Source organism: Macrobrachium rosenbergii, chromosome 40, assembly GCF_040412425.1.
Source record: "Macrobrachium rosenbergii isolate ZJJX-2024 chromosome 40, ASM4041242v1, whole genome shotgun sequence".
Taxonomy (NCBI): domain Eukaryota; kingdom Metazoa; phylum Arthropoda; class Malacostraca; order Decapoda; family Palaemonidae; genus Macrobrachium; species Macrobrachium rosenbergii.
This window is the reverse complement of record NC_089780.1, coordinates 12,916,983-13,050,165: the sequence shown is the minus strand read 5'-3', so window position 1 is coordinate 13,050,165 and position 133,183 is coordinate 12,916,983. Positions and strand designations below refer to the sequence as shown.

At 35.8% G+C, this 133,183-nt stretch overlaps 7 protein-coding genes across 11 annotated transcripts in view; 4 read left to right on the top strand and 3 right to left on the bottom strand.

The window, feature by feature from the left end:
* LOC136826132 (trypsin-1-like) overlaps window positions 1–8,244 on the bottom strand; it is a 16,305-nt gene extending 8,061 nt beyond the window's left edge. The window contains exons 1-4 of one of the 3 annotated variants that reach the window (XM_067083121.1): window positions 8,077–8,244; window positions 3,156–3,193; window positions 2,617–2,675; window positions 462–585 (exon numbers count right to left, since the gene is read on the bottom strand). In XM_067083121.1, the coding sequence (XP_066939222.1) occupies window positions 462–530 (69 nt within the window). In that variant the 5' untranslated portion in view covers window positions 531–585; window positions 2,617–2,675; window positions 3,156–3,193; window positions 8,077–8,244. Of the gene's footprint in view, window positions 1–461; window positions 586–2,616; window positions 2,676–3,155; window positions 3,194–5,486; window positions 5,768–8,076 lie in introns of those variants that run through there. The other 2 variants (XM_067083122.1, XM_067083120.1) reach the window with 2 other exon arrangements.
* Window positions 8,245–11,492: 3,248 nt separating this feature from the next.
* On the top strand, window positions 11,493–21,289 carry LOC136826131 (uncharacterized). 2 transcript variants are annotated; one of them, XM_067083119.1, is made up of 6 exons: window positions 11,493–11,599; window positions 12,236–12,871; window positions 13,341–13,598; window positions 14,071–14,327; window positions 15,617–20,856; window positions 21,029–21,289. In XM_067083119.1, the coding sequence occupies exon 5, from the start codon at window positions 15,655–15,657 to the stop codon at window positions 20,848–20,850; it is 5,196 nt and encodes a 1,731-aa protein (XP_066939220.1). In that variant the 5' UTR covers window positions 11,493–11,599; window positions 12,236–12,871; window positions 13,341–13,598; window positions 14,071–14,327; window positions 15,617–15,654; the 3' UTR covers window positions 20,851–20,856; window positions 21,029–21,289. The 2 variants fall into 2 exon arrangements, with proteins under 2 accessions (XP_066939220.1, XP_066939219.1); XM_067083118.1 differs by having other exon boundaries at window positions 15,617–21,289.
* Window positions 21,290–23,455: 2,166 nt separating this feature from the next.
* Window positions 23,456–33,241, top strand: LOC136826130 (uncharacterized). 2 transcript variants are annotated; one of them, XM_067083116.1, is made up of 4 exons: window positions 23,456–23,690; window positions 27,482–28,889; window positions 30,652–30,744; window positions 32,421–33,241. In XM_067083116.1, exons 2-4 carry the CDS (start codon window positions 27,582–27,584, stop codon window positions 32,937–32,939), a joined length of 1,920 nt encoding a protein of 639 aa, XP_066939217.1. In that variant the 5' UTR covers window positions 23,456–23,690; window positions 27,482–27,581; the 3' UTR covers window positions 32,940–33,241. The 2 variants fall into 2 exon arrangements, with proteins under 2 accessions (XP_066939217.1, XP_066939218.1); XM_067083117.1 differs by lacking the exon at window positions 23,456–23,690 and adding an exon at window positions 23,893–24,117.
* Window positions 33,242–36,002: 2,761 nt separating this feature from the next.
* On the bottom strand, window positions 36,003–43,635 carry LOC136826023 (uncharacterized). The gene is made up of 5 exons (XM_067082883.1): window positions 43,514–43,635; window positions 40,349–40,510; window positions 38,731–39,574; window positions 37,524–37,616; window positions 36,003–36,776 (listed from the first exon to the last, which is right to left on the bottom strand). Exons 1-5 carry the CDS (start codon window positions 43,633–43,635, stop codon window positions 36,579–36,581), a joined length of 1,419 nt encoding a protein of 472 aa, XP_066938984.1. The 3' UTR covers window positions 36,003–36,578.
* On the top strand, window positions 43,516–60,468 carry BORCS6 (BLOC-1 related complex subunit 6). Its single transcript, XM_067083115.1, has 8 exons — window positions 43,516–43,897; window positions 45,457–45,552; window positions 47,762–47,908; window positions 49,926–50,082; window positions 51,430–51,599; window positions 53,072–53,155; window positions 54,360–54,436; window positions 57,803–60,468. Exons 1-8 carry the CDS (start codon window positions 43,649–43,651, stop codon window positions 57,861–57,863), a joined length of 1,041 nt encoding a protein of 346 aa, XP_066939216.1. The 5' UTR covers window positions 43,516–43,648; the 3' UTR covers window positions 57,864–60,468.
* A 27,882-nt stretch (window positions 60,469–88,350) lies between these two features.
* LOC136826127 (uncharacterized) lies at window positions 88,351–91,994 on the top strand. The gene is given in 2 exon segments (XM_067083114.1): window positions 88,351–89,583; window positions 89,586–91,994. Coding segments are annotated over 2 exon segments (3,351 nt in total). The 5' UTR covers window positions 88,351–88,499; the 3' UTR covers window positions 91,853–91,994.
* A 4,253-nt stretch (window positions 91,995–96,247) lies between these two features.
* On the bottom strand, window positions 96,248–111,722 carry mus304 (mutagen-sensitive 304). The gene is given in 8 exon segments (XM_067083113.1): window positions 96,248–96,451; window positions 100,114–100,287; window positions 101,388–101,597; window positions 103,879–104,015; window positions 105,185–106,031; window positions 106,034–106,680; window positions 108,621–108,748; window positions 111,590–111,722. Coding segments are annotated over 7 exon segments (2,187 nt in total). The 5' UTR covers window positions 108,740–108,748; window positions 111,590–111,722; the 3' UTR covers window positions 96,248–96,398.
* Window positions 111,723–133,183: the final 21,461 nt, after the last annotated feature.

Genomic DNA, 133,183 nt, shown 5'->3' with positions numbered 1-133,183 from the left:
TGACGTGGTTTTATGCTTTGTGTGTATGTTTGTGTATGTATTGAAGTGTGCTCTAGTGAGTGTTAAATTTTAAACTGCCTTTATAGATTTTTAATGATTAAAATATTTTAATGTAATTAAGTTTTTAGCCGTTCAGTAATTTTATCAGTTTATTTGATTTTCCTTAGAATTCCCTGATCATGTGATTACGAATCACGAAACGTAGGCATCAATAAAGGAAGTGTGAACCTCCAACGCATTCCTGCCCTCGACTACAATTTATGTATGTGCACCAAATCTGCCCGATTTGTGACATACATACATATACATATATATATATATATATATATATATATATATATATATATATATATATATATACCATATATATATATACCTTCAGATGCTACTGTACAAAAGAAGGCCTTGCAGAATGAAAAGCTCCTAATAATATTCAAACAACATAACAAATCTTAACACACCTGGAACGTCCATTTGCAAACGGGATTAAGCGGTTTGTCCCAGGGCGTTGTGGAAACTGATAGAGACATGGATTCTCCAATGCCGAGGAGTAAGAACCACACGCCTGGGCAGCCCGTTGTGTACCTACAGTAATAATAATAATAATAATAATTATTATTATTATTAGTAGTAGTAATTATAATAAAAATTATTATTGTAAATAATATAATAATAATAATAATAATAATAATAATAACAATAATAATTGTAATTATTATTATTATTAATATTATAATAATAATGATGATAATAATAATAACAATTGTCATTATCATTATTATGATTATACTAATAATAATAATAATAATAATAATAATAATAATAATATTATTATTATTATTATGATAATAATAATAATATAATAATATTATTACTAATTATAATAATAATAATATTATTGTAAATAATAAAAATAATAATAAGTTAATAATAACAACAATTGTTATTATTATTATTATTATTATTATTATTATTATTATTATTATTATTATTATTATTATTATTATCATTATTATTATTATCCAGGGAAAACAGAAGCAAAAAAGGAATTCCTCATCTCGCATTGCTTTGAAGAACAAAAATTTTTTTTTTTCGCTAATCTGAAATTATCCAGGACAATTGTGTCAATGTGAAAGATTGTATTTCGTACAAAGCAGAAATTCCTGAGTAGTATGACTCATTCTAGCTAATCATTTCCAATAATTGCTCATTTGGACTCAAGGCCGAATTATGTCTGGAAAAAGAAATATTAACCTTCGTGTTAAAAAGACATAAGCCAATGGTGAAATTAATGCTTTTGCACAGTTGGTCCGTGCGGTAACGAGGTTTCAAAATATGGTTGCATTTAATTAGGATGAATTACGCACGGAATATATCCACTGGTGAATATGTAGAAAGTTTAAGCTTAAGAGAAGTTTGACCTAATTAAATCAAATTGAAAATTAAGAGAAAATGGCGATATAGACAGATATTAATTAATAAAGATACGCATGCACATATATATGTATTTTATATATACAGTATATAATATATATATATATATATATATATATATATATATAATTATATATACATAAAAATATATATATATTTATGTATATATATGTATGTATATATATATATATATATATATATATATATATATATATATATATATATATATATATATATATATATATATTTCCGCCCCACCTGTGAAATGCTAACAAGCTTTCCACACCTGGATCTATTAATGACAATGCCTCTGGTGGTGTCCTATCTTCTATAAATAAATGTTAAGGTGAAGCATTTTTCTCTGAAATATTTTAATAAGCTTAAACAATGTTTTAGCATTAGTTCTGAAGAAACGCATATGGTCAAACGAGTAACTATTACATTCCTATCTCCGCCCCACCTGTGAAATGCTAACACGCTTTCCACACCTGGATCTATAATGACAATGGCTTTGTATCGGCTCCTCTTACGAGCGAACGAAACAAGAAGAAAAATGACAAGAGTCTGGGGATCTACCTAGGAAAGATCCGTTTTGAATCATTAATATTAAGTACTTTAAATTAATCTAGAAGGGATGTTTTGAAAATTACGTCATCACTCAATATTCATTGCGTGATGTTTCAAATGATTCTTGAAGCTGCACTTGGGAACCATTATATTAACCCATGGAACAGTTCTTTTAGTTATCTATATTGGAAGAGGCGTATTATAAATACCTCCGTAACTTTTATCTATCATTCGATCTGAAAATGACGTAAGAAGCTAACCTATATTCGCAGCCCGGAGTGTCGTACGATAATTCCTGATTTTCATACCTAGCTACAAGTGGCGCACGATAATCAACGTTATCGCAGGTAATAATAATTCCTGACGTTTGATCGTCAGGTGAAAATGGCGAATGATAATTATGAACATTACCACAGATGATAATCCCTAAACTTCATTTCTAGCTAAATGCAAGATCTAAAGAATGCAATATTTTCTGACTTTTAGCTGAAAGAGGCTTATGGTAACTCCACCACAACTACGCGTACGAGAGCCAATTTACAACGGGACGATGGCCTCAGGTGACTTTATCAACGTTACAAAATCTGTCAACTTGTTTGTTTATTTTGACTTTACCTTGGTCTCCTGCATTGCTCTTCCCAGTGGCACGTTGGTCTATTGGTGGCATCCGGAACCTTGCGAGTAAAGATAGATTAACATATTAATTCGGTACAAAGAATGGAATTGATTACAAAGTGTCGACTCTGAATTGACTGCTTAACATAATCAACTGATTGAAAGAAATGAAAATGATTACAGCGTCGATTCTAAATTGACTTAATATCTTATTTATTCCTTAATATTTTTGGATAAGCTTTTCACTGAGAGTTGAATTCTTTAGTTGAAAATGAAAGATTGTTTTTTCCGGAAGAGAATCTTCCTCAAAAAACGGAGAAAATATAAATTCTTAACTATTGCGCTAAGAAAGTCAATAGACTGAATTATCTCTCTCTTTGACAATGCATATTTCTTGTGAATACTATTAGAAGGTTACATTTACATTTATATAATATATATATATATATATATATATATATATATATATATATATATATATATATATATACATACGAAATTCATATTTCTAAGAATATTTTAAGACGTGTAGATCTTACCAGCGTTCTAGAAATCCACCATTGACAGAGCAAAGACTCTGAAAAGAAAAGAATTGTTGTTGAGATTCATTCTCTCTCTCTCTCTCTCTCTCTCTCTCTCTCTCTCTCTCTCTCTCTCACTCTACACACACACATATATATATATATATATATATATATATATATATATATATATATATATATATATATATATATATATATATATATATATATGAGTATATATATCATATATAAATATAAGTTTTTGACAAATTCCAATAGTGAAGCGTCATCATCATTGCTAATGAAGTGATAATTGTTCAAAATTACCCAATTTTTTTTAAACTACTTTCACGGAAACGAATATCCAGATGTATTATTGAGAAATGCACAGCTTAGAGAACAGCATTTACACAACAATAAGCAATAGAAAATAAATAATAAAAAGTAAACGGTACAAAATAAAGAAACAATAAAAATAAATGATAAAAAATAAAAATACACAGTAAAGACAATAAAAATTAATAATAAAAATGAACAGTGTACAATTAAAAACAATTTGAAAAAATAAACAATACACAACAAAAAGCAATAGAAATGGATAATAAAAACAAACAATACACAAAAAAACATAAAAAATAAATAGATAAATAAACAATACATGATAAAAAAACCCATAAAAAATAAATAATAAAAATAAATACACAATAAAAATCTATAAAAAATCAACAATGAAAAATAAAAAACCATAAAAAATAAATAATAGAAATAAACAATACGTAATAAAAAACCATAAAAAATAAATAATAAAAAATAAACAATACACAATAAAAAAACAAAACAAATAAATAATAGAAAATGAAAAGCCATAAAGAATAAATAATGCAAAATAAAAATAAAAAATAAATAACACAGATCAACAAACAAATGACCACATACAACCGTATTCATCAGCCTAGAAATTCTGAAGATAAAGTATTGGAACCTTGAATATTACTCTTTATGCAGACGCAAGAGACATGTTATTTGTGTTCATTGTCTATCTGGAACACAGAAGTTTGACGCGAATCAGAGTGAGGCTGAATTTTACCACAAGTCTTCCAAAAGCTGCATCAAAGGTCTTTCAGGATTGTATCAAAGCCAGTCTGGAAAGTTTTTTTTTTTTAGTTTTCTGAAAAGTCTGTCCGTCCGCCCTCAGATCTTAAAAACTGCTGAGGCTAGAGGGCTGCAAATTGGTATGTTGATCATCCACCCTCCAGTCATCGAACATCCCAAATTGCAGCCCTCTAGCCTCAGTAGTTTTTATTTTATTGAAGGTTAAAGTTAGCCATAATCGTGCGTCTTGCAACGATACAGGACAAGCCACCACCGAGCCGTGGCTGAAAGCGTTACATGGACCGCGGCTCATACAGCATTATATCGATACCGAAAGATAGATCTATTTTCGATGGGCCTTGATTACACGGTGTACAGAAAACTCGATTGCGCCAAAGATACTTCGACGCAATTTTAACTTGTTGTGTCTCGATAATGGGCGAAAATGTTTCACTAAATATTAATCTGGCGAGAATTAGTGGTTCATTGTTCTGTCTGATACGAAAACGCTGTGATTATGCAAATGACGGATCTTCGAATTGCTATAGACAGAGTCTTCGAAAAATTACATACTTTTATTTTTAGATAGCCTTGACTTCTGAGATTGAAAATGAATGAAGACTCCCCCTTTTTTTCCAGAAGAGAATTTTCCACACAAACACATTCAGAGGGAGGAAATGAATTCTAAACTATTGCGCGATTAAACAGTCAAGGGACAAATGTTTGTAGCAGTTATAATCCTAGTACTGGTGAATGTGATCAGATCACACACACATACACACATACATATCACACATACACACACATATATACATATATATGTATATATGCATATATATATATATATATATATATATATATATATAACTTAAGTATTTCAATATCCCAATTATTCTTACTATATATCATTAATGGAGAACAATACAACAACCAACCAATTCGCAAGGCAAGTTTTCAGAGATTAAACTGCCTATATGTGATAACAGAAAAAACTGAGATAATAAAAAAATCTACACATTAACAACTTTGGAGACAACTTTGAATCCATAGCTTACCCATGAAGCTCATGAGAAACAATACTAAAAGTTCACTTAGGAGAAACAATATTAAAAGGCTACTTAGGTGACTCTCACCCTCTGTCGTCCCACATAATGCATGGTGAAGTGATTATTTCTTTTCAGGTTTATTCTCTTCATAATCTGAGGGAGTACCAAACAATATCCTAATTGGGAAAAACAATACTAAAAGGCTACTTACGAGAAACAATACCAAGAACGCAAGTCCTTCCATTTTCATCGTATCCCACAAGGACAGCTACTGTAAAACTTGATCCAAAGCTATTTCCTTAATACTGTAGTCTTGCACGAGGCGCGTTCAGTGCCAAACTGATGCACCTTTCGCGGTTAACTGCAATGCGTTTGAATAAATTCTTTTGTTCAAGTTCCACGGCCTCCTGAAACACTTGCGGGGTGAACCTAATTACAAATTATTGAACACCGGTTTAACCATCCACCTCCCACCAAACCCTCTTAGCGACTAGGTGGGGGTGGGGGGAGGCCTGAAGAACAATGGTTCGCGAATGGGCGAATAGCGTTTAAGTTCTAAGCATTTTAGGTTCTTTATTCCTCACGCCGTTGGACTTGTGGAACAGTCTTCCTGAGTTCAAGCGTAAGACATTACTACCTTAACACAGTTCTCCTTGTGTTTAAATAATTTAGTTACATTTTTATCTATTTATTTATTTATTTGTTAATTTTTTTCATTTATAATAACTGATCTCATCTTTCTGTATTTCCTATTACCTGCTGTTACTTCTCTCCAATGAACACCATATTCTTGGAAGCTTGGCTCTCAAGATGTTCCCTTTTATTTAAGTCCTTGTTGAATTAACTTGAAATTTAGTGATGGAACGCTAAAGCTTAATATAATTTTCCCTATTTAATATATTTAAGTAAGAACGCAACCGATGTTAGCAATGATTATGTCTACACCAAAAGAAACTTCAACATATCACTGTTTCATTGTCAGTGGAATAGTAGCTTTATGTAATCTTTATTTTCTGTACATACATAAGCGGAAGAATTTTGTGCGTAAATGAGAAACCTATCGATACGCACTAAAAAAGAAATATAGAGAATTTAAGTTTAACGATGACTACTTTGGCTTGTTATCCACGCGGAAGCTTGACGGGACGCCGAGTTTAGTACTAGCCCCTCGGAGACCGAAGTATTATAAACCCATTTCTACATTGTTTGGTCGACAAATTATATAAATAAACGATATCTTTGATCCCCGAGGGACTAGTACTAAACACGGCGTCCCATTGAGCTTCCGCCATGTAACACTAGTACGTCGGAAAGGTGACGCGTATATTAACGAGCAAAGTGGCACCAAATAAAACCTTTGTCAGAATTTAGAGAAATTTTTGCAGAATCACAGCGAATGTAACTTAGGCATTTACATGCATACATACATACATACATGCATAATACATACATGTTGTACATACATACACACGCATACACACACATATATATAATGTATGATGTATGCATGGATTTGTTTGTGTGCGTGTATATGTTTATATAGTATGACGGACACCTAAGTTCCCCTTAAAATTTATGGGTCACTGTGAAACTTATCATTTTCAACAGTGTGAGTCTATAGCGATGACGAACACTCGATCATGCCTGGCAGACGGGAAGACAAGATAAATGGAAGGTAATTCACAAGAGAATAACACTTGTTTGATAGCTGCTCTTCCTACATACGCATGTGGGCTCAAACACATACACATGCACCCACACTCTGTGCGCATGCCGTTTGCGTGACAACTTTCTCGAGCTTAGAGTTTTCAAGATACTTCGTATCTTTTGGAATTTCCAATTACTTCTGCGGATGTTGTTTGCTTATCTGACGTATGTTTTTACGAGCACTTGTTGTTTTATGTGGATTTTGTGAGGAAATGCAAAAGCCAGAATATAAAAGAGTACTAAGAAATATTTTATTAAAAGAGAAAATTAGGTAATTGTCATACGTACTCCATCTTGCAAAGTTTATCTGTATCATATACCGACGTGGCTTTCATTCTGGCTGTAATATTAATGACAAAATGTGGTTTCTTTTTAAAATCTTTTGGCTTTCCATGATGTTACTTTTATATGACTGCTTTTAGTATTCTGCAATACGATGATATGGCGTTAAAGATTATTTTGCCGCCTTGTTCACAATTATTGTTTCACAATTATCAATGCTCTATTAGACCCAGCTAATGGGAGAGGTAGAGAAGCCGTCACTCTTTTTTGTTACTGTCTGATAAAAATATATAAATCCAATACATTTTTCTGACCATCATGAACTTCCTTTCTATATTCTTGATCTACCTCGGAGCCATTTGAACCACCATGCCCACCGCCAGGAGAAAATTTCGTTTATTTTAAGCCACCATGCCCACTGTTTATTTTGTGGGACTCGAGTCCAATCGACATTTTTTCGCTTTGCCTCTAGAGCTGGAAATCTTTCCTAGGTTCTACTTTCTTTGATTTCCATTACCTCATTTTTCATTCGAGATAGGTCTATCGTTTTCTTCATGGTTTCACCCTAACGTCCTTATCTTATTTCCTAAGGAAATTAACTAATATTTTTTAAAATTCTTATTTTACTCTTAGTTTTCTTACAGTAGCTTTGATAGACTTGGATACTTTAACGCCACTGAAAATACCAAAGCAAAAAATCTGTCGAACGGGAAGAGTGACATTTAGACCTAGCGCATTCAAGACACTATAGCTGTTAGACTAAGAAATATAATCACAAGACTATAAATATCAAAATACAAACAGACACTCACTCACGAGAGTATCACTGTATAAACAGCAGATCAAAACTACCGCAGATTATCCGGATAACATGTTACAGAAAACCTATGAGTGGAGATTAGCCTTATCTACCGGTACATTGCTCTCACGACGTGAGCCTGACGGAAGTGCTATATAAGCGGCACGAGATAGATAGACCCAGCTCTAGACACTTGACTCATGTTGCGATGTAATTTACGACCGTTACCCTAACCTAGAAATGTCACGGGGGAAATAATAGGTTCGCAGCACCCTAACTTGACCGAATGACTTCCTATTTCAGTGCAGTGGACGGTGCCAACAGTGAGGGGATGTTCTGCGAACGATGGTGTTGAAAGTGATTTGTGCGCGTGGGAACGTGACCGATAGCCATTGTTTAGTTTTCCCCACTCTGGTCTAGGATGGATGTTGACACGGGAAAATATTGAGTTTTATTTATTTTAGTGGATTTTTCCTCTTCGTTACGATTTTCTCGTTAAAGCAAATAATGGGTGGAGGTATGTACGAAATATTTTCGCAGGGTTTTTGCTTTTTGTTGGTATTAAGTAACAAACGAAAGTCAAGATAATATGAATTGAATGACTAACCGCTGTTTTCAATTTCTTAAATGTTGTACTGTCGCTCTTTCAAAGTGGCCATAACTGTGTATTTGCGTGTGTGTGTGTGTGTGTGTGTGTGTGTGTGATTATATGAGAGAGAGAGAGAGAGAGAGAGAGAGAGAGAGAGAGAGAGAGAGAGAGAGAGAGAGAGGTTTGAGCCGAGGTGCAAAGCTAAATACTACAATGCTTATACGAACTGTTAGCTGGTCTCCTGTGGCCACTAGATGAGTTGGAGGACCTAGACCTACCTGGATTGAGAACTATATGGAGGTAAGCTGGAGAGGAGTGGAGATTTATGGAGGATAAATTACTGGAAAAACATAATGTTGCACAAATATATTTGTACCGTACATATAATATGCAGCCATGTTATAAAGGACAGTGTAATCCGCGTCCACTATAATTGACTGAAATTTTGTATTACTGTTGCAGCAATGGGGAAAAGGGTAATTAAAAGTAAACTATCATTAACATTAGATTGGCTTATGACATGTCGATCTTATTATTATCATTGTTATTATCATGAACGTGTTCGTATCCAGCCCGTGGCTGACAGAAAAAATCAAGAGGGGATATCTACAGGTATCAAGGAAACCCGGGAGTACCGAGTGAATTCCGAAGCCTATCCTCTGCTGGACGAGTGTGAGATGTGATGGATCAGTGTGTGTTTAGTGGTACCCCGAGGAAAGCCTGTCCTCAACTGAACTGTCCGAAATCGTACATGCATTAAATAAAAGAGCTGATGATTAAATGATCTCACTTGAATTCAGTCTCAAGTAAAAGGACTGCAAAAAAAAATAATTAAGAAAATAAATAATTTTTTCTTAACTGGGGTCTTCTTTTCTGTCTACTGGGAACATTTAGCAACTTGATTTATAACTCAAGCTTAAGGCAAGTGATCTGGGTAACCAAGTGACTGATTAGGCTTGCGAAAAATCCCCCAGCAATCAAATCCTCATGCAGTCGAGATATTCAACCTGTATTCTGCTCTTCAGATAAGCAATAAAAATTCTCTTATACCACAACTGGGATCAGATATTTTGCCAATTTGACCAGTCGAAAATGGCATCTGAAAATGGTGAAATTCATTTCTAAATCTTTATAGTGGGAAATAAATTCCACTCTTGGCAAATTTTTTGTATATATATATATATATATATATATATATATATATATATATATATATATATATATATATATATATATATATATATATATATATATATATCACTGTCAATCAGTGACTCTTGACATTTATTTGGAAGATATTTTCTTACTAGTGCTGAACATCAGATCATCAATAATAGCGTAATGACTAAAAAAAATATTTATGCACTTTGCAGGCAAAAATGGCGCGTAAGAACGACGAAATATCCCTTTCCTGAACTGGAACGTCCGGCCTAGGCCTTGGCGCCTTCCAAGATGATCCCCGACGGAAAGAAGTGGAGGAGGGGGAGGAGGAACTGGAGGTCGAGAACTCTCCTCACCCTAGGCGTCAGTTTCTGCGTCGCCTTGATGCTGACGTTCTTCTTCTTGCAAGATTCCATCTTGAGAATCGGACGCGTGAGAGATTTTGTTTTCTGGTTTGATTGCTCATGTATGACCCCGTAGGGGGGAGGGTTGCACTGTAGGCATTGCTTAAGGTTCTTCGCAGTGTTCCAATGGCCCGTTGCTGCAACCCCTTTCATTTCTTTTACTGTACCTCCATTCATACCCTCTCTCTTCCATCTTACTTTCCACCTTATTCTAATAATGGTACAGCTACGAGGTTTTCCTCTCGTTACGCCTTTGCAACCTTTTACTCTTTGATTTTCTTACAGCGCCGAATGACCTCACAGGTCTAAGCGCTTGGCCTTCAGTCTAAATCGTATATTCTATTCTCGTTTATGCCTGGCGGTTCGAACACTGCCTGGCTCTTTATACTGTATATTAAATGTGGGCCTTTTTAATTATTATTCAGTAAAGATTTGATGTCGAATACAATTTAGTAAAGAAAATTTATTAAAAGCAGCATTAACTTTCTTGAGTCACTTAACAAATCATTTTACAAAAAACTGCTTTCAGCGTCAAGTGTCAATATGTACAGTTTTCTGGAACTAGGACGATGTTCTTTCACCGTCTAATCCCCGATCACGTTGACACAACCCACTTATTCTAATCTTACTCATAATATATCTTTGGTCATCACATAACTATTCACCTTATCGCATGGATATATGTGAAATATTGAAGATATAAATATGAAAGAGCATATCCTACTCACATTCTTCTCTCCTGCATGCCTTGTTGATCGTATATATTTTATAAGGAGATTCTCTAATTAGCCCTAACAATGTTCAGCAGATGGTCAAGTTTTGAAGTATTCTTATTTTCACTATCCCTTTTAATCAATATCTGGGGCTGTATTTCTTAATAGTGGGTTTGGCTTAAAATAAAAATCATTGTTATATGTGGTTTTCTCATTTACATTCTTCAGCAAAAAATATTTGCCTGAGTCTTCTGATGATCAAAGATTTAATTTCAAATTAATAATATCCAGATATTAACTGTTCAAGTGATTTAAAAACTACTCGTGTATTACACTAGTCATAGTTTTAGCCTACGACAATGAAAAACTCTACCTTTTTTTAGCCAATATTAGAAAAAGTAGTTGGGTATATCTGGTAATAACGCAAAAATAACAAAGGATTAATAATAATAATAATAATAATAATAATAATAATAATAATAATAATAATAATAATAATTTTCTTTTTTCAGCCCGGCGAAGAAAGGAAAGAAGAAGAACCAAGATCTTTTCCCGGGTGCGCAGATCTCAGAGGACACTGCGCGGACGAGTCAAAAAGAGAAGACTGTTTACATTCTCCTGGAGAAGTCGACTGCGGTGTCAAACGCTTTTGCTGCATCGGATGGAAAAGTACGTAACCATATAAGTTTGATGATTTAACTTGAATTTTCTCAGCAAGGGAAAAAATGACTGACTTATTACCTGTGTTGAGTAGTCTTGCATGTTTGTGATTGCCTTAACAGCGGCGTTACGCTGGAATTGAAGATGTATTCGTAAATTCAAACTTCAGCTGCTGCTCATTCAACAAATTTCATAATTTCGACCTCAGTGTTTATATTTGAGGCCCTCCTGTCGGCCACTATTTGGTCCATCTGGTTGGCCCCCTGTTTTGAATAGTTTTTAGTTAATAGCGTCTTAAACGCATGTTATTAGTTCTGGGGTAACGTACTGAATATTCTGGAAGATGTCTGTTGTAAAGTCCTTTTCTCAGGATCTTTTTTTGACAGAAAATGTATCATTGATTCACTAAAGAGTTGCGGTTATTTCAGGATGGTGAAATGCAAGAAATTGCCATAAAATTTACTTGAGAGTTTCATTATTCCATTAATATTATTCACTTAGGATAATATTAAGTACGATATGAGACTAGAGTGGCAGAGTCTAGAAATTAGGAGTGGGATCGAGGTGTTTGAGAGCTCTGAAGTTCACTAAATAAGAAAGTGAACCACTTCGCTCAGAAACTTCATAATAATTCTATTCTTTCAGGGTCAGAAAGGGTTAAAAGAGAAAGTGGAAAACGCGAGAAAAAGTCACAGAAGAAAGGGTTTGACATGCAAGATGCAAAACAGTCTGCAAAGACCGAAAAAAGAACAAAAATAACGAAGAATGCCATGGCTGAAAGAAAACGGAACAGACTACCGGGTGATGAAAACGCCACAGGCGAGAGATTCATGCAAGTCAAGCACTCAGAGAAGAAGAAGAATCGTTTACAAATCAAGAACGCTGTTAGAAGTAAAATTGCCACAAAAACAAGGAAAATGAAGAAAAAGAAAAGGCAAAAAGAGAAAGGAAAGGCAAAGAAGAAAGGTACAAAGAAAGTATTCAACAAGAAACACGGGGTGAAGGAATCGAAACAAAGGGAAGATTATCTTAAGATGAAGAAAAATACTCGCAAAAGTCACCCGAAGAGAACCAAGAAGAAGAAAGACGGGGAAGTGATGACAGTAGCCTTCGAGTCTGAACCTAAAAAGAAAACCAAGAAGAAGAAAAAGAAGGGAAAATGCGTCAAAACAACCCCAGAGTGTAGGAGAGCTGGGGGAAAATGTAGTCCTAAAGCCAAATGTTCCACGAAAGCTGTTGGCGGGAAATGCCTTACCAAAGGTTGCGTTTGCTGCCTCCATGGTAAGTTTGCAAAATCTTATAAGTGAATTTTACTTGTTTCTAAACTTCCTTTGATTTGCCATGTTAATGGAGAGAAAAGAAACAGAAGTCAAAGTTTTAGAGAGATATTTCAAACATGGACGAATGAGGCAAACATTAAGTACGAATGTTTGAGAATAATGAGGAAAAGTTCGTTTTCAGTACAATCGTTTAAATGCTTCTTCTGCTATATTTATTTGTTTATATTATTCATTAGCAAGTCTAGTTTATACAAATAATGTTTATTTTCTTACATATCATACAATTTGCGTCATTTTCACAGCCCTTGGGGCAGAAGTGTTTTGGCATAAGAATGATCTTTTAAAATTGATTAATTTTACAGAATTTTTTTTTATACTACTTTCCCAAAGACAACTGGGTATTTTTTCCATCGCGTCTCGACAAAATATTTTATCCCTTGTTAATCACTGATGAATTCCTCAATTCCCAGCCTGTGCACTATCAGCCAAGAAAAAATGCCGAATTAAAGGCGGTGCCTGTAAGGAAAAATGCTCAGCTGGTGAAACCCTCGTTAAAAACGGCTGCAAGGACGGCAACTGCAAGTGTTGCAGACCAAAGCCTTGCAAGACAAAGAAGTCGTGTCTTAAAAAAGGTGGAATTTGCGTCAACAAAGGAGAGGAGTGTACCTCTGGCAACATTATCCAGAAGGGATGCAGAGGAAACGGCTGTTTTTGCTGCGTCCAGTCGAGTGAGTTTCACCCGCAGACAAACCTTCTCTCTCTCTCTCTCTCTCATGTCATGTGATGTATTTTATTAGAGTAATAATTATCAAGGAAAGTGGACATCTTGCTTTATAGTCATGTAATTTGGAGTAAATGTTAAGATTTATTGGGGATGCATAACCTATTGAAATAATAATATTAATAATAATAATATTAGTAATGCATAACCGATTGAAAGAAAAATAATAATAATAATAATATTGGGGTAGGTAATCTATTAAAAAAATAATAATAATATTTACAATAATATTGGGGATACATAACATTGAAAGATTAATAATAATAATAATAATAATGGGGATACATAACCTATTGAAAAGAGAATAATAATATCGGGAATAAATAACCTACTGAAATAATGATAATAATAACATTGGGGATACATACCCAGTAATAATAATAATCATCATCATCTAAGTAATCCTTGAATCTCCAAAGGCTGCGAGTCTTCGACGGAGAACAAATGCAAGCGTCACGGAGGCGTCTGCAAAGAGAGTTGCTCGCCCACCGAGAGACTCATCGAGAACGCCTGCGAGGGTGGAAATTGCGAGTGCTGCAGCCCGGGCCGTTGCAAGGCTAAGGGTCTTGCAGAGAGAAGGGCGGCTACTGCGTCGCGCAGGCGGAGGACTGTCGTCATGGGAACGTCACTAGGCGTGGGTGTCGAGGGAAGGACTGTTTCTGCTGTTTGGTTCTTGGTGAGATTAGGAACAGTTTTTTTTTTTTTAGTGCATAAGAACAAAAATAGGCTTACGGATATGGGTAAGAACGGATCGATCGATTCAGGTATCATATATATATATATATATATATATATATATATATATATATATATATATATATATTATATATATATATGTGTGTGTGTGTGTTTTATGTATATATATATATTATGTATATAATATATACATGTATGTTTTATATATATTTATAAATATATATATGTGTGTGTGCGTGACTCCTGTAGGTTATTAGCACCAAGGAACAGAATTATCCACAGAGAGCCAAGTTTTTTTTTATTTCTTGATATTTCAGACAGTTTCAGGTTCTTAAAAAAAAATTTTTTAAAACAATCGCTGAATGTACATTACCTTCAACACACAGACTTTGTAGCAATAGCCAAGAAATGTGAGAGAGAGAGAGAGAAAATTTACAAAATCTTCTAATCAAAGACAGTAAGAGAGAGAAATTTACAAGGTCTTCCATTCAAAGACAGTGAGAGAGAGAGAGAGATCAAGTATCACACACTTGGCATTAAAAACTCATATAAAAACTAACGTTCTCAAAAATTATCATTTGAATGAAAGCCAAACATATAACAGTTAAGGTTTCTATACCTCTCACCTGTCCCGAACTGTTAAGTAAATTAAAAGGCTTATGACGATAATTACAGATTCATCACTGTCGTGACCTGATCGCAGATGTAATCGCCTGGAACCATAAAAAAAATTATTATTATTATTATTATTATTATTATTATTATTATTATTATTATTATTCATAATTTGCGCACGTTTGGAATGAGTATAAAAGGACATCAATTTGCTAAGCAAGCTTCCTCAAAATAATAATGATAATAGTGATAGTATGCCATCTATTGAAAATTTCAAAGATGAAAAATAAGAAAAAGAAATATAATGGAGAGTAGAACTCGCTCAAAATCAAATTAACAGTTTTAGGCATTTTTTTGGCCATATTGAATGATCTACTCTTTTGAAAAATTTGAAATGTATTTAAAACATTGAATAATTTGCACGTCAGTAGCTAAGAAAAAAAAACATAAATTTGAAGCCAATGAGTTTCTTAATGCCTTTCCTGATTTCAGAAGAGCTAGTACAGTGCTACCTTACAAAACACAAACCCTTGTTTTCGTTATTCTTGAGGATATCAGCGTCTTCTCTTGTGTCCATTTATATCATATGATTCTTTGATCATAATTTTAACAGAGACTTGACCAATCTGCATCCTTCTGTCTCTATCATTTCAGATGTTAATGGAAGTTGTGAAAATGATCTACGCCCAGCCATGCCCTTGCTAACTGGACAGTTGAACAAGAGCTCTGAGTTACTTGACACTCTGGGGACCCGCCTCTTTTCTCTCCTCAAGACCTCGGAGAATATATCCGAATCAGTTGGCAGAAACCTCGTCAAGGAACTACTGCATCTGGAGGTACTGGTTAATCGAACAGCAAAACTTGCCCCGTCGTTGTTACGGCTCTACAGAGGCTACAGAAATGAAAGCAGCTGTCCTCTTCAGCAGGTGTCAGAGCTACATGCAGAACTGCAGTCAAATTACCAGAGGCTGTCGCTACTGGGAGACCAGTTGTCGCAGCCAACCACGATAAATATTACGTTTTCTATCAACAATATAGTGGGTATCATCAAAAACATTTCCTTGTACCTGAGGCCTATTCTAACCATATATGTGGAAGTCTCAGTTGAAGTTATTGTGTATGTCACACCCACAAAGATGGCTGCAGTTGTGCCGCCTTCATCCACAGAGCTAACATTAGCTTTATCATCATCAAAAGAAACAAACACAGAGGTTACAACATCCCCAAGTAAAAGCATAATTGCTCTAACGACTTCTAGTACAGGTAGAGAAGTATCATCACTTGCAACAAATCAAAACTTTACAGCTTCTGTAGGAAATTCTCCCACAGCCGCAACAGGAGACACTACCAACAAACCTAAAACCACAGGAAGCTCCACGTTTGCTGTGCCAATCACTGATACAAATAAATCTAGTACAAATGGCATTGCATCAGAATCACCAAAGGACATGACCACCACAGTATCATTCATGAAAACCAAGATTAGTCTCCCAACTACTTTACATGTAAGTACACACAGCGCGATATCTTCCAGTGAAATTCCGGTAATTACCAAACAATCACCGCCACAAACTTCTGTTGGTACAAAGCACAGCAGCTTCACTCAAAGTGGAACAGAAACACATCCTACACAGACTGCTTCCAAGATATCTAATACTCATCCACTACAATTGTCTACAGATATATCCTCTACCAACAGCAACTTCAACACCGGTAGAACAGCAGTTCCAACAGTTACCACTAGTACTAACTTACTGAATAATGACACAGCAAGGACAAATGTTACTGGTGGTCTTGATACCAGTTCAACAATAGTGTCAACAGCAAAAATTCCTTTTTCATCTAGCACAAAAGCAACATCTGTTCCTCTCTTTAACCTAAGTTACACATCAAACCTAAATTCACTACTCACTGAAGATTCTAGTTTTTCATACACTAGAAGTGAAACAACAATTGAAACCATGAAAGAAACTGGTCATGCATCTTCACTCAACGTCACCACGATAAACATCGCAGAGAAAACTGAGCCAGTTTCCTCATCCCAAAATGGTAAAACTGATTCATCACTTCAAGCCAAGACTTCGTCATATTCAGCAAACCGGAGCTCCAGTGTTATATCTAGTACAAAGTCAATAACAGATAGTTTGAATGTTACCACAACGGACACTAACAAAGAAAAATTACCCTATTCGGGTAGTATTGATTTTGGCACTTCTCTTGCAAATAGAACAGCTCCTAGTCTGAACACTAAAACTTCAGTCCTAGGGACCCACTCTTTAACCGCACCACTTATGAATGCCAACACTACTGTGTCCACACTAAAAATGACAACTCCATCTCTTAACCTCGGCGAAGCATTTCCAACATCAGGCTTTTCCAGCACTTCAGCAGGCGTTGATAGTTCACCATCAACAAATTATGCAGCTGAACTCGGCAGCAGAACCTCGGCTAATACAACAAGCAGATTCAGCACCACCACAGAAGCATTAAACACTCCATCAGAAAGTGTAAGTATGAAATCCACTAAACACAGTGACACAGAAACATTTCAGCCACCTGGTAGGAATACTACTTTAACATCTGGGATGTATTCAGAAAATACAGAAGCTACAGAGAAACTGTCTAGTACCACAGGCACTTCACCTATAAGTATATCTCTGACTAACAACACAACAGACCTGTCCAGTGCAGATGAAATAAAAAGTTCTGTTAGCAGCACATATATGACATCAGCTAACACATTAGTGTCTCCAACTCGATCTCCAGCTAATGAAAATGTAACAATCAACACCACTTCTGCATTTACAAACCAGTTACCTTCTACTGGCGATTCAACATTTAAGGCTACTTTAGTAACTAAAACTCAGTCTCCATCGACAGACAACACAACATTCAAGAACACTTTAGTGACTAAAGCTCAATCACCATCCACAGACAACACAACATTTAACAACAGCTTTGTATCTATAACCCAAACAAGGTATGCTAACAATACAACATTAAGCAACCTATTGTTATCCACATCTGCATTATCATCCATTAGCAACAGACCAATGACCAACACTTCTGTAACTACAACAAAAGTGTCTTCCAGTGAAATTGCAACAATAGGTAACTCATCTTTATATACAATTGGATCCTCATTCACTGATCATATTGTGTTCAACACTACATCTTTGCTTTTCAATACATCTTTGCCTTTCAATACTACATCTTTGCCTTTCAATACTACAACTTTGCCTTCAAACACTACATCTTTGCCTTTCAATGCTACATCTTTGCCTTTCAGTACTACAGCTTTGCCTTTCAATACTACATCTTTGCCTATAAACACTACATCTTTGCCTTTCAATACTACATCTTTGCCTTTCAATACTACATCTTTGCCTTTCAATACTACATCTTTGCCTTCAAACACTACATCTGTGCCTTTCAATACTACATCTATGTCTTTAAACACTACATCTTTGCCTTTCAATACTACACTTTTGCCTATAAACACTACATCTTTGCCTTTCAGTACTACATCTTTGCCTTCAAACACTACATCTTTGCCTTTCAATACTACATCTTTGCCTTTCAATACTACATCTTTGTCTTTCAATAATACATCTTTGCCTTTAAACACATCTTTACCTTTCAATACTACATCTTTGCCTTCAAACACTACATCTTTGCCTTTCAATACTACATCTTTGCCTTCAAACACTACATCTTTGCCTTTCAATACTACATCTTTGCCTTTCAATACTACATCTTTGCCTTCAAACACTACATCTTTGCCTTTCAATACTACATCTTTGCCTTTCAATACTACATCTTTGTCTTTCAATAATACATCTTTGCCTTTAAACACATCTTTACCTTTCAATACTACATCTTTGCCTTCAAACACATCTTTGCCTTTCAATACTACATCTTTGCCTTCAAACACTACATCTATGCCTTTCAATACTACATCCTTGTCTTTAAACACTACATCTTTGCCTTTCAATACTACATCTTTGCCTTTCAATACTACATCTTTGCCTTTCAGTACTACATCTTTGCCTATAAACACTACATTTTTGGCTTTCAATACTACATCTTTGCCTTCAAACACTACATCTGTGCCTTTCAATACTACATCTTTGCTTTTAAACACATCTTTACCTTTCAATACTACATCTTTGCCTTCAAACACATCTTTGCCTTTCAATACTACATCTTTGCCTTTAAACACTACATCTTTGCCTTTCAATACTACATCCTTGTCTTTAAACACTACATCTTTGCCTTTCAATACTACATCTTTGCCTTTCAATACTACATCTTTTCCTATAAACACTACATCTTTGCCTTTCAATACTACATCTTTGCCTATAAACACTACATCTTTGCCTTTCAATACTACATCTTTGCCTTTCAATACTACATCTTTGCCTTTCAATACTACATCTTTGCCTTCAAACACATCTATGCCTTTCAATACTACATCCTTGTCTTTAAACACTACGTCTTTGCCTTTCAATACTACATCTTTGCCTTTCAATACTACATCTTTGCCTTTCAATACTACATCTTTGCCTTCAAACACTACATCTTTGCCTTTAAATGCTACATCTTTGCCTTTCAACACTACATCTCTGAACACAACAGGAAACTTATTAAGCTTAAGCAGTGAGAAAACACTCACGAGCACGTCCAATACTACAACTGGAACAAACTTTGGAAACACATCAGCACCTCAGACAATAAAATCAACTGATATGAACACATCTACAAGCATTAAGTCTACTGAACTTTTGAGAAGTAACGATACTTCCTCAGAATCAACTACAATAACATCCACAGCATCGACAAATAAATTCACAACAAGTTCAATAAATACATCTGCATCACTCTTCAGTGATACAAGTTTCAGTAACAAATCCTCTTTTACAACAAGTATTACTTCTGTTACAAACAACATTACCAGTAGCAACTCGGTATCAGAAGGTATACCATCTACCGATCTTTCAGTTGGAACTAACTCATCTTTCCCAGGAACCAAATCATCTGCCAATTTTACTACATTTAGTATAACTTCCTCACAAACAATAAGCTCAACAGACTTTGCTAATTCTTCAGCAGTTAGCAAATCCACGGTAACTTCATCGCCAGCAGGAGAAACTTCAGCCCAAAAGAATGAGTTTACCAGCACTCCACCCGAACAAACAGCATCTAATGTTACTGCAGTCAGCACAGCTTCCTCACCAACAAATGATTCAACAAACATTGATAATTTATCTTTTAGTACAGCCTCACCAACACTTATGCTAACCCAAAACAATTCATCCTTTTCCACTTCATATTTCAACATAACTTACACCACAAATAACACTAATGCTTCACTGGGACCACTTACAAATGAGAGCCTTACATCAACAGGAACAAATGCGTCAGACATAAGCAACGCAACTGCCAATGGCGTCAGCGCTTCGTCAACACCAGTATTTAATGGAAGTATAAGTACTGTTACATCTCTTGCATCCTCAGTGAACGAAAACGGCACAATTTCTCCGATAACTAACATATCTGGAATAACAGTATCATCTATTAACGACAGTAATTTGTCATATAACGTATCAGGAACCGTCTCATCCTCTGCAGTTGATGAAAACTTATCGACGCTTTCACTCTTGTACAACAGTACCAGCACAGGTGAGAGTGGAACTTCTACATCAGCACAGCAGGAAACACTTGGTAGCTCTTATAATAACCAGAGCTCAAGTCCACCTGTGACAAAGGCGCCAACCAACGACAAAACCCTCATTATTTACATAATCAAAACGATTATCATGTACGTTTATCCAACAACAACGACGACACCAATCAGCTCCACAACAGACGAGAACGGGGTAACTTAACCCTGGGTCCTATTTTTTTTAGGTCTGGCTATGAATATACTCGTATAAGTGGAGTGCAAGCGATATTGAAAAAAGCAAAGGACATTTTAGCGGTGAAAGAAATAATTACTGAACGAAGATAGTGAAGAAAATATTGTATATCAGATGTGGGAGAAAGGAAAGCGTGAAATAATTTAAGAAAAATTTGCAAATTGAAGTGCCGTTCTAAAGACAAGATTTTTGTTAATACAACTGAACCAGTGATTGAGTGACAGGGGACGATGAAATTGCAGTGAATTATTAGTGATGTATAAGCATTGCAATATTCCTGTTACTACAGCAGTCTAGTCGTTATGGGTAAATAAAGTCTGACATATTCTTGTAATATTGATAGACAGCTTATGGTGCATGCATAACCAAAATGGATGTGAATAAAGAGCTTATTGAACTTTGAGCAAAATGACTTTTTTTCTTCCTAACACTCAGACAGTTTTCAGTCCACTCTAAATGGAGATGAGTTGACTATTGTGTGAATAAGTTCGAAGTGCAATCTTAGTGATGTATTGGCTAGGAATAGTAGACTTCATGTTAGTGGTTGCTATGAATATAGTTCCTTGAGAATGTAGTAATCCTATTCACATTTCTTTACCAATGAATAACTTGCAAAAAACTCTGAGAACTACTGGTATGAGGTAAGCGTCGACTGGCTCATCATTCATATCAGCAAACATTAGACTTGAATAGAGTAACAGATTCCTTGGTTGATGACAGACTGCCGCTAGATGACCAGTTTTACCGCATATTCTGCATTTTTAACATGTTTAACTGTCATTTGCTGGATACTTCATTGCTGAGCAGATAACCAAAAGCAACATTTGGGCCCTGCATCTGTTGGATTTTGTTGCCACAGAGCCATCCTAGCAGTAGATGACAACTAAAGATGCTATATCAAGTTAGTCTGCTGTAAGAACTGCTGAATTAACCAGTTAGTTCATGAGTATGATTCGAACTGCTTCTGTGTTATCCAAAACAGGAGCTTTTTTTTTTCAAAAGGCTTATGCAAGTCTATCGATCTGATTTCGAACAGGCGTTGACGAACGAAGCTTCATTGAAGGCATCTCTGGTACTACCATACTTGCACTCCTCTGCTGTGCAAGCACAAGAGTTGAAGTATTAGAAGCTCCAGTTTCTTAATGTATTGGTCTAGAGTCTAGACTTTAGCCGAGCTCCTGCATCTGAGTAGCTGGTAAAATTATGTGTAAAACACTATTTTTTTTTTACAAATATTCTGGAGTGTTATATATATATATATATATATATATATAAATTTTATACACACACACACACACACACACATATATATATATATATATATATATATATATAGAGAGAGAGAGATGAGAGAGAGAGCCTATATATAGCTATAAATAGCCGACTGATCATATATATCCGTGTAGACATCCCGTGATTATATATGTAATCATATTTGCTTAAAAAGCAAAATGGATGTATAAAATGAACATTAAAAACACTCTCTCACGGAACTCTCGAACAAATCCTCTCTTGAACAAGAAACATACGTATCTATCTATCTATCTATCTATCTGTCTATATATAAAAATGGGAAAAAGTGAATAAGAAGATATATATATATATATATATATATATATATATATATATATATATATATATATATATATATATATAAAGTAATATTAACACTCTGGGACAAACTATCCTAGCAAGAAAGTATGAGAAACATTTGTATATTCTTAATTTGTCATTTTATAATATATATAGAATCGTCTTGTAGAAACATTTCTATAATTATTTGTCAGGTTTTGTAAATCAGGACTATGTACTTTTAACATTTTGTAAATGGGATTATGCGCTTTTAACAAGTGTGGGGATTTTGATACCATGAATAACAAGTTATATAAATGAAAAAAAAAAGTACTGTAGCTCAATGTTAAAGTTATTGAAAACCTGGATATTATGAGGTGTATCGATTTCAGGTTAAAAAGATATCCATTTAACTTTTTTTTTTTAAATAGCCGTTTCCCATACAGATTCACGTGTAAGTTAATAACTCTGTAACGACGAATACCTTATGCCCGTTTTACATATGAATGAACCGAATGGGTAAAAAACCCATATGTATTTGTAAAAACGAACACTGGCTGTGTCCCAAATATTACCTTGGATACAAGATGGTACACTCGCTAATGGTGTCAGAGGACTATTGATGTGCGGCAGTGCCCCATCTTTTTTTTTTTTTTGTACATTTATCAACTATTGTTTATTTATTAATTATCCATAATTCATTCATAACTATCTGAACTTTCGTTTCTTCGCTTTCATTTTTCGGGTTTAAGGTTTATACACACACACACACACAGAGAGAGAGAGAGAGAGAGAGAGAGAGAGTCATGAACAACTCAATGTAAAAATATTCTCAAAATAATCTTGACAACTCCGAATTTGAGTTCCACAACATGATTATTTGTAAAATTATCAGACATTAAAATCCTGGTTTCTTTCTCGCTTTAATTAGTTTATAAAAACAAATATTTTACACAATAAACTGCCAATAAAAGACAGTAACAATTTCCCAGCCTTAAAGCCCAAAATAAAGCTGAACTTAATTACGACGACAACCATTTTCGTTAGACTAACGAGCAAGAGTTCACAGATACCGCCATTTCACGCGCCTTTACTTGGAGTTTGTTTATACAGTTATTTCTCTTACGGTCGTCAGGTTAGTCACTTCACACAGATTCACCAAGAGAAACATTGTGATAATACAAAAGGAGATATTATGGAAGTTTATCTTGTGCATTACAACTAGATACCGGTGACAAGTGAGTAACTGATAAATTAATCACGCACGTTCTCCATTTATTAGTCTTATTTTTTTACAATCTGCTTTCATATGTTTTGTATTATTGTTGTTTTAGTCGAAAAAAAAGATGGTTCTTGGCTTACCTAGCAGAATTTACTTGAAATTATAGGCTTAAAGATATTTCGGTAGATCGATACATCCTAACCCAATGTGTTACCCTAGGGTCAAGGCCCGTGGGACTGGTGGGCGTGGCAGCTCTGATAACCCCCCACCCCCGCACCCGTCACATTAACTTTCCCGTAATCCGCCATAACAGTTATCACTTGTTGTTATTCGATATTTTTGTGTTTATGTCCAGTATTAAAATATAAATACACCATTGCAACTCCTAAATGCTAAGCTAAGACAACCTTGAGTCAGGTTAGGATTTGGCACCCTATGTTAAGGTAGGATTCTTCCCTGGTGAAATGTGGCATGGGTTTTTTTGTGTGGGCCTATTTTTATCAACATTTTGAATTTTTACCATATTGACCTGATTTTTATTTTGAATTTTTACCATATTAACCTGATTTTTATTTTGATTTTTTACCATATTGACCCAATTTTTATTTGAATTTTTACCATATTGACCCAATTTTTATATTGAATTTTTACCATATTGACCTGATTTTTATTTCGAATTTTTTACCATATTGACCCGATTTTTATTTTGAATTTTTACCATATTGACCTGATTTTTATTTTGAATTTTTACCATATTGACCTGATTTTTATTTTGAAATTTTACCTCATTGACCTGATTTTTATTTTGAATTTTTACCATATTGACCCGATTTTTATTATGAATTTTTACCATATTGACCTGATTTTTATTTTGAAATTTTACCATATTGACCCGATTTTTATTTTGAATTTTTACCATATTGACCTGATTTTTACTGGGGATGTATAATTTGTGTTAGCCTTAAGGGCTCACCCCATTAGCTAAAAATGGATTACGTTTGACATCAATTATATTTAAAATATAGCAAATAAAATAAGTATATTTCAAGAATTTTTAAGTTCCTTAGGTAATTGAATATTTGTTGCTGTGAATACTCTGCCTATTGTCTTTGATGTGGGAATGTTTCCAGTGCTAGCTGAAACTGGACTTTGGAATTTGGTAACAAGGTGGGTAATTGGAGGTAGGCTGGTCATTAGGGGAAATTCCTTCCTACTAACCTGCTGAAATCAGGCACTTCTTATCTTAGGCCATGGTCAAGTTAAGACATCTTACTGTGTCCCAACTGACAAAGTCAAAATTTTTTTACAACTTTTGTTATATGTATTTTTTGTTTTTTGTTCAACATGGATATGGGTAAAATTTTACTTTAATTTTACTTTGCTTTTAGGATTCTTGACATTTTTGTTAAGTGACCTAACCTAACTTGTGGTGCCAGGTGCTTACCCTAGTGCATGGTATTTTGAAAACTTTCCATGACCTTACCATAATTGGACTGAGAACTATCATTGGGATTAAGGTCCTTGAATATTTCACTTGTGTGTTTCCCCGCCCATAAACCCAGTTCTCTCACCATGGCCCCTGAATTCTAGGCTATAAATGTCGGGTCCGCTATCACTAAAAGTATGCGTTTGCTAATAAAATATCAGAAATGGTCAAACTTTACATTAAAACATAGGAAAATTATATTCTTAAGTTCCAGGAGCCATAAGGGAGCAAGATGCTAAGGTAGACTGTTCCCTTCTCTTGAGATGCTGACGTATTATCAAACGATATTGGGGTTTATAATTTTTCAGTTACAGGCAGGAGGGTCCTGTAAAGAAAGGGAATGATTATTTCTCATGATTAAAATATTATTTTGGTAATAGGTCATCAAATTAATTTTCTCTTGATCACTGGTTAGGTATACATTGGTAATGATGTTCTGTAGGAGACACTCGTCATCCAGTACTTTGTAATGAAGGTTACCATTGTCCTCCCTCTTTGCTGGTTGGTGTGGTGGTCATTTTTATGCCACAGGTATAGCATTTTTGTAGTCTTTTGACTTTCTGATTCAAATATGTTACTGATTAAGACTTGAGAGACCCACTCTAGCTCTTTTTATATGGGGTAGGGTACCCATTGTGGCTGATGGTACTGAATCCTAAATCTGCTTGACTAACCAAGGCATGTAGGTAGGAGGGGACCCATTGTTGCTGTATTAGGTGATGATAGGCTTCTACATTCTTCAGAAGTGCTGAAAAACTTCTCAACCATCGTTGGTCTTAACAAGTTTCATCAGCATAACTTGTGTATATAGGGGGCTTCTGGATATGAGAGAACACATTTGTCAATTGTACCCAAAGAAAAGTGAATAAAGATTACAACCAAGGCAACCTTATGCTTGCACCATTTTCTTGGATTTTACATTTGGCTAATGTGAGAAATAAATGGGGCTTTTTACTTAAAGGTTAGTAAACGAGATTAGGGCTGTTTCTGCGATTTTGAATTGTACTGTAACCACAGACACTCAAGAGTCACAGTAGATATGACCCATCATAATGATGGTTTCATCTACTGGAACGATGGCAAGATGTTCCACATCTATAGAAATGGTGTTGTCTTCACTGAGTAAACCTCTGATGGCCTCAAGGAACTCAACAGATGAAGATAGGCTGTAGTGGACAGGAACAAGTAGTGTAAAAAGTTTGTTGATCCATTTGGTTCCTTCATCAGCCACTACATATCACTCCAAGGAGAAACCTGACTTAGAAACAAAAGTTAAATTTTGCCTCCCAGTAATTTGCACTGCCTTACACCTAGATCACACCGTTGAAGAATTTTAATTAAATGTAATTTTTGTAGCTGAATTAATTTCATTATAAAATGAATCTTCACAGTGCATTTACCTTTCTCCAGTGAAATGAATATTTTGACAGGTACAGTACCAGTAGGCCAAAGCAATGGCAAGAAAATACTACAGTAATTAGGAAGATTGAAAAGACTTGCTATGAATTTAACTCAGCTGATGCAGTAATAATTTTCATCACAACTGGTATTAGTATACAGTAATGTACTTTACCACAAAATTCTATGGAAAAATATTTTGAAAAAATATTAAATATATACAGGGGGGAAAATGTAAGGAAATTATGTAAAAGCTTATAGTGTCCTTGAGCTTGTTTCTTTGCAAGCCACTGAGGTCAGAAAACATAATATGTAACCACAGCTTGAGCACAGACTAAACCAAGCACTAACTAGGTGCAAAACATCTTAGTTGGCCAACACACCTAAGGCCAGTAGAACCCAACCTTGAGACTCTCAATAGTACAGAGCTTTTAAGCATTTCAAATTGTTTTAGCTGCTGTATCATTATGTAAGGATTTATTAAGTTGAGATTACTGTTTTTGACAGTTTAGGATAAATTTACTATTTTTGACAGTTTGGGACAAACTATCTTGGAGTGGCCATTTGCCTTTTAACCTAACTTACAGTGCCACCTTCTACAAAGGTTCCCTTAACTCTGCCCCCCTTAAAAGTGCATAAAGGGCTATTTTATAGGCTGCTCTTCTTCAGTCAAACTTAAATTGGCTGATTTAACTCCTCTTGTAACATTGCATAACATCCTTGCCATAAAACAATTGAGGGGAAAATGTTAAATTGTTGTTTTAGTTATAATGTAACAAATTTTCAGTAGAATTTTTTCACTCCTGTATTATGATGCTTTAAAATTCCATTGCATTTAGATTACTATTTTTGAAGTTTTAGTTTTAGCTAAGTTTTTAAAATTATAATACTGTCCATTGAATTAGTTTTTTTCTATTCCACAGATGGTGACCCGTTACCACTTGCTCAGGTCAGAAGTGTTTAACAAAGGTCACTAGAAAATGTCATCATTGAAGTGAGATTTCAATTGTAACTACATGCAAAATGGAAGCTTTTGTGTGTAGAAGTTGTTCCTTAACAATGGGAGATGAAGGTCGCCTTCCAAAAGTCCTTGGCTGTGGCCATACCCTTTGCTCATTTTGTGCCTCACGTTTGGTAGTGCAAAGTTTCATTGAGTGTCCTGTATGCAAAGTCAATTTTTATACAGGGTCTGCAGATGAAATTCCCATTAATCACATGGTCAATAGCATTCTTGAGTCACCATATGCAGAACACTTGGTAGCAATTGCCAACATTATTAAAGAATACGATGATCAAGAACCTGGCCAAGCAGCTTCTCAATCAACAGATGATGTGCCTGCAAAGAGCTCTTGCACTGCAAGACCCTCAGGTTCAGGACAGAGTCAGTCTACCAAAGAACGTGACTCTTCTTCTCACCCCCAAGCTGCTGCAGAGGCTTGTATCTCCAAAGAATCTACTGGGTCAGATCCCCTAAATCTGATAGACCCTGATAAAACCCAGTCACTTGAGGGTCCGCACAAATTTAAAATAATAAAAGTGAATGTTCCGCAGAAAGAAGTTCCAAAGTGTGGTCACCTTCAACTAGCAAGTTCTAGCAAAACAACTTCGAAACAAACTGGTATTCGCTCCCGCCCTCACAGGGAAAAACAGATTGATATCTTGAAAAGAAGCATACAGTCTAAAACTTCAGAGCAAGGCACGAGCCAAGAATCTAGTGAACAGTTACCCCCCAAAGCATCTGCTGATCCCCCAAGTACTTCAGGAAGTGGCAAGCCTGATGCTTTCGAAGAACCTGACTATCATGCAGGAAAATGTGAAAGCCATCAGAAGTACAAAACATTTTATTGTATCAGGTGCATACAGTGGACGTGCTTCTCCTGTATAAAGATGTACCATCCACAAAAGACTTGTATTACTACTACTCTTCGTCAAGGTCGTGAACTAATGAGACATTTGGAGAGTGAGGAAATTTCCAGAATTTTAAAGGAATTTGAAGTTGATGTTAAATTTCTCCGTCAGAGAAATCGCATCGTTAGGAACTTAATTTGCCAGTTTAAGAAGCTAATACTGGAGCTCAGAATTCTCCTTAACCACTGTGAAAAGTCGGAGAGTAAGCTTGTGCTGGAAGTTTTTGAGATGAATTCTGTGATAGCCGACGGGTTGGACTCTCTATTTATGTTACTGACAGCGCAACGTATTCTGCTAGATGATACATATGCAGAAGAGATGATTGGAAAGACACGTAGTGTCGACGATTATAGAAGAATACGTCAACAGTGGTTTGGACCACGTTACTTTGAAAACTCACTAGTAATTAAACATGCAATGGAGGTAAGTTTTTAAGGGTTTTGTGTAGATGACTTCATAAAACTGAATGGGCTCTATCCTTTGCCTGGTAATTAACTAGTAACAGTTTTTGCCTGAATTCTAGAGAATGTGTTAAGAAAGGTTTACCCACCATTGTAAAATTAAAATTCATTTTTAGCAGTTTCATATCAGTTTGATTTTAATAATGGCACATTTTATCAGTGTTTTTGATTGTGGATAACATATAATGAAAGTAAAATTGCTTTGCACTCGTAAAGTTAAAATCCTTTGTCATTGAAGAAATTTAGTGACATTTTTGGTAGTTTTATTTCTTATTTTATTAATTTATTGGATTAGAATGCATGCACACACCATGGGTTAAAAACTTTTCCCAGTCACCAATTCTATTCTTAAAGAGTGGCACCAGTACAGTAGCATATATAAGTAGATGCACATTTTCATTATACAGTACTGTACACTACTTCACTATTGTAGAATGTAGGCTTATGACTGCAGTTAAAATTTCATATCTTGAAATACAGTAGTATGTGCTTGTAATAAATGGCTTTTGTACTAATCAGTACAGACTCCTTAAAGTCTGTAAGAACAAGATCAAGAAAGGGTACATAGCAATTCATGAAATTTGTCATACTAGGTGGCCTAAGGTTAAAAGTCCCCCATAGGGATATAGTGCTGAAATTGCACCTCAAGTGGTGCAATGCAGGCAAAACTAAAGGTGGCTTGCAGCGTCCTTTTGGCCCCTAGCTGCGCACGCATTATAGCCTTTCAGTCTCTATATGTGCACCCTTTCTTCCATCTTGTCCAACCACTTAACTCACTCTTTCCAGCCATCCAGAGCTGAAAGTGCTCCAGTGCTTGGCTTTATAGCCATATTTCATAAACCAAATCAAACCAAGGTTACAAATCTTGGAGTTTCCTCAGAGAGGAAGAGAAAGCAGTGGCCAGGACTACACTTGAAATGTACAATAGCAACATATGGGGCCATGGAAGAGCAGGAGCACTTAGAAGAGGCAAGGCAGGTTCTCCTCCTCTGGAGCCAGGTGATTGTTGTACAGTACTAGTCATGGATACATAGTCTGCATTTGACACACCAAAATATTTTTAGTGGTCATTGTCATCCATGCATTTCTTGTAGACAATATTAATGTACACTTTCTGCTGTACCTTGATTGTCTTGCAGGAAAAAGCTCACATTGGTGCTAAAGAACTTAAGAATAGAATCTTGTCTGTCTACTGAACTTGGCGGGACACTGTAATGGAATACAGTATATGCTGTTCAAATATTGTCAATGTGAAACCATGAGACACTCCTATGCCTTGCTGTCACAGACTAAATTCAGATTGAGGTGATGAGAATCACATCATCTTAAGTGCTGTTTTAAAAAAAAATAGAAACATTTAAATTGAAATGCATGTACAAATCATCAAATGTCAAAACTTGCAGTTTTGACATTTTCCAAATTATGAGCATGCACTAAAAAAAAAAAAACTTTTTTTAATATTCTCTAATGCTTGCAAAAATACCACAATGATAGCCTTCATAGTTTGTTTGGCAAGAATTTAACTTTAAATTTATTTATCTCCTTTTTTTATGGCTCCTAAGATGTGGTTCTCAGCAACTTTCTCTGATATTATTGATCCAATGATTCATCCCAAACACTTGCCACAGATGTAACACATCCTTCCAAAATACTGTTTGTGCTAAATTTCAAGGTCCTGAGTATTTATTGTTAGAAAACCTTTCAAGATCAATCTTATATTTCAGCTCCAAAAAGCATTAGAGGCCTCGTTAAGGGTCTTCAGAGGGTATCAAGAAGCCTTTGTGTATGGGAATTTTTCCTTTAACCCACCTGAAAAGGTTAGTGAATTAGAAGCAATTTCACAGTTGTATTGTTAAGATTTAGCATTCACTTCCGTAAATATCTAGAAGTTGTGTACATTACATTAGAATATTTATTTTATACAGTACTTACCAAGATGTGTAGAATTACAGAGTGGGTTACTCTCCAAATGTTCCATTTATGTTGAGTGAGAAAGCATTCTTCTGTCAAGAACTCAAGTACTGTATTCTTTTCACTTGTGTAAAAGTGTTGCATTCGTAAGTTTAGAAAAGTTATTAGGCTCGAATTGATAAAAATCCTTTATTTATAAAGGCAGGCTTTACTGTTGACAGATTTTTGCATGGAATCTAATTTATCATAGGCTTATTAAATGTAACAAATGTGGTGTTAATCCATCCCTCATTGATTAACTGCACCTCTTCAGATGTGTTTTCTAGAATTTTCATATATTTTAGCATTCAATTGATTGCAAAACCCTTGTTTTATTGAATCTAGATAGTGTCAACTGTGTGTTGGTGCTTTTAATGTTGTCTTTGTTGGGGTAATCACTGTGATCACTGCTGATATTAACTCCTATATAGCTCTTAACATTCCTCAGTGCTCTCTCTCTCTCTCTCTCTCTCTCTCTCTCTCTCTCTCTCTCTCTCTCTCTCTCTCTCTCTCTCTCTCTCTCTCTCTTTCATGGTTATGGTTATGTGATGTGTTGTTTATGACCGCCATCTGGAAATGTCCCAGTATAAGTATGGATGTCATTGTTTTGGAAAAGAGTAACCCCCAATATTAAGAGATTAATTTTAATATGAATCTCTGTCCTGACCATTAGTTACCCTGGTTGGACCTTGCTTTGAATATTGGATTAGGGGAAGAATGTAGAAAGATAAGCAGCAAAACTGTCAGGATTCACCAGACTAATGCTATCAGACACCTTGGATATCAAAGGGGGCTTTAGAGCAAACCAATTTTTGCTTCAGAAAACCATCAGTCATGAGGCCAGTTAATAGCAACATTTAAAGGTATAAATAGACTACAGGAAACTATTTACCATAAGTAATTTCCAAAGGTTGGAAACTAGAACTTATTCAGGCAATCCCAGTGGCTTTTCTAAAATTGCTGCTGAGTTTTGTTTCATTCTAAGAAATTACTTGAATCATAACACCAGCATCTGTAGGAATAGGATACCAGTTAAGGTTGTGATTGGTACCACTAATGGCCAGTTAGATTGTGATAGACATTATTTATAATTCTGTGTTGAACTTGAACCTTAGTACTGGTTACTGTGGTTTGAGTCAAACACAACTCAGTAACTCTGGAGTGGAATATAAAATACAGGCCAGAATCCAAGTGGTACAACATTTGAGGCCCTTAGTACTGAAGGGGAAATTTAAAAGAAACTGTTTTTAAGGTGTAGCGCCAGTGCATGAATGTACTATCTGTGCAGGCTAGGATAACTTTCCCATCTGTGATCATTTATGTGCAGACTAGATAAAACATGATTATTATCTATCTTTCCTGGCTTGCAAGAGGGCAGCGATTCTATAATTTTCCCCTGAAGATTGAGAGAGATGACTTTTTGGCTTTTTGTAATAAATTTTTCTCTGTAGGTTGCAGAGATACTGACAGCTCTTTATGATACTTTAATGTGAAGGCTGTGGATAGAATGACCATACTGTCTGTAATCCACTTTTTTCTGCAGGCCAGGGAGACATTGATTGTGCTTGCTGCACAGATACTTGGGGGAAGCAGAGGCAGCACTGTAGGTAACACTGGAGACAAATCTGCAGCCTCAGCAGCTGGAAGCACTACAGAAACTGCTTCAACACCTGGAAGCACTACAGGAACACTCTCGGCAGCTGGTAGCATCTCAGACATTGCTTCAGCGGTATCAAAGGAGACCCCAAGTACCACTGAGTCGACCAGTAGTAGAAGCAAGAACGTTGAAGAATCAGTAGGAGAATCCCAAATCTCTGAAGTCTCACTTCCTGTATCAAAGTCTGAACAACCATCATCTAAGCCTTCACAGTCCATTGGGACTTCTTACAAAGAGACCTCCCAAACTTCAGGTAGCACTGGAAGTCCTGCGGGTCTGCCCGATTTATTTCAAGGAATCAAAGACGAGGTAATTTTTGGCGATAATACACCAACTGAAGACGAGCAAGAAAGCATCACCAGTGACGTGGTATCACCAGATTTCCCAGCAGATGGTGGCAACTGAAGAGATGAAGATGGGGCACAGGAAAACCTAGAAAGCATTTTATAATTCTGTAATACTAAAAGCTAGCGAAAAAATAACTTGAAAAATTAAGGCTATTCCTAATAGAAAACTGGTTAAGTTATTTTGAGGAATTGGCATTGATACTGGAACATTGGGTGCATGCAGTGCTGTGGCTCTCATGCGTTTTTGGAGTTTGCCAAGATGTTTGGAGATTGTGTTAGCATTGGAACTTTGTTTTAGAGCTGCTTTATTTTAAAAATTTATATTTAGAGGTTTATAATAAAACTTTAATTGCATTTCAATTTGTACTTTAATTATCAAACGGAATGCATAGTGTACTGAATTTTTAAGCATCAACATTTTTTTAATTCACTGAAAGTGGCTTAGTTCTTGGTAGAAATGTTTATAAGGAAAATTGCTCTAATATTAAAAGTAACAAAAGCACAGTATGCAGTCCCAGTAATATTGGGGGTTATTGCCTTTATTAAGTCTTACCAATCAATAACACATCACAAGAAAAAAAGTGATTGTTCAAGTCTCCTCCACTGGTATCACGGACCAGTGTATTTAGAACACTGTGTATTCTACTGATTCCACTACAGTGTTGAGTGTATGTACTGTATTGCAATTCATATTTTCTTCCATCTTACTTTCCACCCTCTCCTAACAATTGTTTTAGCATTTTCGGGGCTGAATGACTTCAAAGGTTTTTAGCATAAATGTTATATATCAAGGGGGATTTTATCAAAACTTGCCACAAAGTAATACTTTATGCACACCATAGTGAAATTAGCTAAACTCATTTGACTTGATGTATAATGAATAGCTAATGTGACTCAATCCCTGGACAAACACAGTGTAGATCACCGTTTGTTAGGGTGCGTCAACATGATCTGACAGTGTGTGGTGGACAAAGTTGCTATTGTCCCCATATAGTGGGGCTGATGGATTAACAAAATCATAGGCAAATGAGTACTGACTATAGCAAAATATATCCGATGGTATGGGCTTGAAGCAATATTTACGCTTTGTCTGCCAAACAGAGGTAGTGTAAGGACATGACAGATCTGCTAGCACTGCAAAAATCACTTGACTATCACGTTTAAAGCGAGCATGCCCATCGGACACTGTTGGAGGTATAGATGCACCCTCATATCCAATCTTCACTAAGGAAATTTTATATTTCTCAAAAAAATTTAATATACTTTAAATCAGTAAATGAATTTTAATATTAAGACAGCTGTATGCAAGTTGCTGATTATGATCTGGTTAAATTTAGTGAAAGCACTAAAAGTTATGCACATTGTATTTTTGTTTGTGTACACTAACCTGGACATCAGAGAATACTGTCGAGTATATTTAATGTTCACTAAAGAACAATTTAGGTAATGAATAAATGAATCACTAGATTTAAGCTATATGGCCAAGCAAGGGGGCACTCTCAGCCATTCAGTGCTAAAGACACTGAAAAGAGGGACTTGGAGTGGCTGGACTACAAGTCGAAGCAATCCAGAAAATCAGCGAGTTGAAGTACAAGGTGAAATTACACTAAAACGTAGCCAAGCTAAGTAAAAGACACGTGCAGCTGGAGGGAGAAAACGGTTGTTGCAGAAACCCTTAACTATGGTTACAGTGTGCTGATGGCACTAACGGCACTAACCCCCTACAGGGTGACAGTTTAGGGAACATTACATCCTACAGGGTGACAGTTTAGGGAACATTACATAAAACTTAGAAAAGGCAGTACCAAGTTATCTTGCCTGCCTGCATTTTCCCATGTAGCCGAGTACTGGTACTTTTCCCTGAAGAAGGTGGGATACCACATCTTAAAAACTATCCATAGAATTTTCTTGAAAATCATGTCTCCCACACCCAAATTGCTACAAAGTTACTAATATAACCCACGCCAACCCAACCTAGGGGCATGGCAAAAAAACCAGGGCTGGTGCAACACTAGCTTATCTCAGGAATTTGCTGTCTGCCTGTACATAGATCTTGAAAACTGTATGCTCTGAGGTATGACTTATTAAATGAATTGACAATTATACCTACACCAGTTTGGTACAAAGGTTAACATGCTTGGTAGTCCTTTTAGTTCAGGAGTTATATGCAGTAAACTTAAATGGAAGCAGCTCTAGGAACTTGCTATTGTTTCAGGATAGAACACTTAAATGTTAGGCTAACAGTCTTCATAACATACATACAAGGCAACTCTTGATAACTGTGGAGACCTAACTTGTGGATGGACGAAATGGGCATGGCTAGGGACTATAGTAGTTGTGCTGCTAAAAAGTGTACAGAGAATGGTTGTAGGTTTGAATGCTTTTAAAGGAAAAAAAATATCCTTTTGGAGCTAGTAGCAACCATGTCCCAAAACAAAGGCTCTGGAACCTGTATAAATGTCAGCACCTGTCTCGAGGGGTTGTGTTAAGGAGTCAATGGGGGGACAGGAGTGGAGTACCTCCTTTAGCTTGTTCCTAATGCATAATGGCTTGCCTAACCCCACAGGTGCATAGGGCTCAATTGCTCTTGAATGATATAGCTTGTGTGATGTTAGGGGCTTAGTCAATTAAAAAATCTAGTCTGCTGTCTATAGGTAGTTATGTCCTACAGAACCAGTGTGTCTGGTTGCCCAGGGATTGTAGATCTCTTAATTTCTCTGCTATGAGTACTGTACTAGGCTAGAAATCTTGTTACAGAAATCCAACTTTTGGAAAATGTGTTGTGAGCTAATTTATGGGTGTGCAGCCTGAAAAGATGGAGAGGCATATGAGCATAGAAATTTTGACCACAAATAATACAGTAATAATCATGCCCAGAGCAGAGAAATTAAAGTTAATATACATAGAGCGCTCCCATTGAAAGACAAGACTAGTCAAGATTATGCTAGTCTTGAAACTTGTTATTCCATGGCAAAACAATGTTGTTAACAATAGTGATCTGCACTTTACTATTCAGTTATTTGTTAGCAGCTCTTAATATTTGCTCTATATTATATACTGGGGACCTAAATCAAGCATAATCTACATAATCAAACATGCTGTTTTTAAATAAAGAAAATTCTTACACTGGCAATTTTTATTAAATAATTCATAAATATAAATTTTAAATACAATTCATAATCAACTAAAATAAATAGCAGCCATACCTTACACGGCTTGATTAGAGCAAAAAGCATCAGGTAAAATCTCTTGCTCTATCTTAGTAATTAAGAGTGACATATTTCCAGTCTTATCCTTGTCTTAATGTTACTGCGCTTTTTTGTTAATTCTGTTACCATCAATGCAATTTTATTCAATCCAGAGTTTTGAAAATTCAGAAATTTGCTTACAATCAATTTAATTATTCAAAAACAACCTAAACAAACACGCTAGTCGTAGTTTTAATTTGTAATACTCCTTATTCTTAATCAAGATTAATCACTGTCCTGTAATCAAGTTGTACATTTCTCTTAACTATATCTTAAAAAATTTATATATACATATCAGCAACTTGCAAAGAGTAGTCCGTCACAAGAGTTGACCTAAAGATCGTGCCCTCTGACCCTCTCCTTCCAATTACTATCATCCATACTACTAGCACAGTACTTCCTTTTGCTCGCAGGAACCAAATGATTAGTTTGTTCAGAGCTGGTAACAATCATAAGGCAGATTGTAGTAACTGGGGATCCTTCTCTTGTGATGCACCTTCCTGGGACGCTGCTGACTCCCCTTCATCTCCCTCAGGCGTTCCATTCTCCTCTGTTATTTCTTTGGTAAACTCGTCATCGCTGTCCTCTTTAAAATCCACTAGAGTCGTAAGTGAAGGCAGGTATTGTTTCACCAAAGGTCTATTGCTCTGTTGGAGGAAAAAAAAAATGAGATACACATGCTATCTTTTTCAGATATATATCTTATTAAAAACAGTAGGCTGGTACCAGTGATCTCAAAACTTGTGTAATCAAAACACAAGGTGCATATGCATGCTACAAATTTCTGGTCTTGCCAAAGTAGTCAAGTCTTCTAACCCCACTTGAAACAAGCTAAAACTACTGATTTTAATGCTTTTCTGGTCAAGGCAAATATCATTTCTTCCTGTGATATTTAAAAGGATTGTTTTATAGAGCAGGGAATGAGGTGTTTGCTAGGCTTACCCAAAGTCTCCACAACAGAAGTTAATCTGGGAGAAGATTAAACTAAAAGTTGTGAATAGGAACATTTCCAAAGCAAAATCTTCAGTTCACAATAACTTCTTGTTCCCCAAAGCAGCAAATACCATCCATGGTATATGAAAGCATTCTAATGATTATTTTTGCTTCCAACACCAAAATTCCCAATCTTTAAGAGTACAGCATAGTATATGTATAAAATTTCACAACTAATGTTCCAAAATCATCCATACTGTAAACAGTAAATCGTAGAAACAGTTTGTCATAACAGGAACTTTCTACCTAACTTTTAAGCATTAAGAGCAAAATTATCCTTTTGAATCTCCACTTGCTTCATTCTAGAAACAAAGGTTATACTGGTGTATCACAGATAAATCTTATGGACTTTATTTGTACTTTCACCTGAAGGTACCTTCACAAAACAAAACTCCACTGACCTTATCTTTGAGATTAAAAGTAAAGCGTCCATGTGTAAAAACCTCCAAGAACCCTTTAAATATCGCTATAGTGGCAGCAGTTGCTCTCTGAAGCTGAAAAAAGAAATTTATAACCCTTGACATTTTCATCCCATAACATGCCAGAACACAAATGCACATACCGAAAAAAAGTACACTTTTGCTCTTTTAAATTTTAACAAAAAACTGTTATTGTTTCACACTTAAAAACCACTGCCTTTGAATTGGTTAACACACATTTGACCCTTAAAGAAAATTGTTCAAATGGTTAGGAAAGATGTCCTACTGTGTTTCTCTTTTTCCTTATTAGTGTAAAAGACAGCTCTAAAATCCACAAATACTTGCCAAATGAAAGAGGGAGAGGTCTAAGTGTAAAGCAACAGCTTTGTGTAAAATTAAAATTGTAAAACCTTTTTTCATAGCATCCAACCACTAATTTAAATTTATTGATAATCCCATTGCAGCAATTGATGACCCTGCCTACACCTGTAAGGATGGAAAGGACTTACTGATAATTGGCAGCCTTTCTAGGATGACAACACACATAAGCAAGGCTCTATATAACCTTGCCTAGGTATGCTAACTTTTAAGAGAAGGCCACTCCGAAATTAAACCAGCATTCCTCACGACAAGCTAAGGTATTCTTGTGATTGTGTGGACCAGTTTCTTGGTGTGTTTAGCTGTTAATCAGCTCAGTGGTTTGGTAAAACTAAGATATACTTAACTTTTTGCATGGGCTAAGTAGGACAAGAATGGTGAACTGTAAGGGAGAGATTGTGTTTCCTCCAAATGTGTAGGCATAGGTGGTGGGTTGAGTGGGCATTGCTGTGAAGGGAAAGTAGTCCATGGACGAGGAAAAACACACAATATTTTGTCTTGCCGTAGCACTTGATTATGTTCCATTTTTCCTTTAAATCATGCACATGCATCTATCCCTTCCCACTTACATGGTTAAGGTCACTAGGATAAACCAGTAATTATTACTACTGATTTGGCTCAGCTAAATAGTTTCAAAATATTTATGCAACCTACTTTACTTCAGGTATTGATGCAAGTTAACAAAGCCATCTTTGCACAAAATATTCCTTAACATTAAAATTTAATAATCCAACAATTTTTGTGCTCAAGTACCCAAAAAAGAATAACCCAAGCATGGAATTCTAAAAAGTTAAAAAGCATACAAACTCACCTCTTCAGCATACAACGCTATTTTTGAGCCTTTTACAGGTACTGTACCATACCAATTCCGAAGAACATTTTTTAATTCTATTGCTGTGCGACATGTTGCAAACATTGCTTCTGGACCCCACTCTTCGCTCAATTTGCCCCTTGCTTCATGTAACAGAAGTGTGGCAGGTCTTGCATCAGATAAGGTGGAAATGATGTAGAATCTCTCTTGATCCAGAGCCCTCAGAGCTTTGTGACACTCGTTAATAAGTATCCTGACTTCCAATATGTGCTTTCTGAATATTCTCAGCAACTTCATGGTAAATGATTTCTTCAAAGCATAAAGTCTAATGTTTTTATCAAAGAGTTCCCCAGAGTTACCCCCTTCCATCATCATGAGCTGAGATGCGCAATAACGCATGGTGGCCATATTGCAAGTTTTATGTGGATGGTTAAACAATGTACAATCTTCACAGATCCACACCTGACATTTAATGCAATAGTGGTTACATGGAAGGCCATGTTCAATGCAGACTCCTGCATTTACAGTTGCTTCAGGTATGGGCTGTTGTGCCTGAGCTCTCAAATTCAGGACTGCTTCTGTACGGTGATTTAAAGAGGCTGATAGGGCTCTAGCAGGCTTAGAAGTGATTATGCTGATAGCCATGTGATTATAAGGGACGTTTTCAGCTTGCACCACACGATGGCTAGCTTTACAGTACGGACAGCTGAGGTTACCCTCACTGACCAGATAAAACACACAAAATGAACAAATAGTGTGACCACATTTCAATACTTTTGGTAAACGTCCACCTATAAACATGTATATAGCACATAGCTTGCACCTGAACTCATCCATTTTGAAACTGAAATGATAAAAATTTAGACGTAAGGAACTGCAGTCTAAAGGACTCCTGATGTAAAAGTAATGCACTGTATATGGAGTAGCAAGAAATCTTAATGGAAAATAACCACAAGTTAAATTTGTGCATTCTATCTTGGATTAGTTATCAATTGAGGTTTGAAAAAACATATCGGTTCAGGCACATGGCATGAATCAGCCTAGAGGGAAAAGGTGACAATTTTGACAAAACCACACAAAACACTAAAATACCAACAAACATACCACTACTTAAACCAGTAATTTAAAATCGATTAAAACATACTTCATTTAAAAAGGGCGTCAGGGCACCAATAAAATTTCACCAAAAATCCTACTGGGAAATTTCAGATGTAGACCATACTCCTCCTGTTGCTCATAAATCCAGACCAGTGCACCAAAATGTGCTCATCTGACAGTAATCTGTCACAATAAGCACACCCTCATGCACCCCTCCCATTTAAAATACTGTACTGCATGACAAATCTTGGAATTAATGTTCTTTCTAGGTACTGTATGTAAACCGGGGCCTTTTATGTAGGAACATTTCTCATCCAGAGGCAGAATTGGTTGGTGAGTGGGGGAAGAGTGTCCCTGCCCCCATTTTCACCTGCCATCACAGAGCACTTTCCCTTTGGCATCAAGGGAATTTACAGGTCGGTGAAGCTTTATATACTTGGGAAAAATACATATCACTTTTAAAAATTCATTTATTCCTTTGGAGGTAAAAACTCACTCCTTAGGTAGGAGGTTGTCTCACCTGACTGGTAAGTTGAATCTCCATCCAGAAAGGTCACATCCTGTTTCCTCCTGTTCAGTCAACCTGTAGATAACAGAGCAATAGGGCCCTGGGCCCTGACCCCTAATGAGAAGTGTTGTGATATTGTTTGAAGAGGAAATCCTCAGAGAATCAAGGGAGACCCTATGTGGGGTCAAATAGTTAGAGGGCAGTTAAATCTGGCCAATAAGACAAGAGTTCAAACTTCAAATTGTAACTCTAATCCCAACCCCTTCATTACAATGGAGGACAGAGTGAGCTCCACCATACCATGTTGAAAGCAACACTTCTCTCTCTCCTTATTTGCTGAAGCTCTAAGACTTAGTTCTCCAATGAGATGAATTACTGCATTTCATTAATAATATATGGGGCTCTAGGTCATATTTGGCTGGGGAGGTTTACAGCAGTGAAAAAAAATAGATTTAGCACCTTTTGTCAGGTTAAGAACTAGTTAGTTTGAAAAACAAAACCTGAATTTTACCCTGTTTTACCACACTATAGATTGGGTTAGGTAGAGCAGTCCAAGTACCCTATAGCATGACGAGCTTGGCGACTGATGGGCTACTGATTAATGTCACAGACACGAATTTTTCAATCTATCTGGCTTGTGATTTATGCATTTCATAAAATCCCTTTTCGTTCAGTTTGGTTATTTTTCGTTCCTCCACTAAAATACCCAATTTTCCACATAACAGTAAATTTGGAGTACTCTTTATGTTTAGCCCATTAAGGGGATTTGTGAACGTATCATAAAAACTCCAATATGAGTACTGATATCAAAGTAAAATATTCCATAGGTTAGGTTAAAATGCAACCATACTGTTGACACTATGATTTAAAGTTCTCCAGGTCAGATTAAGTTAAGGTTTTATGAGGGAAAGTGGCAAAACATACTTCCTCAGGCTGGTAGGCCTAATGCCCATGAACTAAGACAACAATTCAAACCTGCAGTAAGTATTACACTAAAAACGTAAAAAAATCATTCAAATCTCATTGTAAAAAATTATATTTACAGCTATATTAACGTCTATTATGTTTTTTGAGTAAATGTTTAGCAGATTTCCATATAACACTTGTCATAAAATCCTCACACCTTTTATCAAATAATCACAATTTCTTGCTACTCCATGTTCCTCAATACTGTATATAAAATACACTGTATATTAAAAGAAAATATTATACTACCCACAAAAAACGAATACAAAATGATGCCCAAACTAAAAATCGATGACTGGTCTGAAATCACACCACTAGAACCAAACAAGGAATACTGTGTCCTAACTTCAAGGACTCTTAATAAGCAATACCAAAGTGAAACAGGCAGTTAGACAAGGATCTGATACTTAGCCAAATATTTTTGGTTTATTTACAGACAAGGTCTTCATTAATATTAGAAGTTTTTATTGTGGACGGGCAGTATTAATCTAATAGTTTGCCTTGGATATTAGGAAAAACAAATGATTTCTGACATAGATAATTTGCGGTGAGATACTTAAAACCTAATGGATGTGTGTGTGTGTGTGTATATATATATATATATATATATATATATATATATATATATATATATATATATATATATATATATATATATATATATATATATATATATATACAGTATATATATATACACACACATCAGTACTCTAGTAATGTAACCCTCTCAGACGACAAAAGAGCTTTGAGTACCAAAGTTAAAAACACTCGCATATGACAATTTTGTCATTGCCTCCCCCCCTCTCTCTCTCTCTCTCTCTCTCTCTCTCTCTCTCTCTCTCTCTCTCTCTCTCTCTCTCTCTCTCTCTGTCTCTCTGTCTCTCTCTCTCTCTCTCTCTCTCTCTCTCTCTCTCTCTCTCTCTCTTTATATTCAATATATACGTCACAAAGCTGTTCTTTCTCTCATCCTATCTTCTTATTTATAATATTTTATAACTAATTCTCTCTGATAAGATCACGCTTGAGAGCATGCACAGAAGGGGTGGATGAAGTGAAAGATATAAAAAAGCAAAATTTAAACCTTTGCTGCAAAGATGTAAATGAAAGATGTAAAAGTAAATGACAAAACTTTGGCAGAAAGTTTTGATTTTTAGATACTGTATGCTTTGCTATCCTTGTATCACTAGTGTTTAAGTAAATCATCCTTTCATATAAAGAATCATTTAACTTTAGACAGAACATAAACATCACAATTTTATTTTAATACAAATTGATGAGTTTGATAAGTTATACAAATTAAAAGATACACATACACAATCTAATTTAATCCACCCCTACTAATTCAACATTAGGCACCTGGTAATTTTTCATCGTTATCATAATTAAGTAAATGTTAAAGTTTTTGCCTAACACGAGTTTCATGTTGTGGAGGAGAATATTCTTGAGCTAGCTACACAGAACAGAAACAATGTATCCAGTAAGTCTAGTGATTGCCTGCTAGGTGCCTAAGGGATTCAGAACAGATATGAGAAGCTATTTGCCACCAAGTCTTTCAATACAAATTAATGGAAGACATTCTCTGAGAGTTGTGACTGAATTTTACAGTTAATATGGAATACGCCTTATAAATCACAGAATGTCTCTTCACATAACAAACGAGTTTGCAGTCTCACACTGCGCCTTCTCTGGAAAGGGGCTGGAAAATGAAGTTAAACTAAACTATGCAGGCTGTTTTATCAGTGCTCCATAACTTCAAATTAGCAGCTAAAATAAAAATGTGGACAAAAGAAATATTGCCTTTATTTTGATGTAGTTTAACATCCCATAGGAATTCTTGATGTACCCATCATTTCTGTTAGTGCCTGTTAAAGCTAAGAATCACTAGGAATTAGAATGATAGTTTTAAGAATATTTTACCATGACTTAGAATTTTAATAAATTATATATAAACCTTTTGTCAAAATACTGTCAATTTCCTACAATAAAGCTATAAAACCGAAAGAACTATGTAGAGAATAGGGGAGCGACCAATGTTACCGATTAAAGCTAAGAATCAGTCGGAATTAGAATGAGAGTTTTCATGAATATTTTATCATGACTTAGAATTTTAATAAATTATATAGAAAACATTTGTCAAAACACTGTCAATTTCCCACAACAAAACCATCAAACCGAAAGAACTATTCAGAGAAAAGGGGAGCAACTAATTACTTAGAGTTCAGAGACATTTCATCATCGCGGAGGGTACGAATCATCCCGCAGGAGCACTTGAGGAGGTACGAACCGTCTCGCTGAGAACGTCCCCAGAGCAGACGTAAACAAACCGATACCATATCGAAGTGAAGAATGGCAGACGAAAAGAAGAGGTCGACCAATCCGTTTCTCTACACCGACGGGAGCTTAGTCGAAGAGGAGGTCCTCCAGGCGGAGGTGAATAACGAAGGGGCGCGGAGTCTGAGTAGGAAAATAGAAGGAGCGATGGACACCAGTAATGGAGTGGGTTTAGACCCCGACCAGACACCCCAAGCTGAGGTGTCGGCCAGGCAGGTGTGGGGACGCGCGGGTGTCATGTCGATGGATTTGGATGACGAGAAGGTGAGCGTGATGGAAGGTAATTTATGCTAAATATGATAGTAAAATATATTTGCCACTTTTCAGTAGGTTTAGGGTATGGGTATGCCACCCTATAGCCTTGGAGCCTCTAAATTGGAGGTGGGCGTAAGTTGATTCCCGTCTGTCGTCGACCGGAATTTTTGAAGCCTTTTGTTTATGTTTTTTTATGTTTAAGATATTTATTGTCCTTTTTTTATGTTATTAGGGTCATCCCCTAAGGGTTGATGCTAAACATGTTTATTTTGGGTAGACCTGAAGATTACTGCCATGGCCTAGTTCCCACGAGTCGCTGACGAGAATATGTACTGTTTTTGTTTTTGTTTCATATTTATGTTTTTGTTAATGTTTACAATATTTACCATCCTTGTTTAAGTTTTCAGGTTCATCCTCAAGGGGCTGGTACTAAACACTGTGCCATTTTGCACATAAACAATTAGTTATCGAATAAAAGGCAGCCAATAGCCTTGTAGTCTTCAGTTTTACCCAATTTTTTATATAAACTGATAGTTAGCAAATCTGAGGTGTGTAGTAGTAGTTGGCAGTTTTACCATTTCATGTTAGATTAATTTCTTGCCACATACACGAACCACACATTTTTTCACCGGTTTATCATCTGCATGTGCATTTAAGTTTTACGATTACTGTTGGTATAAACCATCCAATTTTGTATTAAGCTTTTCACTACAGTAGGTTAGTGTAGGTTAGGAACTATGTTGAACTGCTGTTAGCTATAAGATCTCTACAGTATGTAGACAAGATTCAAGTACAGGTTATAATATGGGGTCTTAGTATAATTTTTGTTTTAAACATACTAAGGTTTCAAGAGGCCGACATGAAGCTATATGGAGTTGTAGTATTAAAGTAAAATAACATCCTTAGCACCAACACAATTACAAAGTAAATACCTTAGTTTTACCAGACCACTGAGCTGATTAACAGCTCTCCTGGGCTTGCCCATGTATTAGACTTATTTTACGTGGCTAAGAACCAATTAAACGGGATCTTTATTGAGGAATCCGAACCACATTATAGCGAGAAATGAATTTCTATCACCAGAAATAAATTCTCTAACTCTTCATCAGCAGATCGAATGAAGCTTGGCCAACAAAGGGCTAACACAATTACAGAAAATTACAATTTTCTGTCTCATGGAAATTCATGAATTAATTTTTTATAAGAATCTAGGAAGCAGTTGCAGATATATAAAGCTGGACATGGCATTTAGTGTATGATCACCTACACCAGTGGTTCCCAACCTTTTGTGGAGCCTCTCAGGCCTAGGCATTATTGAAGGGAAAAAAAGTACTTAAACTTTTGTAATAACTAAAAAACTTGATAAAAATATCAGTGTCTGTTGAATGCAGATTTCTTCTCAGTTATTCTGTTTCGCACAAAAAAATATTTTGTAGGTTCTATAAAAGTAACCATTTATATTATGCATGATCATATACAGTATAAGAGATGTATGTATAGGTATACTGGATTAGGCCATGGTACTCGTTCTGTGCCTTTGAGTGGTTAATTGTGTTTTATTTTTCCAGATGCAGACAATGACGGGTTCATACTCGGAAATCTTAGAAAGGCCACTTCTAGCTGAGCGTATTGCAGAAGAGCAGGAAGATGATGCGAGAGAAGAGGTTAGTGAAAGTATTAAGGTGTAGTTAACATATTTCAAGTGTATAGAAATGCTGTAGAGTTTTTGTTTTGTTTTCAATATGCAGAGACTATAGAAAGCATGATGAAACAGTCTGCTTAGTAATGAATATTGTTTAGAATTTGAACCACTGTAATTAAGTGGTGGTAGGTGTGTATTTTCTGCAGCCATATAAACTTCCTTTTGTATAGCCAAGGGCATCATGATGTTGGGGTATAATTACATAGCTTGTTGATTGTAGTTTGAGTATTCTTCTGTCTGACTTTGCTGCTGTCATGAGAGAATAGCTGCAGCATGGATGAAATGTAATGAGCTGCATTACTGGTAAATAAAATGTCCTATTAATAGAGAGAGGACTTATAATGGGTGCACAGAGGCTCTTACTGACAGGGAAACTGGAGAAGATTTTGCAAAATGTGAGACCACAGAATGATTAAAGTCAGTGAGGAATCAGTAGAGAAATGTGGTATCAAGAGGCTTGAAAGAAGATTGAAATGGTTTGGAGATGTGATTAGTAGGGATGAGGAACAGTTGGTCAGAAAAGCAGCAGATATAGAAGTAGGACAAAAGCATGGAGGAAGAACCCAGCAAATCATTGAGAAAGAGAGTAGATGAAGACCTAGACTTGATAGGAATTCAGGCAGAAATAGTCTGGGTCAGGGAAGATTGAAGAGAACTTAGTTTATGAGTTTAACCCCCATAAAGGGTGGAAGTTAATTTAGTAATGTTTATTATGGTGATTTGACCTATTGAGACAGTTATTGGCCAAATCCAGGACATCGACTAGGACAAAAATGACTTTTTCACTCCATTATGGGTACAGCAGGATGGGTTTACAGGTCTGTTTTAGTTTTTGATACATAATCCATTGAGATTTCTCAGGCAGCTTTACTTCAGGTTCCATAACAACCTTTGCTTCACTCCTGGAGTTTATCAAACTAGGTCTAAGAGGTGGAGGCTTTTCTAAGGACACTGCCCCAGCCATCGTATGTTCCTGTCAACATGTACCAAACTAAGTGGGGAAAATTCAGTGATTGGTGAGGTGGGAGAGACATCAATTCCATTTGTTAGTGGCAAAGTTGTCAGTCTTGGCAGAAGCACAGGACTTGTGTATCACTTTGAAAAAGACATACCTCAGAGAATGATCCAACTACTAGTGTGGAACCTCTCTTTAGTGCTTTGTAGTGTTGCCAAGTCACTTGGGTATGCCAGGGAATGGTCTTCTGTAGCATTGTCATTTGCCCTGGACTTCTTTTGCCAAGGCCCAGATGACCAGTACTCCATTTTCTATCCTAGGTTTTTCCTATGCCACTAATGACAAGGAGGAGTCTCCTTTGGCACCACATTAATAGTGAGTCTCATTTCCGTTTATTTTTCAAGATGCCAGTAAACTTTCATAAAACTTATTTGTGCATAGAGTTGGGAAGTTTTACTATGTTTGCCTTATATGTTATCCAGTATTTCATGAAATGAGGTTTCTCATTGCATCTTTTGTTGATGAAAGAGCTCATTCATGCAGAAGTATTAGACATAGCCAAGAGATCAATGCATACCTGTGGTTTAGTGACTTGCATTATTTCAGATGTTATTAACATGCATCACCAAACTTACTTTACAATTGGCATCATGAGCATTGTGCTGAAGTTGTCTTGATGTCATAGTTTTGCCTGGGACTTTTACCAACTGCAAGGTACATCAGGATTTGTTCTTCTTGCGCCTTACAGTTCCATATAAGCTCTTGTCTGTATCATTCTTCCCAGTGAGTGTAGTGTAGGGGAGAGATTGTTCTATATCTTTTTGTTTAATTTGGGCTTGTAGGAAATGTAAGGGTTTGTATCTATATTTTTTGTAACTTTAAAATTTTTTATTTATCTGGAGTACATGTGTTAAGAACCTTGTGTTCTGGCTTTTGTCAACAGCAGAAGAATGACAGACTCATTTGTGAGTAAACAAACTCTCTGTAATGGGCTAACTCTCTTGTTAACTTTATTCACTGCAATGATACCATTTGCCATTAAATTGAGTTTGGAAATTGACCGTGTCTCTTTACTAGCTGTGTTAAGTTTATGGAAATTGTGTATTCTCAAGAAACTACGTTATCGTATAAGTTTACAAAATTTTTGGTGTTAAGCATTGAAGCAAGTACCATAAATGTCTCACTGGTATGTTGACAAAGATTTTCTTGTTTGCAGGCTGAAGCAATTACACCAGTTTGTGCTGACATGGATCCTGTTCAGGCTTTCCTAACTCAGGAGCGACTAAGTGCTTTCATGGCACGTGATGACTCTCAGGGTGAAGCCTTGGATTATGGAGCAGGGTTACCACCACAAGATAATCAGGTTAGTTGCATAGTTCTTTGTGAAGGAGTAACATGATGTCATAACATAACATTATGAAAATAATTTACTCGTGTTTGGATCCAAGTTGGGCCTTTTAAGAGGATCATTCAATGAATAAATCGTCTCTCTCAGAAAGCTGCAAAGTTATAACAATTAGATTTGACAATAAGATTATGAATATGGTAAAACTGCACTCAAAAATATTATTTATGGAATCCACTCCTACTTGTTTTTATAGCTTAATATATTTGAATGAGTTTGTTTTCATGAAAATTTTGGGAGTAAATAGATGGGTGCATTATAAATTAAGACTAAAAATAGTAATTGATAGATGTTCAGTTCTCCAGAACACACTCTGTTAGATATTTAGGATTGAACCTAGTAAAGATATCTGGGGTTAGTTTATCAGTTCATTAATGTTTTGCCATTTCAGGGGTCTTTAGCACCTTGATCCTTCCTAACTAATTTGAGATTCAGGCTAAATTATAAATATTAAAATTTTGTTGTACATGATAAATATAATTTTTGAAACAAAATTTTGAATCTGACCAGTTATTTGGTTTTACACTAAACCTAACTAGACTTTTTTTTCCACCTAAAATATGCACTGAAGGGTATGGGCTGATTTCATTACCAAAAATATACTAAATTAGAGGTAGTAATTGTGAATTAAAATATTATTTTATGGGCTGATTTCATTACCAAAAATATACTAAATTAGAGGTAGTAATTGTAAATTAAAAAAATTTTTTTGTTTTAAAGAATTACATGTATTCCAGTGAAAACACAGACCATCATCCTTTTTTGAGGAATATTCCTAGTGTCATCTTAAAGTAGTGATAGTTGTTGTAAATTGCTAGGTAACATGATGGTTAGATTGGTGTATGGCAGGGTATCACTCAATCACCCATCCGTAATCCAGCACTTTTTCTTCACCTGCTGACATGTGTAGACCTTTTCTGTTCTTGCTGTCTTATGCTGCTAAAACACTCAATTGTTTTCCTTTTCTTGACAGTTTTCCTGTTTTTATTGTGAGTGACTTTGTATTATGGAATTTGTTCAAGATAAGAGCAAGTTTTTGTCTGAACAATGTATGTTGATGCCTTAAGTCCTGCTTCAGTGTCTGTAGAACCTCAATGGATTTGTTTGTTTAGCAGGGGTATGATTTTCAGTGTGGCTTGCTCTGCTCAGAATATACTGGGTAGTCTCCTTTGTAATGGAAGTTCTATGGGAAGAAGCGTGCAGGAAGGCCAAAAAGCAGTGTTGGTTTGTCATGGGTATTCATCCTTTGATTTCACTGAACCTTTTTGACACTTTCATGCCCAGGTCCCCTTCTGCTTCTAGTACTTCTCCAACTTATGCTCCTTAGGCTTCTTGGTGTGAGGATGGGAAGTTAACACATGTAGAGGAGTCCCAGCTTGTGCTCTCTGTGCATGGTAACCCAGGGGCATGCCTAGGTGTTCCCCCTGGCAAGTTTCCTGTGCACCTGTGACCTGTCATATGGATTATCTTAATGTTGCCTACCCTTGGGATTGCAAGTGGGCAGTTTTTCAGCCTTTTAATCATTCAGCCTTGGCTAGATGTTTTCTTGCTGTTCTAACTGTTCTGACATATAAGTTTTTCCCTCTGAACTTCAGTCACTGTTGTAATTTCTGCAAGAGAAATCCCTGTGGTTTCTTCATTTATTGCTGGTGTTACTCCAGGTCTTTTTCTGATACCTACCTTGACCATGAGTAAGGTATAAAGTTGGATTAAGGTGAAGAATCAGGATACTTTTCTTCCTCCTCCACCTCAACATTGAACTTTATCCTAAGGAGTAAGTCTCCTAAATAATAGACAATGGATTGTATTCTTGTAGGAACCAGTACCAAATTTTAAAAATGATTTGTATTTGTACCATAATCCAGCAACTCTGATGCTTTAATGTAAGATATTAATTTCCATTTCGCTAAATGTAAATGTAAGATATTAATTCGTGTATGTAGGAAAATACAAGTTATCTTTATTATACATTTAGGAACGACCATGGAGTCTCCAGGTAGGAAGGTGTAGTCCAGATCAAGCCGAGTCTGCTTTGCAAGGTTCTGGAGTGGTGACGCGACATGGAGATATTATATCTTACGTTGCTGATGATCTTCATGCTAAAATAAAGCTCGCTAGCCCAGTTTCCAAAAGTAAGTTCTTGTTTTTGCACTCTGTAATTATATATAATGATAGACTTAATGTGTGAAAGAATATGTTAAAGACTAGATGCTTCATTAGAGGGTTGTGCTGTAAAATATATTAATTCTCAAAAGGAGAAAAAACTTTTTATGATTTTTCAGTAAATGTTTCAAAGTGCAGTTCCACTATGATAAAACTAACCTGTTGATTAACATGTCATATATTCTTAGTGTAATGATTTTCTCTCCACAAACCATTACAGTACCTGTAATTTAGCCTAATTTGTAATAAGTGAATCCCAGACACATCTTTTGTTTAACATACAAATGAAAAACAGTAGGTACTTTTACAAATGCTCATACAAGTTCCTAGGTCTTCATTAGCCAACTGCTTCACTTTTCAGGTATCGGGTAAACTATGGAGATCCCCAAACTTTACTAATTGTTTTCCTAAAGACTGCCTTCATTTTATCATTCAAGCCTTAATCCTTTATATCATCTCATTTCACTTTTTGTTTTAAGGAATTGTAGATAAATCCCCATTTTTAGATATAGATAAACTTTTTTAGCCTTTTGCTACCTATTTGTTAGTAAAGGGCAACTATCATAATAAATTTTCTGGCATATTTTAGAGGATATGCCACTTCCATTCAGCTAGAACTAGTTTTTCATGTTTTCCCTGTGCCTTTTGGGTATTCCAAGTATTTTTTATATTCAGTTTGGTATTTGGTACCAATAAGTACCAAGCAGTTAGGTGGGGTGAGCTAGTCTTATCTGAGAGTTGTTATGATTGGTGTTTTGATAATGCTATGTTTTGTATACAGTATATAACTATGATTATTTTAAAATTCAACATTTTATTTTCCTCTGATTTGGAGATTAGCTTGAATATTTTATACCTGGACTTTCTTTTCTTGGTCACTGTACATGTCAAGGTCAATTTTTTCCCTCTGAATTTGGTGAACCTATCTTTCTCCTAATAACTCTGATGACTTTTTCAATGTTGTCACTTTAATACCTAAAATTTTTGTTCTAACAGTAGTGTCTTTTGTTAGAACCAACACAGTTGAAATATTATTGGTGTTACTCTTGTTCCATGTAGTGGGTACTGTATACAGCTTACCTTTTTTGCACACTGTAGATGATACTACAAGATTACATTTTTTCCTATCTTTAACTTTTCTTCAATTCCCTTTGATCTCTTTCCATTTAGCTGTTCGCCATCTTTTGCTATTGCAAGTCCAGAAGCAAAATTTTTCTTGTTGAACTTCTCTGAAGTTGTAATCAAAAGTCACTATTATTATTATTACCACAGTATTATTATTATATAATTATTATAATTACTAATTATTATTTTAGCCTCATTCCCTGGTTCAAGAAGCTCTACTCCAAGTTTGTTACGGACAGCTCTTGCTCCACAAGTGCCACCCATAGATCCCACCATTATCAACGACATCGAAGCTCACGCAAGACATATTGCTACGTCCGTAGATACTCTTATTGAAAATCTTACTGGTACCCTTCTTAGTGTAAGTATTATATCCCAGATTTGAGTTTAGTAATGTTGTATGTCATATGCTGTATATCATATTAGGATAACTTAATGAAGGAACTCTTCACTTATATATAAATTTATTTTCAAGTGTTATATCATTACTTGTTAATTGCCCATATGTTAGGATCTTTTCAAATAATTTTTATTCATGTTGAAAAGCTTTCTTTTCTTCTGAAGAGGAGAATCTAAGCAGAGATTTTGAGTATATGTTGCTAATGGAATAAGAAATAGGGTAAAAAAAAAACTTTGAAGTGTAAGAGAAAGGAAAATGTATGAACAAGTAAATGGGACCAGAGGTATGGGGAAATAGGATTAAAACAATAATATACAAAGGAAAAAAGTTAGGCAATACAATTTGTAAAATACAGAGGAGTGGAATAGCTGGATAATGATCTTACCCTCACACTTCGGTCATGAATATTAACATCCGAAGTCATACATTTTCAAGATCTCCTTTCCTTTGTTTCAACTGCAAGATGGGACAGGCCTTACAGACATTAGTTTTATCTAACTCTTTTCCTGTTGCCCCTTTCAGTCCTTGTTTCATAGTCTAGTACTCCCTAGGTAACAAATTTTCTACACGTTCTAACTTTATGCTTTAAGGTATTAGTTAACCGATAGTTTTTTACAGATTTTATTATTCTTGAAATGTCACCATTTACACCACTATATTGTATATGGAATATAGTAGGTGGTGTGATGGGAAATGTTTTCTTTTGGTATCAGCTTTCTGTTTGAAGAATTAATAGAAGAGATGGAGGAGGTTATGTTTTGGTAAAGGGGCAGATGCCAGAAGAGGGACAGTTCTGCAGCCTTGTTTATGTTGTTAAAAGGTCAGAATAAAGAGGGTATTGAAGTAGGAAAAGAGTAATTTCAGCATTATGGAGATATGTGCTTACACAGGGAGATTCTGGAAAGGTGACTACAAAGGGCTGAATTTCATGGCTTGAACATTCTTGGAAGTCAGTATGACACTTAGCGTCCTTCTTTTTTCCTGATCCATAATCTGAATCTCTGGGTAAACTTCCCAGGATCACAAGTGCTGGAAGGAAAATGTGGAATTCTTGGTTAGCGATGTATCCTACAGATTTATAATGAAAGCATTGTCAGTCACATTATAAGGAAAAACTCCAGTTTGTTTCATATATAAGAAATGCAAAGAGAAATCATAGTTACACAAAAAAATACAATAATTACATATACTAAAATACTGAAAACAAATAAAATTTGATTTAATTATGAATTAAAATATTATAGAGATAGAAAACAAGAATTTTAGTGAACCTACCTTTACATTTTTGTGTACATGATAAGATAATTTTTATTGTGTATTTTTACAAAGGGCACCACATCCATCACTATGTAAAGTTATTTTACTTTCTTTTCTATATTCTTAGGACTTTGGTACAGCAATTTGTTTGGAATATTTTTTTCTTTAATTTTCAGATATCATCACTCACAGTTGATTGTGTAGAAACGTACAGGGATGCTGTTTGTAAAACTTGTGATGCAGTTGATGCTAATATTAAGGTAAGAGGAATGGTACTAATTACTTTGTTTGACAAAAAGAGAATGGCCAATTTCTATGTTTCATTGTACATTGATGTGACAAAATACAAACCAGTAACTTTTTATTTGCCTTAAACTTTGGGTATGTCTGGGACAGACCTTCCAAAAATTAAAAAAATAGAGGTACTTTCCAGGGTCTGTGCCACCTGAAAGTGCAGTTATATCAAATTTGTGGATGTTGGTTATCCCACAGTCTTAGGGGTTTTCAGTAGTTGTATCACGTACCACTCTTCCAGTTAATGATTTACAGTTGTATTTTATTCAGTGAAAGGTTAGTCTGCTGTTAATGCCATGCCCAGTATATCTTTACTGTCACTATCACTTTATTATCCATCTTGGCTGTTGCTATTGTATCCTGTAGCCCTGCTTTCAGCTGTGATCAAAAGTTTATCTTAGTTTAACCAGACCACTGGGCTGGCCCGAAGGATTAGATTTATTTTACGTGGCTAAGAACCAGCTGGTTACCTAGCAACGGGACCTACAGTTTATTGTGAAATCTGAACCACATTATGACGAGAAATGAATTTCTATCACCAGAACTAAATTCCTCTAATTCTTCATTGGCCGATCGGAGAGTCGAACGCTGGGCCAACAGAGCTGTGATCTAAATTTAGTATTTAGTTCATGTAAAAGAAAAGGCTTTTGTTTTTAAGTAAACACTTCAAATTGTTGGACTCTTGTTGCTTCATAACATACAAACCCCCCTTTAATCTTAGGTTCTCTCCTCTCTGCTAGATTAAGTTCTCTCCTCCCTACTCTACTTGTTAAAGTCATCAAGTGAAAAATGCAAGTATGACAGTGACTTCACCATGCCTATTGTAGTTGATCCTTTCTCCAGTAGGCTAATTATTGTGGGTTATGTCAATTTTGAACAGTCCACTTACTGGATAAAAAACTGTAAATGGAGGGTCTGTATGTTAAGAAACATTTATGATTATTGTACAGAACCTACATTTACTTCCTTAAAGATACAGTGAATGCTAACATTATGACTGATGTGCAGAATTTTACTTCCTTTAGGATAGAATGAATAAAATACTGAACTTTTATTCTTGTAATTTTAACCTGTTCTCCTGTTTGTTGTGCTTATCTTATGAATGTGCTTTAGTTTTTATGTAAAGCATGTCTTTTTGAGTATTTCATTGTATTTTGAATTTTTTTACAGTCAATGTACCAGTTGATGGCCAAAACAGAGGAATTAAGCAAGTCAATGAAACCGATATATAAACTTCAAGAGCAAATGTATCCTTTTGTATTATTGCTAGTTTTTGGTCCAGGTTTTTTTGTGAGGGTGATTGAAAAGGTGAGTGGTATTATCCTGACAATAACATCATAGAGAGGTAGGCTTTATGGAGTAACTGATTTCTGTGTCTCTTGTCATTGGATTTGAGTATGTATCCAATCTTTATTATTTTCCAGGAAGGTCTCCATTCAGTGGTATCCCTTCTTTGGTTCTTGTTATTAACACATACTTATTTTCAGTCATCCAAATACAGTTTGGGTATCTGAGTGTGATTGTTTTCTGCTCATGTGGCTTGTCAGCATTATTAGAAAATAATGTTATTTTCATCATATATGTTTGCTTGTATCATTGGACTATAATTAATGAATTGTGCTCAGATTAGATTTGACCTCATCCTCACTGTAAATTAATTGGAAATCATGAATTTTGGATGTAGAACTATTCCAAAAATTAATTTGGGTTTTAATAGTTTTACATAACATGTCTTGTTTCTTCACTGGAATAGAATATGATAGTGGTGTCAAAATGATAGCTGATTATGGGTTGGAAAAATTTTCCCTAAGGCTTTTGTATTTTCCTAGTTTGATTATGTCTGGGTGCATGTGTTAAGTTTGCTAGTAAGGCAGCCAATTCTTTATATGTTCTCCACAGGACAAATACCCCAATTTATTTTGCTTGTCTTGTCAGAAACAACAGTGGTAGCCTTAGAAGACTTGGTTGGTATGTGTTGATTGGGATTTACACCAGTTGTCCAAATTTGTGTAGATGAGACCGTAAGATTCCCATTGATATTTCTTTGGATGTTAGAGATGTCATTGGACAGTACAACTACAAGTGCAGTATCATGGCTATTAAAGTTGCAGTCTCACTTCCTTGAATGAAGAGACTAGTATTGTCACTCCCTGCAGCTCATCCCTGACTGCAACATCCTGTTGTCCTTGTGTATGAGCAGTTGAGCCCATTTCTTTGAGCTGTCAACCTTGCTGCTTCCTTCCAAGCCCTCTTCCAGTCTTGATTCCCTGCTACCTCCAAGTGCTGTTTCCCCAACCCCAAATCAATAGATTCAGCTTAAATGGTTTTAGTAAGTCCAGCCCAAATCCAGTCTACCCTATAGTAAATCTGTGCTACTGTATTTGTTTATATTCATGAAGTGTTATTAATTCTCTTGGGTTCTTATGCATCGTTAGTTTCACTTTCCATTAGCCACGGCAGAATCATGTTGTGCTGTTGCCAAACAGTGACTGTGCAGTATTATTTTTATTATGTAGATCTTTGGTAGTATACTACAGAAGTTTTGCTTGGGGTCTGATCAGCTAATGCAATATCAAATTCATGTTCCCATTCAAGATCAACCCATACTGAGTGTATTTTTCATTTAGATGAAGGATGCATTTCCATGATGACCATTGTTGAGAATGCACTAGCTGATCTGTGAACACTGGGATCAAGTACAAAAACTTGATGGAAGATATTCAATCTTAACAGATAAGTTTTTCTCATCAGTTTTTGAATAGAAGAATTTCCCATTGGGTCTTGCAATATCCAGTACAGGTTAATCACCGTAATTCAGGACCATTGGGACATTAGGTTGCCTGATAGTGATTTTACTGGATCACAGTGATTAGGTTCGAATACACTCAATTGCCATTTAAGCAGCAATGAAATAGATGAAATAATGTTTATGTATCTCGCATATCTTTCAAGTTCCATTTACACTAATGTTACAGAGCTCATGAAACTGCCAGTCATTCTCTTACAGAGCTCATGAAACTGCCAGTCATTCTCTTACAGAGCTCATACTCAGTTTCTCTCAGAGCTCAAGAAACACCAGTCATTCTCAACTCTCAAACTACCATTCTCTTACAGTTGAGTCCATGTCTCTTATGCTCATGAACTGCACAGCTACAGAGCTCATGAAACTTGTCATTCTCTTACAAGAAAAGTGTTTGTTTATTATTTACATCTATGTAAAACATTATTGTATTTATTTAATTGATTTTCAATGATTTTGGGTGCATTGCAACAACTACCAACTAAAAGTTTTTTCATTTCCATTGTTTTACATTGACTTAGCTGTTTACCATTACATAAAAAATTATATATGCAGCTCTCTCTCTCTTTCATTTATACTGTAGACACTTTTCTAAAATTAACTAGAAATTAGATAAAAATGCTTGTCAGAATCATTATAGTTTTGTTTTGATTTATAATTTTGAATTTTTGTTACTAATTTCAGGTGTATTTTAACAATGGAATATAGAATACACATCACATCTCAAGTTGTTACAGGGGACATCTCTATGGATCATCCTTCATGAGATCTGTTGCTTAACACTTCAGGATCAGACCTAAAGGAGTTTGTCTATAGGACTTATAGTATGACTTGGTATGCACTTCACAAACCATGTCATGGGTCGTGATGGTGTGAGATATACAGCTCTAAAAAGACCATCTGGACAGTGTTCCTAACTGTATGGACTTGGCAGCTAAAGAATTTTAAAGGTTGTTTGCATTCTTTCACGTGAGTTCCTTAGATAGGAACAATTTTCATTTCATAGATACAAACATGACACCTTTATTCTAGATTCTGTCCTCCCTAGCTGTTTAATGGAACGAAGGGAAAAGGCAGACCATGTAAGAATAGTCTTCAGAGGAAGTAGAATGTTTCTGTTATCTTGGTCATTGAGAGAACATTAAGAAAAACAGCAGCAGAATGGGTGTATGGAAATATTTATTAGATTGCTAGCAGAGTATCCCATTAGTACACTACATGCTCCAGTGTAATGAAGATACAGACACAAAGAAAACCAGTGTTAAAAAGATGTGTGACTACAAACTGCTAAGATTCATGGCTCAGGTCCAGAGATTAGCTATAAAAAAGATGTCAAAGATGGTTTGGACATGAGATGAAACTAGAAGAGGAACAGTTAGATAAGTGCAAGACTTATGTTAGTTTTAGGATGGAACCAGTACAAAGACTCATTAAACTGTGGAGACAGGGCTTAGATGAAGACCTAGACCAGATTTTTAGTTAGGCAGAAAGTGTGCAAGACAAAAAACCATACACATAGGCATTTTATGTCTAACCCTGTAAGGAAAATTCTGAAGTAAATGTGTTATGATGATGATGATTACATTTATGGTTTGCTCAAAGTACAGATGTGTGATTTTGTGGCAGGCTAAATGCTCCTGTTATATTTATTATGACAATTTTCTCTGCGTAAGTTGGTTTTAAGGCACAAATGAAGTGTCTTGTAAGTATAGTGTAGACCAATTTTATTTAAATTTCTTTGAAATGCTGGTAAATGAAGACCTTTGCTTTGTATAAATTTCTATTTTCAATTTTCCTTAACACTTTACTACAGCAAGGAAGTGCGGCGGCTTCTCGATATGTTTGAGAACACCATCCACTCAAGTGGTTCATGAAAACGCTGGTCCAGCAATTAATTGCTGACCATAAATGAAACCCAGAATGTGAATTGTAGGTAATTTTACACATAGTAATGATACAGTGTTGCCGTAATTAAGAAAATTTATCCCTATTACAATTGAGCCCTTAAAGATATGAGCGCTCAGGAACTACCATAGAAGTGTTGTTTATATAATTGGAAACAAGGTCTTTGGATTGCTGTTGATTTCTTCGTATCTTACGATACTTTCAACAACTGATTTATGTGAATTATGTCATTGTCTCTATAGGGTTAGTGCAGTTCATTTTATCATATAGACATATTTTAACAGCATTTCACATTGAAATAACATTTCTTTTCCAGAAAAGTACAGTAAATCATTTCACTAAGTACCTTACTGATGATCTGTTTCATAGCTAGTCACCATTTAGGAACATTCCAAGACCTGTACTATATGTAGCTATGACTGTGATAGAATTTTAGGTAGAAACCCTATTGACAGGTCAATTTGTACATAGATCTTGATAATACTTGAACTGTGTATAAAGTTTCTGCGTTATAGACAGAGTATTATCATATTTAAATTTTATTTGTTGTGATTCTGATTGCTTATGATAAAGAATACTAAATGTGATGCCCATGAAATATTAGATATAGTGGACAGCATTATGTATTATATGTTTGTAGTATTCAAAGTACCTGACCTGAATTACTGTAAAAGTTTTTATGGTGGCTGGTTAAGGACTTGAGGAAATACTAGTGCCTCACATTTCAAGAGATTTTTAGTTGCGTTAGTTTCTTTATACAGTACATAAATTCAGTAAAAGCAGTAGATCACTGTTGACCTTTGGTCTTTCGTATTGAAGTAAAATAATATTCAGAGAGTCAGCAAAAGGTATAGGAATAAAAAGTCCTTGAAGAAAATTTTGCCCCACTAAGATGCAAAACTCACATACAATTCAGGATATTAAGTGATGAAAACAAGTTTTAAGGGTAATGATTCTTTCGTCAGTATAGTACTGTATAACCACTGCCTTGCTTGGATGTTCTGTTAGACTACTCTGTTATTGTTGCCTTAGTTCCTTTTGTTATTTCTCTCTCTCTCTCTGATTAGTCGTTGTCTTTGGAGTTGATTCGAATCTACTGCACATAAGTGGTGCTAACATGGATATTGTTGTTAAAGGGATGTAGTATTTTCCCTTATGATTTCTATTTGTCTTCATAGAATGGCAGGGGCACCTAAGATTAAGACTGTTATCACATTTCTGAAGTATGTGTTACTTATGAGGTAGTATGACCAAAGGTTTTTTTTATATAAACTCATTAATCAAATGCAGTACATTCATAATGTAGTTGTGATGTTTCCAGGATCACCAATCCTGTCTGTGAGAATTTGGTTGTCCAACCACAGATGAACTCTCCTAATAAACAAGTGATTAACCTCTCTTTTCATGAAAATTATGTAAGAGGCAGAGAGATGTTATGGGTTTAGAGGAGTGCACTCTTTATATGACTTATAGGTTTGTATGAAAAAAACGTTGTTTTAAAATTATACATATGCTTGAATCACCACATTAGTGGGAGGCAGAGATGCTGAAGGTTTCTGACTATTTGTACACCTTTAGAGTCCAATAGTGTGCTTTGGGAATATAAGGTCTTGAAACAAAGTTCTTAATGGTTTAGAGGGCAAGCATAATAGTTACAGTACCTTCTTGTATTTGACAGACATGAAAACTGGTGATCCTGGGTTTGTCATGACCACAATATTAGGAACATATATAGCTGGATTTGTGATGAAGCAAAATTAATTGTGATTGGTATTTAATCAAATTCCAATATGGCTGCTTGTTTCTGGTTTGATAGCAGTTTTATTAGGTGTTCCTCTCAAGCTTTAAAATTTGGTTTGATTTATCAGTGGGTTTATTGGTACTGGGGCAAAAACTAGTGAGAGTGGTTGTTAATCACATGTAAACGATGTTTGATTAGATGGCACAGTACAGTAGTTCTTTTCTGGTTACCATGGTCACATATTGGCAAGATTTTCTTTTTTATTCTTTAGAATAATCTGTGCAACTTTGAGCTATGAAACTCATAATTCAAAGTTAAAAATTTTAAGAAAAGTATTTTGTGTTTACAATAAGTTAAATTTCCATAGATTTTCACATATCTGTTTTTTTAGGAAGTAGAAAATTATTCGTATTTAATTGAAAATGTACAGTACTTAAGTTTTTAAAGTAATTATAGTGATTTGAGCTTTTTTTTTTCCTTAAGTTTATCCAAATGTTTTAGATTTTTCTTTCTTTTGTTACTTAACAAATGTATTCATCAGATGTTACAGTATTTACGCCAGGTTCCCTTACACAGTACAGTAATACCTTGATCATATGCGTGCTTCGAGTTGTGCGAATTCACAGACACGCAAACTTTTCATTGGAATGTAATTAATTGGCATACGCGAGGAACTGTGCAGAAGTGTTTGTTTAATTTTTTAAATAATTTGTTTTCACGCTTTTGTGTAAAATCTATGTGAAAAATGTATTATTTTTCTTTTTGTACCTGCATAAATATGATATAAAGGTAATTACAGCACATACTGCACAGTTAGTGTACTTTTACAAGATGTGATACCCATTCGCAAAGTTACTGCGCTTTTCAAGGGTGATACCTCTGCAGAAAGTGTTTTTGTAATTTTGAAGGAATTATAAATTTTCATGCTTTTAAGTGTAAAATCGGTATGGATAATTTGTGTTACAGTCCAATATTTTTAATATGCATATGTATTTCTCTCTCTCTCTCTTTTTTCTCTCATTTGTAGTTTGCGCTCATACATATTTTTACAACTTGTTACTTCTATGTACGTCTTTACCTGTAAAGTACATAGTAATTTTAAATTGATTGAATTTTAGCTATACCCTTTACGAAAATTATGTACGTTTTCTTTATTTTATTGAATTGTACCTTTGTTATGACTGTGACTTATGAAGTTTATCTAGTGACACAAAGAAAATGTCTTTTACTGTGTGATTGAAAAAGAAAATGGCATCCTATGAATTAGGGGTAACATTAGTATATGTACGTACCAATGTAAATGCACTAGTGTGACAAAGACAGTACCCATTACAATACTGTACTCTATTTTTACGTCAACCATTTATTTCTTTTTTAAGGGTAATGCATTAAGCTAACTTTTAAATGAAATTACAGTAACTTTAATGTCATTTATAAGTTAGCTTAATTCTTTGGTAGCATGATTGGGGTCATATTAAGTGTTTAAACCAGAAATAAGCATTTAATAGCATTTTTATTGAAGGTACCAAACTTACGCGAATCCAAATCCTCGCCTTACTCAAGGGGTTCTGGAACCTAACCTCGCAAAAGTTCGAGGTATTACTGTATAAAGGTTTTGTGACGGGAAGAATGTCTTACGAACATCATACATAGGAAGGGTGGGAGGTTGTTGCCTGGCATTACTTGATATGTATTTTCTGTTCAACAAAAATCTGATTTACAATTATTTGTCATTGTTTACATTTTTTATGTTTTTAGTTAATTTCCTTGTTTAGTGCTATTTATATGTTCTTTCATTTTATAAGTATTATGTTCAAATTTTCAGTGTTATGAAAATGTTCAAATAGCATAATTATTTGCTTTTTTCATTAAAAGGTTTGACATACTCTATATTAAACATACAGCATTTATATTTAAAGCTAACACTCTCCACTAATAAACATTCAGAGATGAGTAACTCCATGGGATATGACTTAGTCTAGTAAGTAGAATACTTGAAGCAAGAGGACAGTAACGAAATCAGTAACAATAATGCCAGGTGTTACAGATTCAAGATTGCAAGCTCCTAGCATTCTAGTAGTGTGGATAAAACTGAGAACACTTTAGTGCATATTTTTCAGGAGACTTCCATATTCTGCTTTTCTTAAATTTCCACAAGCAACGTTTTGTATTTCATGAATGTTGTGAAAGCATTTACTTCCAAAAAATTAGTTTTTAATCTAAGATTTTCAGGACTCTGGTTTGTTTTAACTTTTATAAAGCTGTATAAAGCTGCCACATTTTTAATACAGTGCTGTATTAGCAATTGCATTTATTTGCTATTTTAACTTGTGCCTTTTTTTTTATATTTTTGAATTTTAGTGCATACAATATCTCGGTGGTTTTCAATTAGTATCATCTTATCCAGTTTTGAAGTGAGAGAGAGAGAAAACTATCATTTTGTTATTAGTGTTGTAGATTGCTTCCCTTTCTGTTGGGTACTGTAGAAGTGTGGAAAATGTATGTGAATATACCAAATTCGATATAAATTTGCTTTTAACACATTCAGCTTGGCTTAAGAAAATAGTAGATGGCTAGTTTGAAAATGATTGACATATGAATTTGTAGACTGAAGCACAAGCACAATATTTAGAAATAACCATTTTTCATAATGGTAATGGTACAGTGACTGAGACATATCGAATAATTTATAGGCAGCATTAATTAACAGGTGTCATTAAGCTACTGAACAACAAGGTTTGTGACGTCTTAAAAGCTTTTGTTCAATAATTTGTTTAAAAATAGTGCCTTAATCATTTGTCCTAATCACGTGTCCATACAATGTGCAAACATCATTTTCAACTTGTGCTTAACACCCAGAAAGGGAAGTTAACCACAGGCCGAGTTCCTAATAGGCAAAAGAATTCTTGTAATTTTTGTATGAGGCAAATAGAGGAAGAGTGCTACAGAAAGAGGAAGAGTTTGTACTGCATATTTGTAGGTCTTGAAAAGGCATCTGACAGAGTACCAGACTGATTCAAAGGGGATTGAAAGGTAGCTGATACTAGAAAGGTTCTAATATACTAAATAACTAAATGGTTCCAGTGCCAGGCTATCAGAATCTGTAGTAATAATTTTACTCTACCACAGCACTAGATGTAGAGTGAAAAGAATGCTAAGTGTATCAGAAGAATCCAAGATAAATAGTGATGGCCATCACTGATCTGCATTGAACCCTTGGCTGTTTACCATACAGATGGAAAAAGTTCAAAGGTCACCTACAGTTTAATTCCCAAAAATAATGTATTTTTTCTGAATAGTTTGGGAAGGGTCAAAATGTGACTACAGTAAATCCTCGGTTCAGAGAACTAATTCTGCCAAAGGTCAGTTCGTTAAAATAAGGATGAGGAAGTACTTAGAGGATCCTATTTTGCAATTTTACTCTTATTTATGAGTCATTAACTTTGGTAAAATTAAGTTTATTTATTAATCTCCACCACTTCTCGTGTATTCATAGAGGTTAGCTAATTTAACTGAGATTCAACAATTTTACTTGGTAATTTCCATTGATGACCCTTTTAATAAACCTAAACCCTATCAATATATCTAACCCACATATTGTATTTAGGAATCCAGTCTGGTTCAAGCCCTTACCGTTGTTTGGTAACAAAACTTACTAAGAATTTGCAAAGGTCAAAATTGTATTATAATATTAAAAATTAACATTAAGTTAAAATTCAACTAACCTTGAGAAAGGGATTCTGCAACAAACTTACAATTGCAGACTTGATATGGGTAATGACACTAAGGGCCCCTTTTACCTGTAAAGCTAAAACATTGTCACTTCACATGAATGGGTGACTTGAGGTCTGGCATCATGGCAATGCTGAGAATGTACAGATCAGGTGTGGTTGAGGTTCCCAGGATGTCAAAATCTGATGTTGAAGGCTATGAAGTCTCTGACACAGATGAGATCCCATAGGAGATGGTAGCATTTCTGATGGCAGACTGTCTACTTTAGTCTTGTTGAAGATGAAATCTTGAAGAAATCACAATTATTAATCTCTACAGGTGCATTTATGTACTAAATTTCAGTTCTTCAGTGGTGAGAGTTCTTGGAAGTACAGATTTAAAAGGTAACACCACATACACCAACTTTCTTGATCTCTAGCCAAACATGAACACTGAAGAGCTGCTGCATCTTATTTCACTGGAATAGCAATTCATTACAATTACTGAATTGCAGTGGTTTAAAAATTGTACAATGAAAATTTAAAATAGTTTTTCATGCTATAAAAATGAAACTCATATTTTTGTGGGTACCCTTTTCTAAGCTTATAATTGTTGCTTTACAAAGTTTGTTTGTTTCAGTTTACTAAGACTTGAAATAACGTTGTGCCGTAAGCATAACTCAGGAATTCTTTTACCTGTCGAGTAATGCAGCCTTCTGTTAACCTTACCTTTCTGGTCATGAAGCATAAGTAAAATGTTTGTATTTATAGAATAGAATAAGAACATGATTTTACAGTTCTCATTTTCAGCCTGATACACCCATCCTATTAGTGCTGCATACATAATATACTTACAGAATGGTAAATTCTTTGTACAGTACCACCTTATTTTGGTAATCTGAGTCAATTATATTATGATACTTGTAAGATGTAGTAGAAAGAATTTCATACAAGAAATATACCATGTACACAAAGATGGGCCGAGAGAAATTTGTAAAAGGGGTCAGGTTATTTGAGGCTTGAAAGCTCGTTATAACACTCGTAATGAAACCAAAGCAAAAATTCATTCAGTGTACAATAGCCCAAACTCTAGTTCCTATTACACTTGTTTGCAGTTTTAAATTAGATAAAATATCACAATGTAAAGTGGATAGAAAATCAACAGATATTTTCATACTTCTGTAGCAAATTGATATTGTAAAGGAAAAGTAATTTACTGCTTTACTAAAGGTATACTGATTTCCTTATTTCCAGGGGTTGCTTTAACTCCTTTATGCTCACGTATTTAACTCTTTTGTTTTGAAGATTAATACCAAAGTTACTGAAAGTGTGCTTTGTATTGTTTTTGTGATGACTTTTTTTTTTTTTTACCATTATCCAAGAAGTCCTTGACAAATCTTAAAAAGGATGGGAGAATAGCAGACCATGATTGTAATTCAACATTGCTTTCTGCTCTTGTTGTTGTAATTGTTTTATAGCAGCTTCTTGTTAGTTCCATACTTTTATGGCTTAAATGCCAAACTTACAACTTACCTCATGTTTCATCTAGTAAAACTTTACACATTTCACACAATCTATTCTATCCATTCATCTTAGCAATAGTTTGATTATCTCAGTGAAGTTGTAACCCTGGACATTTTTTCAGTACTCCTATAAATCTAATGTGTTAGAATTCACTATGAATGGCACTTGTAATGCTGTGTGGTTTGAGGAGAATGTTCTGTGTGTATTTTGTAAAGTGGACATTTGCAAAGTGATGATCAAATATTCTTAAAAGTGAAAACCATTATATATCATCTGAGCATTATCACTTTGTAGGAGGCTGCAAATCTTTAGCTTAATTCAAAATGATTTTATGGACTTTTTCATCACTCCTGAGGTGTGGAATGTATTTTTCTATTTGGTCAGGAGCATTGTTGTATAAAATAAACTCCATATTGTATATTTCAAATTGTTCAGTTCCGACTAGTCTTAATTCTCCTTTCAGCTGCAGTAATGGCAGATAAAAGCATGGCAGTATAAATTGTAGACTTATTTGTCATTATTTTGTGTAGAGCATGGCTGGTGATAATTAACTGACATGCTTAAAGATGTGGACACTCTCTTTATGGTAGAATATTTTAATTTGGACCAAATTAAGTGATGACTTTTTCTTATCAATCAAAGATAGTATGTTCAAAATTAGATACTGTATAAACATATTTATTTATATTAAATGCCTTTACATCTTGATGGATAGATTGACTGGTTTCCAAATGATTGGTCAATACATGTATAGAAATGTTAAGAGGATGGATGAGACCTAGTAGACTGAGCCCACTCCCACATTTACCCTAGTTTTCCCTTCTCAGCTTTGTTTGGCTTTCAAGATTTTATTGCAGCAGCCTTACTGGACCTTTTGTGCATAATTCACTATTTTCTTTCACTGTTTTCAGTTATTTATAGTTGTAAAGGTCTACTATCAATTTCATTGCCTTTGGCTGTTGAACTTTTTCAGATGAATAACTCACGTACCAAGTGTTAAATAATTCGAGAATTTAAAGTGGGAAATGCAGGAGAAAGTATTGGACAGGTGCATATTAACTTGCACCAGGATGTTTTACTATCGTTTTTCCCCTTAATATAAATTCTTTGGTGGATTGCTGTTAAGTTCATAATTGTATATTTTTCTTTGTTTCTTTCCATTTTTCAATGGGATGGTTTAGTGGTCAAAACACCGTTAGTAGTTCATGAAAGATGAAGGATAAGAGTACTATGAAGAAATGTCTGTGTTTCACATATTCATACACACTCATACAGACATCTTGCATGCTTACTTAGGAAGATTTTTGGCCTAAGGTATTTTCTTAAAAGAATTAAGTGATCACATGACAGTCATTTGTACAATTTTGGCTATGAAGGTCTCCTTGGAAAGGCATGGTAATTGCTTCTCATCCTTTCCATTAAAGAATAATTTGTCGATTTGGCTGCTCCAGTCTGCATTCCCAAATACCAAAGAACACCATTATATTTTGGCTAAGGGAAATGATCTTTAGGGTTTCCTGAGCATTATTATGCTCTCATAAAAATTACTTTCGGTTACATTTTTTTCTGAATAAATTTAAGCACATGTCTTCTGATCAGCTTAATAGGTTTTTATCTCCTTTGCACAAAGTTTTGGCTATGACAGACCTACAATTTCAAGAGTCTCAAAAAAAGAAAATCCTAATATGTCTATGTCTACAAGTATTACATAGGAAAGAGTACAAGAAGAGATCTTGACTCTTAATTCCAGTATATAGATTATAGACTGATCTCCAATTGAATTGACATGGCAGGTGAAAAGTTCAGCGGTCAGTTGGGTATTTCCACAGTAGATCTGTTACGTAAGGTTTTGTACAAGAGAGATCTGAGCTATAATTGAAGCTCATGGATTAAAGAATGTGATCTCCAATTGGCAACCAAAAAGTTTACCAAGTCAGTTTTGTATTTTCCAATTTTTTCTGCAAAAGTATTAGATATGTAATTTGTATCAATACAGTCCATACAAAAGTTAATAAAAAAATTTATTTTGCTGCACAGCTAAAAGCCAATTCCTTTCATTCCTCTACATACAGTTTGTCATGACACAACTTCGGTCATGAAGGAGAATTTAGCAGATGAGGTATGGAGCAACTTCTTTTGAGAGGCCCCTCCATCTCTCTTTTGTTTGTTAACTCTCAATGATTTGGCATTCAATCTTTCCCCTGCCCAGGTGTAAAATCATTATTAAGAATAAAAGTTTATGTAAAAAAAATTCTTTCTGTTAGGTTGTATGAGAATGTAATAAATTTTGCTAGTTTGAATAAATCTTCAAAAATTTCTTACATAATGATATTGTGTATGGATGCTATTCAGGATGCCACTTGCAAATATTTACTATTCTTTAGTATTATAATATGCTTAAAATCTGTGTCATATATGTTAAAGATGATGTGTGTATGATACTTTCAAAATTTTTTTTTTGTCTTTCCTGCTTCTTGTGCTCTTGTTACTGTTATGTCTGATAAATTTTTAATATAGTCATAGAGATTGTAGTATGTATCTATAAATATTTTAATACTTGGTATGGACAGCTCTGGTTCTCTGAGTTGTTAATGAATATGTAGAACCATAGCTCTAGTCTAGAGCCAAATACCGGTAACTCCAAATGTTAGTACTACTCCATAATAGATCTGGCAATGTATATACTGTACTCTGAATCTATGTTGATTTTTAATACAGTAAAATGGAAAAAGACCTCTTATCTTTTATTATTTCAAAAAGAATATATAACAGATAAATGCAAGGTGTTGTCACTATAGTTGTGTTATTGAAATGCTATAAAATTTGGTAATTGTGTTGAAGGACAAGAATAAGGATCTCCTAAACAAAGCAGGTCTTGGATGAACACATTCATGCTGACCAGTTCTTAAGTGTGGCTGTTCAACAAATTCTAAAATATTTATGAACACAAAGTTCAGTAATGCGACCTAAGCCTTTCCCTTTCCAGTAATCCTGATAGTCCTTTCTGCAAGAAAGTAATGGAGAAACTCATTGGTGAAAATGTTGATGCCTCGGTAGTTAAAATACTATTAACATCTTAAAATGACTCTTGTCATGATCTACAATGTTTTTACAAATTTGACCTAAAAAATAAGTCATCACTATCAATGTTTGATTGTCGAGTACAACCCCGTTAACATTCAGATGCCTTATTTTAGTTAGAAATTCCAAGTCATACCAGCCTGTTGTGTCAGAAAAAAGACAACTAGTGCACATGCCTTGTGCCCTTATCTGAAGCAACCCGTCATCCTTCATTTCATTGTGTGACCCTCTGTTGTTCACAGCTTACTCTCCAAGATTAGAGCCTGTGACAGTTCTTATCTTTGTGTCAAATTGTTCCTTATACATACCTCATTATTTTTTACTCATGACCACCCTTTCATCTGCCTTTAGTAAAATCTTGCTAGTTTTTGTCATTTTCCAATTGTTATGGATTATTGAGTAACAATTTTAAATACAGTGTCCGTTGGTGTAGTAATTCAGTTGTGGTGTTTCCTCTGGCTTGGCATTTTTCTTGTCAACAGTTGCTGAGTGATTAAATTTTCCATAATTCTGCATATTTTACATGTTTTAGTTTTAATTATATTAATTTTTCCTGTTCCATTATGGGTTACTGTGAGTAACATAGCTTCAAGTATTGTTTCTGTGATCTTTGTAATTCATCAAACTAACCTCCTTCAGTGTCTGCAAGGAAATCAGTTGAAAAAAATGGAACTTTCTGACATTACCAGATCTCCAATTCATCCCTCATCAAAAAATAACATTTGGTTTGCTTAGGGAGCAGAGACTTTTCCCATTTAGTCCTGTTTCAGTCAAATGATGGCTCACATGCGGGGACTGCTCTCTTCTCAGGCCATTGGTCATGTTTCCCTTGGAAGTGGATGTTTATGAGAGATTTTCTCTAGGTTCACTTTTTGGACCTTCTATTTTGTGAAAGCTTGATTTGCCGGTTGAAGGATTTTTAAGGCAAGTTCATACAAATGTTGATTTGCTTTTAATCATAATTACAATGAAAATCTATTCCACGATTTCTAACTGTTACTCTTTTAGTATGTTCTGTTGCTTCCCCTTCCAGTTAGTTCTGACGCCATTTAGATTTCCATTTTTTCTTCAGGCCTAGATTCAATAAACGCATGATGTTGCTACCCTTTAGGTCTTTTCATTAAAAAATCTGCATTATTAAATTGCTCTAGTTTTTTGTTCCAGGCTATATAGCACTTAGTAAACCCTGTGAAGTTTGCTGAGGGAAACCATATGATGATTATTATTATTATTATTATTTATTATTATTATTATTATTATTATTATTATTATTATTATTACAGTAATTTCATGATTATCTCGACTAAAAGAGCCAAGACCTTGTAAGGTATGATCAAAATTCAGATGAGGTCAAATAAAAGTCTACGAGTAAAAACGACAACTCCGTACCCTTACTCCCCTACCTTGTCAATACCACATAAGCACAAACAATAAATATGCTTACAAACAACAACAACCATCACTTTAAACTGAAAAATTGCTGCAAAAGGCAATTAGCTACCTTATTTTCCAATTTTTGTAACAAAATGTACTGTATAAATAAACTAAGCAAAAAAGTAGTGAACCCTTTTTTTCTCTCGTGTAACACTACCAAAAACAGTAACAGGTACCACTTTCTTTTTCCTATTTTGCTTAAACATAAATAACAACAGACTTAAAGATTGAAAGACTTTTTCTCTTTCACTTACCTGGGTGTGGTTTTAAAACTGCATGCGTTGTCTGACTGCGTATTAAAAACTTGTGAGGAGCTTTACAAGTCCTCCTCCTCCTCACCCTACAACACCACTGTATCGTCGAGGTCATTTACCTCCTGACCTCCTTGATGCCTAGAGGGCCATGGTCATCAAGAGGCAGTAAAGAGACAGATTCCTCACTGGATGAACCTGGTACTGCAACATCAACAAAAGGGAATCTCCATCAGCTAAAATTCCTCTGTTTCCTCCCCAGAAGCATCTAAAGCTTCACCTGGAGTCTTCTTTTATAAAGCCCATGTTGAATCTTGACTTGAAACAGCCAACCTTGGGATGCCCCAAGGCAGGCCTGCGAACCTCATAGCTGCAGCCTTTAACCTTGCACTTCCAAGCCTTAGCTCGCCGGCTATCCTGTGCTAATGAAACCAGATTAAGGTCAACTGTTCAATGTCCTCATGTTGGCCTTTTCCCATGACCTTGCGGAACTGACTCCTGGACTTCATCTTCCCAAAGTCTATCACGTATCTCTTCAGCTCGTCTTGATATCATGCAAGGTTGACCTTGCAATGCCATACTCATTCATGATACATGTCTCAGTTCTCTTGATGAATTCTAGTTTCTTCTGAAAAGTCAACTTCTTGCTCACCCTCATGGGACATGTGGGGCCACACAAATAATGCAACATACACACAACTAACAGCACCTGCAATTCTGAGGCACTACAACAAAAAGCCACATGTTCTGGATATAGCATCGCATACAGTGAAGTTGCCAAACGTTCAAAACAGTGACGGATCACACGAGACTAGATAAAGAGGGATAATGCTCTTGTTACTGTGTGCATTGATACTTTCCAGATGTAGCCAATTAGAGAAAGATATGTTTATGATGCATATGTCTACCAGCCATTTAAAAGCAAAAAATCACAATGAAATGTAATGATGTATGTGTCCACCAACTGCAGAAAAGCTTGCAAGAAAACATGATGAGTCCTTGACCTCCCATGCATCTTCTACCATAAGTCACTGAACTAATGATGTACCTGTATCAGCCAATTATACATAAACTGACTTATGATGATGCGTTAAGTGATGTTGTGCTTTTAAGCCAATAACAATCGCGAAAGACTCACTATCTGTCTTTTTCTCTCTCATTCTTTTGCTTTGCCATTTTTATTGGTTTTAATTTTTTTGGTTGTCATTTTCTGCAGTAAAAATTACTGAATGACAAAACACCAAGAATAAAAAAATGAGAAATGATAGGGAAAAAAGGGAAGGTAGGCGTGTATACAGTACTGTTATCTCTGCATTTTCATGTGTGTTACAGGCACTGTACATACAAATGTTTGTTTCTTACTGTGGTATTGGTTATTCTCTTTTTTTTTTTTTTTGCATTATGCATGATTTAATGCAATTCAAGATACAGTACAGTACTGTAATATTCCTTAATAAAATGTGGAAAAAGCATGATCGTAAGAGACATAAAACAAAAAAAGCTCTAACGAAGTCAAATGCCTGACTACCCCTCTCCACCCTACCACACTGCATTCCCACCCCACTCCTAGCCCAGGAAACTCCATCCCTGGCCACCCACCTTCCCAGACAACCCCTTCTCTGCACGCTTATTCCTGTAAGTAGCTTTACTGCCACTCCCCTCCCATTGCACCCAGCCTTCTGACACCCCCCCCCCCCAAAAAAAAACTTTGGAAGCTTTCCCCGGCCTCCCAAATCTCAGTCTGTTTATGAGTGTAAGCAGTGTTACCAACATTTCCTTAGACACGCACAGCTTTTCCAACCATCGGAGAGCGATATATACGTAGAGATATCTGTGGTCCCTGGCGTCTGGTTGTTTCTGGATGATGTCGAGCTTCAGAAAATGTGAATTTAGATAACTGAGGGATTATTATTTATTATTATTATTATTATTATTATTATTATTATTATTATTATTATATTAACACTGTACGCGAACAGGAAAAGCCAAAAAGAAAGAAATTAAAAAGGACAAAGCAAAGCCAAGAGAAGACTAGCATGGTAGAACAAAAGTTGAGAAACTGAAAACAAAACAACAAACAATTAACAGGGTTTAATGTAGGAAAAAATTATTTTTGGTAACCGCTCTGAGTCCTCAAAGAGGTTACTCTCACAGCCTCCTCAGGGCTTCAATCGACAGACCAATCAACCTCAAAGAATTCTCTCATACCGCAAAGGGAATAGATCTAAGTACTGGGAACACTGTCCACATAAGTATCCTACATAAGGATCTTTATCAAGGGACATAGGATCTTTAAGAAACTAGAAGAAACAATCTTCTATATTATTTCCTCAGAAATGCCACAAATTGGGATATCTGAAAGAAAAGACCTACATATCTGCATTGGACCACTGTCCACATAAATATCTTGTACTAGATCTCCATCAAGGGACATAGCACACTGGGCAAAACTAGAACTCTTCCCTCTGCAAGCCAATCTTCTTGAATATTCCCTTAGAAACACCACTAGTTGGGATATCTGAAAGAATTTGGGTGACAGGTCAATTGCATTGTGGACAATTGTGTCCCAGTCAAATGCATTGCAGTCATTGGCATATGGTATTTTTGCATCCAAGTCATTTGCATCTTAGTACGAGTGTATATAAACATATTTTTGTAATTTTTAAATTTTTATATAGTGTCAAGAACCAATGAGATATCTCACTAGAACAACTCTGTCAAGCCATGATGAATTTTCAATGGCAGACATGCCCCATGTCTCAGCAATGGTGAGAAGTATTCATTTATTGAAGGTAGAAAGTACAAAATGTTCTGTCTGTACCATTACAAAGATGTAATTATAAAATTATTATAATTATTAATTATTATCATCATCATTATCAAGCCACACACAATCCTCAGTTTCTCTTCTGTAAACAATGAAACCAAAAGGAGAATATCTGAGGAAGCACACTTTACCGCATTGGGATTTGAACCAATGCATGGCAGGTTGGAGTGAGGTTACTTTCACTTTGCCATAGAGAAGGATGACTGAGAAGTGAAGAGGTTTTGAGGATTAATGTAATATATATATATATATATATATATATATATATATATATATATATATATATATATATATATATATATTTTTTTTTTTTTTTTTTTTTTTAATGTATCGAGTTTCATAGGTACTACAACATGACTACCCTTATCAACCACGCATCTACCCATAAACCTGTAAACGCTATCAAAGCATAGATCAGTGTCTTATCACCAAAATTGTTTTCTCTCTTCTATTACTGTTCATTGGCTGTCGGGTAATATCAGCTGTTAATGGAGCTATCATGGCAGACAACAGTACTCTTGCTATCTGACGACTGACCGCGTCTTCAAGCAATTTTTACCATCATCATCTAGATGTCACATTCATATTTTAATCTTAAAACAACTTTCAAATATTTGACGAAAGTCTAGTTGGCAACACAGAGCAGTGGTCTTTGCTGAGCAATACAGCTATCTCCTTTAAGTTAATTCAGTTTTAGGTAGATTTTGGGACAAATATGAAACTAAACTCTGTTACTCAAGTACAGGGTTCCCCAATTTAATTCCTTAAAGATGGTTCCTTCAAACCTCTAATTTAACAAAAGTATATGTGGTAAATTTATACGTGCAGAAAAAAAAGCAATCTACAATTTCAGCCTAGACCTAACAATGTTATTCTATCATGAAAAATAAATAAAATCTGAAAATCCTACGACTGTTCATCCACCACATAGCACCAAATATCTGGTCCACCAATCTAACGACCATTTCATCATATAACAAAACTGGCACAAAAGTTAAGCATCACTGTCTCGCACACAATATAACGAAACAGTGGCGCTGCTTTACGTCAGTCCAGGTAATCTTGTACTGCGCAAGAACTGAACCAGAAACCTTATAAGGTCTGATACAATCTAAAGAAAGTGTGTCCAAGGAAGCCACTCCCTACTGAACCATGACCTTGTTACATTATCTTTCTCGACCATATCCGTATCCTGTACAAAGTCAAGATTAATATTATCATAACTGCGTGTAATATAAAACGACGCGAGATTAACATGATAACAGAGTTTACCTTACATTTAATATTCGAAGACGTTAAAGCTACTCCTTGGCGTAATCAAATGACTTTAATATGAAAGATAATACTGTGATAAGGAAGATAAAAATAAGGAGAGCAGCAGATGCGACACTTTTTTTTTTTTAACTTCTCGGAGGGACCAGTCTAGTCTGAAAAGTGCTTTTAATGGCCCTGTCTCTTTTTTCCAGCCTCGGCAAGGCTTTTGGGATGAGTTTGCTAGGCCCATACCCATGTTAATCCTAACAAGCAAGCAAGCATCTCTCTCATATATATATATATATATATATATATATATATATATATATATATATATACACATACATACAATGTATAATAAATGCATATATATATATATATATATATATATATATATATATATATATATATATATATATATATATAACAACAAGTGTCTCTTAACAACGAAGTGGCCCTAGAGGAAAAAATAAAAATCTGATACTTTTCTTTGACACTACTATACTTTTTACCTGCTAAATCCCAAGCAGAAAACTTCCACAACATTAGCCACTCCATACATTTAAACAGGAGGCTCATAAGTACTACAATAAACCTCCCAATTATACATTTTCATAAAACCTGCTGTTCCCTATATTCCTTCTATATGACCAGATCATCTCAAAACGCTGATATATCCCTTTCACTATTGATAAACATTTTATTTGTACCATATCTTTATATATCTTCAGTTTTCCCCTTTGAATTCTTCCTGTGCTACAAGCTCTTAGCAAACAATTTACCATTACTACTTTAACCTTGACCTTTTTCTTTTTTGCTCGTATTCGGCATCAAATCACCTTCAAAAATGGAGCATGCGCTCCCCTACCTTCATATACTCGCATCTTTGGTTCCACACACACACACACACACACACACACACACACCACGTCCTTTCCTCCCCGCTTGTACCATCCATACTGCTATTCATTACTTCTTATTTTTTCCAATTTACTGCCATAACTTTACAATTTATCCCATTTGCTCTTAAATTTATTCCAAATACTTTTACATGTACTTCGTTCAAGGATAATTTCAGTTATCAACAAAATCCATCAACAGGACTTTTTCAAAATTCCACAAACTGTAGCATTATAGTCTCGACACAAATATTTGATCTCCGCAACTCTCGTCTTATCTGAAGCCAGCTTGCTCATATGTAGGCATTTTATCAATTTCCTTCTTTAAGCTGTTTAGAATAAGCATACTGAATATTTTCATTATAACCGGCGCGAGAACAGTGCATCTACAATTATCTGTGATACCTTAGCTAAAATTTCCAGTTCCCAATCATCTCTTCCACTCGAGATTAATCTCAGACTGTCTGGTATGGCGAAGTAATACTGGCTGGTACAAGGCGGTAGTATAAGACAAGATCATCTGTTAAAAGCAACTGTCTGTCTTTAGGTACCAGGTCGTTGTAAAGATGGGTACTGTGAGAGGTAATAACAGTGATCAATTACTTATTATGCGCGGTTTTCGAAACAAGTACACTGAAGTAAATTAACATCTGAAAGACTGTTTACTACATCTGCCGACAGGTAAAAAAGTAAACAATATTTATATGAAATAATAAAGTCAAAATTAATACCTGTATAAATGATTAGATGGAAAGCAATGGCACAAACAAAATCACATAGTTACGATCAATTTAAAAGAATATCGTGACAGAATTCTCGCCATAAAACATGGTTAATCATCAATCCTCCACAACAGCTAATCTTCTTTAGCACAGCTTTAATTCGGTTTCTGTGGTGGGGTCGCACAAGGCAGATGGCTGCGACCCACCTAGATAATCAGCGTCATTCACATAAATGAATTAGTCGCGCCCACACTCCCACGGTGCGCCGGATGCCATTCGAGTTATCTGTCCTTAACGGATTCCTTGCCGCCTTCTTCCTCCTCCTCTGTCCTCACGATTTCGTCTGCCGAGAGAGCCTGCAGTCTTCCATCTAATCGATACTTACGTCAACTCGTGCAACGTTACTTGGGGTAAGGTTTCTCCAAGGTCCTCACATCAACATTGGGTTTATCGAAAGTCGTTCGGGTTTGTTTACCTATAGCTTGTAGAATAAAATGTGTCGTTCTGGACACTTCTTTAAGGCCGCGATTTCCTTGTAAAATTTACAGTCTGTAGTGTGATCTGCACTTCAGTCTGTTTGCTCGTGAGTAGGTAGATGATATTATGCATTCGTAACTTTATGCTCAATTAGAGTTGAACGTAGCTTCACTGATGACTTTATGAACGCCACGTGCATATGGAGGGTAGCTGTAATTCTTATCACTAGATTCCAATAAGGCGATTAGATAAAAAAAAAAAAAAAAAATCAGCATTTCGGGGAATTAATAACGCCTGGAATTTTTCTCATTTGGACAACATATCTACCAATGTCAAAATATTGTGAAATAATATCAGCGAAAGATAATACTTTAAACTAAATGTACTGTTCCCGACTGCCTTTAGACGCAAAATAGATACTAAACATTTTTAGTTACTAAGTCGAAAAGAACTCAGGTAGTTTCAATCAGTCCAGCCCTGGGGATTGCAAAAGTCTTATCCTAGGTGATTCTAAACACTCGAAGATGTGGCATCGAACAATAACAAACGAAAAGAGTAGACTTTTGTTAACTTGGTGAACAAAGATAGGCTACAGCCAACGCTATCTTTCCCGCGGGCGCCATGTGGACGCCGATGGACCCAGATAGTGTGATGTCAAAAATAACTATCCTTGAGAGATTTAGTCACGTGATGACATCGGATCTTAAAAAGTCACTCTCGGGTGTCTCAAAATACATCATAATTAAATATGTTCAAAAAGAGATGAAGGGTTTCCAAAGAAAACAGTAAAATAATTCTTATCGATCAGTAATTTCACAATTTAGTATACGATAGCGTTAAAAACCAGCAATTTGGGTGGTGTCTGACACGAACAACATATGTAAGACACGCCAGATAGCAGGAAAATAACAGATAAGAGAAGCAACAGATATTTAGCCTACTCGGCGAGCAAAGACTCGCCCAAAGAAATCGTAAGGAGGACGATGGTTCTTTTCGGGGAAGAAAGGTAGTGGTTCCAATTATAGCCACCTAGATAAACCACCCACACGTGCACGCCCTCACATACACTCGCACTCAGACACTGAACATCTGGCTCGGAAGATGATTAAGAGTTTCGGGCCGTATTCTTGAGACCTTGGTTCAACCACAGTACTTAACAGGAAGGAGATAAAATATCCAGTCGGAAGAGAAACTTCGGAAATTTCATTCTTACTCTCTTTAAATCTTCAGTTGAAAACCCTTATATATAGAGTCAACAGACTATAGGCTAAACCCACGAAGGTCCCCAAGGGAAATCAGATGATGACAGACACGTTACAGGAAAATGATAAATCTATAATAACAAAATCCGAGAGGATCTGATCTTGATTGTCATCCCCGGGGGACAGTAGGGGAGACATGACACAGCCACCCACTCCCTGCAAACTGGTTTGTCTGCCCCAGTGGGGCGGGGTAGGTAGGGGAGATATCCACCCTCCGCTCGTAATTAAATATAAGGGGATATAAAATAAAACCGAAACCCCTCAATTCAGGAGACGTTAGGAGAAAGCAGGAATGGAACTGTTTCTTGCTTAGACACATTAGGGGCAGGGATTGGATTCCTGTTGGTTCTTTGAAAGATTATCATCTTTAATTACTATTATATCTAATCATAATGATCACTCTTCCCTACAAAAGAAGCCTAAGGATTCAATAAACAACACGAAAACTGGAAAGAAAAACTAATCAATACGACTGAATGCATAAAATAAAAAAAATATTAACCAACACACAACTATATATCCTAACAAATAAATAAATAGGCAGACACATAAATAATAAATAAATAAACTTGAATGAACAGCTTCGCGGCGCATAACTAAATTCGATGATCTCACAAAAACAATTATCTTTCATAAAAACTGACAATAGTGGGACGTATACTGTCAGATGTGCCAATCCTGGTGCCAGCAATGCTGTATAACAATACACCTGCTTCAGATCTCGATATCTCTTCTGTATGTGTGTACGTATATAAATATAAATATATATATATATATATATATATATATATATATATATATATATATATATATATATAGAGAGAGAGAGAGAGAGAGAGAGAGAGAGAGAGAGAGAGAGAGAGAGAGAGAGAGAATTTTTTCATATTACTGTACGTTAATACTCTGCAGAAGTGTCTTTACCTAGATTTTCCCAGGCAGCAGACTGTCAACTGACCGGTCTCCCTTTACATGGCGTTACACATTCACGATCGATACTTTTTAAAATGATTAAGCGATTTGCATGACAACTATAGTTATTTGACTGACTTCGAAATATTTCATATATTCTAATATTATTAGCTGTAATTATACAAGAATTATTAAACGTTAAGAAATTATTTTTGTTTTGGTACTGAAATATTTATGTCTTATTTTGCAGTAGTATCCTTTAATTTTTAAGTTATACCGGAAATAATTACGTACAAATCCTTGTCATTAAATAATCTTCGGTGACGGATGACATATTTAGTTCAATCGAAACGTCTTCATAATCGTATACCAATAGTGTATGGTCAGAGATTGTCATTTCTACATGAACGCTATATAAAGGTACCGTTTCAGTGTAAATAACAGCAAAGTGGCATGCATTTACATTAATCTATTAATTTTACTGCGACGCAATTTACAAGACATACGTAGGCTATATTTCATCACCGAGAAAGCTTTCAAAACATCTAGATCTGTCAGATGTTGGATAGAATGTATTTCCTTCGCTTAGAGTCTTCCATAAAATTTGATTTTCATGAAAACGGCGACAGATATACTTGTATTACGAAATAATGATTAGACTTTACAAGATAATAATCATGACTGTCACAGCCTCAGGCCTAGTAATTTATTGCAGTCGTAATAACAACCCCCTGTGTTACCTTGGTTCCCCTTTAAAATCATAGAAAATCTTTCAGTTTCGGCTCAAGAGAGAAAACGAGTCCTGCACAGCGGAGCACGCGCAAAGCAGACGACGCTATTTCTGGCGAGCTCTGTCACACGAGTGTGCGGGAATTTGACCCTTGTGACACTCCCGCCCTTGAATCATTCTAGCGGACCCTCGTATTCTCAGTGGAGTCAGACAAGGGGGGGATCACTACAGCTGCGAGACTCCGTCAGGAGGTAAGGCCGTCCCTTTCTCATGTATTTTCCTCTATTTGCAGCTGAGGTCGATCGTGAAGTGGTAATTTGTAAAACGGGCCGTTCTCCGAACGATGCAGACGTATCTCAATGACGCCAGAGTGACGTAGAGGCGTAAAACCGCGGGCCAGCTTTGCCAGTCAAAAAATCCCCCAACAGTACACCACCGCGACCAGTATGCCGGATAACCTTGCTTACGTATGGAAAACCTGTGTCACCGTGATGGTGTTCACGTGTACAGGAGCGATTGTAATATGTCTTGTGATAGTGTCTAGCTGGAAATAAGCGACTGTTCGAAATATGTTTGCGTTTGTGAGGGGAAGTTAAGAGGGGACCTACGTGCCAAGCTCTCGCCGACGGTAAGCCATGTCTTACGTAATAAACTGGTCGTTTTAGTCCGTTCGGCTGTTGCCGCACGATAAGATTGAACGGCATTCTGTGATAAAGTAAAGATGACAATTATTGACAGGGCTGTCGGGGAAGTCTAGGGAGGCCGCAGACTTTGAATGGCCTCCGTTAATATTGATTTTTTATGAATGAAAGTTTCCCCACCCGTCTTCGGCATGACAAGCAAAAATTACGATAACGAAGCCTTCGGCAATTGACTCAAGGAAAAACAGGTGACTGAACGTTCTTTATTTACGCAGGAACGTTATGCAAATGAGCAGCAGATATAACTATTACGTAGTGAAGTCGTCTCGCAGATATTGTTACCCCGTAGGGAATGCGCACGCCAGCCAGTGATGGTAGGAACGTGACATCGAGAACTCGGGAACGAACACACACACATACACACACACGGAGAGAGAGGGATAGAGAAAGAGAGAGAGAGAGAGAGAGCGAGTGAGAGCGCGCTCAGGGGAGCGGGTGGAGCTGCATTAGTACTTGGCAAGGCTGCTCGTGCTGTCCCTGCCCGCCGTATTGATTTTGTTAGGGAAGTTCTATCGAGTTAAGAGTAGGTTGGTTGAAATCTGCTTCTTTCGGCACATGCACGCAATCGTTCTCGCAAAATCGAGAGAGAGAGTTTGACATCACTCTTCGTTTCGTGTGAGCGGCGGCGTTTATATTGCGGGGCGCACGTAGAGGTTGTTGCTATTGAGAACGCTCCTTGGTAAATAATTGAAAGCAGTGACTTGTTCGGAATTGTTTTTACATGAAAATCAATAAATTACTGGATTAACTATCAAATACGGCCATTGTTATATGGTTACTGGATTAATTATCAAATACGGCCATTGATATATGGTTCTAAGCTAAACTTGATCAAGTTCTCGTTCTTCATGGTATCCAGGTTCCTCGAAATATTAAAGAAATTACCTGTATATATATATATATATATATATATATATATATATATATATATATATATATATATATATATATATATATATATATAATATTATATATTCACCTACATGCTAGACTTAAGGAGATATCACAGCTTCCCCAAATTAGAAATCATGGTGCCTTCGCAGTTTTTCTTGTTCAGTATTAGAATATTCAAATATATGCCAGACTCTGTGATTCGTGAAATTAATATTTTATTAATTAATATTCAGTATTTTTTCAAATAAATAAAAAATCAGATTCTTGACGACCAAAACGACGTGATTCGTTAACATGAGCAATACATAATCTGCTGTGATGTCATTGTAGTGATACGTATACCAAGCGTGCATTTCCGTTTTCAAATTTTTCCCTGCCAACAATAAGCCGTTCCACCTCTTACACCGCGGATCAAGTCAATACAGATTGTCTAATTTATTCTGTAACACTGCGTTGTTCTGCTACGGTGCACGCAAACGTTCACTTCTGGATACTGAGGAAACTTCCTAGGGCATTTTCTACTTCCTTCCTGCACTTCTGAAATATATACTTTTCACCAGCATATCAACCTCCAATCTCTAAAGAACACTTAGGTTAACCTTTTTACTATTGTATAGGTCGCATTTCTCACTTGCAGTCCTCCCAAATGCGCAAGTATGACAAGCAATTCGTCTTCAAAGCTTTAACCTTAGCCTATTTTCTGACTTTCCAATCATTGCACATTCCTTGTTAAAATTTGTTGCGTCATCTTCCTTTATTTTCCCAGTTACTCTCGTAACCTAACCCTGGCTAATATTTACTATCTTCTCTCTTTTTTTCCCCAGCCTGTGAAACTGACCTTTGCTGTCACAAAATAAAATAATCATCAGCAATCACCAACTCCTCTATGCTTGTTCCATAATCGCTTTTCTTCCGTAGAAAAATCTGAACATCTTTTTTGGGATAAAAATTAATGATAGCTGTAGAGACACGATATCTTATGGTCTAAGAATAATTTTAGAGCAACAAATCGATCACTGAACCTTCTGCATGTTACGGAACACTTCTGGCTTTCCTTATATAAACTAATAATCATTTTCATCAGAATAACCTCGACAACAAACCTCTTCAGCTCCCCATACTTTATAAGTCTATAATATAAACTTTATCTTATATCCCAATATAATATAAACTATTTTATATCTATAAAATATAATCTCTTTTACTTTAGATCTCTATATAATATAGTCTCTTTTAAGCATTTTCTAGATCCATATCAGCCATGCACGACGGTTCTGTACTGTTAAATAGTTCCGTGTCTTCCTTCCTCAGACAAAATCCTACCATAGACATCCCAGATACATAAATAATGTTTTTCAGTCATTCTTACAGACAGCCCTACTGTCTTTCCCCATATACCAAAGAATTCCTTCAACCATTCTCTTGGAGTCAGTGCCTCAACCACAAATATCTTGATCACTTTGATCAGCCACTCGTCTGCACTGTCAAAACCTAGCCACATGCATCTCACCTTTAATCCAATAAGAACCCTTAGTGTATTTTCATTCTTCAACTTAACTCTACCTGTTTCACTCTTGGATCGTTCAGGTCTGCCTTTCTCCTCTCCTCAACATTCAGCAAGGGGATACCGTATTAACAGACATTACCTTGATTTGCATCTTTTAATCTGAGATTCACATGACATGGGCATTTTTTCTGCATTTACTTCTCTATACTGCAACTAATTATTTTCTCCCTTAAATACTTGCTCGGATTAAATTCCCAATATATTTAGCTTCTTTGAATATTTATCTCTAGACCCCTTGTATTCATTTTCTTATATACAGCTACATTTTCACGATTACTTCAGCCAGGTAATGGTCAAGTATTTTCCAACAGCTCCTCTCCCGTATTGCCAACAACTAACAAATCCACCTGCTCTTTCCCAAGCTCACAAATCTACTTTAAGGACCACTTTGTGCAAGCAATCAATCGCCCGTTTCAGTGTACCTTCCACAAGATTCTCATTCCAGATCAACTACTGTGCTATGTACTGCCATACCTTCACATTAAAATCATCCAGCACAGCCACCCTCCCCAGTCCTTTCCAAACCTAAGTAGATAGATTCAGAGTCCTCCTGTACATCTGCTCTCACTTTTCCAATCCTGGACCATATGCAATCACTGTCAACTTTTTGACCTGCCAAACTCATTTCTACACAAACAATCCTTGGGTTAATAAATTTGTACTGTCTCACCCAGCCCCATCAGTCTTTGTGACACAAGCATTAATCTCTCCCTTGGCCTACACCAGTCAGCCAATCCGGACACAAACACTCATCATCCTTAATAGTCTTGAATACTTCGCAAGACTTAGTCAGTTGCATAAATATTGCCCATATTAACGAATCAAATTGTTCGCGTAACAGTGAGCGTAAAGACTAATATAATAATCTAATACTTTAAAAAATATTGAATGTCACGAAATCAAAGAGGTTCCGCATATACAGTATATGAATATTCTCGTTTTCAAGATTAACTCTCTATTCTTCTCTTCAGTACCACATCGACACATATTTAAAACTACAGGACTTAATAATTTGACTCGTCTCTGTCTGCTTGTAAACATGAGTACAGGGAGTGGGGTTGCAAACCCCACGCTTCTGGCAATTTGGCGATTTTCACATGGTATAGTGGTCAGAATGATAAGTTTCATTTCTCAGCATATGTCGGAACTTCAGAAGTAGCTGTCAGATGAGGCAGATACTAACTGGAGTTACTAGGGATATTGCGAGCATTTGAATGTCAAAACTAATGTTTACATGACTACTCATCAAAACTAGTAAGAGACTCAAATGTAGCTCACCATGACAAGTTGAATCAATCCTTCACGGGAAAAGCTAATAACATTTGAAAGCTTTGGCTTGCTGTCTGAGAATATCCTAGTCACCTGTATATATATATATATATATATATATATATATATATATATATATATATATATATATATATAATATACATGTGTATGCATATCTATATGTACACACATGTATGTATGTATGTATGTGTGTGTGTGTATATATATATATATATATATATATATATATATATATATATATATATATATATATATATATATATATATATATATATATATATATATATATATATAAGACTGAAGCAGATGCCCTTATCCTATGTAATTCCCTTTGGACGTAAGATATTACCAAAGTAAACTTAAATTTCCCTTTTATCACTGTCTCGTCTATTTATGGAACATCCGTAATATCCCATATGATATCATTTTTAACTATCCTGCCATCAGAATTAACTTTCAATCTCATATTACACCTCAAGTCCATATATCAAAAAGGATGATTCTTAACCTATGGTGTATACAACCTTAATGTCGTATGCAATCTGAATCTATTTGATTTCCATATTATTCAACCTCACTACTGCTTCCTCCATTTAATGTTATTTCATTGAAATACCCGGACACAGATACACATATATAAACAAGTTTCCTCCCCTGCCTTCCTTTTAGGCTCCTACCTGAACGCCTATAAACTCTAAATCATCTGTCAACCTCTTCCATGCTCTCTCTCTCTCTCTCTCTCTCTCTCTCTCTCTCTCTCTCTCTCTGGATACCACATGGCTATGCAGATATCTCGTTCATTTTAAGATCTTCCCACTACTCCTCCCTTGAATCCAAATTTTATTTTTATTTTTCCCTGATGTCACCCAACATACTTAAAGCAGAAAATGAATCTAGAGTATGACGGAAATTTTTACTGTCGAGTTATGGTATACGCACTTTTTCGGGCCTAGATGGCTAAACGCCATTAGTGAGAAATAAAAAGCTTCCTGTGGGTACTGCTTTACAATCTTAAGAACAGAATAGAATACAGAATTTAGGCCAAGCGCTTGGACCTATGTGGTCATTCAGCGCTGATTGACAATCATAATTATTCCTCCGACTTGTGTACTTTGTTTTATACATAAATTTTATCGTCTTTCTTTTTCCATGTGTTATCTATTTTAGCTGTTGAAAAAACCGCCTACCTTTCTAGCTAATCAATGGCGATACTTTTTCACGAATGCTGACGCAAATTACTAGGTCTATTAATTCCTGTTAAAAATAACTCCCGGAAAGCTATATTCAACCTTCTATACACAAAACGTATGATTCTAAACGAACTAAGGCTTTATTTATAGTAAAATTTTCAACATCTATAGATCCTACGTGATATGTTTAATACTTTATATCAATGTCTCTCTCAACTTATCAGGAAAACCTGTGCGATAACATGAATGACAAAACTTTTGTGGGTAATTCTGAAGGTGACAGCCGTAAAATTGTTTAAATTTGCTACTAAGTAGCAGTGTCATGCTACATGACAATCTCTTTAGTGTCGCCCGTCCGTTTAGAATTTTTTTTTTTTTTGTACAAGTTTGAAACACTTGTACTATGCATAATACACGGGTACAATCATAAACAAATAAAATAAAACTGATATAATGGTAGCTTGTAACTCGCAAGTCATCGATGGTTATAAATTTACGAATGCCGATTGTTTTGGCCATTATTATGACAACATTTAACTTTGTTTACTCTACATCTCATTAGGTTTATGGAAGACTAATGCTGGAATCAGGGATGTCGATTTTGAGTTGGTCAAAGTTGGATAGTATTTGTTGTTTAAATACACACCTGTATAGTGTGTGTGTATAAGTGTGTGTATATATGTATGGACATATGTGAGAAATTAAGAATCGATTTATATGACACGCACAACAAACACACATATAGGCCTATACCAACTTAACTATATGGAGTTGGTAAAAATAGGCATACAAACGTTGGAATTCCGGGTTTCTTGGTTGAACAGTGGCAAATCTACATAAAAGAATCGGGGATTTATAATCGCAGTCGTTATAAAAGTAAAAAAATTGATAAAATAAAATTTAACCTAACCTTTCTGACCGGCCATGTTCAGTCTCTGTGGACCAACCTTAGCCGAAACTTAAAATTTAAAAATGTTCAAGAATACATCCTAAATCAAGCCTACTTTAATCTGGATGGATAGACAGATAGGGGCAACAGAACACCTGATAGGTTATTTATCCCCTCCAAAAGCCATCTTTATATGGAATATGGACACAAGGGCACCTTACGCTCCTTGAACAACATGTCAGGTGCAATGTCGACCAGCAACTGTGGAAAATGGCCTAAACTAAAAATAAAACTATAAAAATGTACATTTTACGAACGTTACCTTGCTTCTTCCTATCGCCAAAGTCTATGCTTGCTCAGCAGATAGTTCACAAGACTGGAAACACTATTAATTACACTCGAACACAGCGTCAACCTCTACATTGGATGCCAATCACAGTTAAGCGTCCATATCTATTTCCAAACTTGCCTCCTCCTAAAGGGCTGAAATAACCATACACACCATTAAGCTACTGTTTTAATTAAATAAAAGTCTTTGCTTTTCAACAACTCGATATATATATATTGCTTTTCAACAACTCGATATATATATACATATTATCCAAGTGAGACGTTTAAATTTGTCGGCGGTATTTAATTCCGGATTATCGAAACATGTCACGAAATCTCTAGTTGCCACGTTTGCCCTTTCCAGCTCAAAAGCTTCAAATCTGTGAAAAGTTCATATATTTTTTTTATTTTTTTACTTTGGTACTAATATTTATTAAGTAGAATGGCTGTCGGCCTTTAAAAATAATGATTGGCATCTCCAGTAAAACTTACTATTTTAATATTTCATAGGTGCGAAAGACTGTCAGTATATATCACGCCAGTATTTGTCAAATTCTATCACGGTCATTTTTGCGTGTCTAAAAGGTTGTAATATATTCTATGTTTTTATTTAAAAAAAATATGTCTGGCTTTGATTTGTTTATCACTTATTCTCTTAGCCTTGGTTCATAAAATCGCTCGTTCACTAGAGCGAATGAATTCGTGCAACACTGTCTGTTTTTATTATTTAATGGAGCACGACACCATTTTCATTAAGGGATAGTGTTGGTAAATTATTCATGATAACTTTGGGAAAGACTGAAACATTGTGGGGGTAGTTTGCCCTTTAGGGTGGGTGATGGTGCCTAAGTGAGATGTTCGTATCCCTTTATTTAAACATTACTGCTTCTTTTTTTTTTTTCAAAATAAATAACCCGTCACTGATTAAAAAATACCGTGCATTTTTTTGCCTAAACACAATGGAGTACAATGCATAAATGCCGATTTTCCTTATTTTTAGTGGTTTTACTTTCATTCCTTTTATTGCATATTTTTTTTACTATACAGCCTATCCTCAAATCAGGATTAAAAAAATTATTTTATAACTTTTGTATCTTATCCTAGTTTGCAGGGTACATAAGTGGGCCTAACATCAAGCAAAGTTAATACCATATAGTATGAAGTTTGGGGATTAATTAATTTTATACAAGGAAAGCTTTCAGAGTAAAAGATATATCATTTTCATGTCGTAAGGTTTGCAAGGAATGTCTTTGTTGTGTAAAGGTGTAATCTTGGGAGACATTTAGACACATATGTTAGCCATTGAGGCCATGAAACCCAATTATTTGACCAATAATCACCATCATCATCATGTAACAAAACTTGATGGCCCAGCTTTCAAGTCAAGAGGTCCCACTAGGGAACTAACTGAGACCCAAGGAAATCATACTGGCTAATGCTTCAAGTGTTATTGAAACGGAATGTTCAGGAACCATCTTCAGTTCAACAATCTTGGCTACCTAGATCACATTTTTTATCAGCCTCTTTTATTTTATTGTATGGTAACATTTTTCTTTTGGCCTCATTTATTGAATTTTGGTAGGATGGGCCATTCTGCTGTTAGGGTTAGGCTATGTCAAATGTTGTAATTTTGTTTCATTAAGAGCTGGTCACCTGTGTGATCAGCCAATATAAATTAATAGGGAACAGTCAGTCACCAAACATGCTAGCATCTCATTTTTAGTGAGACATAAGCTTAAGCTCGCACTTCTAAACAGAATGTAAAACCTACTACAAAGCTATTTTGAGAGTATCAATTAAATGGAAGATATTGACATTTTCTAGGACTACTTCCTACCTAGTGGAGAATATTTCGCCAGTGTTATTAGCAAGCCTTAGTTGAAATTTTGCAAAAAATTTCATTAATAATATCTCACAACACAAGAACAAATTATACCCTACAATTAGAAAGTAATGAAACTGAACGAAAATGAAATATGTGAAATGATGCCCAGTAATTTTGACTGGTTCTAAAAGCTGAAATCTCTGGCATTTGTTGATGCCTTGGCAGGCAGAAAGTGTTCAGTTAACCCAGGGAACCTTTTTTTAATGTATTAACCTACTGTACTGGAGCCTGCTGATTTTTTTTTATTTGTTTGCACTAAAATGCAGTATTTGGGATTTTGCATGACAAACGACGGGTATTTGTACTGAAAAAATGAATTCAGAATATGCTAACTTGTGATTCTTATCATTTAAGTACTGTATAGTACCTTCAGTTTTACTTCTATAAGACTTGAAAAAAGTTCACATGATGGCTTTAAGTGACTGCCCCAATTGGGACTTCTCATCAAATATCCTAATGGCACAAAGCATTTGTCAACTTTACAAGTAAAGCATCACAAGTTATGCAAATGCAAGTTTTATTTAAATTATATATGGCTAATTAGATTATTATATTCCCCTTACAGATTTCTCTTGTATGGATTTTATGAATAACCTAAATATTTCAAGGTCTTACGTTAGCTTATACAGCACTACATTTTGATACAGAAAAGTAAATTTTCATGAATATTTAGTATAGAAAACATTACGTATCGAGTGCCATGCATTTTGTAACAACATTTTACTTCAGCAATTTTAAATGTTTTTAATTACTATAGTTATTTTTATGTCAGAAAATAGTTCTATGATAATATTGTCATGTCTGGAAGGTATCTAATGGGTACATATTTTCTTTTCCAGATGACAAAACATCGATGATGGAGAAACTAGTGCCGTGCAGATAATGATGCCATGAACTAAGAGCAGTTCCGTGGTTTCATCTTTCTAGTCATCACAATAGCCGTATTGTGCGAGTGGGTGAAAAAGTGGTCCTTTGAAAATTTTGCACAATGACTTGAATACTCATTTATTATCATTCTTGGAATGGACCATTCTCAGTATGCCCAGTAAGTCATCTTCTAATTTTTATCTACATAAATTAAGGGGCTTCCATTTGAAACGTCTGAAAAGACAGAAGAGGCAAGCCGGTACTTCCTTGAAATTTGTGAATTCTTCCATTCCTTCTCTGCAGACATCAGGTACAATACTGTTGGAAACGAGAGAAAGTTCGCCTGATCTATGCCACATCCGGGGTTCAGCTCCTGCTGTCAAGAGGTATAAGGAAATCAAACAAAAGAACATTACAACACACACTCTGAAGCTACAGGATGGGAGGCCTCTGATGAACACCTCTAATAGTGATGTAAAAGAAGTTGGGAAAATTAGTGAAAGTTCTAAAAACTATTTTAAACACTTTTGTACATCTTCAGTCAAACACCTAGCACAAAGGAGTTTGCTTAAAAGCAGGTTGTTACTTGGTCGAAAGAGAGCAAACCTACCTGACTCCGAAACGAGAGGTTCTGATGAAGGAAAAATAACTGAGAGGAAAATTGTATCACTGCCTAATAATTTAACAGTAGAGGCTATTCATTATAAATGTAAAATTTTACAACTCCACGATACCAAGTGTAATTGTTCAACCCCACGACTCCATATTTACCTAACTACCAATCACAGGTGTGGTGACAAGTGTTCTGCAGAGTCATACCAATATTCAGATAATATTTCCTCCAACTCTCCTGCAGACATTCCTAGAAACAAGTATATTTTTGCAGTCATGACGGGGAAATCGAAAGCAAAAGGGCAGCTGAAGAAAATTGCTGCCGATCAGAAAGTGAGAAAAACTCCCAGGAAGAGAGGTGTTAAATCTCTGACCAACCTCTCAACTTTCAACAACAAACCACAAGGTAGCAGAAAGAGTCTCATGACCATACGAAATGAAGAGCCTGAATCTGAACTGTTAGGGGAAGAATGCGAGTCTTTGCCCACTATAATGAGTACTCTCTCTGGTGATGTTGAATACATTGTTCTCGATGACAACACTTTTAATCTGAATGCAAATAATATGACTAATACATCACAAGGAAAAGACGATCCTAGAAGTTCCACCGCAGTTGAAGAGGATGTTAAGCCAGAGATTCAAGGTTTAGTAAATGCACAAACTCAAAAGAAAGCAGATCCTGGGAGGACATACTTGAACGATGTTTGTCAGAAGTAAGCTACCAGTCTGGTAGATATAAAGGTGGCTTAAGTCAGCTCCAGGACAATAAAATAAAGAGTGAACCGGCTGAGGAGGGAAATACAAATAAAAACACAGAAGCATCAAGTAGTCTTGCAGAAGTATGTACAAATCACTGTCCTTCTATTCGGGATATATTTGGGGATGTCAACATCAAAGATGAACCAGTTGATAACATTGATGAAAATGACATGTCAGTCGAAGCCTTCAGCCAAGAAATAATGAAGCTGACGGACGCTGAAAAAAGTGGAAACGGCAATTCTTGGTCTGTTGATAAAAATAATTCTTTAGATCAAGACATATCGTCAAATAAAGGACTTTTTGCTGGACTTCTCAAGGAAGAAATAAAAGCGACCAAAGATGAAAGCAAGGAAGAAAGTAAGTCTAGTACGGTAGTGCATGTTAAAGAAGAAATTGATACAAATAAGGAATCAAAAGATAATGATGGCGATGATGATGATTACAGTTCAGACAGTTCCCTCGGCCCACTTCAGATAGATGAAGGAGAACAGCCTCCAGCTGAAGAAGAACCTGTCAATGTTCCTGTGATGCCGACTCCTGCTACAAGTCTAATATTGCCAAGCGTCAACATAATAAGTCCATTCAAGATAAAAATCTTTTTCGGTACTCCTCACCGTGTCCATCTTGAAAAACCTCATGAGTTGTTTGAAGCTGCCACTGTTAGCGCACCTGTTACTGGAGCAAGTCAAATCCAAAACAGTGTAGTTTCAAATAAAGGCAGTGAAAAGAAACACAATGTGATGGAGGAAGAAGATTCTGAAACAGACTCCTCACAAGCATTAGTCCAGAGTGAGCCAACACCAATGCCAAGTCTCACCTGTGCATATTGTCAAACAGTTTGTTCTGATATCAAAGCATTAGCAAAACACTTTGAAGACCATCAGAGGGATGGGCTTATTATTTGTTATTTTTGTCAAAAAAGTTTTGGCGATAAAACAAGCATGAAGCGGCACATGAGGACTCACACGGGAGAAAAGCCTTACCAGTGTAAGGTGTGCGGAAAGAGATTCAGTCTTCCAGGTAACTTTAAAAAGCACAGAGATATTCACGAAGACATCAGAACTGAGCCTTGTGAGGTATGCGGGAAAACTTTTCGGCGGAAAGAGCACCTAAAGTATCACATGAGGACTCATACTGGAGAAAAGCCATATACCTGTGGTGAATGTGGCACTTCCTTTACAGCCAGGTATTCTTTGCAAATCCATATGAACATTCATTTGGGAAAGAAGCCTTACAAATGTACTTACTGCACCAAAGCCTTCTCAGACAAATCCACGATGCGTAAACATGTTCGCGTCCATACAGGTGAAAAACCGTTCCATTGTGAAATGTGTGGTAGATGTTTTGGGGAATCCGGCACACTAGCAGCTCACATGGCAACACATCGAACTGAAAGACCTTACAAATGCAAGCTGTGTTCTCTATGTTTTAAAACAACAGGAGGATTGAGACAGCATGAAAAAATTCATACTGGGCTGAAACAGTATGCTTGCAGGTTCTGTGGGGTGAAATTTTTGCAGAAATATAACATGACAATGCACGAACGAATTCACACTGGAGAAAAACCCTATTCATGCAGCCACTGCAGCCGAAGTTTCAGGAGCCGATCGTGCTTGGCTAAACACGTTGTCTTGCATGGGGGAGAAGAAGAAAGACGTTATGAGTGTGAACACTGCAACAGTCGGTTTTATCGCAAAGCTCACCTCAGAAGACATATAGACACACATTTAGGGATTAAAAATTATGAATGTGATATCTGTTCAAAGAAGTTCTGTACGCGAATTAGTCTTGTCAATCATCTGAAGACCTTCCACGCCCAAGGTGCTAGGAGATTTCCCTGTACCTGGTGTGGGAGAGTATTCAAAAGACAAGTTTATGTCCATACTCACGAGTGTATAAGAGATCCAGAGAAAGTGGAGCAATACAAGAAACAAATGAGAGCTGCCGCCGCAGCTGCGGCAGCAGGTGACAACACCCAATCTAAAGATGACAAAAATGAAAATTCCAGTGATACGGATTATTCAAACATAGACATAAAGAGTGAGCCAGAGGATCTTGTGGAAGAAGTCAGTGGCTTGGGATCAATTGAGAGCGTCATTGGGAATGCAAGCTTTGATGCTCAACCGGATTTGATAAAAGAAGATCCATCTTGAGCCTTCAAAGAGTGACATGTGATAGCACCCTAAATTTTACAGGTCAGGTCAAATGGTAAATTTTTTTTCAATTGGGCGAAAGTTACGCATTTACAGTATTACAATTCTCTCTAGTCCTGGTGTTGTGCAGCTGTACAATCACCCGCTTTAGTCTCTAGGGTATTCATAATGAAGTCATACGTAATGGTAAGATGATCTCAAAGGTATTTTAAACAAGATTTTGCTCATTTCTGTTCCAGTGTTTTCATTGACTGAATAACGTACTAGCATCGTTACTGTACTGCCAATGTATTGTCCTTACAAATGAAGGCAAATTGTAAATTGGCTTTGTACCTGTTTACCATACTGGTTTACAGATATGATTTAGCATAATGTGCCATTATAATTTTGATTATATTTACTGAAATTCTTCATCTCACAAGCTTTGTTATATTTTGATACACTTTTTCCATGGTACTATTACAGCTGTTTCCACATGCAAACTGGGTATTACTACTTATGACATAAATCTCATATAAGGATCTAGTCATTTTTTTCTTATTTATTACTAATTTATTTTGTATTTATGTGAATAAAATGTAAGGCAAGACCAATGAGTTTGTTTTACTAGTAAGCTCAAAAAAGGTGAAAGTGTATAAAATGCCAATTTTCTTATTAAAATTGGTTATTTCCTTATTCACCTAACATTTATATGGCTATGTTATTGAGCCAATGCTTGTTTGGCAGCTGTGAAAAAGAAAATGAAATAGAAGAGTTTTACATGGTTTACAGGCCTGTCTCAACTTCAAATGTTTATAAAAACATTACCTATTTCTTCTGTGGATTTATATAATTTTCTGTATGGAAACCACTACGTTGTTCCACTTACCTGTTATTTGATCTTTTCTCTCAAAGGACCAACTGACCAACTGCATGAACATCATATGCTTTTGTACGGTTGACAAAAAAATATTGAATCAAATGCATGTGCTGGAGAGAGTAATATTTTGCCCACCTCAGCCGAGAAACCAATTTCCTCTCCAGCTTTTTACCTGCATAAGAAAATGAAAAATGTCTAATATGTCAACTCTGCTTGGAAAAGCACATTTTCATTACTGTTTAGGTATGGTAACAGAAGATACCAGTAGGTAAATGATTGCTAGATGAATGTATGTTATGCCGAGTATGTACAATGCATAATGAACTTTATGTACGCTACTGCAATATTCTTTCTTTAATAGGATCATCCACCATGCAAACTTAAGTGACTCACACTAGCATTGTCTCTCAGCTGTCAAATACTATAATGTACGTTTGTATACATTCAAGACAAAAAATATTTTTGTTCTGTACAAAAAAATGTAAGAAACGACACTGCTGAAACATTACCATAACCAGTAAAACTATACTGTAAAGCAAAGCAAAGCAGAGTACAGTCAACTGTAACACTGCCAGATTCTTTTTGAGTTGCCTGTAATTATTTATACATTTATTTTTCAATACACAGTTAGGTCAAAAGTAGTCTAGATACTCCAGTATATGGGAAAATATCTTTTGAAATTTTGGCAACTGCATAAGATATAAAAATTTATGTAAATACTGTTATGTCAGAATTTATATAAAAAAACTGCAAACACTAAAAAAGTGCACATTAATGCTACCACTGTTTCTCACCTTTCAAATGTTATGGTGCAAATTACAGTACATTCATGTACACCGATTGAGAAACTATCAGTTGTTGTACTGTACAAGGAAAACGTTTTTACAGTACTGTACTGAAGTCTAACTGTAGTTGGTGGAAATATGACGTAAAGTGAAGCAAAGCACAACGATGTCAGATTATTTCAAACTAGTTTTAATCATTAATTACTCCATTAATTTTCCACTGTACAGTAGCAGGGTTCTTGTCCTTTCAAGCTGATGGGTACCATCAGTCTCTTATGTAATTATGAGACCACCACCATAATTTTGCAAATTATAAAGCTGACCAACTGATTTATTAAAGTTTGGTGTGATGACCTGGTACTGGAAAATTTATAAAGCTGCCCAACTGGTAAGACCCATCTAAAAAAAACCCAAAACTAAAAAGTCTCTTCTGTTGAACGTTTACAGACGACACTGGTTAAGATCTAATGTTTATCATGAAGTTATTACCATTCATGAGACTCCACACTGGGCATTTTGATAAATAATTATATACAAAAGTTGTTTGTTTTCATCTTAGGATAACATATTACTATGTACAAAGAACACAATTATTTCTCTACTGTATGATGTCTCATATAAAGGTACAGTATTTACTAAAATAAAAATAATGTAATCTGCATTAGTTGAGGTGCATAATTTTATCAAAAAAGGAATGTACAGATATTGGTAAAAATAACTGATCCACAAGTGGGTAATCATTCAGAATCTGGATCAGCCAATATAACTGAAGATTATTTGGGGAAATTTATCAATTTTACATTTACTGCAACTTTTACAAGTTAAACAGTTTGCACACATTACTCAGCTGTAATTAAAAAAAAATACCAGCAAATAATCACTAAAACTAACTGCGATGGAGCACAGACAAGTGTTTATGCATTTGTAATGTTTTGTATAATCACAGATGACAAGTCTTACATCACATGAACCAGCACTTTCCCAGATGTAGGTCCACAAAAGAGGTGGTGCTCGTGAGCAGAATTTTAACAAACGTGAAAGGTTGCTGTCAGACAATCAGAGAGCACAGCAGTGCGCACAAGCAACAGGCTTGGAATCATTGAACTGTACAGTAATATTAAAACCACTCTATATACTGTACAATACTATACAGTATTCTAATGGTAATCTATTTTACTGGTGACATTTTCAGTTCATTAGTTATGGAGCCTAATTCTTTTGTGGTAGCCATCAAAAAAATAATTAAAAAAAATTTTTTGTGCAAGTTAAACCTAGTGCACACTAAAGTTTGTACAGTAACCTATCAAATTATCAGATAGACCCTACAGAACATATAATCTGAACATCCAAGATATTCCACAGATAATACTTCCATATAATACCTCACTAAGCTAAACTATACTTTATATTTATCATATGATTCAAAAGGACTTATCAAAAGTGAACCATGTATAAAAAGTTGACCTAGCAAAAGCCACCCAAATAATTTAGCTGATAAGTTGAGGGGTTACTGTGTCATTATCCAAAATCTTTTAAAATGATTGCCAGTATGTTTTTGTGTACAGTGAATAAACAATTAAAAAAATTACTAATTAAAATGGCTATCAAAGCTAGCTATCATGAGTATCCCTGATGACTTTACGAGGGTTTGTGTGTAAAGAAACCCTGACAGCTCTACTGAGTTTTTTTAAAACATGTTTAATCCACAATACTGTGCACTATTCATAGGCACCCATCTAACATTTTCTCCCAAAGCTTTTATCTTTGTAACACTAATGCTGGTCTGGTATTGAAACAAAACCAATGACACTGCTTTGTTGTCCAACTTCTTAAAAATACAATTACAGGACCTACTTCTTCTGAACAATCTCTCACCATGTCGTCTTGGACACTCCATACTCAGAAATACAGAAATAAGAGACCACATTCTTCATGGCAGTCTAAAATCTTAAGATTCATCTTAAGGAGTAAGACCTTCAGCCAGGTAGTGGTGCAGTAAGCCTGAACAAAATCATAAAAAAAGAGAGGATAAACCCTAAAAAAAGCATAGGCACACCTACAAAAGTCACAACATACAGCATCTCAATGGAACTTAGTACGTTCACCTTCATATGATGAAGAACCACAGGACAAGAGAGAGTCCAAGACAGATTTTTCTCCGTCCTCACAACCTCCTGCAATTATTACCCTTTACCCTCACCAAATTCCTTCAGCAGCAATAAGCCAGTCAGTACTCTGTACATTCATATTAAGCCAATCAGCATGCATTGAGTACTGAGTACGTTGGCCTGGCTGAGCAGAGACTGTTAGAACAATATTTTCCTGCCCCACACTCAAGACCATTAGGTCTTTACTATGCACTCATTCTGAGGCCATCTGCAAAGTCCATGATTTTATTTGCACTCTGGCAATTTTGTGAGGTTAAATACAGTTACCCATATATATTAAAACAAATGTAGGTCAAAATGAGCACAGGGATTACAGTAAATCACCCTGAAAAATTTATTTTTAGAAACATACTCATTAAAAAATATTTTTTACTCAGTCCACTCATTACATTTTCATGTTTAAAGTTTTGCACTACTAACATTTTGCAGTTATTCATTTTACTACCTATCAAATGCTAGCCATTACCTTTTCCAGGGAATCCTATTACCTGTAAAGATGTACGCAAGACTACATGGTTAAAAGTGAGGGAGGGTCTACTTTCATAAACCTGTTCTGCAAGTTTTCAGGATAAAAAAAAGGGCATGATTTTTCCACTTTTATACTTAAAATTCAATAAAAAATTCCAAAAATTTTATAAACAATTCCAAATTTTAACAAAGCAACATAAATAATACCAAAAACTACATACAAAAGCATGCTCTGCTGGCACTTGTCAAATGATCCTCAAATAGACTCAGCTTTCAAATATTTTGTCATCAAATTCATACAAATCGCACAGCAGATCAACTGTAAAGAGAAGAAATATCTTTTGTATGAATTTCATTCAAAATTAAGGAATTTGCCACACATGTTGTCAAAGAGGTTTGATAAAAATGTCATAAGGTTCTTAGCAAAAATTTACAATTAAAAATGTGTTCTGATTTTGTTGTCACTCTGGACAAAAAGAAAATTTATCAAATCAACTGAGGAACAACCAACGAAAAACCTTTTTTCAAAATGCAAAAGAATGAGCAAATAAGATTGTTTAATAACAACCCAGTCTGTAAAACTGGATGAGAAATGGCAGAATATGGAAATAAATGTTTTTACAATAAAACAAGTTTTTATACAAACTCATCAGGCATAATTAGACCTGGTCTCATCTACTTGAAAAATTAACAGGAGAAAAGTCTAGTGTTCATGCTAAGCTCACACATCTGTAAGGCAATTCTTCTCATTCCTCTGTGCCAAACTCCATCTGGATGAATGAAGGTGTGGAAGGAGAGCACTGAAGATCGAGACTACAGTAACAATTTGTTTAAAAACTTTAGGTGTAAAACTAATGTTTGTTATACAAATCCATTAATCATGATTATGCCTGAATCACATTTTCAAAGGGAGGAAGCAGCACGAGTGTCTGAAAAGAAAGTACACCTATATGTAAACAGTCTAAGCCCCTCACATGACTGAAGTGGAAGTAATGATGACCTCTGAAATCCGGGTAGCTTCAGTAAGTAATGGGTGCAACAAAAGATCTAACCTGATAGTGCCTGCACCAAACATGTTTAAAAAAACAAAAATGATGAAGTAATGAAGAGGAGAATGAATGACCTAAATCCATTAGCCTGTACTGAAATACCCATAGCAACAACTAGACTTGACAAGAAACTACTAAAGAAAGTGCGTCACACACTCAACTAAATGCACATGAAAGAAACTTGCGCTGAGGTCAAAGACCTGCCGTAAATATAGCACAGAGCTCCTGTTTATACTTAACAGCAAAAGGGAGAGTGCACACACATTGAGGAAACTGATCTTGAGCTGTGTGAGGCTCTCCTGGAGGACATTCAATAATCTAATGAGGAACCTGCTGAAGCCGACACAAAAGAGAAGTCTTGAGAGAAAGGCTTACTCCAACAACTTATAAGAAGGGATGGACAAGAGCAAGAGGATTGGAAAGAGGCAATCATCTTGTGAGACAACATGCAAGCCTCAACAGGGCAGAGAAGATAAACTTCATGAGAAGAGCAGGATAAGGCCATGAACATCATAGCCAAGAAGCAACTCAAGAGGCTCAAGAAAGTCCTTGGAACTGTTTGAGGGAAGATGTAAGGACTACGGAAGACCAAGAAGCCAGTGGGAGGGGGTATCCAGAAGGCTCTTCCCGGCAAGAATAAATCTGCCACTTTAAACAGTGCAATAAAGGGAAGGTCATGCAAAACCTTGGGGCAATCTGGAACTTTCAAGCCTGTCTGCACCACCTAAATATGAAACAACAATTGTGATGATGATCAGACTGTACTCAGACTGCAATGTGGCAACAAGAGACCAAGCTGCTCACCCCAGCTGCAGAAAACAATACTGCAGGAACCAGACAATCAGAAATATTGTGAACAGGCTCATCAAGGGCATCCTTACACGAGCCACAGGTCTTTGTAGATATCTAAAGGAATAATTCCAAAGAAAGATCTGACAACAGACAGATACCATTCACACATGAATGAATTGGGGAACAATATTAACTTTGTGCTACACTTTAAGCAAAGAACTGGATTATTGACAAGCAAAGAAAATTAACTCTAGTCCTTTCCTGAACACACTATAATTACAGAAATATCATCCAACCTCCCATCTGAAGGTTACTGAGGCTGCAGCTGTTACCTTCACATCAAACTTATGGTTTGGGGCAAGAAAACACCAGACAATCATCAGTGAAAATCAAGACATTACTGTGACCACTTTGCTGTTTGGGGCAACACCTCATAAATCTAGCTTTAACTTATCTGTTATTCTTTATAGGGAGAAAATGTTAACCCCCTTTGTAAAGCTCCTTTTTAATGATACTTCTCATATCTGTGTTACTAAAAGAAGGAAATACCCAATCGTGTCCATATCATCTGTGAACACCTTGATGAATTGAACTTAAGCCAACTTGTGATCCTATGGTGCAAAAGGAGAGTTTAATCCACAGAAACCACAAGTCACTCTGAGACATACAATACCCTGATTCATCAGTGAAAAGACTGCTAGCTTTGTTCAAAATGCCCTCCTGTAGTTAACTTGGCTGGGAACTCAATCAGGAAACATTCAGTGATGTCCACTTTCTAAAAGTTAAACCAAAGGAATATGATACATAATGCCTTGATCCAATGCCTGTTTTGCAATGGTGGTAATCATGCTAGAGCTTGAACAACAATACAGTATTTGCAAACTTCAGCTTTGAGTTTAGAAGCCTAGTAATTACTGAAATCATGCCATCACATGTTCAATGCTGTCAGCAAGCTTGTCTGTGTTGATAATGGCTCCAAACTGAAGAGCCTGTTGATCCAAACCAGATTCTTCCCTGAGCATCATCCTCATGGGTATGAGGCCCAAGGCATTTCTCCCCCTACAAAACACTGCCATGATTGAGGTTATCCATGAGATTCTTGTACTTGGATGCTTGGTGTGCTGAGGCTGCCTTTCTGAAAAAACCTATGACTCTCTATTGCATTTAAAAGGAAGTGTACACCTATTTTGGTCCACTTTGTGAAATCCAACTATTACCAGCCACCATAGCGGATGAGAGCTTCACTGAAGGAGAGGACTGGAATATAAATTCAAACCAAAGACTGGGACCTAGTCAATCAGAGCTGGGACATTTTAAAATGTGTACAAACTCATAATTTTAATATGCATTACATTTATACAGATTAATACACTCCAATAAATACATTTGCACAAAATTTTTATTCTTGAACAAAAGATAGATTAAACTTTGAAGGAAAAAAATGAATAAAACAAATGAATAAAATCCTAGGAGCTAGATCTGTAAATAAAATTGATATCTGATTATAAAGATTTACTATGTCCTTCAATGATGGTGAAGGAACTACTGAGTAATTTGACCATTTCTGAAAAGAAAACCAGTGCTCTGTAGAACAGCAAACACCTAATCAAAAGCCAGCTGATCATTTAAGGGCTTTAAAATCTGTTAATTCTTGTGTCTTGTTTTAGGCTCCAGTAATGGGTTTCTGTGTGCATCTCAAGTTCATTTCAGTATGTTGCTCCTGTCTGCATGTTGTTGCATTATGTTTTATGTCTCTACAAACAATCAGTATCTTCTAACATCATCTTTATCTTGGCTACAAGTAAAATGCTGAATGGTTTGCCTAGTACAGTTGTGGAATCTTCTGACCTCCAAATGTTTAAGTGAGGAGTAAATTAATTCCAGCTTTCTGCATTAGTTTTATTTTCTATTTCCTTATGCTTATTTATTTACCATCTTTTCCTAAGCTTGTATCTCTTTACAGACTAATATCTCTTTGCACCCCTCTTGGGTTTACGGTCCATTGCTCTGTCCATAAGGATTTTCAGCTGTATATAAAAAGAAAGAAATTGAATGATTTGACAGTCTCTCTTCAAAAACAAAGGGTGTTAGTAAGGTATAAGGTTTGCCGTTCATAAGAATAAAGCCTTTTTTAGCTAACCTGTTTGTCTGTCAGCTTTCAGCGTTTTTGCATTGTTGAGGATTGCACCCATGACAACAGTGTACTGGGGAAGGCAAGCAATCTTTTCCCACCACAACGAGTCTCTTGTTGACCAGCTATGAAGCAACCTTATTGCTGGAATCAGAAGCCTTCTTAAAGTACTTTCGCCTCGATCTGCAAATAAGAGGGAAGCTATTAGCAAGATTAACTGAGGAAGCTATGAGCAAAATTAACTGAAGTCATAAACATGTTTCTACTAATATTCGAAGTTATTTCAAAACACATTAGTACGGAAGTTTAATCATGGAAAATGTGAAAATATGGAAATATCTAAAAATGCAAGTTTTCAAGACTAAAATTCTTTTATACTAACCCATCATTTAGGATAAACTTAAACATGAATCAGCTCATTTTCCTTACACATTCAAAAACGGAAGTTTCAGATGATGATAATGACCCTTATCAAACAGGATCTTTCTTAGGTTTTGATAATGAAATCATTAATTAATAATAAATTTCTAACTAAAGTTTATTATAAAGGAAGATTTTAATTTTGAAAAAGTAGGACTTTCTGTTTTATACTCTCATACAAGACTTAACATAACTTAAGGAGTCATATGCTCGTAATTTTGCCCCTACAACAGAGTTAATTTCTCCCCTAAAACTGAGTATGAAATGGTGGTGATCCACGAAAACTGAGGGCATGAGGGCTCAGTAAACTTAATAATGCCCTCACACTTTTGTAAATGACACTATTTCCTCTGTAAACAAAACACTCAACACAAAAACACAAGTTCCCTTTAGCAGTAGCAGGAGTGAAGCAAGATGTCCTTGCTGGATGGTTTTGGTGATGGCAGGTGAGTGAGAGTATTCCCCCAATCACCCCATTAACCATCCATTAACCCACCCTATTACAAAGTTCAGTGACTGCTTCAAGCTTGTACTGAAGGATACTCCTTCATGAAAAGTGATGGTTTGTATTCCATAGGAACAAACTCATACTGTTAGATATAACATTATAAGTACAATATTTAGTTATAATCTTTCCTTCACTGCACTTTTTTCCTTTCTCCACATGAGCATTCTAGTCTATCAGAGCTTAAAAATGATGTGAATGTCCTTCCACCTTGTTCCTTAGGACTCTAAGCATACAGTATTAAGAATAATGAAAATAAAAAACATTCATGAACCACTGTTCTTGCATCTAATACTCTACGTAAAATAGTAAAAGAACTCAAAAATAAATTTCCATCAACAACTACATGATGTCTCACCTTGGCTGGATACAATGGTGTCTACAGCAAAATATATTTCCTTAAGTACAACTGCAAGAAGCTTCGAAGGACAAGAACACTTTGAAGTCACCCATGGAGGTGCATCTATAAAAACTACAGCTAACCATTCTTGTACAGCAACAGCAATCAGCAAGTGTTCCCCTTCCTGCTGGTTTATGAGAGAACACAATGCACCAATAAAGCAATTCCCTGAAATAAAAAATATACAAAATCAAATAATCAAGGCTTTTCATGTAATAAAAGTAATTACCCACAATAAAATTAAATAAAAAAATTATTTGGGTGTTAACGACTATCTTACGGCATGCATGGGAGGTTTCTCTCTTAAATCCAAGTTAAAGTACAGTCTTACAGATAACAAACCTCCATGTTGTGTCCAGCTTTCCCTTAAATCAAAGCAAACAAAAATATGAATTTTTTTATTAATAAAAGCTTCACATATTGACGATTCCAGTCTTGTTAAAATATCATTGAAGCATTGCACCTGATGAAAACAACACTAAGATTGATTAACAAGACCAATGAATCTTGCAGATCTTTGGGTTTACTAACAGTCCATTAACATGTTGCCTTCCTTGAACAACCCTTAGAAATATGCCTAAGTCCAATGTCACCCATGAATATTTTAGCTGCCAACTGAAAAATTATCTTGGATCTTGTGCCACCCTGATTTACCACGTAAGCCACTGTCATTACGCTGTTCATAAAACCTATAACCTCTCAAGCAATGAAAGGAAAAAATACTTGGAAAGCTAAGAAGACAACCTTTGACTCAAAGATGAAAAGCTGCTGCCTGTTCCGTGACAATACAGTTCCTGTCATTTGATAGTCTGGTACGTGTGCTCCCCAACCATGACTCAAAGCATTGATGAACTTCAATACTTCCATAAAGAAAATGACCAATGGAACTTTTACTAATGGGTGACTGGGGTTCAGCCACTAATAAAGATCATTTAAGACAAAATCTGAATCTACAAATGGGTAACTGTCCATTGCAGTCACTGCTAAACACAACCTCTCAAGTTGCAGTTAGAACCAGGAGGCTGTGGGGAACCAGATTCTGTAATATAAAATGCCTAATCAGGTTAGCACAATATTTTAATATTACTTCCTGGAAGGCAATCAGGCATCCCCTGCAGTTTACTCTTCTGATGCAGGGACAAACCTGGCTGAGACAACTATTGTTGGGTTCTTTATGGTGCCTGGACACAGACAATGCACTGACCATGTTGAAATTGCCATTCTAGATGCCACTAAAGTCAGCTTGTCCACAAAGTCCCGGACCATAATCTCCAGGAACAAAAATAGGTACAGCAGATCTGAAAGTCTCTGGTCCTTCTTTGTGGGAGACAGGACGTTGATTAGTGCTTCTTTATCACAGCGTCCCACTTCTCACCCCACAAATGACCCTACAAAAGCTGCTGACAAGGATACATCACTGGCAGACTACGATAAGGGAGATATAGCATCTAACGACTTCTTTTTGGCCTGAGTCTGTGCCCATCCTTTGAGTACGAAGTGAGTCACTTCCTTCTCTTGGCTGGTGTCATGGTGCACTGACAGACAGAATGTTGAATCACTCTCTCTTGAGGTAGCATTGTTACAAATGTTGCTAAGCAGCAGAAACATGGGCACTTACAAGGAAAGTGGGGGTTTCGAAAAGGTGTAACAACAGAAGGTAAATATTCCTAGATGGAGTATGGAGGGAAGGTTGTATAACTAATGAGGAAATGGCAAAGATGTGGTTTACACAGGATGGAAAAATACCTGAGATCTCATAGACACAGGTGATTTGGACATACGGGATGAGGATCAGTTGGTCCAAAGAGCAGTACACATGGAAGATGAAACATGAAGATTTGTCAAAGGGCTGAGGAAACCATGAATTTCCCAGATACATGAAGACAAAGATTAGTAGGGGTTCAAGCAGGAAGTGAACAAAATAGAAAACAAAGAACTTAAGTCTAACTTCATGAAATGTAAAGCCTAATATAAAAACGTTTATAAAGCTGATGTTGTACAGAACATGAAAATACACTGAACGCCATATAACATATAGTGCACAAATGATGACGCATCTTTGCAAGCCTTGATCATTATAAAATATTTTTTATGCATTAAATTATTAAGATTACCACAAAAATGAAAGTTATACATCTAAAGCCCCCAAAAATATCAATGCAGCTATAAGCATATCAAGTGATCATTATTCTGAAAATGCTCTAAAGTTAGCAGAGGTCAACAGGTAGAAATGCCTTATTAGACAGAAGTATGATATCACAGAGCAGAATGACTTAAACCATCTTGAAAAAACCTAATACCCCAAAGGAAAAGCCACCATAGGTTCTCCAAAACTAGACCCGTGCTGGATGAGACCTACTCACTTCTGACATTTTGTAAAGGACTCCCAACAACATGGCAACATGGTAACATTTGGTAAAGTAATTTCAATGTTCACCCTACAACATACCTTCATTAGTACATAAACTTTCTGTGAAGTGCTTATGATGTGCCGAGTCTTGAAGCACTTGTAGCAATGACATAAGCTTCTCATCAGAGCAGTTATTTTTGCAAAAGTCTCTCAATTTCTCTGCTAACAAAACACATCTGAAAATACGTAAAATAAATATTCTTAAAATATTCCACAAATAAGAATTACTTTGCAAAATCCACAATATTACATTTCAAGAGGCCTCATGTATATATATATATGTGTATATATATATTGACTAAGAATTCACAAGAACTGTAAACACATCTCATGCAGTACCATCCTTGAACTGAGCCAAGCCATCACAAAACTAATGTGAGGTGTTATCTTTGCATCACCAATGTAGGGCACAAGAACCAAGGCCTGTGCACCATTAAGTTTATCGAAAAGTCAAACTTTCAAATAAAAGACCTTGTGTATTTCTCGCTTTTGACATGCCTTCTTCAGCACACTGTGGAAGTATCAGACTATGCTCAAAAAGCAAAACAATTTTTCTGTTGTATTATGAAGCAGCCAGGACATGTGAATGTGGTATGAATATATCAATTTTGATTGTTGAGCAATCTTTTAAGCTATCACAAAAATCCCATTTCAACAGATGGAGAACAAATTACGGAAAATGACAGAGGATAACAAGCAGATGCCATGGTCATGTGAAGAGAATGGATTCACCCAAGGACAAAACAGAATGAACAGTACATCCAACAGACCATATAAAGAATGCCCGAGACAACCAAACATCATAAATAACAAATGACCACTTAAAGAAATATCTTATTAAAAGTGAAAAATACAAAGAAAAAACACAGCAAAAGAAGCACGTGACATCCAGTTTACCAAATCAAAATATGATTCATTCATACTAAAACCTCTTTACTTACAACAGATGCCAAGATCTTCTTGTTCAGTCATGTTCAAAAAATATAAGTAACTCAATTAGTAGAAGCAGTGATGACTAGCTAAAGTAATACAGGCATTTGTATATGTGTAAAAATACATGGAAACTTACTGAATACTGACAGAAAGGTCTTAGGAACTTTTTAATTTTATAACATTGCAGTAATGGAGAAAAAAATCCACAGTTATGTAAATGTACATATATTTAAAAATGAATCTGTGCAGATTCCCAAAAGCTATCTGTACAGATCTACCTTTTTAAATATATGTACATTTACATAACTGTGGATTTGTTTCTCCATTTGAAGACATGCTACTATGAGTATTTTTTAATTGCAGTAATATTAATTCTACCTTGGTCTACATATAATCACTATATTGCACTTACATTGTCTTGTCAATCTGAGTAGTGATTCTTGATAGCTGACTTAAAGCTTGTAGAGTAAGAGACCATGTATGATCATTAATGATCACATCTCTATAAGAGATCTGAAGTAAATGTAAGCAAACAACTTGAATGGCTTTCTGTAGCATATCCATACACTGAGTGGTGGTTAAAGATTTCAAAATTGCAAGGGTAGGAACTACAAGACCTTCGTACGAATCAACTGGATCAAAATTTGTTGGAGGTGATCTTGAACCATCAACTTTGTTAGATGCAAACATGGTGTGTACTTCTTCAAGCCTTTGAATACTAAGGGCTAGCAACTGCTTTTGTACACTGTCACCATCTTCATAATCCAAAACCATCTGGCTTAAAATATTTCTCCATTCGTCATTAAGAGCCCACCTACCAGAGTGGCCGGATGACTTGCTGAACCTTTCTAAGGCATCGTTAGAAAATAAGCAGACTATCTGTCGACTTAAGCGAGCTCTGCCTCTTGGAAAAGTTACTTCTAACTTTGGCCTTTTTTTATTCTCTTTTAACACCTCTGTCTGTGCTCCCATGTTCTTCTTGCTGACAGACGTGCTGAAATCAAAATGGTTTTTGAAACTAGAACTGGGCTTTCCAGGAGATTTTACAACAGCTGAAATTTCTTTTCTGCTTTTCTGAGATGGTGAAAATGACTGCTGCTGAGTCTGCTTCTCTAAGCGCCGACACTGGCCTTCAAGTTCCTCTATTTCCCGGTTCTTGAAATGAAGTTCATCTTGAAGTTTCTCTACCATTTTGTTGGCTTGTTTTACTTTCTTTTCTGCTTCCACTGTAGCCAAAGCTGCCTTTTCTCTGCCTCTTTTTCTGCTTGATCGACAATACTACATCTTTCTAATCTCTCGGCAGCTAAGGCTGTCTCCTTCCTTTTCAGTTCTGATCTTAGCACAGATATTTCACCCTGTTTCAACTGAATCTCTTCCTGAAGCTTTGCTACATCACTTTCGTTCCATTTGGATACATTTTGAGATTCATTTCTGAAGCCATCTTTGCTGGTGCTCGGCTGAACGACTGTAGTCCCCTTGTTGACATTATTCCCTTTTATAGGAATGGAATTGTAAACTCTTCCAGAATTCTGGTATGTTTTGGTAACATTTAATTTTTGAGAATCCGAGGTTGATGCAAAATCATCGAATCTGCTTGCATATGCATTACCTTTAAAGGATTTATTTGCAAGATGATCTGAGCTCTTGCCTTTTCCTGACCTACCAAACCCTTTAGAAGCTTCATGGGCTGTGCCTCTTGCGCTTGAAAAACCACTATCCTCTAGTAAGTCACCATTCTCGCTTCTCTTGGAAATGTTAAAAGTTTCCGAAACATGATTAGAACCGTTTCTCTTTTTGCTGTCCTTGACTGCATCAGTAGTACACATCTGTGTGGCTAAAATCATGCATTCTTCCATAACGTCTTCATCCAATTCTTCCCAAACTTCATCATCCGCTGCTTCAGGTTTGCTGAAACAGCAATGAAATAGAAAATAATTATAAAACAAATACAGTTAGTCATTTTAATAAATGTTTCTTTTTATAAATTTAATTTTTTCTTTTCGTGAAGGTTTTAACATTAAATTTTCCTTACAAACATACTAATCATGATCAACCTTAATTTACAGTTTCAATTCCCTGTAACTTTTGAAGTCTTGAGGACAGATGAATTACGGGAAAGTCAACAGCAACTCCCAGCCTCATGCTTTTATATAACTTGACCTGAACCACTATTCAAATGGAAGGAGGAAAGGAATATATTATTAAGGACAAAGACCAAGAGCTGGAACCTATGAGGACATTCAGCTGGGAGAGGGAAATTGACAGTAAGAAGGTTTGAAAGGTGTAACAGGAGGGAAACCTCGCAGTTGCACCGTGAAACAATTGTGAGATGAGGGTGGAAAGTCAGATTGAAGAAAGGGGACTACAGAATTTAAATGGAAGGATGAGAAAATAATATGCAAGCTAAAGCAAGATTCCAGTGGGTTAAAGGAGTACCTGGGGATAGAAAAGGTCTGGCTAAGCATAGTAAAAAGAGCTTTGTGAATCTCTGGGTTTGATGGATACCACTTGCAAGTGGTCTGGATCCAACAACCATTGGAGGTCCATAACACCTTTTCAGAATCCACGACAGGATAGGCATCTGGGAGAGTCACAACCAACAAATACCTCATCAGATGCAACTGCAGAGACTTAATTATGAAACAACCTCCAGGGCTTGGTCTCTCAATTCACAATAGATGACCAATCAGAAATTGCCATATCCTGGCTGGCAGATTTGGATTGCCCTACACTTGAATATGAACACATGGACACCCAAGAAATTTCCATAAACGCTAAAGCAAAGCCTTCAGTAATTCACATTTAAACCACCCCTGGGTCATACATCCTAACTGCCCCAGTACTTTTTTTTTATGGCAAATTTAAATCTAAGGTTAAATTATATCTTTCAGTTTCTCTTTTAGACAGCTGGAGAGTCATCTGGATCTCTTTTCTATAGGAACTTTTCCAGCTGCAGTTACTTTAAGGTGAGGGCAAGAATGCCTCCTGTAATGATCTGTCTTTAGAATACGTTGTACCAAAATCTTTCGTGCCTTTCTAGTCTCAAGTGCTAATGTTTTACCTACTTCTGCCTGAGCAGGCTTGGTCAAAGGAGACTTCTCTAACTTGTATCGGTACCAAAAATTTAAAAAGGAGGCAGTACCCATACCAGATAATGAAACAGTCCAAAGAGAACTAAACACTTTACTATTCAATCTTATGTAAAGCTACAAGATAATGGATAAGAAAAAACAATCTTAGTATAAATACTCAGCTGGGGCTTTTATATATTGCATGATTACTATCAGGGAAGATTGGAAGACAACTATCTGGGAAGATTGGAAGACATAACTGTTAAGGAGAAGGAAAAGAAAATGCAAGAAACAGAATAAGGAACACCACTAGAAATGAAAGAACTCCACCACTAATAATGCAAAAGAGACTAGATGTTGCTCCATCAACAAATGATATAAAACTGTTGACAAAAAACTAGAAGTGAATTTAGAAAGTAGTAGTCATCAGCAGAAAGTTAACCTACCATTGTCATACCAGGTCCTGTCAAATGCCAAAAAGATATCAATAATGACAACAAACATGATTCACTAAGATAAATAATCAAAAAGATCAAAGAAAAATCACCTAAGATAAATAATGCAGTGCTTAAACCACTGCACAATAGGTGGGAGAAAAGACTTCTCCAGTGCCAGAATATCCCATGTACCAGTAAGTCTCTACCTTGCTTATCTTTCAAGTATAAAGTCAGTACTGGGCCTTGCTAACAAGGCATAAATAAAGTAAGAGATTTGTTTCCTGTACCAACACTTTTCCACACTGAATTAGTCACATCAAACAATCAACGCGATTCCTACCTCATATCTGTAAGGGTCTTTTCTTTCTGTGGTTCTTGCATTCTCAGTCGCTTTGCTGGGTTTTCCCCCAGAAACCCTGCCATTGAGGGGAAACCTGGAGGCCCCTGCTGCCGAGGCATTTTGCATACCTGAAAATATAAAATTGATTATCATACAACAAGACCTTTCCATAATAAAAACATCACGTAATGTACATACAAGTGTCACAGCTTTCCTAGATTAAAACTGCCTGGATATTCCAACACATCTTTGGCTACATACATACATAGTTAATGTTATCATAAGGGACCTTGTAGAACAGAGTATCTAAAGCAATAATGAACAACTTTCAGCATACCAATGAGAGAGAGAGATCTTTTAAGAACAAAATTACTGTTTTCATATAAATCCATTATAAATTGCCAAACTTTTTTTGACTTCATTTGCTCAAATACCACATACTTTTGTTTGTAGATAAAAATAAATTTGAGGTAGTTCTATGCACATACCCACTGATCCACATTCTCAGTAGAGAGCACTGGTAAGAGGTGGGAAACTTACAAAAGGCTTTTATGAAAAATAGAGTTTGTTTCTTTCAAAGCACATTATTTAGAAATGTACATTTTTAAAATACTTAATATTTTTCCCAGATTAAATATTGCCCAGCACACGCTGGAAACAATTATTGAAGCTTGGTAACATGGCAGTTAACACGTATTAGGTAGCAGAGTGGGAGGTTACTTACTGCTCACTAACCTGTCAGTGACCCAACAATTTCTCCCTTAGCTCTGATATGTATACCTAGGAAAAATACAAGTTAGTGCTTGGAAATTTCATATTTGTTTCATATGATACAAATCATCACCTTTTAAATGGAAAATGTACTCAGACGGTGGAAGAATTGTCTCTCAGAACTAAATGGCATTATTCTACTGCCACCTCAATAGTGTCATTTTCCATGTCTCCAGTAACAAACAAAGGAAAAATGACCCCTGTAACCTCCTATTAAGCCTGGAATACGGATGCAGAGGCTATTAAAGCCCTGAGCCTCTGTGAGTTTTGTATCTGGAAAACTCAATCTAGGAAAATTTGGGGATCCTGTCTTCACCATATTGGGTAGGAAGCTCATGTTTGTTAAGGCAGCTATATCATCTACTGAGGAGGCAAATCATAAAAAATTGTTCTAAATCATAATGTTTTGCTCCCTGCTGCCCCAACCCCAGTGTTTAAAATGGCTGAGGTGGAAACTATAACTTTTTAGCTGAAGCTGCAAGATACTATTTTCTGCCATTAAACCACCCATAACCCAGGTTTGTCTTTATGCTTGTACCCAAAGATTTTGGAAAGTAATTTGTGGCTTTTGTTGGTAACTGTACAATGTACAGTATAATAATACACCTAAGATAAATTGGCTGGGCACAAAAAATAAAGCTGTACACATGGTACGTATTTTTATACTGCATCACCATCATTACTTATCAAAATGGGATTTATTTTAATGAGTTTTCTGTACAGTTTAAGGTAATTTTTCTTCTATGCAACAATCATTGAAAATTATCAATAGGCCTAACAGACACCATCAGGTGATCTTTTATATTCATTGTGGTGCCCTTTTCAGTGACTGTTCTTCTCATCCATACCATTTGGTGCAACTCACATCAATATATGTAAGGCACTGCATATAACATAATTCTATTGGTTTAGTACATAATATTGTTGGTTCATTTATGTGTTATGTGGTTCCACTGTGTTACTCATTCTGAGATGCATTTACTCTTTAGTTAAAGTTGTGAACGACTGTTACTATTCCTCATTGCCAAAGTCCTGACACAGCACGATGTGAGTTATTTAATTAGTTTACAATCACGGAGTTCATTCTTAAACTGGTGAAATAGTGTTTCTGATAGTTTTGGATGAGATTTAAAAAATATAACAATCATCTAAATAACAAGGGTGGAATGCAGAGTGAGGGGTCATGAATAAGACCTACGAAATGCGGTTGGAGGGTTTTCATTAGATGGATTTGAATGATTTTGAGGTTTATTTCCCCGAATACTTATCCTTCCAGACCCATACAAAATTAATTAGGACTTGTCAGGTAAAGGTAAAACACAGTCTGGTTACGTCATTTTCCCTCTGAATAAGGCTACCTACTACCGAAATCCCGTTCATTGCAGTAAACCCTGAAATCCCTAACACTGCATTTTATGTTGAAAGCCCCATAGTAAATAGGCCTAACTTGCAAAATAGGCCTACTTGGTTAATTCATTATAACCCTGCCCCCGCCCCCCCAGTCTACTATTAACTAAATGGGCTTAAGTGAACTTCAGTGAGAAACTATACCTTTATGGTCAGGTTAATAAGGTAAGGATTGTTATCCTAAACGAGGTTAATTCACTTTACTTTTCACTCCTTTTCGGCATTTCCCCACCCTGTAACCCACACTTTCCCACAACAGGGAACCCTGTATTGTTAGATAAGATAGCCTATAGGCTAGGCCAGTGGTTTTCAATTCTGAGGGGGGGGAGGGGCGGCATTCCACGGACATCTTCAAAAGAGTATTTAAAAAGTGAAAAATCATTTACAGTAAATGCAGGCTAGTAAAATAATAGTAAAGTGTTCTGAAAATGCTTTATAATATTTCTATCATCATTGCACAGTCCTGAAGGCCCGTGGGCCATGAGTATTTGGGGATGCCAAAAATGGGCCACGGGGACAAAAAGGTTGAAAATCACCGGGCTCGGCCTAGCTTAAAGGAGGCTGTAGAAGGTTAATTAGATATTTAGCATTTCCTCTGTTAATAAATATGAAATTCGCCTGAAAAGCCTGAAATATTGTGTAAAAAAACAAACATAAACAAACAATAAACAGTACTTGTCTATAACGAACATCGGTAAACTGTCAAAATTTCCCGAAGGGTGACCTAACCTTGTCATCTTAAATATAGTCTATTTACAAACGTCAAATGCTGTCATTTATTGGCATTTTACCTTTATGTGTCTTTTCCAAGTAAATACGAACAGCAACAACTTTCAAACACTTGGTTATTTGGTATGCAACTTGATGATTACATGACTCTCGGCGATACCTTTGGCGGATTTGTTTTGATTTCCACTTCGCGCTCTTCTTCTTTTTTCTTACGCAGGAAATTTAGTATAGTTTAAAGCTTGTCAGACGGGGATGCTGATTAAGTTTTTTTTAAAGATTTTCACCTATCAGATGCACAAACACATCATACAAGATTTTATACTCGGATTAACACCTTTAAAGTGTAGATATACGCTGCCACTATTTACAAAGTCACTTTGTAACATAAAACTTAATAATCAAGAATCTTGGTACAAAGCCTTTCAGATGGGCAACTTATCAAGTTTTTAATCTCGCCTATCAGACGAACACGCGTCATACAATATATTTATAAACGATGTGATACACATTTTTAAAGTATATATACGAGGCCACTATCAAAAAGTCACTTTTTAAAATAAAACTTAATCAAAACAGTCCACTGTTACTTGAGTAAGCTCCGACTGCTGTGGGAATATATCCGCTTGCTGAGTGTTCTTGTATTTTGAGCCGAACAAAACTAATTTTTCGTTTACTTTGTAAAGCTGTTTGTGTTGTACATAAGAAAACCCATCATTAGGATATACGAGCGTCGATGGAAACTGCAATATGACTATCAAAATAAGAAGCTCGATTGATCCCACTTGAGAATCCGATAGAGGAAAAGATAAGATTAGTGGTATCATATGAAATGCGTATTTGTAGGTGGATGATAATAGTGATTATATTATAAAGAAATCGAGTTGGCTCTTTCCTGGTTGTTTTGAGAAAGTGCATTTAATAATGACTGAATAAAAGAAATGCTGAATGCGATAATTATGCAGAGGGACGAAAGTGAACTGCAAGAGAAAGGGATTGCCGAGCCATGGTGCAATATTACCGAACTTGAAAACTTACGGGTATAACCAGAATCATTAAGTGTTGGCTTGAAAACTGATATTACGAAAGCTTTTGTGAAATTTAGGCTGTCAAGCCAAGCACTGAGGGAGTTGGAGCGGTTGGACAGCTAGATACAGGAACGGAAGCGGGAACGGATGAACAATAAAAGGCTAAAGTCGGTACAGCCAGGGGCCGAAATGGCGGTTCCAAACACACAATAGTACTGCCTACGGTGAACCACGGGAGGTGTTCTGTTGGCAACATCTCCAGTGGAACTTCTCAAGATGTCCATATCTCCGACAGCAGAAACCGGTCAAGACATGATACCTGTCACATATGTAATATGTTCCCATAGTAAAATAACTTCGTCATCATTATCGTGAACCGTCTTTCAAATTTCATGTTTGCATTTCAGAATGATGAGGGTAGTCCCACAATGCAGTAGGTCATTCAAATAACGAACTTATCTTCTATTCAGTTACTCATTTTTTTTTTTTTTTTGTTTTTTGTTTCAGTACCTGTCACGTATTCTGATCGCCACATCACCTCCAATAATTGTATTTGCAAAATTAACATCATTACCATTAGAGGTAGACTTCGTTTCAATATGTGAGACATCATTAACGGCACCAGCAATCTCATTATTCTTATTAATGATTTTACCAGAAGCCTGTTTTTTTTCTTTAATAATATCCCCTTATTTTCTATATATGTATACATTTGAATTTTATTTTCCTTTTCTCCTGTGATAAATAAGGAGATTGCTTCAAGATGAATCTCACTAAATTGAATATCACTTCATTTTCATAATGTACATCTTAAGTATCTTAGATAATTAATTCATTCTTTGAAACATTGCGTTAAGTTTGTGCGACTCAGAAACACTATAATTTATAAACATAACCAAACTCAGTAAAAAAAGAAAGAAATAAACAGTTAAATTATGCAATCATAAATGTCAAGAAATATATGTGATTCATCACTGTCTACAATCCACTAAGAACTTAGTAAGGTAATCCTACAGTTTAGGAGGTCCAGATTCACTGCATTACATAAAGTCAAGATCAGCACACAGATTTATCAAATATTTATTGAAAATACTGGAAAACAATGAAAAAATGAGCAGTTTATCTGCTTACGTAAGCAGAGATTGTAAAAATAAAGGAAATAAAGGGGGAAAGTAATTAAGAAAAAAACATGTCTTAGGGGATACGGACCCGTAGAATTTTGAGAAAATCGTAAATCTCTGCTTCTTTAAGCAGATAAACTTCTCACTTTTTTTCAGATTTATCAAAGAGTGGCTGGTGAAGAGCAAGAGCCTGGGCCCAGTTCCTACCTGGTTTTACAATCTGCTCATTTTCTTTTTAGCAAATATACTTCTGTTTGCAGATCTGTCGAAAGAAGAAATTGAAAATAGGAAAGAAAACTTAAACAAACACAAGGAAGCAGTCTATTTGGACACCTAAACTGTAAGATTACCCTTAGTATATATTCTGTCGTTATATTAATGACAAAGTAACAAAAGTGGTTTAGAATATGTCTATGAAAAATAGGCTATCCTGGCTACGTCCATTTGTGTTGGAAGCGCATTCTGAAAGTTATGTAAAGTTATCCAGTCTACATGGTAGTTCAAAATAGCATTAAAAGGAGGCAGTTTATCATAAAAACGTCTATAATTAACAAAGGAGCTGACATGAATAATTTACATTATAACTTTAGCTCTAGAGGTATCCGTGACAGTGCTCATGAAGATAACAAAGCCCTTAACGCGAAGTCACAGAAAACCCACTATTCTAAAGAAAATGGTATTCCCTGGCACACTTATTCGGACCTAACTTATATCGGAATTATCGAAGTTGACAGCGGTGTATTTTGCTGGATAATAATAATAAAATAATAATAATAATAATAATAATAATAATAATAATAAGGTAATTCTCTGCATAAAGTACCAAAATTAAAAGTAAATGTAATATTTTTCATATTTAAAGCGTTTTAGACCACTTTCGATGAGGAAACACCCAAATTTTGCCATATTAGCTATGGAGGGGGTTGGGGGAATTATCAAAAATCGAAAATCATTCGATGGGGAACTAGTTTTTCTGAGAACCATTGACTCTTCCTGAGAAACATTACAGTAAAAAACCTTTTTCGAACCAACAAAACAAACGACTTAGAAAAATTTTCGAGGATGCTGATTAGATAATCAAATATCTCGGATAAATAAAAAGTAAGACAAAGTTTTATTATTTTATATTGTGAAAAATTAATAATTTTCTTATATCTCACCGCGGAGTTGTTCTGGAATTGAATAATAATAATAATAATAATAATAATAATAATAATAATATAACTGGTATGGATTTCACACAAAAGTAAAAACAGACATCGCAGTAATATTCCACGTAAACAAAACTTTGCGGATGCAATAATGGTGGAACAAGAAACGCCACCAGATTTATATTGTTCTCTTCCTATTAAAAGAGCAAAATGGTCGTCATGAAAAACAGAATAGAGAAATCCAATAACATACAGCTGAAAGGTTGCAGAATGTTAATGAAGCCACAACAAATATTCAGATGGAACTCTAATATGTTATCGTTGAGCTAGTTGACAAGATGAATGAGTAACTTAGAATCAAGAAACCTGGGACTAGCAATAGTGACACTTAGACTCTCATGTCCCATTTTTTACACTTTATTTATTACCATTTTTGTACATAATGATTATTCTATAACACATTCAGTAGAATTTCCTCTCTGTCTAACATTAACCAGTTTCTATTCAGCTCTTCATAGTTTTGCATTGTTATTCTTGGTGCTGGTTTTTATTTATTTATTATTTTTTGTTTTTAGTGTTCCCAAGCTCGTATAGAGAAGTCTTGAGTCAGAGAGGGAATTTTGCCGTACAACTCCGAAAACGAAGATTGGAAAATTGAAGGCAATCAGATACCATCATAGTTCTAGACATTCTAGACCGACGAAGGGAGGACAGAAGATAGTAAAACCTGGAAGAAGCTCATTTAAAAGAGGAACCGCGACTAGGGATTAAGCTGAGGAAGAAGAAGAAGAAGAAGAAGAAGAAGAAGAAGAAGAAGAAGAAGAAGACACATCCTCTTATTTCTGACTAGGTAGCATCACCTCTCTCCTGGAGTTTCTTACATCCAGTAATCAGAATTACTTTCAATTAAGCCTTCAGCCTTTATTTTTAAGACAGCCATTTCAGGTATATATATACAGATGTTTATACGACACATAAATATACGTAAGTAAATATACACAAGCATATCACCGGGAGAGCGGTGGGATCACGTTTTCAAGGTTCGAGGTTTTATTTACGGCCTACCATCTACCATGCAACGCAGCTGTGAATGGGTACCAGTATCAGATGGAGCCGTGAAGCGGTCATAGGGCTAGCAACCTCACCCTTAAAGACGGACAAAGAACCTAAAGTCTCCATTTTCATTTTAAATGGAAAAGAGATGTATGGTATAAAAATGTCAATGTATGCATGCATATATATATATATATATATATATATATATATATATATATATATATATATATATATATACACACAAATTCAATAGTCACATTTATATATATATATATAAATATATATATATATATACGTATTTAATAATTTTAACAAAAGCACGTATTTAATAATTACAATATTCGCAATTTCCTCACACTTTGTTTTAATATGCTTAACTTATCACACTCCTTTTTCCTTCCACCATGGGATTCGAACCTAAGTACGTCAGTAACACAGGAAGTCACCTCTTAGCTATCCATTCTATGAAAAAGGATAAGAACTTATCTCTATAACGTACAAACATCAGTCGAATTCTGATCAATTTTGCTGTAGCCAAAATAGGCCAACCTTGCATATACGTCACGTATATACGAGCCAGGGGGGCTTGGGGGCACTGCAGGCCCCCCAAGATTTGGGCAGACACAAATTTCTTGGAGAGTACTCAATGTAGCATGGTTATATATAAAATTGCAAGGATTTACAGGTAAAATATATTTCGGGCAGAGAGAGTTCAGCCATCCCAAGATGAGACGGGTCCCTTACGGCTATGTATAATACGTGTGTTTGTTGTACAAAGAGGTTTTCAGTGATACTGACTGAGAATGCACACGCAAAATATATCAAATGATATGCCAAGGATTTCAAGCAAATAATCAACTGAATAAGGAATCGAACAACAATAACAAAAACTTTGCATGAGCAAGCAACTGCATCATTGTTCTTGCATTACAAAAACAAGACAAAGGCTCCCTTCTTTCTCTCGGCCTCTCGACAGACTGTGACTTCCCGGAGAATGAGGAATCTCAAACTCGGGAAAAAATCTGGAATAATGAACTCATTAACAGCATTTACTGTCTTGAGTTTCTTTCTTTTTTGGAGAGAGAGAGAGAGAGAGAGAGAGAGAGAGAGAGAGAGAGAGAGAGAGAGAGATTCGTTCTCTGGGAGTCAGACGTCACTGAGAATACTGTACCTTGATACTTACCAGTATAGGTCTAGCGTTCAGAAATGTTTGTCAATAATTACAGTACAGTATTTTTTTTTTTTTTAGCGACTGGTTTTATTCAGTTTCCTGTTTCTTTCAGATTACAGAATAGAATCAATTTTGTGGGATGCTTCGTTGGTTCATTTAATATGACAAATAAATGTGTGCGTGGACCTAAGCATTGCTGAACAATGGTGATGAATATTACATATCAATTAGCAGAGTGTTTTGCAATGAATACTTTTGGTAATGTTAACTATGATTGCAAAACTATAGAAGTGGAGGTCAAAGCAACAACAGGGCACTAAGAAGTAAAGCAATAATGATTCAAAGAAAATCTGTTCCGAGTTTGGTATCCTTAGTGAAAGTTTACACGGTAAATTAGCTTTGTAAAAGATACAGCGGCACATGGCTCCATTAATACCAAAGAATAGGGAGAGAAAATGATGCAGACCGCTTTAATCAAGTACAAATGAAGTCTGACAGAATGAATCTATAATAAATCGAAGTTTTTGAGTACCTAAAATGGATTTTTGTAATGACGACATAAGGAATTTCTCCTTAAAGACGATTTTGAAGAGCAATGGTCATCACTAGAATTTACAAGTATGAGATTTAGAGCAGGGCTTAATGCAATGTATAAAATAATGTGGAATTTGAAAATAATTTTGCCTGAGAGAATTATGAATGTATCAGGAAAATCTAAGAAAGGAATATCTTCAGCAAGCAACAACAAACAGAATCCTCAACAGCGTGAAAGATGAGTCCATTTCTCTCTCTCTCTCTCTCTCTCTCTCTCTCTCTCTCTCTCTCTCTCTCTCTCTCTCTCGACAGCGGGTATACTCGGTATCAAAATGTCATCCCCCCAATTTCCGCCGAGGCCCCTCCTGTGCATAATTTCCCCGCCAACTTGTCACAATCGGCAACATGTACCCGAATACTCCGCGTCCGCAATTTTTACCAGAATTTCCACCTGATACGACAAATGCCTGGGGGAAATTTTAACAGTCGACAGAACCAAATGATTATTGGAAGTGCTTTTTACCTCTTGCGTTCTTTCAGACCCATATAAATAACTGATGTCCATTTTATGCTGCGGGGAAAACAAAGGAAGTGTTTATGCATCACTCTTCTTCTTTGTTGTGTAAATGTGATCTAGGAACCCAGAGGAATTCTGCAGCAAAGATGAAACAAGTTGAACAACCCCAGTTGACAGGTTAGATTTTGTTTCTCAATACCTTTTAAAAAATAATCATATAAATGAAGGGACAAAAAAGAGATTTATTCAAAATAAATTTGAGAAATATAATAACGAATGTACTGATAAAAATTATAAGCAGACAAACTGTTTTACAGACTCCAAGGTGGGAGCTGTACCAATGCATTACGAACGATCTCAGAGACTGATCTGAAATGTTTCTTGAAAAGATTCGAAAAACTCTGGAATGACGTGTGCTTCTGATGACCAAGTCAAATTTCAGCTGGATTTTAACAGAAATTTTTGAAATGTATAAGCTACGATCTATTAAGGCAACTGCAGCATTCTCTGACACAGTGAAGTTGACCAACTGTCGTACAAAATTAGACAATTTTTAAATATTAAAAATTAAGAATGCTTCATAAGCAACACGTCTCCAGTGCCTCTGACTGGCAGAAAAAAAACTTCCATAAAACACAGAGCAAAACGTTTTCGAAAAGGAAAGGAAATTTAAATCGTAATTTTAAATAAAACGATTCCCAGATCTGAATTGTGTTTCCGAAACAGACGTGGCAGTCATCTGCCTTAATTAACGTAATGAAGGGAAATCCTCTATTTTGAGAAGAGACTTAATATTTTGCTTAGACCCCATTAGCCCTGGGTACATAAAACCTTAAATGAACGCGGGTCCTTTGGGGAATGGGGGAACTTTCAGAGAATAATTATTGGGCGGATTAAACGTCGTATTTAACGGGGCATGTTCGTGCTTACTTAGCTGCCCCTAGGTGACGTATTTAAACGTATTTACAGTTGATTGTGAAAAGCTTAAGAAATTTCACCACACAAGGAAATCATCAGGAGATTAAGTCCCTTGACTAATTAAAATTCACATTCCACTGTCAAAAGGAATAAGCCAATTACTGACTTCTTCCTTCCCCAGGGGTCAACTGGAGGGTAAAGTAAACATCCTCAAGATAAAGTAAACATCCTCAAGATAAAGTAAACATCCTCAAGATAATGTAAACATCCTCAGGATAAGATAAACTTCCTCAAGATAAAGTAAACATCCTCATGATAAAGTAAACTCCCTCAGGATAAAGTAAACATCCTCATGATAAAGTAAACATCCTCAGGATAAAGTAAGCTTCCTCAGGATAAAATAAACATCCTCAAGATAAAGTAAACATCCTCAGGATAAAGTAAGCTTCCTCAGGATAAAATAAACATCCTCAAGATATAGGAAACACCTCAGGATAAAATAAACATCCTCAGGGTAAGGCAAACACCTCAGGATAAAATAAACATCCTCACACCAGCACTGGAGATGCAAAGGTGATTACAGAGACTCACAGATGATTTCCAGAGAGTTAATCAACATCCTTTCATACATAATCTAGAAAATAAACAATAAAACAAGCTTAAGGAAGTAATACAAAGCAAGAGAAATAATAATAATAATAATAATAATAATGATAGTAAAATTCTAGAGTCATACCCTATTCTCAGCTAGACATTAAGCCTTACAGTGACACAACAGTCACTCATTTATAGTGACATCATACTTTAAACAAATATAATATAGAAGTGTGAACTGGCACGATGACATTCAAGATCTCCTTCCAGGAAGGAAACAGAAGCCAAGGTACTCCTTTTAATCTCACTCCAATACTCTTTTTTAATCTAACGCAAATACAAACGCAATATTTACTCTCTGGTCTTGAGTGCCTGAGACCTCCGGTGCTAAATTTGAATAGGGGTTTCTTAAAGTTACAGAGGTACCCGTATGAAAACTTCGATCCTCTCTCTCTCTCTCCTAAGGGATCCACCTACTTTCTGTCTGATGGAATTCAGTGATTGACTCTTTGTTTCCGAAGCATAGCATTGGAAAGGGATTTGATAAATGTTGCCTGTCAATCACTGAGAACTCAACGAATGAGGAAACTGTATTGAAAAGTGCCGATGTCAAATCTTCACTGAAGGTTAATCCTTGATCCAGCAATTATAGGATGAATGGGGTTTTGCCTGCTATCTCGCTTTTTCTTTAGGGACACTTTTATTAGACAAAACAACTTATTTTAAAATAAGCACACATGCATACATGCTGTACATACACACACACACACACACACACACACACATATATATATATATATATATATATATATATAAATAAATATATATGTGTGCATATTATACATATATATGTATGTATATATGTAATATACCTATATATATATATATATATATATATATATATATATATATATATATATATATATATATATATATATATATATATATATATATATATATATATATATATGTAACATTAATTATAATACTACCTACTAATGTGAAAAGACTGAAGTTTCAGGTTAGCCTTGGAATAAGCATAGATACAAAATACCACGAGAATTCTCTCTCTCTCTCTTCATTTATCTATCACACGAACAACCATTTGCAATCTGAACTGTGTTATTCTGAGCTGAAGTTTAAAATCTGCACTTTTAACGTATTAGTGTTGAAACACACAATAAGTACTGAGGCAATTTAAGACCAAAATCCCTCAATGCATTCCGTAAAAGTAACGAACACAAAAATATCTTTTCTATCCACGTTCTGTAATTTTTCACTTCACGGGATAAGAACCGGAAATAATCCTACGTATCCAACCCGGATCTATTTCAATGTATTTGTGATTTTTTACTTGTTATGGAACTGATTTTTTTTTTTTGGGGGGGGGCCTTCCTTTTCAATAAATAATGTTGCAGGTCTGTGATTGCGTATTCAGATACTCAGTAAAATAAAAGAATTCCCTGTATTTTCGTCTGAGTATTCAAATATTCAGTAGAGCTTAGAATGCTGCTAATTTTTTTATGAGTTTTCAAATATACATTGCAAAATATCCGCATATTCTTATTTTAGTATTAGTATGTTCAATTAACACTGTCAGGGCATTTCATATGGTTACTCGATTATTCAAAGCAGAACATCGAGTTTTCTGTATAGCGTATAATTCTGTATGAGCCGCGGGCCACGAAACTTTTAGCCACGGCCCGGTGGTGGCCTGTCTTGCATCGTTGTCAGACGCACTATCATGGCTAAATTTAATCTTAAATAAAATAAAAACTACTGAGGCTAGATGGCTGCAATTAGGTATGTTTGATAATTGGACGGTGGATGATCACCATACCAATTTGCAGCCCTCTAGCCTCAGTAATTTTTAAGATCTGAGGGCGGACAGAAAACGTGTGGACGGACAGGCAAAACCATCTCAATAGTTTTCTTTTACAGAAAACTAAAATGTAGACTAAACAAAAAAAAGACAACGTATTTTCGCAGTCGATGACCATACGAATTGTGCCGCCAGTCTGCAGTATCAAAACAATCAGGCACTTACAACCTTAAGGATTCAATCAAGAAGAAATTTTCGAGTGATTATATTAGTAATACATTCTCTGATGATATTTCTGAAGAGCAAAAGCCCCCATGACGGACGAAAACGAGAAGAATGGAAAATAAAGAAGAAGAACGCTCTTCTATGTTTTGATTTGATTCTATATACGAAGACGCATTTCATTCTGAAGCCTCTCCGGTTAAACAGATCCGCCTTTTCTGTCTGTAAACGAGATAGATTTTCTGATAATACACAGCCAAGGTTCTGCCATTCATTTTCGTAAAAATGGGCGCTGTGGTATATGGACCTGAGATTACACGCACAGGAGTAAAACCCACACACACATACACGTAAGTACACGCGCATGCGCACGAAGACAAGCCTTAAGGGATTACAGCTCAACAGGAATATGTAATACAGGGAAGACCCATCATTGCTATTATGATGGGGGCCTCTTAAAAATGATCTCGGCCAAACCATTACCGCCACATTTCGACAATGAGAGAGAGAGAGAGAGAGAGAGAGAGAGAGAGAGAGAGAGAGAGAGAGAGAGAGAGAGAGAGAGAGAGAGAGGGGGATTTATAGAAATCTGAATATTTACTTCTGAGATTAAATATCGTTATTTATCTATATCTCTGGGTTTTGTCTATTCAGGCTCTGCATTGAACGTTTTATAATAGCAGGTATGATGATCTAAATGTTCATATAAAAAAAAGTTCAAATTCGTACCAAATTATGAATGACTGATCATGCTTTCACTATGATCAGTCATACACACACACAAACACACATTATATATATATATATATATATATATATATATATATATATATATATATATATATATATATATATATATATATATATATATATATATATACGATCATACATCAAGTCAGTCATGCACAAAGCAGTACAACATACAAGCTACCCACTGACCTCGACAAAAAAAAAAAGTAAAATAAAATAAAATAAAAAACTCAAAAAGACCCCAAACCTAAATGAATACAAGTCACAAAAGCAGCCGAGAATATCCAGCCAAAATCGCTTTGGGCTGTCTACAACCGCTTCGACCAGGGTACCTATTCATCCGCCGAGCGGTTCAGCCTCCAGTTCCAATGCAGGACTCCTCTGGAGCGAATACGCGCCTGCGCCGAAAAAACAAACGACGAAACCTAATCGGTATGGAAATGGAACAAAGGAAATGCGCATAGCGGAACTCCCAGCGGTTTTACATGGATCCAGAAAAGGGCGCTTGGCGTGGTTCGCTGAAAATATCTTTGCATTACTTAACAATAGTTTGCCTACTGGACTGCTTTTATCAGTTTTGTGGATGAAATGACACGGGTTTGAATTCTGAATCAGGGAATTTTCCTTCGCTGAAAATTCTGCATCAATAGCCACCTAACATACCACAGAAGGATTGCCATTAGCCAATAAACCCTCAAAAACATCAATTATTACAATTTGATACTTACATTTGTGCGTATGTCTTTTTGTATATCTAGAACAGGATTGCCCTTTTTGATCTTAAGACAAACCAACGGAATCTTGGAACATTTTACAGGAAAAGAGGAAAACTTATAAATTCTTAAACAGAATAGATTACTAGAATTATTTAAAGTTAAACCTTTCCACCAAATCCACCGTGGCTTAGTGTATACAAGTTCCTGTTTTGTGATGTTTTTCATTACGTTCTTGTAGTAGTGTAGCATCAAAATTCAAATACATACAATACATATATGGAACGTGTATTTTACATGTACGCACTGAGCTCATATAATATTTAAGACGTACTACGCTGAGGATACAAATCTAATGAAATGCACTGTATGGTAATTATAGTCCAACAATATGGCGATCTAGCTGTTCGGCATAAGAACATTAATTTCATATCCTGGGACATTTAGAACAATATTTTGAGTAAATAAGCAAAAACTCTTAGAATATTCTGAATATTAAGAGGTATTAAAAGAATGAAGCAAGTTCTCAAATAGGATGACTTTAGCCAAAAAAAGAGAGAGAGTCGTATAAACGCCGCCATTTTTATCTTATTTCTGTAGCAATAATTTTGTATATATGAATTCACAAACATAGATAAACACACACGCTCATATCTTCTTCAAACAAGGATTCCCAAACAGCGTCCTTTTATGCTAATGTAATCAAAGATTCTGTTATTGGAACGCCTTAGCGAAAAATAGGAAAAATAAACGGTGAGATTAAGCTCACTAGAGGATCCAGGTTTTGGGGGCACCTGGGCATGTGTTCCCAAACCCCCATGAAAAATAATGAAAAACAATAATTATAATATTGAAGATTTAGATAATAATAACGTAAATGAGAGATATACAAATGAGAAACAAATTAAAAATCTATTTTAGAAATAATAGAATTTTGATAGGAAATAATGATAGCAATAATAATAATAAATATATAGATATACATATTTATATGCGTGTATGTATAATATGAATATTGGTGGCCCCCAACGAAATTTTTCTGGATCCGCTGGTGATTAAGCCTGTTTTTGACATATGAAATAAAAGTGGATGAAAGATTGTACGAATGACGTACAGTATGACAAATAATAATAATAGATCAATATCTCTCAAACTTGTTCATAAGTAAATAAAATATTGGAGGAATGATTTTAGCGTGACAAATATTACCAATAACAAAGCAACATTTTTGAGGCTTACCTATATGATCATTTGCACATTTTAATTAATAATAAAAAAAAGAATAATAAAACCCTAAATTCCTTACTTGTCAAAACTTGAATGCAAGTCACGAAAATACCGAGGGAAGATGCGTTCCGGGGGGCACGAATTCCTGTTTCCGGGTTCAGTAATGGATTCCGGTTTACTGTATCGAGTCTTGGCCGTTATTTGCGGCGTTCTGTTACGTTTGAACTTTGTTTCTTTGTTACGTTATGCGTTACGTCGTCGCGACTGGGAGTTTCTGTTTAGGGATAGGTCATTATAAAGAGAGAGAGAGAGAGAGAGAGAGAGAGAGAGAGAGAGAGAGAGAGAGAAACTTGGATGCGTCTCCCACTGAAACCCTTGGATCCACAATTTGGGTAGATTGAAGAGACCGTTTCATCGTGTGAATATATATATATATATATATATATATATATATATATATATATATATATATATATATATATATATATATATATATATATATATGCATTTTTGCTAGCAGTGCAAACACAGACACAACGAATCAGACGCACAGACAAATAAAGCTGCAGGAAATGGGCGGGCAAATAAAAGCGCAAACATAAAAATGGCAGAACGCTATCATGAAAGACGAGTATAACCTTTTATTGTTTATATATCGTTTTTGTTAGCGTTTCCAAAAAAAAGATCAGGACCCACGACACGAGCAACATCGTCACCTCCCATTCCAAGCCGGGATCCATCCCGAAACAAAAGCAAATCGGGTTTAATCGGCTCCAGAAGTACGATTTAAAAATCCTCGCTGAAATGTAAACAATGGAACAATCGAAATGCGAGAAGCGCAACCCGCGGGATTTGTGTCTCTAATTTTCGACGTTCCTCAAATACCTGTGATCTCTTTCACTGGGGATTTTCTTGCCTTCTCTCGACGCTGTTCTTGTCGAGTAAAAGCTTCTTAAGTAAAGGATCGAGTAACTATATATAGTTTTACCTTGGCGCCAAAAACACGACAGATAACACGCAAGATTTTCGCGCGCCCTGACGGGGCTTCGAGTTTAGAACAGAATAGAATAAAATATAGAATTTAGGCCAAAGCCAGGCGCTGGGACCAATGAGTTCATTCAGCGCTGAAAGGGAAATTGATAGTAAGAAGGTTTGAAAGGTGTAACAGGAGGAAAACCTTATAGTTGCACTTTAAAACAATTGTTAGAGAGGGTGGGAAGTTAGATGGAAGGAAGAGAATGTGAATGGAGGTACAGTAAAAGGAATGAAAGGGGTTGTAGCTAGGGAGCCGACAGGACGCTGCAAAGACCCTTAAGTAATGCCTACAGTGCACCACGTGAGATGCACTGATGTCACTACCCACTCACGGGGGAATGGTTGCGAGAATGTATGAAGAATCTAGTTCATTTTAATTTAAAAGGAAGTCCAATAATCATGCACTATATCGTATTCACGATTAAAATTACATTGTTCTTCTATTTTCTATTTATATAAGACTTAAAAGATCACCCATTGCTTCGCATAATTTCAAGACTCGTGGTTGATAAAGGTTAAAGAACAGGTATGCTGAGGTCGTCAGAACAATCTTGTTTCTAGTACTATTGATAAGTCTGGTTGCAACAGGCTCGATAATTCTTGAGCAGCCGAGAGGAGAAAAAGCGTATGGGACGTTCACCAACAGCTCATTCAGGTTCTTATTCAAAATTCCTGCCCGGAATTTGCATAATAATCTCAGCATTATTCTTTAATATTTTGAATATTCGTATATCGATTAATCTGAGGACACTACATAAACATATCAAAGTAGATCAAAGCACAGCTTAAAAGAAATATCCCTCATAATAATTTCAGCATTTAAAAAGAATAATTTTAATATTCATGCGTCAAATAACCCGATGAAATTATATAACCATATCAAAGCTGAAAAAAGTATCAGTAAAAGAAATAAAAAAATCTCTCACATAAAGACTTCACAATTTCTGGACCCTAAAAAGCGGTGAATGAAATCCGCGTCATTACCATAATTAATTACAAAGTGCCTCAGACCTGATAATCAGATTAATGACCATCTGGCCACATCCCCTGTTAAATGAATAATTGTCTCGGGATCATGGTGTTTCGAGATCACTGACACAGGAAAGAGAGAGAGAGAGAGAGAGAGAGAGAGAGAGAGAGAGAGAGAGAGAGAGAGAGAGAGAGAGAGAGAGAGATATTAGAAGTTATCTGGCATCGTGTGTGTGTAAACGCATACATATATATATATATATGTAAGTTCTGTGTATGTATGTATATATATATATATATATATATATATATATATATATATATATATATATATATATATATATATATCCACAATAAACACTTAACTTATCGATTGATTCACAAAGCCTCGAATCCAAAATGGAGACTAAGTGAAGAAACCCCAACTACAAGTGAAGAACTTCACACTCACCCTCACAGGGGTAAGGTTAGCTAGAACGCACTAACTAAAAAAAAAGTTGTAAAGAAACTGAAGCGGGCGCTGCGTCTATTGCGCATGCGCAAGTTTAAATAAACGGGAGATGAAAAAAAAAAGTGTAACTGAAATTCAAAATATTCAGCACCACTCCTTGGCGCTTGGGCTGAATTTAATTAAGAAAGCTTACCGACAGCTTATTAGGCTTCAGGGCAACAAAGAGTTAAAAGAAAGCGTTTGTCCTTGAAGCTATTTATTCCTCCATTCATATAGAAATAAAGATGTTGACGTCAAAGTTCAAAGCTTTGTTATTCAAGGAAATTTTTAATTGAAGAATTGTCTCCTGAGTAGATCCACCTTTTATTAATAAGGGTAATTACCTCATCGAGAGAGAGAGAGAGAGAGAGAGAGAGAGAGAGAGAGAGAGAGAGAGAGAGAGAGAGAGAGAGAGAGAGAGAGTTAAAATCAATGTTTCTTGGAAGACGGGAGCCTAAGATTAGAAGGTAAACAAGTAAAAAATGCGCCGAAGAAACTTCGGCTCAATCGAGTTTTCTGTACACCCGCTACAGCGTATAATCAAGGCCACCGAAAACAGATCTATCTCTCGGTGGTCTCGGTATAATGCTGTATGAGCCGCGGCCCATGAAACTTTAACCACGGCCCGGTGGTGGCCTACCCTATATCGTTGCCAGAAGTACGATTATGGCTAACTTTAACCTTAAATAAAATAAAAACTACTGAGGCTACAGGGCTGAAATTTGGTATGTTTGATGATTGGAGGGTGGATGATCAACATACCAATTTGCAGCCCTCTAGCCTCAATAGCTTTTAAGCTCTGAGGACGGAGAGAAAAAGTGCGGACAGAATAAAGTGCGGACGGACAGACAAAGCCGACACGATAGTATTCTTTTACAAGAAACTAAAAGGAAGGCAACGCTGATAGGAGATCAATATTCCTTGAAAGACAATAAACCCCCTTATGCAAATGAGGGAACTTTACAGAAGAATAGCTTATTCGTTTACCTCTACAGAACGTCCAATTTTTAGGGATACTTTTTATAAATACCAGAGGGAGGTTTCTGTATGTTCTATGTTAAATAGCAATGAACGACATAAGGTTCCGTTCCTCAGTGGCTGCTGGATCGAAAACGTAAACCTTGTCATTGCCTGCCTCAGTGGCTTGGTGGATAAAATGAGAGAGAGAGAGAGAGAGAGAGAGAGAGAGAGAGAGAGAGAGAGAGAGAGAGAGAGAGAGAGAGAGAGAGAGAAACTTAGAAAAATAAACCTACATGTAATTAGAAAATGTAGTTATTAACTAAAAAACACATTTAGAGACATGGGACCCTCCTGAGACACATCACTTGCAATGGAAAAGAAACAATACTCTCAAAGCTCTTGTGATCAACAATAATTATTACTCATGAGTTTCAAATACTTCCCATCATCTAGGAAAATAAATTGCATTTATTTGCCTGCAATATACCGAACAGGAATTCCCTCTTCACTAAAACAGATTTGAAAAGTTGACTGCAGTGTCCCGCCATACTTTGTAAATCAATGTTTCCTGGAAACTTGTATATTTCCTTGATGGAAAAGGCTGCTACCAACGTTTTTCGGCAGCGTTAAAAATGGAGAAAGAAAACTGAATAAATGAATAAATAAATAAAACACGTAAAAGCTTTAACCTTTCCGGTGAATTTTAAATTGATTCATCTTTCTCTATATCTCAGGTTTTTTTTTTTGACTGATGCATTTATTTTTCGTATATATTTTTTGGGGAGAGCCTTCACTGGATAAATACCAAACGGGAGATTTTGCTTAAATTTGGTTTTCTCTGGAAGAAGAAGAAGAAGAAGAAGAAGAAGAAGAAGAAGAAGAAGAAGAGAGAGAGAGAGAGAGAGAGAGAGAGAGAGAGAGAGAGAGAGAGAGAGAGAGAGAGAGAGAGATTTTTACCATGATCATACTCTCTGTATTTATATTTACAAATTGACTATGTATATTAAATAAATAACTTTATATAAAAAAACTGTCGATAAAAACAACAATACTATACTCTATAAACAACAATAAATCCTGATACGTCCATCGACTATGTTGTGTTGATTATCTTCTTTTTTTTTTACTTCTCCTATATCTCTATTTACAATTCTACTATATATAATAAATTAAAAAGCTGTTGGTAAAAGAAAAAAAACAAGATAGAGTCGTCTCTTCAATGAACTGTAAACGACGATAAATCTAGATATGTCCACCGCCAGTTGATGCTCTTTTTTTTTTTTTTCTTTTAGCCAGTTGGGGGAACGAACCTCCGCGCTTATGGGAAAGGACGGGTTTTGGGCAAATCGGATCTGGCTACACTTCCCGGCGGCATTTTTCACACGGCTCATCCTTCCACTTAGGTTTCAGGAAGGGAGCCGTTTCGGGAGCCAAAATGCAAAATACATATCAACTTGTGGCTGTTTCCGGGGCTTCCACACCAACCATGAAATATACGATTTTGGGTTCAAACGGCCCCCTACCCTGGAAACCCAAATCTCATTCTGGAGCCTAAAGGGATTGTGGGTCTTCTTCGACGCCCTCGGTGCTGTTAAACCGGTTTTTGAGTCAGGCTTCTTCTGTAAACAGAGGTATTTAGATAAAAGAGAGTTGGTTCTATGATAAGCTCTCTCTCTCTCTCTCTCTCTCTCTCTCTCTCTCTCTCTCTCTCTCTCTCTCTCTCTCTCTCTCTCTCTCTCTCGGGAAACAGACATATTTATCAGTCATCTCTTATTCCTATACTTATTCTCGATCTATATCCGTATATTTTTTTTCCATCACAAATATGTTAAAGTAAATAAATTGAGTATAGTTGGTACAGTAATTCAATGAAGTTTATCGCATTATGTCAGTACCTAATTCAGTGAAATCATCGTCAAATTAGCAGACACAGAAACAGTCATTGCTTGTTCACGTTGCTAGAAAATAAATGATCAATATCTGGTAATGAAACGCATAACTCCACTGTGCTATATGTGGAACATATGTAGCTTATCAGACTGTAAATCAACATACACCAACATCGAATAACAATAGTACAATTTATGTTCTTTGTCTGCCAAATGGCATTTATCTTTAATTATACAATTGCACGTGAAAGACACACACACACGCACACGTCATGAAGAATAAGTGATTGTCTGTTCAAACTAATATCTGAAAAATGAAGAACAAGGATTTGGGATAATCTTATTTAAGACCATCACCTGTGTAGCATTTTCAAATAAATTTTTATGTTAATATTATTTTTTTTAACGAAAATCTGTTGCAGGTGTTTTCTGAAGAACAGATCTTGAAAGGGACCTTTCAAATTTCTTAGTCACAGAGTAAATTTCATGTGTGCTTCGCTCGTTTCCACCAATTACTAAGTTAATCCATTATATATATTTCAACCCATGTTTAGGCATTCTTCATCCAACACTCGTAAACTCAACTTCTGACAAGAGGAGTTTTATTTTTGCATTCTGAAAGATTTCCGAAAACCAGCTAAACTCAGTACTCAACTTGGCCCCATCTCTCTCACGCTTTCTCTTAGGCGTGCATATACGCATCTACTAACAACACGCTGTCAGCGTGAATTATAAAATCTCGGTAAAAGGAGGGGAGGGGGGGCGGGGTGAGGGGATGGCCGGTGCTATATGCACTTCGATCCTAAGCGATGAAACTCCCATTTGCAAAAGGGGACGTGACTCTGAAGGAGAAAGGCCATATGAATCCGAGGCAGGACCCGATTTGTCAAAAGCTCCCTCTTTGAAAGTATTGGGTCATATGACGGCTCTCTCTCTCTCTCTCTCTGTCCCCTATTCGAGCGCTTAATAAAAATGGCGGTATGAAGAGGACTCGATATGCAATGGGAGGGATTTTGACTTTTCATATTCTTTTAATCATTTTATGATGATGATAAAATTTAAGATGATGCTAAACACTATTCGTAATAGTTCATCTGTCTCCGTAAACCATATATTTTTCCATAGTTATTCTGCGGAATATGAACCAAATCCGAAGTGATGAAGGCCTTCCCATATTAGCCCTTTACCTATGCCCGGTCTCTCTTCAAACAAATTTTATATTTATTCAACTAAAAGTCTCCATTTCACTATCAAATTCATTCAGATGGAAAGTTGGAGGCGTAAGTATAAAATCATATACCATTTGACGTCATCCTATTCATTTTTCCGAAAGCTTTAATCCCTTTGATAAATATGGAAATTTTAGTTTTGGAAAAGCAACGTACAATTTTGCCATTTCTTTCAGAAATTTTGTAAATGAAAGTGTGAATTTGTAAATAAATATGAATTTGTAAATAAAAGAACGTGCGGAAATCCCATTATATTTCGATAGCTCAGTTTCCACTTCTCTTCATTTATTTATTTATTATTTATTTTTTTGAAGGGTCCTCATCTAACCAAATACCTTTAAGAGAGCTTTTGACTAATACGTTTACCTGTTATAGTGTCATTCTCCTCCATCAACCCTTCTATTGTGTCTGCCGTCATCAATCCGACTCACACTCAGAGAGAGAGAGAGTGAATTTCCTCCATCAAATTCTTGACCGTGTCCAGTCGTCATCAACCTGACTCACACTCAGAGAGAGAGAGTCAATTTCCTCCATCAATTCCTCTATTGTATCCAGTTGTCATCAACCTGACTCACACTCAGGGAAAGAGAGAGAGAGAGAGAGAGAGAGAGAGAGAGAGAGAGAGAGAGAGAGAAGAGAGAGAGAGAAAGAATCAATGTCCTCCTTCAAATCCTCTTAATATTAAAAGTTCCATTTCCCATAAAACTGAATGGCTAAACTCGAAGCGTTTGTCTTCGAACTTCTGATTGGTGGAGATTAGGAACATTGTCAGCAACTGCTCGGAAAGATGACCACCACTTGACAGCATTTACCAACACATTTATCAACTCGAGATGCATGGGGCTCGCAATTTCACTCCTTTACGAACTGCCATTAATGTATACACGAACTTGTAATTGTGAAACTTATTAATATTTCAAAACTAAGGGTATCTGGATAAGGGGCAGTTTGAAGTTATTGATTTCACGTCAACGATTCAAAAGCTTTGTAAAGTAATTCCTGATCACAAATGGAATGGTATATAAAAAATTTACGTCAAAGACCAAACGCTGGGACCTCCCCCCTCTCCCCCCCCAACCCCCGAGTGCCCTCCACCAGTCCCAATCATAAAACGTCCGTTAGATTCTTCTGAAGGAAACAAGAGCCGCTTCTCAAAGGTTCAAAAACTTTCAAACGCCAACTGGAACTCCTTTCGAGTCTGAGGAAGGACGACCTTCGGTTCAGCTTCAACTTCGGCTTCGAAACTTCGTCTCGGCAACTTCATGAGAGCGGAAGTTTCACCACACCGTCTGGGAGAAAGGTCAGAGACGGCTTTCATGACAGCTATTGGTTTAGAAGGAAGGGAAGGGGAGGGAAGGTAATAAAATACGGCGAATGGAAGAGAACCGATAACTGAAAAGGAGGGATTGATGGTAAACACACGGGAAGTGTAATAAATATTACATTGGAACTTAAAATCAGTTTTTTATCTGTAAAATACCATTAAAAATAAACCAGTTATACCCTCATCCATACTCCATTATTTAAATATATAATATATATATATATATATACAGTATATATATATTATGTATATGTACACAGACACAAATATGTATATATATATATATATATATATATATACAATATATATATATATATATATATATATATATATATACATGTGTGTACGTACGTACGTATGTGTGTGCGCACATGCTTTTACCGAGATTCAAAACCCACAAGTTACATGAAAACCGTATCAGACATAAATCAGACATAAATCTTTCAGGTATCCTTTGCCATCATTAGACTCGTGGAATCTGCTTAAACTTTTTTTTTTTTTACTGGTGGAGGATGAAGGCGTTGCATCAGCATTTGCAAAAATGTGTTGGCTTTCTGAATCCTTTTGCTCTGCAAGCTATATATTTTTTTAATGGTAATACTTCGTTATATACGATACATAACATAAATCCACATGCGCTGAGTATGCATAAATATATCAGCCATTGCTCAAGAAACAATTTATATAATTTATGTAAGTGTTTAGAATGATAGTTCATAAATCAACAATACCAATTAGATACCTGTACCAGTCACAAGAAATACATGTAAATAACTTACGCATTTACCTGAAAATAAAGTAATTCAACCAACAAAGCATCAGGAAAACCTGACTCTACCTAAATATAAACATCTGCAAACTTCATGCACCAGATATTCGGTGAATTTCTCACCAGGGGGGGAAATAATCCCTAACGGGAGCGCCGAAGTGTTTGGCCTT

What these genes read in the sequence shown, in the direction of transcription:
- LOC136826131 (XM_067083119.1), top strand. Translation starts at nt 15,655, where the DNA reads ATGCCCTTGCTAACTGGACAGTTGAACAAGAGCTCTGAGTTACTTGAC.
- LOC136826130 (XM_067083116.1), top strand. Translation starts at nt 27,582, where the DNA reads ATGGAAGCTTTTGTGTGTAGAAGTTGTTCCTTAACAATGGGAGATGAA. An exon ending in TAATTAAACATGCAATGGAG is followed by an intron (nt 28,890 to 30,651) that starts GTAAGTTTTTAA and finishes CTTATATTTCAG; the next exon opens with CTCCAAAAAGCATTAGAGGC. An exon ending in CCTTTAACCCACCTGAAAAG is followed by an intron (nt 30,745 to 32,420) that starts GTTAGTGAATTA and finishes TTTTTTCTGCAG; the next exon opens with GCCAGGGAGACATTGATTGT.
- LOC136826023 (XM_067082883.1), bottom strand. Translation starts at nt 43,635, where the DNA reads ATGGTATCGGTTTGTTTACGTCTGCTCTGGGGACGTTCTCAGCGAGAC. An exon ending in AGATTCAACTTACCAGTCAG is followed by an intron (nt 39,575 to 40,348) that starts GTGAGACAACCT and finishes TTATCATTTCAG; the next exon opens with TTTCAAAATGGATGAGTTCA. An exon ending in CTTTTAATCTCAAAGATAAG is followed by an intron (nt 36,777 to 37,523) that starts GTCAGTGGAGTT and finishes TTCCTCCAACAG; the next exon opens with AGCAATAGACCTTTGGTGAA.
- BORCS6 (XM_067083115.1), top strand. Translation starts at nt 43,649, where the DNA reads ATGGCAGACGAAAAGAAGAGGTCGACCAATCCGTTTCTCTACACCGAC. An exon ending in AAGATGATGCGAGAGAAGAG is followed by an intron (nt 45,553 to 47,761) that starts GTTAGTGAAAGT and finishes TCTTGTTTGCAG; the next exon opens with GCTGAAGCAATTACACCAGT. An exon ending in CAGTTGATGCTAATATTAAG is followed by an intron (nt 53,156 to 54,359) that starts GTAAGAGGAATG and finishes ATTTTTTTACAG; the next exon opens with TCAATGTACCAGTTGATGGC.